General features: G+C 41.2%; 2 protein-coding genes across 2 annotated transcripts; both read left to right on the top strand.

The window, feature by feature from the left end:
• The first annotated feature begins 4,967 nt into the window (after nt 1-4,967).
• On the top strand, nt 4,968-63,867 carry SLC22A15 (solute carrier family 22 member 15). The gene is made up of 12 exons (XM_021690279.1): nt 4,968-5,058; nt 5,198-5,502; nt 26,250-26,382; nt 27,011-27,175; nt 29,358-29,487; nt 34,387-34,602; nt 40,930-41,070; nt 43,307-43,392; nt 56,805-56,925; nt 58,398-58,470; nt 61,476-61,664; nt 62,209-63,867. The coding sequence occupies exons 1-12, from the start codon at nt 4,968-4,970 to the stop codon at nt 62,293-62,295; spliced, it is 1,737 nt and encodes a 578-aa protein (XP_021545954.1). The 3' UTR covers nt 62,296-63,867.
• On the top strand, nt 49,969-50,519 carry LOC110580537 (peptidyl-prolyl cis-trans isomerase A-like). The gene has a single exon (XM_044914595.1). It carries the CDS (start codon nt 49,993-49,995, stop codon nt 50,497-50,499), a length of 507 nt encoding a protein of 168 aa, XP_044770530.1. The 5' UTR covers nt 49,969-49,992; the 3' UTR covers nt 50,500-50,519.
• Nucleotides 63,868-112,531: the final 48,664 nt, after the last annotated feature.

A 112,531-nucleotide genomic window follows, 5' to 3' on the forward strand; every position in this document is an offset into this window, starting at 1 on the left:
AAATCACTGTTTACCCAAATGCTTAATTTGTCCAAAGTCTTAATTAGTGGTTGGAACCAGGATTAGGTCCTGGAATTACTGGGTTGTCATCCATCATCATCTTTTTTTTTTTTTCCCTACACCATTCTGCAAGGAATTGGTTAACAAAATCTGTCATAGGCTGTTACATATACAGTGGTGTGTTGGGTTTACTTGGAAGGATATAGAAATGTAAATTCGGGTTTCTTTCCTTCAGGAGAGAATCATTAACAAATTAGAATTTCACCATATCTACCCTGTTAAATAATTATACAGAATAGCATTTTCGCGGTAATAGTGTCGCCACCGAATAGATGCTTTGGAAGTTAAGAAGGGAGCCCTCAGTGTGGTCTGGAGTGGTTTGTTGAAGACTTCAGAAGGGCTGAGCTTGAGCTGAACTTGGGAGCTTGGGTCTAAAGAGAAGTGGGAAGGTCATTTCACATGGGAAACCATAAAGGTGGGAAAAAACATGTAGAAGAGAGAACAGCCTGTAGCCTTGTACACCAAGTGTGACCCAGAGCAGTAGCCTTGAGCTCACGAGAGCGTGCTAGAGATGTGTGGGACCAAGTCACCCCCAGGCTGTAGGATCAGACCCTGCTCAGTAACGTTTGGGAAGCGCCGATAGATACCATTTGTATGGGGCTGTACAGTTTAGGGTTGGCTAAAGAAGCATCCTATTTGACCCTCAGAATAGGTTAATTAGATACAAATGAATTAGATAAAGAGGGGGACTACTACTGTCCAGTCTCACTGAAAGAAAACGTGAAGTTTGGAGAGGTTTTGATTTGCTGAGAGTTTACTTAGAGCTGAGGTTCTAACTCAGGCATATAGATTTCGTATGCTTTTCACAGCACGTGATGAGAAGTCACGTTTGGGGATTTAAGTAGGCTAGTACAGAAAGCTTGAATGTGGATTAGGTAGCAGTTGGGCCATACAGTGGAGATCTGGAATGCTAGGACATTTATTACTTATCCACTAATACGTTTTGGCCAGAAGAGCTTCATGAGGAGCTTCTCAGGGAGACCTCTCTGGCGGCATTACGTGGATGAAGTAGAGTTGGGAAGAAACAGGACTCGAGACACCAGTTATTCAGAGCACAATAACTAAATATTTTAAATAAATAAATAAAATAAGTGGTATCGGTAAGTCACCTAACAAATAGTTATTGAATACCCAATTTGTGCTGGGCGCTGGGCATTTGGTCCTGCGTCCATGATATGCTTGCTTAGGTCATGCTACTGGTTGAGTCAATTACATAACGGAGTCCTAAGTGCAGAAAAGACTAACAGTAATGATAACAATAAAGTCATCTTTGAATGTTCCTGGTTTGTTTGTTTTTTCCTCTTAGGAGCTCTGGCCTCAAAGTTCCGTGACTCCCATTCTCATCCTGGTTTCGCTATTAGTGTCATACGTGACCTTGAATGATTCACTTAATTGCTCTGTTGCCCATTTTTCCTACTTAAAACATCAGCGTCATACTTACCATGACTTCACAGCACAAGATATTGTGATGAGATCATTAATGGGGGACGTTTTTGGTTTCTGGAGTATTATAAAAGCTTATAATGCTGTCGATATAAATTCATTTTTTAAAACCTTCACTTTTTGCAACTTCAAAAATTTCAGTCCCCTGGTGCATGTTGGTCACTTTTCTAATTATAATGACATTGAAAGGGGGGAAAAAAGTGCAGCCATCTGGGGCACTTGTTCTTCCCTAGAGGTAGCGTTGGAGAAGATAATGGTCTGTTTGCGATGTGGTGGGCCCCATTCCGAAGGCACATGGATGGTGGTTTCTGATTGTGGCTTTAAGGCCCATCTGCTGATGGGTGCCATCATTAGACAAGAAGATGTGGGTGAATGTGTGCGCGGTTGTTGTGGAGTAATAGCAGAGACACGATCGAGAGAATATTTGGACTCTGGGGGAGAGAAGTAGGTGGCACCGTCCTAGAGTTCTGAGCTGCATATGCCGGACCCTTCTGGTGTCATAAAGCCATGGCGCTGGGTGTGCGGTTGAGGTCCCTGGGTGTACGAGTGTGCGTTCAGGGGCGGGGTGGGCACTGGAAACATTGTGAGGGGTGGGAGGAGGACAGAGATGAGAAGGTGAAAGTGCTTATTGAGGCGACAGGTTGCTAGGGATAATACTGATGAACTAAGTTTCACTGGTCCCTTCCATGAATTAGGATATGTATCAGCACCAGCTCTTTGTATCTGAACTGCTTTCTTTTTTTCATTTTTAAATTTAAATTTTTAATTCCACTATAGTTCACATACAGTGTAATATTAGTTTCAGGTATACAGTATAGTGATTCAACACTTCCATATATCACCTGGTGCTCATCACAAGTGCCCTCCTTAATCCCCATCACCTGTTTCACCCATCCCCCCCCTCCCCTCTGGTAACCATCAGTGTGTTCTCTGCAGTTAGAGTCTGTTTCTTGGTTTGTCTCCCTCTCTTTTTTTTTTCTTTACTCGTTTGTTTTCTTTCTTAAATTCCACATGTGAGTGACATACAGTATTTGTCTTTCTCTGATTTATTTTGCTTAACATTATACTCTCTAGCTCCATCTGTGTTACTGCAAATGGCCAGATTTCATTCTTTTTTATGGCTGAGTAATATTCCAGTGTGGTGTGTGTGTGTGTGTGTGTGTGTGTGTGTACATACCACATCTTCTTTATCCATTCATCTGTCAGTGGACACTTGGGCTACTTCCACAGTTTGGCCAAGGTAGATGATGCTGCTATGAACATCAGGGTGCATGTAGTTTCTGAACTTTCTGCACATCATAGCTATTGCTGAGAATGGTGGTTTCCATGAGAAAACACACCTCAGATTAGAGGACCCTTTGAGCATTTCCTCTCTTACCTAGAATAAGAAATATGATGTGTGAACCTATTTCCGGCAAAGCCCTTAGAACAGTTCCTGGCACCTAATTAGCCTTAGAGAACTGTTGCTGTTGTTACTAGCGTTCCATCCTGGTCATTTATTCATTCATTCATTCACTTGAGTGTGTGCTATCACGTATCGAGGCCCTGAGGTGTTTGCTGTGGAAGCCCAGGGCTGGATCACACAAAGATCCTGTCCTCAGAGATGGAATGTTCTGCTAGGAAAAATAAGATGAGCAAACACATAAATATAATGGAGTGAAGAAAGGGATACGTGTCTAACAAAGGTCTAGCATGGAGCTTTTGGGGGGTAGGCAGAAGCTGGAGAGGGCTTCCAGAGGGTTGGAGAGGAAAGCGAGGTGGGCGGAGGTAGTACCTGAGTTGCATCTGGGAGGATGGGAAACGTTCAAAGACTCTGCTGAACCTCGTGAAGTGCTTTCCAGGTGAAGGGAATGGTAGGTCCCAAAGCAGAAAATAGCGTATTTAGAGAGAAAATGTAACTAGTTTGCTTTGCCCAATTGAAGGCTGTGTTTTGAACATGTGTTCTGCCTCATCTCCAGAGTTCCCTTGCCCCATATTTTTTCATTTCTTTACCCATCAATTAAGTCCAGCAGATTGTAATAAGGAGGGGCAGTTATTAAAACGACGCAAACGGGTTTGGTAATTATAGCGGCTGCTAAATGTGTAATCTCTCTGTTCTTGTAATTATTAAGGTTTTTACTTTTATAAACTGATTGCCTCTTGTTCTAAAACGTCCTTAATAGTATGCAAATAGGGGCCAGGAAGCAATAGAAATCTAGAAACATGATTTCCTTTGCATTCCACAATAAATCACCCACGCAGACTGACCGGTGGTGGCTTGGTACATCTCGAGAGGCCCACTGTCACTCGCCTCAAAATAGATTGGGGCTAAATCGGGGCTGCCTTCCGTCCTCGCAGCTTTTCCCAGAGTGCAAAAATCACACCTTGGGTTTTACATTAGCTTTCTGCTATGACACACACAATGTCATGACTTCTTTTCTCTTTCCTTGACGGTAATTCCATCATCTGCTTGTGATAAATCACTCTGCCTTTGGCGGTTTAGCTTATCCACTTAACAGCTGAATATGCCCCTACAGAGTGGTGTGGAAGAAGCTCCAGGGTTCCCTGGTGGATGGAGCTGAAGCTGTTGGCAAGTCTCCACCTCTTTGTGCCTCAGTCAGTGCATCCATCCAGTGGGGGTGTTACTGTATGCTGTGGAGAAATCACAGCCTTGTATTTTGTGAACACTTGTTCTGCTTAAAGGTATTTCAAGATAACCAGGTTCTAAGTTAATAGGGGTAATTTCTTAAAATAAGATTGTCTCACTTAGGGAGATCTCGCTGGAACAGACGAATTCTGTGTTTTCCTAATTTATTTGAAGCTTGAAATAATCATCCAACAACGAGAACTAATATAAATGGAAATTCATAGCATAAAAAGGCTGCATAGGGCTCAACAGCTTATAAACCCAATTGTGAATAGCTATAAGGCCCAGAACAATCAGAGACAAATGGCTTATATGCTCAATAAATATTTCTAGAATGAATTTTTTTTTCCTTGGGAGAACAACTATGTTTAGATTAAACAGTGATTTAAGTAGGGCTAAGGGTTATAAAGTGAGTATCTCTTACTGGGATTTTGAATTTCTTTACATCTTATAAGTTGCGTACTATGTTTTAAAATAGTACCTATTCAAGTACATATTATGATTACCTGTTTCAATAAAGTATTTTTGCTGGTGCTCATTCTCTATATTATCAATATATATACACTCTGTCTATATATTTTTTCTGTGTATATACTCTCTATACTCTGTTCTTTCCATATATACACATTGTATATAGTCTATATGATTATATACTCTATGTGTATATACTCTATATTCTTTTACTATGTATATAAATATATTCTCTCTCTTTATATGCCGTTTTCTGAGACATTTGACTATGCCATAAAGGGTTTGTGAATCCAAGGCCAAGATACTCTGGGGCCCTGATGCCTGCTTCTCTGAACAGAGGGTGTAGTGTCGAGGGAAGATAGCTGGAATGTCAGTCTTCCAAATCAGAGCCAGTAATATTCCCCCCCTCACCTGCGCCAGTGTTGAACCATCGGTGTGCAGTTTCCCGAGCATCAGAGGTATCTCAAATGTAGAAGGAGATCCCCCTGGAAGAAGCCCTAGGGTGCTTTACAAGGGGGATCGCTGACAGCTCTGTCGGTGGTAGATCGGGAGGAAGCTTCCTTTTCACGTTTCTGTCCTTTGCTTGGATGTGCCTAGTTTTCCGAAAAGCAGGACACCGATCTTGTGAGGCCTTTAAGCCTGCTGATTGCGATTCCAACACAGACGGGTTTGTGTGTTTGCTCCTTCAGCTCTACGTGGCCACGGAGGCCATCCTCATCGCCCTGGTGGGGGCCACGCCCGCGTACCACTGGGACCTGGCGGGGCTCCTGCCCAATCAGAGCCTCGGCAACCGGTCAGCAGGTGACGATCGCGCGCTCGGGGACTGGCTGCGGACCGCCAACGGCAGCGAGGTCCGCAAGCACGTGCACTTCAGCGGCAGCTTCACCTCCATCGCGTCCGAGGTAAGGCCACCGTGGGGGGGGGGGAGGGAGGGGAGGCAGAGGCAGCCCTTTCTGACCGCGGGGCGAGCGTTCCTCCCGGTCCTCGTGGACCCGCTTGCCTGTCTGGTTGGTTTCAGGGTCAGCCCCATCTTCAGTTAGCTGTCTAGTCAATTTGAGAGTTAAAGGAGACCATCCTAGGAAAACACATTCTTTTTCCTTCTTGCTACAAACGGCAAGAGCGGGAGCCTTCCCAAACTGGTTAGTGGAAGATAGAAACTCCAGAAGAGCCGCATTTCACTTAGCGTGTCCTTCGAAAAAGTGAATGCAAACTGTCTTTTTTTTTTTCTTTATATATTGCTGAATTCTATTTGCTAATGTTTTGTTAAGGATTTTTGCTTCTGTATACATGAAGGGTATTGATCTGTCGTGTTCTTTTTTTTGGTCTGGTTTTGGTATCAGGGTGATACTAGCTTCATAGACTGAACTGGGAAGTATTCCACGCTTTTCTGTTTTCCGGAAGTGATTGGGTAAAATTGGTGTTCTTTAAATATTTGGTAGAACCCTCCAGTAAAATCATCTGGGATTTTTTGTTTTTTGTTTTAGATTTCTTTTGGGGGAGTTTTAAAATTATGAAGTCAATTTTCTTAAAGGTTATAGGGATATTTAAATGATTGTGAGTTGTGATTTAAATGATTTTGAATTGTGAGTTGTGGCAGTTGGTGCTTTTCAAGGAATTAGTCCATTTCATCTAAGATTTATGTGTGTAGAGTCGCTCACTGTATTATCTTTTTATCCTTTTGATGTCTGCAGATTCTGAAATGAAATCTCTCTTATGTCCTGATATTGGTAATTTGTGTCTTCTATCTGATTTAATTACTTGTCAGTCATACAGGTTTGTGTCTTTTTAAAGAACCAGCATTTTGTTCATTGATTTTTTTGCCCTATTATTTTTCTTTTTTTAATTGTATTGATTTCTGCTCTTACCTTTATTATTTCCTTTCTTCTGCTTGCTTTGGGTTTCTTTTTCTTTTTTTCTTTTTTAGGTTATAGACTTGATAGCCTGTATTTTTAATGAGTCTTCCTCTTTGCAAATGTAAGTATTTTAGTGCTATAAATTTTCCTCTCAGAACTGCTTTAGCTGTGACCCACAAATTTTGATATGCTCTGTTTTTATTTTCATTTAGCTCAGTGTATTTTATTTCTTCTTATGACTTCCTCTTTGACCCAGCGATTATTTAGAAGTCTCTTGTTTAATTATCTAGTATTTAGAGATTTTCCTGTTAGCTTTCTGTTTTTGCTTTCTAGTTTGATTTCATTATGGTCAGAGGACACTCTGTATGATTTCAATTCTTTTAGATTTGTTGAGGTTTCTTTTATGACTCAGGATGTGGTCTCTCTCGGTGTATGTTCCATTGACAGTTGAACCAACTACTGCTGTTGGGTGGAGTGTTTTATAAATATTGTTTAGATCCTGTTGGTTGATCGTATTGTTGACTTCTTCTGTATCCTTGCTGATTTTCTCCCTAGTTATTCTAGAGATTGTTGAGAGAGGGGTGTTTATGTCTTCAGTTCCAAGTTTATTGATTCTTTCATCTGTCCCTTTCATTCTGCTGTTGAACCTACTCATTGTATTTTTCTTTTAGTTCTAAATTTTTCATTTTGTTCTTCATATATTTTATAGCTCTGTTGTTTAGTCTATACATATTGGTGATTGCTGTGTCTTCTTGGTGGATTTACTTTTTTAAAATCATCTTATAATATACCTCTATGTCCCTGGTAATTTTCTATGTTCTGAAATGTGGTTTAGCACTAATCTAGCCACTCCTGCTTTCTTCAGTTAATGGTAGCATGATATGTATTTTTGCCCTTTTTACTTTCAACTTGCCTATATCATTATGTGTGAAGTTAGTTTCCTGTAGACAGCATAGAATTGGGTCAAAAATTTTTTTTTTAAGATTTTATTTATTTGAGAGAGAGAGCACAAAGGGAGACTGAGAGGGAGAAGCAGACTCCCCGCTGAGCAGAGAGCCCACTGTGGGACTTGATCCCAGGATCCTGAGATCATGACCTGAGCCAAAGGCAGAAGCTCAACTGACTGAGCCACCCAGGTGCCCGAGTTGGGTTAAAATTTTAAATCCACACCATCAATGTCTGTCTTTATTTGTGTTTTTAGATAATTTACATTTGATATATTTATATGCTAGAACTTACGTCTTCCAGTTCATTATTTTTTGTTGTTTTCTATTCTCTGTTCTTTTCTTTAATTTTTCCTATTTTTCTGTAGGTTACTTGATCATTTTTTAGTATTTTATTTCGACTTATAGTTTTTTTTTTTTCAAGATTTTATTTATTTGACAGAGACACAGAGAGAGAGGGAACACAAGCAGAGGGAGTGGGAGAGGGAGAAGCAGGCTTCCCGCTGAGCAGGGAGCCCGACGCGGGGATCAGTCCCAGGACCCTGGGATCATGACCTGAGCGGAAGGCAGACGCTCAATGACTGAGCCACCCAGGCGCCCCTTGACTTACAGTATTTTTTGAGTGTATCTCTTTGTATAGCTTTTTTAGTGATTGCTCTTGGCATTGCATTATATATACATAACTTACCACAGTCTACTGATATTGTCAGATCTCCAGTTTGAGTGACATACAGAAATTCTACCTCACTTTACATTCCTTTGCCCTCTTCTGTTTATAATATAATTGTCCTAAATATGGTCCCACATACTCTTGGAATCACATTACACAGTGTTCTGTTTGCTTCAACCATCAAACATCATTTAGAAAACTCAAGAGAAGCAAAGTTTGTTGTATTTACCCCAACTTTTTCTTACAGTGTTCTTTTTCCCTTACTGATGTTCCAAGATCCCTTTTTTATGTTTTCTTTCTTTTTTAGAGAACTTCTATTAGCCACTGTTTTAGGGTAGTTGTGATGGTGACACATTTTCTTAGTTTTCCTTCATCTGAGAATATCTTGATTTCTCCTTCATTTCTTGTTTTCACTGGTAATAAAATTCTTCGTTGACAGTTCATTTCCTTCAGCATTTAAAAACTCCTGTGCCACTTTCTTCTGGCCTCCATGGTTTCTGATGAGAAATATGCTATTATTTGAATTGTCTTTTTCCTATAGCGAAAGTGTCATTTCCTTCTTGCTACTTCCAAGATTTTTTAGTGTTTTAATCGCTAGTGTTTAGAAATTAGATTATGATGTTTCTTGGTGTGGATTTCTTCAAGTTTATCTTCTTTGGGATTTACTGAGCTGCTTGGATCTGTAGGTTTATGGCTCTTGACAAATTGAGAAATTTTCAGCTATTATTTATTCAAGTACTCTTTTTTTAGCCTATCCCCCTTTCTCCTTTCTTTCTAGAACTCCAAGACAGAAATATCAGTTCTTTTGTTATAGCCCCATAGCTTTGCTCATTTTCTTCTGTCTAGTTTATTTTTGTCTTCATATTGGATATTTTCTATTGTTTTATTTCCAAGTTTATTGATTCTTTCATCTGTCCCTTTCATTCTGCTCTTGAACCTATTCATTGTATTTTTTTTTTTAGTTCTAAATTTTTCATTTTGTTCTTTTTAAAATACATTCTCTTTATTTGGTGAGACTTTCTGTATTTTCACTGAGTCTATTTTGTCATCACTTTCGAGCATGTTTGCAGGTGCTCATTGAAGCATGGTTGTTATGGCAGCTTTAACATCTTTCTCAGATAGTTCTAACATCTCTATCATCTCAGCAGTCTTTTTTTCATTCTACTTTGAGATTTCCTGATTGTTAACATCACGAATTATTTTTGTTTGAAACCTGAAGTTTCAGGGATTATGTTAAGAGGTTCTGGGTCTTAGTTAAATCTTCCGTATTAGCTGACTTTCTCAGACTCAGCTCTGACACAGAAAGAGGGGAGGGGTGCCTCATTACTACCTCATGGTGGTGGAAATCCAGTCTCCCCGTGTGCTCACACTGACATCAGTGATAGTGGTAGTGATGGTGATGGTATGGAGAGCTCTTCAATGCAGGCGGCAGCAATGAAAGTGCTGGCTCCCTGCTTGTCTTTTTCCGACACATCCAAATGGAGTGAAGTGGGATGACTTATGACTGCCCAGCCAGGGAGGGGGAGATATTTAGGTTCCCCACTTAGCCTTTGTTCCTGTGAATGGGGTTAGAGCCATAGCTTTTGTTTTTGTTTTTGTTTTTGTTTTGTTTTGTGGTGGTGAATGGCTGGAATAAAGCAGTTCTTGTCTAAAAATGTCCTGTCCTGCTGGGCTGCCCCTTTCCTGGGCCTTTGGCTGGAGAAGGCAGGCTTGGTTGGGGCTTCTTTTGTCATTCCTCTTGGCATTTCTGAGTTGCTCCCTGCTCCAGCACCCAGTGTCGGGTATGTGAGGCAAAGAGAAACCCAGGGACTCACCACCGGGTCATTCCTTGGGTCCCCGGGTCCTTGCTGGTCTTCTCTCCACCTTTCAGAGTTGTCTTATGTTTGTTTCGTACATGATGCCCAGGGTTTTTTCTCCAAAAGGCCCTTGTTCTGTTTATTGCCCCCACAGGATTTTGCAGTGGGTGAGAGCCATAAGTCTGCACTCCCAACAAATCCATTACCACATTACAATGAAAGTGGATCTCAGACCAAATTCTGCCACATGTGAAAACATTTATTAACTCAATTCTTATTATCAGAGAAACACAGAATAAAATATCTTGCAGGCTTGAGAAATCCTAGCTCTGTGGTTTTATTGGTGTTCTGAATACTGTTTACACAAAAGGTCACTACAGAAAAACTCCCACTTTTCCGTAGGGAGGGTACTGACACTTCCCCTCCCCACCAGCCTCAAGCAGGCAGAATCTTCCAGAATTCATACTGTCTCAGGACCAAGGAGGGATTTTAGCCTAGGGCATCACTCCTATATAAAGAATACAGAGCACCCTGGATTATCTCACAAATTCACGGAAGGGCAGTGAATGTCTCTAAAATATATTGAGCTAATTCATGTACCTTGGGTGTCTTTAATTTCACCAGAGATAGCCCATTTTTTTAATAGTCATCATTGCTAGTCAGCAGGCCACTATTTTAATCAGATAGAAGCAAAGTGAGCATTGCTGAAGAGACCGTGATGACTGAAGTCCTTGTAGGAGCTCCCTCTGGAGAATGGGCTTTCTGAAGAGAAGGCCAGCTGACCAGCGCTGGACAGCGCAGCCTCGACGAGAATGCTCGTATACCAGCGTGGGAGCTAAGTAATGTTTATGCCGAATATCCCACAGCATGTGCTTCGTACCGGAAGGTAAATCGGATCCCATAGCAACACTGTGCTTCAGCACAGCAGACCTCAGTGCATTTCAGTGGAACTGAATTAAATTAATACTAATGAAATCCGTAATTGGGAGCCCTTTTACATATCACCAGAGGGACACCATTATTAGCAAATATTCCTTGAGCAACTACTGCTCGCCTGATTCTAGAGAAAGCCTTCATAGCCAGCTAAGGAGGGAGAGCGCCATCAGACCCTACGCTCCAGGACAGCGGGAAGGGGCACCCTGGTCACCAGCGCACCTCCTGTGCTGGCACCCCGGGGGCTCACCCTTCACAGGGCTCAACTGGAGGCTGAATATGGACACAAGGGAGCACGGAGAGCTACTGCTCCCCAGAGAAAGAGTTGGTAGATGTAGGAGAGATGGGATGGAATAGCTTCCCCGGCAAGGGCTGGCGATGTTAAAAGCAGCTCTGAGAAAAAAAAGACGATGGGCTAAGATGGCCTCGCCTTACCCGCCTGTCATGTCTCCCTGACCACGGCTGGGGCGCATCTGTGAGTCACTGTCCTTCTTGCCATCTGCTTTTGTCATCACACCATGACTGTGTGTCTGTCTCCCTCCCTCCTCTCCACTCCCGTGCTCTCTCTTTTCTCTCTTTCTTTCTCCCGCTCCCTATCATTTTGTCTTTCGGCACCTGTGTCTCTCTCTTTGCACCTCTCCCCATCTGAGTTTCTCTGCCTTTCTCTTCTGCCTCCTATTTCTTTCTCTCTCCCTTTCTCTGTGTCTCTGTCTCACTGGCTGCCTCTGTCTTACCTTTCTCTCTGTCTCTTTCTCCCACGTTTTTGCCTCATTCTCTCTGCCTGTGTCTCCCTGGTTTTCTCTTTGTGGCTCACTCTTTCTTCCCCACCCCCTCTCCCTCCTCCTGTTCCTCACCCGTCCTTTCTCATTCCCAAGATGCACAAAGACTTGGATGTATATGCTGCTATCCATCTGGATTATACGTCTACCATTATAGATTTATAGGTGCCTGCTACATTCCTCCCCTGGTAGAGAGGCACACATCAGGTTCCCATCCCATTGGGAGGTCAGGCGGTTATCTACCTCAGGGGAGGATTTCAAGGCAGATATTCTCTGTGCAGACAATGATCCTCGTCTCTAGCAGGTGCTCCAAGATGTGTCCAGAATGGCGAGTGGGGGTGGGGTCATCCAGCTGCACAGTTGGGGATATCAATGCACCACTGCTCTGTGGGATCTCCAGGGGATGTTCCACAGGGATGCCGGTGTCATGATTTGGGATGAATTATCTTTGGAGCATCCCGGATGCTACACCGGCTGCTTCCGGCCTGAGTGGGTTCATAATGCTTTGCAACGGTGGCCATGGCCTGCCCACTCTGTGGATGGAGGAGTACAGACAGAGGCCCACAGTCCCCGTGGGATCCTCAGCTGCAATGAGACCATTCCATACCAAGAGCTTGTGGCTGCAGATGAGTTTCATAAGGTATGGTAGGTAGAGGACAGTGAAGAGGCCGATAACTGTGACTACCTTTTCATTTGCTCTTGTGTGAGCGGCTCTCTCTCAGAGACCTTCCCCATGTGCCACTTAGTTAGCCCTGCCAGTAGCCCTGAGCTATAGATGGAACAACTGGCATGTAGAGAGTTTAGAGAATTTGCCCGAAATCACACATTTAATAAGTTGCTGGTCTGGGTTCAGTGAGCTCCTATTCTTTCCACTACCCCAGTGATTTTCAAAAAAAAATTTTTTTTTGGAACTAACAGAAGCCTTTAGGTTTAATGGTATCTCAGTATTTAGAAGAGCTAGGTGCTTTGCTGCTGTCAGTGAAGAGGAGCGGGCTCCAGGGTCCCAGTGCCTCCCCAGTCGTTGCCAGCCGTCCTCGGCAGCTCAGAGCACTTCCGCGCAGAACAGGGGGAGGAGCTGGGCTCCGCCTGGGAAGAGTGGGTGCAAGTATGGGTGAGTGGATTGGTGGGAACGAAGGTGGCCCAAGTGACCATAGCACAATGGCACATGAGCGAAATAAATACCTACCCCGGGCTGCCCATCACCTGCTTGGATTTGCCTCTGACAGTGAATTCTAAGGAGGAAGGGCAGACAGTCATAGTGTTTGTACTGTGGCTCGTAAATGAAAAATACCAGAATGTGGGGGCTCAGAGTAGCTGGCGACTTACTCAAGGTCACACAGTAAATGGTGGAGCCTGGCCACACATTCCTGTGGCATGTGACCGAAGCAGAAGGAAAGAGGGAATCAGCTTACCTGCGAATCTGTCACTCCGCAGATAGCTTGCCTTCCCCAAGGTGATCATGCAACTCTCAGGATATTTGTATCCATCTCGTGGGGATCCTGGCTAGCAGTTCCCCCCACCCCAACCCCCCCAAAAAAAACCAAAACCCGAAAAACACACAAGTACTACCAAAGTAGTAACGATTCAGTTAAGCTTTAATAATTGTCAAGCCCAAAGAAACTTAGCGGTTTACTGATATAACCAAAAGTAGCCAGAGAGAATGAGGTCCAACAAGCAGCAGCCCCCGAGCTCCACGGAGGTTCGCCTGCATCAGGCTCTTCAACCAGCTGCCCTCGGTGACAGGGCCACCCACGTCTCTCCTCCGAATATATTCAGGCAGACCCAAGAGGACGCTCGTCTGCTTTCCATTTTTAGTGCAGATCTCATGTTTTCCCTGAAGTCATTTCATTTTATTTCAGGGTACAAATAAAGCATCCAGCTCGTGTACCCTCACGCCCAGCACGCAGGGTGTGCGAGTCCCGTGTGAATTCCCGCACTCTCCTTCCGCCTTGGACACCGGAGCCCTGTGTGGGTGGTGTTTGGGTCCTGGAGTGGTTCGAAGCAGGTGGTATGGGTGGTTTCCAAGTTTCCTGCTGCCGCTACCAAAATGACAGTGAGCAGAGAAGCCACGGCGGAGGGAAGAGTAACGAGAATGAGGATCAAGGAGCTGCCACCGGGGCCAGCAATGCTGAGCGGGATGGGAATTGCAGTCACTCCTTAGCCAGCCCCTTTTTAAGGGCTGCTCGTCTCTGCGCCCCAGTTGAGCTCATCTTTGTTTCGGTGCATGCGGTCCCCAACCAAACCCTTCATGAATTTCTCAGCATTAATTCAATTTTAATTACCTCTGTAGTTTCTCGGTTGCTCCTCCAAATCTACAAAGTGGTGGCATTGAAACTGGTCCCGGAACTTGTCAGGTAACTTATCCATTAGTTGGTAAATATTCTTAATATATAGATTTGTGGTATATAGATACGATATGGTTTTTATTGAAATAATTTGGTATAAAATGAGAGTTAAAAAAAAAAAAGCAAGCATAAAGCCCGTTGACCTCACATAAAACCCCTGAAAATAAATATCAAGATAGAGCCCATAGAATCCTATAGTTTAAGCAGATTGTATTTAAAAATGCATATTTTAAACCCCCCACCCCCTGCACCTTATTACATTCAGGTCAGGGCTTGCAGAAGTTATTCATGGAGGGTTTGGGGAAGGGTGAATAAAAGGTTATGTAGATGTGATTAACTTGGTATTAATGCAAAAAAGAACCCCTCTAATCTAGAAGTATTGACTATTTTAAAATGAGCTAGTAGCCATTGGGGTGAATTTATGTAGCAAATTGCTGTCTGCTGTATTCAGATTATTCCCCGAGCTCTGACTCATTCAGAAAGTACCAAATATCACGGAGGCACACAATTATCATGCTTAATTAATGTTTGCAACCAAAAAGAGTAAGGTTGGAATCTTTAATATCATCGTCGATATTGAAGAACTGAAATTGACTGATTATTCTCTTGAGATTAATATATTTTCCCCAAGACATACCCTGGGGTCAAAAGACTGAGTATTAAAACTATGTGAAAAATTCACTGCAATAATTGCTTTAGGGGCTAATTTTTTTTAATGTCTTGCTTCCTTATGCGGGTACCACTGATTGTTATAGCCTGCACACTTCACCCATTAAGTGGTAATTCACAGTGACAACTACATTGAAACGAAGCAAGTTAGTTAATCACCATGAAACCATCCCTGAAATACCCTGTCCGAGTGCTCCCGAGTCACTGGAGGCCTCTGCTTACCTGATTTTCTCCTGAAGTGAGATCTTCCTGTACAAAGCGGTGAACATGTTTATGGGGCTACAGGACGGTGGAGGGCTGCAGCTTGTTTGGGCTGGTTACCGGAGCACCGAGAATCTTTCAGGGAGCCGAACCCGGCTTGCTGCTGGCCCTGTGGGGATTCCTTGAGGATTGTCCTGCAGGTGCATGGGGGACCCCGTTGCTGTTCCAGTCCTGCAGCCTCGAAATACATACACACTGAGGGTCTGGGTCGGGCTCTGGCCCTTGTCCTATGACCTGGTTTTCACCAAAACAGGACTGGGGGTGAGCAAGAGCTCTGTCAGTAAGCACGTGCCCAGTGCTGTCTGCCCATTTTGGCTGGCCTGTCTGGACTGCTGGGGAAGCTTCCTTTGTCTTCCTTTTTCTTGGTGATCAAGTAGGCTGTGCCATTGGGTCCATTCCCCCCCCACAGGAAGGTCCGAGTTGGGACTAGTGATGTACCCCGGGACTAGTGATGTACCCCGGGCTCGTACATAAAAGTTCACCTTTAGAAGAGACACGGCAGCCATGCGAGGGGTTGGGTGCCCCTCAGAGACCTGCCATGGCCCCCGCCTGGCTTGCTGCCCCCACCCCTATGCTCTGTGGGCTGTTCACGGCAGTGTTCCTCCTCCTCCCTGCTACTCCCAGTGGGGCTCTCTGCGGGCCAGTGAAAGTGCTTTCAGGGGCCACACTGCTTCTGTCACTCAGGCTTTTGGAAGTATGTTTCAGTGGCACAGATTTTGCCTCTCTAGCCAGAAAACTGCAATGGTTTTGTTGGGGGGAGGGGGGTGTTTCTCCATAGTTTTCTTTCTCATTGATGTAGAGGCTAAAGATAAAGCCAAAGGATTCTACATGTCATATGGAAGGCAGAAACCCCTCTGATTCCAGATCTGCCTCGTTCTTCCTGTTGCGAGAACACCCCTCAGTGGCTCCTGAGTGACGAGGAAGGCAGTTCCTGCCCTGCCTATCCATAAGCTCACAACTTGATCCTCGAGGTCGTGACATTGAGATGTTGTGTGTGAAGGTGCCTATAAACCATAACACTCACTCTTGTTACATAAAGAATTCAGCAAATATTTCATTAAGTGCCGGTCCTGTCACATAAGCACTTAGACACCAGTATGTCCTTAAGAAGCTCACAGCACTCTACGCGAGAGACAAGTCAACGTGTAGTTCACCGAACATCATTTTTGAAGCAAAAATAGGGAGAGAGCAGAATGGAGAACGTGGTCAGCTCCAGCAGATCAGGCAGGGCCGTGGAGGGTGAACAGGAGCTCACCGGGGACGAGGTGGGGCTGGAGTGAGCGTGGGAGGATGGGGCACCGCCTGAGCCGAGGGCAGTCAGTTCCTGGAGGTGCCAGGCTTCACATGAAAGTGGGGTGATGGATGTTTGCTTTCCATGGGGAGCCATGCCCTCCCCGGGGCTCTGCATGCCAGTGGCCCTCCGTTATTCACTTGTGAGTGAGGCATTATTCACATTCACCCGCTGTGGGTCCAAACAAGGAGGACAGGCACGCACAGCCTCCTCAGGGAAGGGAGAGGACCCACTGCTTGGATAGCTTAGGGTGCATGGTTTTAATTTACCACGCACTGTCTCTTCTGTTACAGTGGTCTGTGGCTACAGCGTGTTTCTCAACTCTTATTCCATGAAATGTCACCATACATGGCGGGGGAGGGGGGGAATGGACAGTTCAGGTCACAGGAAAAAACTGAAGCAGAGACAGACAAATTTGTGACATTGACAGAGCTGGTGAGAAGTTGCGCAGGGCAGAGACTGGATATGTGTCTGAATTCTCAGAGTTCATTTAAGAAGGGTTCCTCTTGCTTTTTCACCTTATTCACGACCAATTTAAGAAGCATCTTATAATCTGTGTTCCAGTGCCATAGGGAAGGGATAGCATCGTGCTGTTCAGCCGAGGGAAAAAAAAAAAAAAGCAAACAAGCTGGGGGTGCGTTTTTGTGTCATGTGGGTATATGAGGATATCAATAGTACATAAAAGTTCAATTAAAAATACAGAAATTTTAGGGGCGCCTGGGTGGCTCAGTCAGTTGAACGTCTGACTCTCAGTTTTGGCTCAGGTCATGATCTTATGGGTCATGGGCTGGAGCCTGGCATCTGGCTCTCTGCTGAGTGGGGAGTCTGCTTGAGATTCTCTCCCTCTGCCCCTCCCCCCAACTCGTGCGTGTGCACGCACATGATCCCTCTCTCCCTCTCTCTCTGAAATAAATAAATCAATCCTAAAAAAATACAGAAATTTTAGGTATTTGTATTTAAAACATATACTATGGAATGTGATAAATCCCTCCTTGCCCCAAATAAAACACTTTGGAAGTTGATTTTTAAGTACATTATTCTGTTCTCTGCACTCCCAGCCTTCTCATGTTCCCAAGCACAAGGCCTACATGATTTAACTAACTCAAGCATACAGTACTCAAAGAAGGTGGTTTTGAGACCAATGCCAGCATCGGGTGCAGGCTCCCTGGTTTACTCTAGGGTGATCGTGTCTGAGCTACAGCTGCATCATCTATAAAATGGGAATAATAATAATAATAATACCTGTTATAAAAGGTGTTTGTTGGGATTAGGGGAGAATATTATGTGAGAGTTAGTTGGTTTTTAGCCATCTGGTTGTAAGGTGCTGAGCCTTCCCATTTGATATGTCTTTGATACATAGTTTTCATCACTTGGACATTAATTTTGTTTTTAGGATTATATAAGCATGCAGTCCACTTTAAAGCAATAATTAATTTTTTTAGATTATCCTATTTCTGCCATGTCAGAAAAATGACTCTTTTGACTTGTGACATTTCCGTAAAGCTAAAGGTTTGATGATTTCAAGGGAGATGCTAAAAACACATTTTGTTATTTCCTTTAAAACTTATCTTCAAGCTTCACTCAATCTGTGATTGATCTATTTGGCATCATACAATAGCTATTCATGGGTGGCTCAACCCAAGTCTCTTATTTCCAGCTTGAATCCATTCTCTTCTCTAATCCCCCACCCCATCCAGGCTGGTTTGGATCACCGTAATGACCTTTGACGGGTCTATTCCACTCTCTGTGTTGCAGCTAGAGCACCTTCTCTTGACATCCACAACACTTTACCCCTTTATGGGAGGGGCCATCTTATTCTTAGCCTCGGAGCAGTAAGAATCCAAATATGAGAAAACCTCCCGGATGCTTCACTCCTATCCAGTGTTGTCAATAGTCAGCACTCTTCACTTCTGCTTGCGTGCCTTTTTTTCATCCTTAAGAGCTAGATGGCTCTGCATGGCACCTGGCTCTGTATTCAAAACCAGCATTCACCATATTTATGTTCCTTTCATCTTTTATTTGTGAGGCACCTGCTGCTGGTGCCTGATTTTCCTTCAGGCCTACTTTCTTTTGATGAGTGAATGATTGTGCCAGTGCCTTTAGTGCTGGCCCGCTCAAATCCTTTTTGAAAATACAGTATAATACATGCCCGGCTTATGAACTCAATGATTGTGATAATCATATGATCAAAAATACAGATGTTGGCGCCAAAGGCAAGGGAAGCAAGGGCAAAAATGAACTATTGGGAGTTCATCAAGATTAAAAATCTTCTGCACAGCAAAAGAAACAGTCAACAAAACCAAAAGACAACCGACAGAATGGGAGAAGATATTTGCAAATGACATATCAAATAAAGGGCTAGTATCCAAAATCTATAAAGAACTTATCCAACTCAATACCCAAAGAACAAATAATCCAATCAAGAAATGGGCAGAGGACATGAAGAGACATTTTTCCAAAGAAGACATCCAAATGGCCAACAGACACATGAAAAAGTGCTCAACATCACTCGGCATCAGGGAAATACAAATCAAAACCTCAGTGAGATACCACCTCACACCAGTCAGAATGGCTAAAATTTACAAGTCAGGAAACGGCAGATGTTGGCGGGGATGCGGAGAAAGGGGAACCCTCCCACACTGTTGGTGGGAATGCAAGCTGGTGCAACCACTCTGGAAAACAGTATGGAGGTTCCTCAGAAAGTTGAAAATAGGGCTACCATACGATCCAGCAATTGCACTACTGGGTATTTACCCCAAAGATACAAATGTAGGGACCTGAAGTGGTACGTGCACCCCGATGTTTATAGCAGCAACGTCCACAATAGCCAAACTGTGGAAAGAGCCAAGATGTCCATCGACAGATGAATGGATAAAGAAGATGTGGTATGTATATACAATGGAATATTATGCAGCCATCAAAAGGAATGAGATCTTGCCATTTGCAACGACGTGGATGGAACTGGAGGGTATTATGCTGAGCGAAATAAGTCAATCAGAGAAAGACCTGTATCATATGACCTCACTGATATGAGGAATTCTTAATCTCAGGAAACAAACTGAGGGTTGCTGGAGTAGGGGTGGGTGGGAGGGATGGGGTGGCTGGGTGATAGACACTGGGGAGGGTATGTGCTCTGGTGAGTGCTTTGAATTGTGCAAGACTGTTGAATCACAGATCTGTACTTCTGAAACAAATAATGCAATATATGTTAAGAAAAAAAAAAGCAGGAGGGGAAGAATGAAGGGGAGGAAATCGGAGGGGGAGACGAACCATGAGAGACGATGGACTCTGAAAAACAAACTGAGGGTTCTAGAGGGGAGGGGGGTGGGAGGATGGGTTAGCCTGGTAATGGGTATTAAAGAGGCACGTTCTGCATGGAGCACTGGGTGTTATGCACAAACAATGAATCATGGAACACTACATCAAAAACTAATGATGTAATGTATGGTGATTAACATAACAATAAAAAATTTTAAAAAATACAGATGTTGTTTACAAGACGAAAATAGATTTAGCTAGGTCATCCTGAAAGACTAAAAATACCTTGTCTTTATATTCTTCCTTTTCTGTTAATGTATGGGAAAAAAAGATTTCCAGCTTTTTTAATTTGCGAGTGATTTTTCAATTTGAAGTGAATTAGTATAAAAAGAACATTCTAGTTTTAGAATTTGGCTTGTCATTTAAAAAAATAATAGGAGAGTCATCCCTTTAATAATCTCTAGCCAATTAAGGATTTGAGTGACTTATAAATTTATGAATTTTACAATTTAGAGCCTCATAAAAAGCACATTTTTCGAGACTGTAACAGTTGTCACATGTAGTTTTATTATAGTTTAGTTTCCAATGTCCTGGTGATATCCTGGTTTGGATTTTACCTTGGTACTAAGTATTGACCAAAGGGACAAGAAAATGTGCTAGCAATTGAGTCTAGTCTGGCAGGTGACCTCTTTCCAAAACTTTAAAAATAAGTTACACCAGTACATCTTCTCAAATACTACAGGGACCACTGTCTTAGTGTATCTTGTCTGAACCTTGACAAAATAAAACTCTTTAGATCACATGATAGGTATGTGATAAATATATAAAGTATATTTGAAAAGTTTTAAAAGTTGGAAACAAAACATTTAAACCAAAATCTCACATGTTGGGGGATGGTGCATGTGGAAAGCTGGTTGTAAACATATTGTCCTAAGTCTTTGAGTTGACGTTTCTGAATCCACCATACCCAGTTTACCTAGATTTGTCAGGGAGTTCTGCATTTCAGCTTTGCATGCTTTAATTTGCTTTTTTAAAATTTGACAATACCTTTTGATTTTTCTATCCATTCCTGAATGTACTCCAGGAGAAATAAGGAAGTGCTTTACCCCAATCAGCACTGACATGATGAAGAATTACTGGAAATTACTTTGACACATGAAACTGGCAGCCTGAGAATCAGAATTTGGAATTTGCTGGTCAAACATCTCGTGGGCTACTTCTTCCTAAAACTGCCATCCAAGTTGACAGCTTTCAAGTTGTTGGAAGGGTGACTATTATGGCCTTTTTGGTGGATTTGAGAAGTTCTGCAAATGTGGTCAACAGAACAGTTGATTATTGACAAGACACATTAGCCACTTTTTATTAATTAAGCAGAAAACAGATCAGTATTAGCTTAAACATCTTGGCCATATAAACAGACTAGGAAAAATTGACGTGCAGGATAATCAAAGCTAGAGGTGCTGGCTACATTTTAAAGGCATGAAAACACCAAAGCAAACACTAACACCATGAAAAACATAAAAAGAAATTGTTTAAACTTCAAGGTATTAAAAATGAGTACAATGAGGCCTTTTTTAATTGGCCATTGTAGGAGAAGGAATATCCCTGTGACAAATACAATCATCCATTTTCTAGGCCAACCAGATATCTAAGATTTGATTTATTTTTTTTTTTAATTTTTTTTTTAAGATTTTATTTATTTATTCATGAGAGACAGAGAGAGAGAGAGGCAGAGGGAGAAGCAGGCTCCCAAAGAGCAGAGAGCCCGATGCGGGACTCGATCCCAGGACCCTGGGATCATGACCTGAGCTGAAGGCAGACGCTTAACCATCTGAGCCACCCAGGTGCCCAATTTATTTTTTAACCTGAAAAATGTCACCATAGACATTTCTCATGAGTTGAAAATTCTATCGCAGAACTATCTATGATCCAAAATAATTAATTTTTCACAAAATAGAATTTCTCCTTCAAATTCCAGAACTCTTCTAATCTCTTTTATGTGAAATTTTACAATATATTTTACCCTTTTCTTTACACATTCTTAAATCTTCTTACCACGATTTAATCTTTTTTGCTGACTCAGGCCATACTTACCGTAGAGTATGGTGACCAGGGGTCTTTTTTTTTTTTTTTTTTTTTTTTTTTTTAAGATTTTTATTTATTTATTTGAGAGAGAGAATGAGAGACAGAGAGCATGAGAGGGAGGAAGGTCAGAGGGAGAAGCAGACTCCCTGCCGAGCAGGGAGCCCGATGCGGGACTCGATCCAGGGACTCCAGGATCATGACCTGAGCCGAAGGCAGTCGCTTAACCAACTGAGCCACCCAGGCGCCCGTGACCAGGGGTCTTGAACAGGCTCAAGAATATTAGTAGTAGGGTACTGGGGGAAGTGAGTTGGAAGAGTAGGGGATGGGAGGACAGCGAGTAGGATATTCAAAATCAAGATTTTAGAGATGATACAGCTATTGAGGATGACCAGGTCTAAGACAGGGGTTCTTAACCTGATTACCTATGAGAATCATCTGGAGAACTTAAAAAATATGCCAATACCTGGGTCCTACCCCATTGTTCTCAGGGACCCAGGCTCCTTCAGCTTTTAACTTCACCATCCCTAAGATGTGGCCCTCTTCATCATGGCCCCAGATAAAGCTCCAGCTTTCATATGGACATTCTAAGCAGTAGGATAGAAAGGAAGAAGGGGCAAAGGGTAAATCAGCTGTCTCTTAACACAAAGCACCTGCCACACATGGTGCTTCTGTTTGCGTTCATTGTGCAGAACTTGATAATGTGTCATACCTAATTGTGAGAGAGATTGGGACATTAGTCTTCAATCTGGGTAGCCATATGCCCAGCAAACATACTATTACTATGGAAGAGAGGAAGAGTGGTTATTTTAAAACAAGCTAGCATCTCTATCAGCTCTAGAAGGGTAGTGGATTACACCGTCTGGTAATGTGATTTTTAGGCGATTTGATGATTTTGAAGCTTGGTTGTCTTCTCCCATCCCAAGCTCTCAGGTCCATGGGTATAAAAGGAAAAGCAGTCTCCAGTTGAGAAGGATCCAGTTCACTGAATGATTTCTGCAAGGGATCACCAAGTTTCAGTTAGGGCAAGAATGGGAAGTACAGGAAAGTTAATGATGTAGGGGATTTTTCTGATGATGACATTATTTCTCTACCCACCATCCCCGTATGTCTGCCTTTTCTCCTTAAATAGCATATATTCCATTATTACAATAATCACTCCTTTGCAAATCCCCGTAATGTCCTGGTGCCTCTCTCGCTTTGTAGTACTTCTTGGAAGTCCCCAGCTCTGTGTAAGCGTAACTCCCAACATCCTCCTCACAAAATTAGTAACCACAAAGCTTTAATGTCTATTCACCATGGCCTGGCAATCCCACAACATTTCCCTTGAATAGGTCATGTCCCACTCCTGAGAGGAGTCTGTCTGTCATATTCCTCCTGAAACCTGAAATGCCCCCTCCACTTCTCTCCTTCAGCTGGTGACCTCACTTGATACTTCAGTGAAAAAGAAATGAAGTAATCGGGTGGGAGTTTCTTCGCTCCCTGCTTCTGAGCCCACCTTCTGCCTTCCTCTCTTGCTCGCTTTACTTTGCAGTGACATCTCCCAACTTCTGTGAGACGCTAAGCTCTCTACACTGTAACTTATGAGTTTTCTATAATGGGTCTTTTCTACTCAGCCTCTGAACATGGCAGTGTCCCGGGCCCCAGTCTTGAACCTCTTCCCTCTCTATAGGTTCATAAGCCCTCATAACGTCTCCCTGGAGCTCAAGACTCATGTCCAGGTATCTGCTTGGCATCGCCACTTGGGTGTTTTATAGATCCTAACCTCTGCAAGTCCAAACAAAGCTCTTTCTTTCCCACCACATACGTGATCCCTGCTTGCCGCCTTCTTCATCTCAATAAAGGTCATCCACCGAGTGGCCAAAGTTAACAACTTAGGTGAAACCCTTGATTCTCTGTCCCCCACCATATGTCATTCATCAGCAAGTCCTGCCAGTTCTGCCTTCAACATCCATCCTAAGCCCTCATAATCCTCCATCCCCATTGCTTCCACCCTCATCCAAGCTGCCATGGTCTCCTGAGCTAGTACAGTAGCCTCCCTGCTCCCACTTTTCTCTGTTGAAATGCATTCTCTAAGAGTGGCCAGAGTGATCTTTAGAATCTTAAGTCCAGTAATGCAGCACCTTCCCTTTGCACTGGAATAACACCTCAGCTCACTGTGGCCCAGGGCCCAGTGTGATCTGACGCCTGTGTACCTCTTGGCCTCATCATATCACCCCCGCTGGGGGCGCACTGGGGGCGCTTTACCTTAGGGTAAGGCACTTATTCTCATGTTCTCTCAACAGCTTTCCAGGGTGGTCACCCCTTATCATTCAAGTGCAAATGTCACCTCCCCAGAGAAGCCTTCCCTCAATCCCTTATTTGAAGAGGTTCCCTCCCAGTCTCTCCCTCTGTGTTTATTCTCCTGGCACTTACCCTCCCTGAGGGAAGGGACCATGTCCAGCTCATTCACATCTGTATTTCCAGTGTTTAGTATAGTCATTAACCTTCAGTAGAAACGAATCAATTTATTGAATACCCAAATGAAAAACTGTCTGGGACATATCTCAGATTTTTGTCACATCACTTCCATCCCTCTTATTTGTACCATGAGTGCCACCAGGAGCAGTAACTTCCTGATTACTATTTCTAAAAGCAGTGACACCCTAGTTGACGATTTCTCATCCGAGAGGGGCTGGGAAAACCAGTTAACTAACCTGGTTAAGAACTGCATGTAAAGAACAGGGGACTTTAGAAGTCAAGTCCAGCATTAGTGAGGGGGCCTTATTCTTGTTTATTTTCCAGTGAATATTATTGCCCTAGCGTCATGAATTTTGTTATTGTTGTTGCCGCATAAAGATGCCCAGAAGCTGTCTGGTCAGGATCCTCACCGTCATGGTCTTACAGGAAATACAAGAGAAGTCAGATGTGCTCTGAGCCTTGATGGAGCCAGGGAAGGGAGGTCCAGGAGGTGAAGGACAGCCAAGGCCATGGGGGCGGGGGGCGCCTCCTTGCGCATTGGGGCTCTTCCTAAGCCTGTCTTCACGGACTCCAGGAGAGGGGGCTGTGAAGGGGAACGATGAGCATTCCCTGGTTGTCTGTCTCTGTGTGGCAGCTTCACTTATAAACCTTTACAACCAAAGATCTCCTTAACACGCCACCAGATGGGGTTTTAGATAATAGCATTTTAAGCAGGGGATGACTGCTTTCTCTTTAAGTTCCTGAGTTTCCTTAAAGTAGAAGATAATAGTACTTAAGGGATTGTGGGGTTTTTTTATTGTGGTAAAATATACATAACATAAAATGTAACACTTTTAGCCATCTTAAGGGTACAGTGGCATTAAGTATATTCATGTCATGCAACCATCACTGCTGTCCATCTCTAGAACTTTTTTATCATCCTAAACTGAAAATCTGTACCCGTGAAGCAATTAACTCCCCATTCCCCCAGCCCCTGGGAACCCTTCTGACACCTTCTATCAGGAGGTAGCTTCAGATCCCACCCGTTTCCGTTTCGGGGCTCCGGCCCACGAGGCTGACCCCACCCCCGCCTTCAGATGACAGTTGCAAGTCCACATTGTTTCCTGTGCTTCTGAGCGACCAGAGATCAGAGGTTCCTGAAATCTGCTCCTCGGGATAGATTAATTTGCTAGAGCGGCTCACAGAACTCAGGGAAACCTCTTACTCACTAGATCACTGGTTTATCATGAAGGATAACTCAGGAACAGGCAGATGGAAGACACACAGGACAAGGCATGTGGGAAGGGGTGCAGGCTTCCAGGCCCTCCCTGGGCCCCACTCTCCAAGCACCTCCACGTGTTCACCAACTGGGAAGCTTCTCGAACCCCTGTCCCTTTGTGTTTTAGGGAGGCTTCGTTACATAGGCATCATTGATTAAATAATTGACCATTGACAATTAGTTCAACTTCCAGTCCCTCTTCCCCTCCCCGAAGGGCGGGGCAGGTGGGAGGGAGGGGCTGAAAGTTATAACCCTCTAACCATGAGGGTTGGTTCCCCTGGCAACCAGCCCCCATCTAAGGGCCTTTCCAAACGTCATCTTATTAAATAAACTCAGGTGTGGTTGAAAGAGGCTTGTTATAAATAACAAAGGACACCCATTTCTCCTTGATTGCTCTGAAGTTTTTTTTCAGGAACTGGGATCAAAACTGAGTATCATAACCAAAGATGCCCCTATGGCTCTTCTGTAGGAAATTACAAGGGTTTCAGGAACTATGTGCCAGGAACAGTGGATGGACACCAAATATAGATTTCTTACTATAAATCACAGTATCCCCGTCATAAATAGATTCATACCATATTTGTCTTTTTTTATCTGCTTATTTCTCTCAGCATAAGGTTAAGGTTTTCTGTGATCTAGCTTGTCAAAAATCTCATTCCTTTTCAAGGCGGCAGAGAAATGGGAATGGGTGGGTCATGGCTCCTTCTCTCAAGAAATACAAGGACTGTGGAGGAGGGACCTATTTTATGCATCACAGATGCATGAATAAAATTAGCTATTATATACTATATTTAGTGCTGTAATAAGATGTGTATAGAGTATTATGGGAGCACATTATAATAATAATGATTTCTAGTGTTTCTGAAGACAAAACCTCCTTGGATGTTATCCAAGATAGATGATCTACCACATTTTGATTAGTAGTGGGTAATGCGGTAGAGAATTTCCAGTGTACAAGTTTTGGTTGTACATTTGTGTTTTTTTAATAGCTAACAGTCCATCCACCTTTTCTGTGATCTAAATGTCTCTTCTGCTTTTTTCTTCCTTTAGTGGTTTTTAATTGCCAACAGATCTTACAAAGTCAGTGCAGCAAGCTCTTTCTTCTTCAGTGGTGTGTTTGTGGGAGTTATTTCCTTTGGTCAGCTTTCAGATCGCTTCGGAAGGAAAAAAGTCTATCTCACAGGTAATCAGTTAAGAGTGTTCATGAACTGAATAGGAGGACTTACTTCCTTAAGGTTCTCAGGGAATTGCCATGTGGATACAGAACTGATTTTTATTACACTGGCAAGAGGCCACACTGCAGCCAGAGTTGATTCTGGCCAAGCGTTTTAAAGGGACCAGCAGCATACCTGGTGAAGGCCACGTATTTGCATCTAAGCTTTTCATGATGATGGTGCTTTTGGCAACCCCCGAATTCTAACTTATGCCACGTTTCTAAAGAGAACAGAGACTGAGCCAGTGTACTAGATCGATTTCCTTGTATCTTGTTCGTTTGTTCATTTCAAATATGCTCTGTAAGACCCAGCATAGTTCTTTTGACAAGCTGAGCATGAGCTGGGATTTTTCCATTTCCCACACTGTTGTGAAAATTGAAAACTGTGCATGATTGACAGATACCAACTTGTAACAAAGAAAGAGAAACCTTGGTTTTTCTTTATAGTTTTTAAGAGAAAAGTTTTTTTAAAAGCATAGCTTAGAAAACTTAACTTTACAAAAGTGTATCTTTACAAACGTAAAATAAGTATAATTTATTACTTTGATCAAACGCTGTTTAACATCCAGATTATTGACTGCTGTTCCTGTCATTCTAGGTTTTGCTCTTGACATCTTATTTGCTATTGCAAATGGGTTTTCCCCCTCCTATGAGTTCTTCGCAGTAACTCGCTTCCTGGTGGGCGTGATGAACGGAGGAATGTCGCTGGTGGCCTTCGTCCTGCTGAACGAATGTGTGGGCACCGCCTACTGGGCACTCGCAGGTACTGCTCACTCCGTGCAGATGACGGACATGATGAGCTGCCCCAGAAAACCTCGCAGGGAACCAGCTGAACCCCAGGATCTAAAAATGCACTTGGACTTGAGGCACTCTATCTCACCATTAAATTTGCTTTCCGGGGTTTGTTCTGTAGGACCTTGAATAAGTCATTTTATTCATATCCCTCTGTAGAAAGTCTCCCTAGGACCTGCCTCATAGATGGTGAGCTTGCCTCCAGATAATTCCAAGAGTGTTAGTTTCCTCGGGAGGGCATTAACCGTTTACACCTTAAACTGAAAAATAGCGCAGACATAAGAAAGCCTAGACACTCCTTTCCCAGCACTTTCTTATTGTATTTTTATTAAATATTTATCTCCTAGGCAGGGGAGGGACAAGTTGGAGGGACCAGATGATGTAGGGCCTGTGCTAGGCCAAATGAGGAATTTGTTTTTATTTGAAGTGCAGTAAGAAGCCAGTGGGCGAATTAAATAGTGGAGTGATAGGATCCGATAGGATACAGAAAGACGACTGTGGCAGAGGTGTGGAGAATGGACCATGGGTGGGGAGAGAGCAGTTGGAGGAGAAATTGAGGGGTCATTCAGGAGGTGATTGTGGTTGGCCCGTGAAACATGACAGGGGCTTGCTTAGACACAGTGGGAGGAGAGGAGCAGGGAAGACGGCCATGGGAGCTGGATTTTGATGGGAGAGTGACTTGCTGAAGGATCGGAGTGGCGAGAGCTGTTCTGAGCAATGACAGAAAGTGTTATTCTTGGAAGCCAGGTGCTATCTGATGCACCCTAATGAAACTGTAATAGCTATTGATTATCTTAAATTTCCAGGGAAATCATAGCGTCCCCACTCCCTTACTTATCGGACCACATGTTTGGATTTGGTGTCCTGAACATGCTTCCACTTCAGCTGTCCCTTCTGCTCCCCCCCTTTTCCTCACTAGGGCAGAGTAGACATGTCATTATGGCTAGAGAATTGATCATCTCTGGGCAAGAAAACAAGAACACAGTCCTCTTACAGAATTCTTGTTGAAAGTTCTTGTAGCAAGATCAAAAAGGTCCTGTCGCTGTGGGTTGCCCACAGAAGCCTGCCTCTCCCTAGGAGGGTGGAGAGAGAGGACTCCGCAGTCAGGCAGACAAGGTAGGGTCCCAGCCGTCCTGCACGCAGCTCCATGTCCTAGACAGCGGCCCCTGACCTCTCGGTGCGGTTTCCTCTCTGTGTAGGGCTCGGATGGCACCTACTTTATAGGACAATGTATGTAAAAGGCTGCGCGGTAAACAGTACTGAGGACTACTATTCACCGTGATGGTAGCAGTTACAGAAGGTGTGTCAAGGTATAAATTCACATGTATCTTGGGCAAGCCAGTGGACTTAATACCCATCTCAGCATTTATTTTGAAAAGCATAGTCTTTTTCACAATCCCATGGTTGATTTTTTTCCCTATCAGCGTGCTGGCAAAAATCCACACTTCGTGTAGACAGACAAGAAACAGAGCTAGGGGCGCCTGGGTGGCTCAGTCGTTAAGCGTCTGCCTTCGGCTCAGGTCATGATCCCGGGGTCCTGGGATCGAGCCCCGCACTGGCTCCCTGCTCCGCGGGAGGCCTGCTTCTCCCTCTCCCACTCCCCCTGCTTGTGTTCCCTCTCTCGCTGTGTCTCTCTCTGTCAAATAAATACGTAAAATCTTAAAAAAAAAAAAAAAAAAAAAAGAAACAGAGAGCTATAAAATGTCCTGTATCTGGTGCTGATACACCAAATGGGGAAGGGCAAGAGGGAGAAATGAAGAGTAGCCTGTGATTTAAGATGAGGATTTGAGGCACAACCTTTGTGATAAGATGAGGTCTCAGTATTGCAATAATCTGATGACCTAAAACCCGTATCGCCAGCCAGCAAGGCATCCTTCCAAGCTTCAGCTGATGTGCAGGCGGATGTCAGCACAGCCTTCAGTGCAGAAAGCACTAGGGCAGACCCTTAAAATTCTTCTTGACCACATGTGGTTTGTCCTCCTTTTCCGCCCACTCGCTAGCCTCTCTGCCACTTTTCTCATCTGTCAATACTCATGTAGGCTTTTCTTTCCTGCTGACACCTCCCAAAGAAGGCGTTGGCTCTGTGACTCGGGTTGGTAAGGGTGGTGTGGATGGTGCTTTCTCCAGTAACAGGTGTCTTTTCCCTGAATTAGGATCGATCGGTGGCCTCTTCTTTGCGGTTGGCATTGCCCAGTATGCCCTGTTGGGATACTTCATCCGCTCCTGGAGGACCCTCGCCGTTCTGGTTAACCTACAGGGAACGGTGGTCTTTCTCCTGTCATTGTGAGTAGTTTTTCCTCTTAGAGGTTTAATTTAATATGCAGAAGGAATGTCTTAAGAGGATGCGGGTCAATGAGCAGCGTTATTCCCTTTCAGGAGTTTGCCTGAACTGACTTTGGTGAAGAGCTAAATCCCACAAGCGGTCCAATGCTTGGCAGCTGCTGGGAAGAGAGATGCTTAATTAATTCAGAATGCAGGTATCCCTTGTTTCAAGTAACGTCTCCATAGATTGCATTTTAACCTTCAAGTTGTTGACCCAGGGTGCCAGTTTCTTTTGTAACCTAATGCCTCAAACCTGAAGATCTTCAGGCTGGATCAGGTCAGGTGCTTGGCATCTGACTCAGGTACAATGTTGCAAATATCACAGTCCATTCATACCCAATATGTAGCGGCAACTATCCGTCCTACAGGTGACCCTTATTTCAGGGCCTCTAAATGTGGACGTGGGAAGACTCTCAGATATGGGAGAAATCCTTAGGGTAGATGGCTCAAAGTGGTAAAAGGGTGATTCCCTGGTCAGGGCAGGATGTTCCCAACAACTTGCTCAGATGTCACACCATGGCGCCCTGAACGCTGTAAGGCGAGCCCCCAACTTAGAGCTCTTTTACAAGTTCTTTCTTCCCATAGCAAATACTTTATTAATAATGTCATTAATAGTGTTTGTTATATAATACATATTACATAATATATAATAGAATAATATTATTTATTAATATTCTTCCCTAAATAGCCTCAGGCTCCGGTAACAGTAAAACAAATATTTAAGAGACATTTACAGAGTTCTCCATAAAATTAACATTACTGACCATCTTGTTGGGGCTTAGAAACCAGTTTCACTCATAAGTACTGTGTCACAAAGAAGTAATACTATTCCATTTCTTATTTCATCATTTTAATGATGTGCTTAAGAAGTTTGACATTTGAGGGGCACCGGGGTGGCTCAGTCAGTTAAGCATCTGCCTCCAGCTCAGGTCATGATCCCAGGGTGCTGGGATCGAGTCCCAGGTCGGGCTCCCTGCTCAGCGGGGAGTCTGCTTCTCCCTCTGCCCCCACTCATGTGCTCTCTCTCTCTCAAATAAATAAAATCTGGAAAAAAAAAGAAGTTTGAGTTTTTAGTTTTATTTCACCAGAAGTTTTAATGTGCTTGTGAAAGGCTTTCTCCTGAGGTATCAGACCTGTAATTTGAATCATTAAAATCTTTGGAATAAATAAAATTTTCGGCCAGTGGAGTGAGCGATATCTGTGGCAGAATTTTCCTTCAGATGCATATTTAATGTAGTCGTTCTTTTTTCAAGTTCTACTCATTGAGATTTGCTGGATTGAGGATTGAACTGAAATCTGTTTTTTTGTTTTGTTTTGTTTTTTTAAAGATTTTATTTATTTGAGAGAGAGAGAATGAGAGATAGCACATGAGAGGTGTTAGGGTCAGAGGGAGAAGCAGACTCCCCGCCGAGCAGGGAGCCCGATGCGGGGCTCGATCCTGGGACTCTCCAGGATCATGACCTGAGCCAAAGGCAGTCGCTTAACCAACTGAGCCACCCAGGCACCCGAACTGAAATCTGTTTTTGTATTCTCTTTGAAATAAGAGAATTAAGTGCAAAAATGAATATAACAGTGGGGTGCCTGGCTGGCTCAGTCGGAAGAGCATGGGACTCTTGATCTCGGGGTTGTGAGTTCGAGCCCCACATTGGGTGTAGAGATTACTTAAAAATAAATAGATAAACTTTAAAGAATGAATATAATAGAAATAGTTTACCTATACTTAAACAAGCAAAATGTATTAAATGTACTTAGTTATGTGAATTGGAATGAGATAATCCTACCAGAAAGGGAAACTAACAACATTTCATTAGTTCATGTATTACACATTTTTGGAATAAATGGGTACCTACTGTCATCCTAGAATTAATAAGCAGTCATGTAAATGTGGGTAGATAAATGAATTTTCTTTTTAAATAGCCAATAAGTCTTCTTTAGAGCGACTTTGACGGCCTGAATGAGCTGTTCTGCCTGTCTTTTCTGAATGTGGTCTGAGTTTGTTACGGTCCTAGTGCTAGGTGGGGCCGTCCACACCCTGGGAGATGAATTCAGGTCGGGAAACAATAGGAAACAGAGAGAAAAGAGCATGTAAACCCAAAATATATAATTATTCCATTAGGCCTTCCCACGGTCAGCCTGCAGTTTATCTTTTCTGATCGTCTCCCAGCCCATTTCCCATATCCTGTGTGCCAGGCACAGCAAGCTGCTTGTAGTTTCTGGCGTCATCTTGTGCCGTCCTTCTTCCGGGCCCCCTGCTGGATGCTGCCCCTGCCCTTCCCACGCCCTGCTCTCCAGTTCTTCCTAGTTAACTCCTGGCCTCCCGGGTTTGCTCAAATGCTACCCCCTCCAGACTTCTCCCCATCACACCTCCAGCTACCAGTCATTTGCTTTGGCTTCTGAATTCTCCAGCACTTACCCCGTGCCCTACGAGTGTTCTATTTCCACCTCACGCTGGAGCCCGTCTCTTTCTGCTTTAGGAGCTTCCTCCTGACAGCTGCAGGTGCTGGGCTTGGTCACACGTCCCCCAGCACCAAAGCCCAGGGCCTTCTGCACAGATGATCCTTCAGATCCATTGGACAGGTGTGGGCACAAAAATATGTGGAAATAGCCTTCAGAATTAGCTGTCAGCAATGTAAGAAAAAGTCACATTATTTTAGAGTCATACCTTGTTTTTTTTGTTTTACTAGAAACATTAGTGTGTAGTTTAAAAATTCCTCATTTTCACAGTATGTGGATTTGAACAGTTTTACTCTAAAAATCAGCGCCTCCATACTTTACAAAGATATTCCACCTTCTAAGAAATTCACAGGACATGTTTTGAGCAGAGACAACATTGTTAAATTAGCACTGTAGCTTCTGAAGGTGGCCCCAGCACTGTGTAGAGGGCAGCGTGTTCAAAGACTGCTTTTTCTTTTAAAAACACGTCTTGCTGTTTGATATGCAAAATCTGCATGTATTGGAATTTATATTCCCGAGTCCATCTGTTGGCAGCGAGGTGAGCCTTTGTGTAAGTAAGCTTACTGGCTTCTGCAAATGTGGGGACAGTCAGGTCCTCGGTTTGTGTACAAGACAGACCCTTCCCCACGCAGAAATAGTTTAGTAACTCAAATTTCCAAAGCTTGAATATCTCTCAAGTATAAAAAGGATTTATAAACATTTAGCAGTAATGTAAACATTTATGTAACAGTAATTTACAAACATTTTAACAGTGACTAATGCTTATCAACCATTCTGAAAACAGGGAAGTTTGAGGGAAAGGGGACAGTGACCTAAATGACCCAGAGATAGTGACTGTTAGTATTTCAGCTGTTCCCTGGTCTCCTCTCTCTCAGCTCCCTGTCCCCGTTGGTTTTAATTTTTATTACAACAGATTTCTGGTGTCTCACTTTTCCCTCCCAGCGGGGAGGGAAAATAACTCTCCATCTTCATCGTAGGCTTTGTTTATGTTCTTTATATTTGCATTTAGAGTCAATCAGGTGGTTTACATGGTAGCTCGTAAGCCACCTGGTTGTTAGGGCCAGTGGGTCCGCTTGATGATCGGCAGACCTAACTCCCAGCAGAACAATATTTTGCTTGATTATCTGCTTGTGTATTAGTGATAATAATCGCATGGTAATGATGCTGTAAATCAAGGGATTTTTCAGGCTGTTGTAGGAGGCCTGAGTCCCTGCTTTTGTTCATGACCAAATGTGCACAAATATTCTCTCCCCAGTAGCAAAGCTCTGCGAGAATTTCTGCCTTCTTGTTTCCTCTGAGCACCTGCTACATCGCTCGATACAAAATGAAAGTGCTCAACAAGTGGTTATTGATGGACTACTGTCCACGAAGTTCCAGATTCCGTGGTATTTGTTGCCACTTCACTATCCTTACGGAAAGGCACGGAGAATTCTAAAAGGCATCTTCAATAGCCAGTGGTACTTATAGGTAGAGGTTTCATTTTAAGCAAATCATGTCACATTAGATCAAAAGGTACTGGATGCTGTATTTACTAAACAAGGTGTCCCTGTTCCTATCCCAGTTTGTCTTTGACAAGTCCTCTAGCTGTGCACACAGAAGTGTGAAGAGGGAAAAGACACATCAGAGAGCTAAGTCTTAAAACTATTGGAAAATATCAGTGGCAATATAACTGTTCAGTACTTTGTAGTTACAGCAGAAAATAATTACTTGGTACCTGGAAGTTAACCAGAAAATGACTTTTATTCTTTAAAGTCTTGGGGGGCAGGAAATATCCTGAGGACATAGTAAAGCGAGTGTGTCGACTGATTCGAGTATTGTGAAGCAGGAAATGCTCGAAAGTAGTTGAGATGTGATGAGCCCTATTTGATTTTTATGTAGAGTCTTAATCTCTGCCTTCTTAATAACGTATCACTATGTTAAAAACATGTTTTAAAATTTATTTTTTCTGATGAGACAATAGAAATTATCTTCTTTGTGAGGCTTTGTCAGAACTTAAACACCTGCTATCTCTGTAGTATTATTCTCACACTTGGCTAGGGTTTAGAATGCTCTCTCTGACTTGTGCTTGATGAAAAATTTGTATCACTCAGTATTCTAGGCTTAATTTAGCATTATCTATTAAAATTTGTTTAAAAGTAAATGCCTACGGCTTACCTTTTTTTTTTTTTTAACTGCTGTTTTGGAAGTATGTTCTTGGTTTCCATTCATAAAGCCACCACCTTTTAACCCTTGCACGCTGTTGAAAGTGGCCCCCTCTCTCTTTCACCTGTCATTGGGAGAGGGAGTTTTAATCCTCACACGGAATCCGGTTGTGGTGAGGGAATCCACATACTCCTAGGTGAATTGTCTCCTTCGTGTGCCCGTGTACCTATATGAATATACAGCCTTTAATGACGTCTCTTTCAGATTCATTCCTGAATCACCTCGTTGGTTATACTCCCAGGGTCGACTGAGTGAGGCTGAAGCGGCTCTGTACCTCATTGCCAAGAGGAACCGCAAGCTCAAGTGTACGTTCTCCCTAACATATCCGGCCAGCAGGAGCCACAGGGAGACGGGAAGTTTCCTGGATCTATTCCGTTACCGGCTCCTCTTGGGGAACACGCTGACCCTGATGTTCATCTGGTAATTATACCTAAGGGGTGTTGTCTTGATCTTCAACTCAGGTTGCTAACGGGCTGTTGATAATGTGTTCCTTCTGCAGGGTTACAGAAAACCTTACCTGATTTGTCAGCTTGAAGTGGTTTTCACAAGAACAAGTCCTCTGTCTCTTTTTTTTTAAAGATTTTATTTTTTTTTTTATTTATTTGAGAGAGAGAATGAGAGAGAGAGAGAGCATGAGAGGGGGGAGGGTCAGAGGGAGAAGCAGACTCCCTGCCGAGCAGGGAGCCCAATGCGGGACTCGATCCTGGGAGTCCAGGATCATGACCTGAGCCGAAGGCAGTCGCTTAACCAACTGAGCCACCCAGGCACCCAGTCCTCTGTCTCTTAATGCCCATGTTGTGCTCAGCCCTGCTTTCGCAGCACCCTCCAGTCAAGGAGGAACCCGCAGTTTATGGATGGCAGGTTTACCAAACTTGAGTAAATAGACAGCAGAAACACATCTTTGCTCCTGAGCTCTTTCCTGTAAATACTCAAGTACCCCCAACAACTTCCAATAAAAGAGGGGGGGGGAAGCAAGCATATTAGAAGAGTTTCTAAGTAGGAGTTTAAAGTCCCTACCTTTGGTGTTAGCATCAAGTTGTTCAGATAGCATGCTTTAGTTGTAGCGCCCTGTCCTGTACTTCGTGTGACATTCTCACTCGCTCGCTCGCTCACTCCCGGGGGGTGGGCAGTGTTGTTCCTTGCACAAGTGGAGTCCTGGGAGTGTGAAATGATGGACTCAAAGCCACATGTGCAAATCAGCTCATGAACAGATAGGCATTCTCTGAATCTGATTTTCTCGCTTAGCTTATTCCTACCCGCCGCCCAACATGCTGTCAGCATTCATGTGCATCGCACCAAATGATTCAAGATGGCTCCGCTTAAAGAATGAAGCGGAAAGGGGAGAAGTGGACGGGCGGTGCATACAGGGTGTGAACGGCACACGTGTTGTAGTATTGTATGGGCGCTCCACGTTTTACTGTACTTCTCAGAGATTGTGTGTTTTATGGTTGAAGGTTTGTGGGCAACCCTGCATCAAGCAAGTCTACTGGCACCATTTTCCAATAGCGTTTCCTCACTTCGTGACTCTGTGTCACATTTTGTTAATTCTCACAGTATTTCAAATTTTTTCGTTAGTATTAGATTTGTCATGGTGATCTGTGATCAGTGATCCTTGGTGTTACTGTTATAATTGTTTGGGGGCACCACGAACCACATCTGTATATGACAGTGAACTTAATAAATGTTGTGTGTGTTCTGACTGTTCCACTGACTGGCCATTCCCCCATGTCTCTCCCTCTCTTGGGCCTCTATTCCTGGAGACACAACAATATTGGAATTAGGCCAGTTAATTAGGCCTACCGTGGTCTCTATGTGTTCGAGTGAAAAGAAGAGTCACATGTCTCTCACTTCAAATCAAAAGCTAGAAATGACTCAGCTTAGCAAGGAAGTCACGTTGAAAGCCAAAGATAGGCTGAAAGCTAGGCTTCTTCACCAAACAGTTGGCCAAGTTGTGAATAAAGGAAAAGTTCTTAAAGGAAATTAGAAGTGCTACTCCAGTGAACACGTGGATGATTAAAAGCAAAACAGCCTTATTGCTGATATGGAGAAAGTTCTAGTGTTCTGGACAAAAGATCAAACCAGCCACAACATTCCCTTAAGCCAGAGCCTGATCCAGAGCAAGGCCCTAACTCTCTTCAATTCTCTGAAGGCTGGGAGAGGTGGGGAAGCTGCAGAAGGAAGGTCTGCAGCTAACAGAGGTTGATCCATTGCATCTAAAAAAACTGGATGAGCAAAGAAAGTGGTTTCTTGAGATGGAATCGACTCCTGGTGAAGATGCTATGAAGATTGTTGAAATGGCAACAAAGGATTGAGAATATTACATCCAAAGCGGCCGTCTCCACAATATAAAAGCACAAGATGAAGCAGCAAGTGCTGATGCAGAAGCTGCAGCAAGTTCTCCAGAAGATCTAGCTAAGACAACTTATGAAGGTGGCTACACTAAACAATAGATTTCCACATAGATGAAACAGCCTTCTTTTGGAAGAAGATGCCATTTAGGACTTCTATAGCAAGAGAAGGGAAGTCAGTACCTGGACATGCTGACTCTTGATAGGGGCTAATGCAGCTGGTGACTTAAAGTGGAAGACAGTGCTCACTGACCATTCTGAGAATCCTAGGGCCCTTAAGAACTACGCTAAATCTACTCTGCCCATCTCTAAAGGGAGCAACAAAGCCTGGATGACAGCACATCTGTTTACAAATATTTTCAGCCCACTATTGAGACCTACTGCTCAGAAAAAAAAAAAAAGATTCCTTTCAAAATATTACTGCTCACTCACAATATACCTGGGTGCCCAAGAGCTCTGATGGAGACATGAGATCAATATTGTTTTCATGCCTGCCAACACATCTATTCTGCAGCCCATGGATCAAGGAGTCATTTCAACTTTCAAATCTTCCTAATTAAGACATACATTTCATAACAATATTGGTGCCGTAGATAGTGATTCCTTTCATCGAGCTGGGGAGAGTTCATTGGAAACCTTCTGGAAAAGATTCATCATTCTTGAAGACGTTAAGAACATTCATGATTCATAGGAAGAGGTCAAAATATTAACATTAACAAGAGTTTGGAATAAGTTGATTCCAACACTCATAGATGACCTTGAGGGGTTCAAGACTTCAGTGGAGACAGTAACTGCAGGTGTGGTGGAAATAGCAAGAGAAAGAGAATGAGAAGTAGAGCCTAAAGATGGGACTGAATTGCTGCTATCTCATGATCAAACTTGAACAGGTGAAGAGTCACTTTCTTATGGATGAGCAAAGAAAGTGGTTTCTTGAGATGGAATCGACTCCTGGTGAAGATGCTATGAAGATTGTTGAAATGGCAACAAAGGATTGAGAATATTACATAAACTTTGTTGATACAGCAGCGGCAGGGTTTGAGAGAATTGACGCCAATTCTGAAAGAAGTCCTACTGTGGATAGAATGCTATCAAACAGCATCACATGCTACAGAGAAATTGCTCACGAAAGGAAGAGTCGATTGATGCGGCAAACTTCAGTGTTGTATTATTTTAAGAAATTGCCTCAACCACCCCAGCCTGCAGCAGTGACCACCCTGCTCCGTCAGCAGCCATCAACATCAAGGCAAGACCCTCCTCCAGCAAAGAGATGATGACTCGCTGAAAGGTCAGATGATGATTAGCATTTTTTAGTAATAAAATATTTTAAATTAAGGTATCTACATTGTTTTTTTAGATGCAATGCTTTTTGCACGCTTAACAGACTACAATATAGTGTAAACATAACTTTCCTGTGCACTGGGAAACCGAAAAATTCATCTGACTTGCTTTACTGCAATACTCACTTTATTGCAGTGGTCTGGAACCTGCAGTATCTCCTAGGTATGCCTGTCCATTCTGCTAAGGTGCCATAGACTGGGTCCAGGATTGAGTGTGGAACAGCATAGTTACTGGCTCGAAGGACTTTTGTACTGTGGTTGGAATATATTTGCCATGAAGACTGCATAGAAACCTACATTTTCATGTGGGGATTAAGGAGAATAATTTTATATGAAAGTGATCTTAGATATAAAGCTGTAAAGAACAGCAGATTGAGGGGAAGAAGCTGTGCATATTTTTTCTATATCATGATTCTTTTTCTACCCAGCCAAGCACTGGCTGCCACCTGTATGGTTAGGGGCCAGAGCATATCCATTGCCGCCTTCCCCACAGACCCAGCACCGTGCAGGAATATCACAGATGCAGAGTAAATGTGGAACAGGGGACGCAAGCTTGGAGACATGGAGATTAAGGGAACTTTGAAAAGCCAGACCTGACGACCCAGCCCAGGAGCTACTCATCTGGGTTCTGCCTATTGCAGACATTTACAAAATACGTTCAGGTGCTTCAGCCTCCATAAAACTCCGCATTTGCATGTCATAGAGACAGTCAAACTCTCTGCCTGCTTCTTGAGGATAATTTACTTCTCATGTTTAGGTTTTTTGGGGTTTTTTTTGAGGCAGATTAACTTTTGGATTCTGGCCTTCAGGGGATAAAAAACAGACGAACAAACAAACAAAGTAGCCTGGGAGCCAGGGAGAATGTCCCTGTTTCTTTTCTTACCTTACACAGCCAAAGGAGTTCTTCTTGAATAAACCTCTTCCCCCTGGGCTCCGAATGCTGAAATACGCAACAATAGAGACAGTGTCATTCCACCTAACTGCTGTTGTTTCTGAAGATGCCGTAAAATTCTGAAGTCTTTTCTGTGGGTCTGTCATTGAAGAAAGCCCTTAACGGGGAGCAAAACAATACCTCTGTCGTTCACATCTGTTTCTTTGGTTATTTCCCACACTAGTTTCTTTTTAAATAGTTTTTTGATGCCCTAAATATACTGTTAAATATTATGCAAGCATTCTAAATTTTGCTTGGGGCCCATAAAAAGGATTGAAATGATTTTAATAGCTGTAATTACACATCCCAATGACCAACTTGCCATTAAGGAACCTCGCAAGGAGAGTCCCCGCCGTGGGACCATAGGCCCTCCTTGCCCATGCTCTCCCCATGCTCACCCACCACCAGTGGCTTCTGCATGCCTCTCGTGTCTGATCTGGCCTTGTTTATTTATGCCTGACTTGCTACCATCCCGACTGGGTTTAAATATGTGTGTTTCCACGGCTGGAATTATTTCACTGGGATTTCTGTTTGATTGATTGATCGAGTGTGTGTGAGAGTGAGCTTGGAAGGAGGGTGGATGGAGAGGCAGGGAGAGAGAGAGAGAGAGAATCCCAAGATGCAGGGCTCGATCTCACGACCCTGAGATCATGACCTGAGCTGAAATCAAGAGTTGGACGCTTAACCGACTGAGCCCCCCAGGCGCCCCGGGATTTCTATTTTAAGTGCAAAGTAGACACACGCTGATGCATACAACACATGGCAGAGGGGGGTGCCTCCTGATGCATGGGTTTAAATTTGTTTAGCTTACTCCTTGCAGACAGGGTGCTAGGGGACAGGGAAAACAGGCAGCTCGGTGTCACTTTGCATCCTTACAAATGACATCCTGGCTCCAACACTGCTCATCATCCTTAGTACGTGAGTGACAGCTCCATCCAGTGAGCTGTAATAGGAAGTAGCTGCTGCCGCTGGCTCATTTGCCAGGGAGGGATGCCCCACTAAGCATCCAGCTCTAGACGTCTCTCTCCCCTCCTCCCATCCCTCTCCTGTTCACTGCTGCCCCTTCTTAATAGCCCAGGGCACTTGGCCCACTTCGCTGTTTTGGCAGAGATGGAGAGAAAGCTTTCCTTCTCCTGTTTGATCTCATCATAGTCACAGCTTATTGGACTTTTTCTAAGGGAAACAAACAGAAACTTCCCTGTAATAAACACCCGTCAAAGCAAATTGCAAAAATGTAAAAACTGATGGACTTCCAAAGCCTGTAGTACATTTTATAGAAATGTTTGGTTTCCAAAATATATCCATAGACCAGTAAAGCCTAGTTTTAGGGTTTTGTTTCTGTTCGTTCTGTTCTGTTTCGTTTTGTTTTTAATAATTCAGTTTCCTTAGGCACAGGAAACTTCACTCTGTTTGATAAAGCCCCACCTTGGAGCTTCAGGATGGCACTTTGGGCTCCTCCGTTCCTGGCCCATAGGAGGTGAGCTCAGTGCCTGGCCCAGTGCCTGCCGCCCAGGAGCCTCTCCCCAAGTGCAGAAATAAACCGATGGCTTCTCAAAGGGTCCTTCCTCAGCTGACCTTCCTGGAGGATCCTGCCTCCGCTGGGCTCCTGGTCTTCTCTTTCCTGTCTGGGTGGGTCGAGAACCTGGTCAGGGGGTTGGAGGGCCAGTCACTTCTGGCCTGCAGATGACCCACCGATCATCCAGCCACTTCTCAGTGCACCTTCTCAACACCATCCCCTGTTGGCTTTCCCCTCGGGAGCTCTTTCCTAGAGTCGTTTATCGCCTACAGCAAGTATTCATAAACTGCTGGATTAAATAAAGCGAGAATAGTCATTGTCTTCTATTAAATGCAGATATGCTTGATGAAAGGACAGACGATGTCTTTGCTCTTTCAGGAGCTGACCACTCATCTGCTTTAGAGAGCATCTAGGCGTAGCTCAGTAACTTCCAAGGCTCCTTTCATTTGTATTTTTTCCTAGTGTATATTTAGATTGGGATAGGAACGCTCAGTGGGAATGTCAAGCTGATTGCTTAAGACAGATGACATCATACAGAACCAGTGATTGGATCTTCTCTGGCAGATTCTCATGTGCTTTCTCGTTTGGCCTTCTTGTCTCTTACCCCAATTGCAGGTTTGTGTGCAGCTTCGTGTACTATGGCCTCACTCTGAGCACAGGGGATCTAGGCGGAAATATTTATGCCAACCTGGCCCTGTCCGGCCTCATAGAGATTCCATCTTACCCTATCTGCATCTACTTGATTAACCAAAAATGGTGAGTATAGTTGAATTTGAAGGGCCCCACATAGGATCCTGCTCTTGTATCCATAAATACCTAAATATTATTGTCTTTGTCCATAGGCAGTATCTGCTCAGTACTCCAGGGTGATTAGAATTCTTTTTAGACCAAATACAGTTGGAATTCATTTTTTAGCATGGTATTGCTTGGGTTTCATATTTATGAGTTTTTCCGTAGGTTTTCAATCCAGTATTAAAATGCACTACCACCGGAAGGGTTTTGGATAGTCCGTGTGTAGTTTGTTAGCCCCAAGAGATAGGATTATTGGCTCTGTGTAGATAGAGCTCCTTCGACCCAGCCCCTAACACGTAGAGGTTCTTACACAAGGCATAGAATTGGAGGACCTGGAAAGACTTTTCTTACCTCTTAAGACCCACTCGACTTTGTGGAGGGGAGAAATACACCCTGCTTTTGCTACTTGTTAGTGGGGAGTTTTACAGTACTTTTTAAACAGAGCGCCATGTCCTCAGTTTCTCTATTAGGTCACTTCTGTTACTGAGCCCTGACCAGAGCAACTGAAAATCCCATTCAGTGTGAACCAGCCAGATTGTGCCATTTCCCATTATCCAGAAATCATCATTTTAACCCAAACAGCATTCCTTTTGCACTATACTTGGTGCTGTTGTTGTGGATGGTGGGTTCAGTGCATCTTGAAGGGCAGGTTTGGATTCTGTTCATTTGAAGGCTTTTCTCTGGGGATGGTCCCGGTTGTCTCTGCTGACCCCTCTGTTAGGGACTGAGCTTGCTGTCACCGTGGTCCAAGAACCGAGTCAGGCTGTCTATTCAGAAATCGGTCCCCATCACCTCCAGTGAGCCAGATACCCCTCCTTTGTGCTGTCATAGCTTCCATGCTCACCTCGGATGACCACCTGTGGTTTTAGAAGGATGCTGTCCCAGGGAGTAGCCTGTATGGCTTTGTGTCCCCACTGCCTGCCTAGCATGGCACCTGTCCGTTGAAAGGCACTCAGTACTGATGTTAAATGAGGCACAATGACCTGGAGACCCACGTGTCATCCTGTCTTCCAGCCACTACCACTGAGTTCAAATCTAGTCTCAGCCACATGTTACTTTGATGGCTTTGACAGGTGATGGCTTTGACAAGTAAAGTTTCCATGTACTTATCCTTAAACTAGGGCTTATAAAATTCCCTGGCAGAATTGTTATAAAGGACAAGTACTATGGAAGTTCCTACAGGGGACCTAGCAAGTCATAGGCCCCTAGTGGACAGTAGGCTTGTTAATGCCAGTGCCTTTCATCCAAGCCTCCAGCAATTCTTTGAAAATTAGTTCCCTTAATAAAGTGTGCAATACATGTCACTTAATTCTGACATACTAACAAGAAATTTTTTTCAGTTTGTATTTTTAGGAGAGAGAGCCTTGTTTTACAGGGTTTAAAATTTGCAACGACGTGGATGGAACTAGAGGGTATTACGCGAAATGAAATAAGTCGGAGAAAGACAGTTAGCATATGATTTCACTCATATGTGGAATTTAAGAAACAAAACAGATGAACATAGGGGAAGTGAAGGAAAAATGAAACAAGACGAAATCAGAGAGGGAGACAAACCATAAAAGACCCTTAATCATAGGAAACAAACTGAGGGTTGCTGGAGGGAAGGTGGGTGGGGGGATGGGGTAACTGGGTGAGGGACGTTAAGGAGGGCATGTGATGCAATGAGCACTGGGTGTTATATGCAACTGATAAATCACTGACCTCTACCTCTGAAACTGTTAATACACTATATGTGAATTAATTGATTTTAAATAAAATTTAAAAAAGGAACTGCTAAAGATTCATGTAACGAGAAGAGGAAGTGAGCTGAAGACTCCGTTCTCCATGGTTCATTTCCATTCTCTGGAAGATGGAGAGCACAGTGCATGCCTTACAGATTTATTGTGAGGACTAAGTAAGATACTCGATGGAAAGCATTCAGCACTGCCTGGAACATGGTGAACCCTCACAGAAATCAATAGAATGATTCTCTGTTCTTTTCCTGCACACGTCATTCAGTCCTGAAATTGGCCAGTTTTCTCTTGTTTTGTGATGGTTACATATTTTATGTCCTGGTCAGTCACATCTGCCACCCATTCCTTAAGCAACGATGAATATATATAATGAAACTGGGGACATTTCAGATGGAAGGTTCGGGAGATGAAGCAGATGAATTTATAAGATCCTCAAGAGAAATGTGTAATGTCTTTCTGTTGTTTAGGTTTGGTCGGAAGCGGACATTAGCGGCATTTCTGTGCCTAGGAGGACTGGCTTGTCTTATTATAATGTTTCTTCCAGAGAAGAAAGGTATGCCTTTCAGATTTCTACACATAAGGGTTTGAACGGCACTTTTATTACAATGAATCTCAATATAGTAGAGAGATTACCATATGCCATGCTTCATTTTTATGATTGCATATTATTTAGCGATTGTGTGGGGTATAATGGGCCAGATTCTTCCCATTGCCTAAACTATTCTCTGGGTGAATAATGTGCTTAGAGGTGCACTATTAATTCTTTCAGGCGATTAAGCTACCATCTGGGGTGTCTGGGCTGCAGTACTGGTGACGTTAGAGTTGTTTATTTGATGATGGGGAGGACCGCTTAGCTCTGCAGAGAGAGAAACTCCACCCAGGGCTACGGATCTGTACTCCCCATTCCAGACAGTCACAGAGCAGAGTCACTGGTTCCCAAAGGCAGCTTTGGTGCCCTCTGCATATCCATCCGTGCTTCCAGGGCCCCCTGGTCATAACAGCACCACAGTAAGAGTGCTGTTCACTGTTGGTGACAACGGATGTTTTCCCAGTCTTATATAAAGTGTGAACAAATCATCTTTAGGAAACTTTGGTATTTTTATATATTTGTAGCTTTGCTGTGCATCCCTATCTAACTTGATTTCTGCCCTTCTATAGAAGTTATGTTAGAGAGCCATGGTTCTCAGCCTTTTTTTTTTTTTTTCTTTTTTTGCACTAGCACACCTGACGCACGCTAGCTGTCTTGTCAAAACTGATTTGGGCAGTGCTTTCCAACGTGCGGGCTGGGCCATAACAAACACTGGACTTCTGGGGCATATGGTACCACAAAAGCCCTGTTTGGGGGGCTTTGGGATCTCAATAGGTCTCCATCCTGGAGCTTTTACTTCCGGTGGGAATCATTGTGAGGTGGTTAACATAAGGTTTGACACTGCTCAGAACACAGCTGAAGAATTTACTTCCGGACCCAACATGTCACGTAGGAAACCCTCCTTTGGTCGCTGCTTCTCCTTGAGGTTCGGTTATGGCAGTGTCTCACCCGAGACCCCGAGACCACGTGTTCTAGTTCTCTAACCCCCGGGACACCTGCTGTGCTGCTGGTCACCACCTCGAATTCTATGCCCTGAATCCAGGGGACAGTTTTTCACTACTGTGGATGTGACCCGTATGTAGCACAACCTTGTAGTGATTTTCATGGAATCACAGAAACTAGAGGATTCGATAAGATTACCTATTTCTTACTCTCTAAGGAAATTGTTACCTCTGCTAGTGCCGGAAAAGGGAGAGTCCTCAGCTCTTGGCTTGCTTGTAGAACCAAGCGCCTGGTTCTGTTTGTCTGGGACAGACAGTAGTGGGCTTCAAATCATCATAGCTTTATTTTTTTTAAATATTTTTGTTTATTTATTTGGTAGAGAGACAGAGAGAGAAAGCATGAGCGGGGGTAGGGGGAAGGGCAGAGGCAGAGGGAGAAGCAGACCCCCCACTGAGCAGGGAGCCCAACGCAGGGCTCAATCCCAGGACCCCGGGATCATGACCTGAGCCGAAGGCAGATGCTCAACCCAGGCGCCCCAAGATCATCGTAGCTTTAGATTCAGATTTTGTTTTTCATAGACAGCTTGGAAATCCCATTGTTTTCTATCTATCAGAGGCCAGTGTTCTAGTTGTTGCCTTGTAAAGAAAACTTTCTCCTTGTTGCCATGAGCACCCCTGTAACCTGTCACACCTCTCCCAGCCAGGCCCCCTCCCACATAGCTGTGCCCTCCGGGGAACCAGCCCACAGCCCAGCACTCTGCATGTGGCTCTTTCAAAGTGAAAGCAGATGTGTGGTCTCCAGCCAGACCTGGCCTCACTCTCTGCTCACTTGTGGTAGGTTTTAAGAGAGAAGCTTGAGCCCTTTGTCGATGGTGCCCCTGGGTGGACACAGAGTAAGGAGTACTCCAGGAGTGTGCCTCAGCAATGTGGTACCTCTGTTATACTTAGAAAAGTGGGCATCTAGTCTATTTTTGAAGATTTCCAGGAAAAGAAATCTCACTACATCCCTTAGAAAATTGTGTAGCCATGAGAACTGGCCTCTTCCACCACAACTGAGCCTATTCCCTTTCATTTTATTCATCACTAGAGATAGAGTAGATGACCACCCCTCCTTTTTTTTTTTTTTTTTTTTGCATAATCCTTTCTATATTTGCTGGGAGTCACCTACTCCTGAATCTTCTCTTCCTTGAGCTGAAAAAATTTGTTCCTTAAACTTTCTTTGAACCTTTCATATATACTCCTTAAAGCATTTCGATGGCTCTCTTTTATTTATTTTTTTAGATTTTATTTATTTTTTTGACAGAGAGACAGCAAGAGAGGGAACACAAGCAGGGGGAGTGGGAGAGGGAGAAGCAGGCTTCCCACTGTGAGCAGAGCTCGATGCGGGGCTTGATGCAGGGCTCGATGCAGGGCTCGATCCCAGGACATTGGGATCATGACCTGAGCCAAAGGCAGACGCTTAATGACTGAGCCACCCAGGCGCCCCTCGATGGCTGTCTTTTAAACCTCAGTTTGTTCAGGGGCGCCTGGGTGGCTCAGTCGTTAAGCGTCTGCCTTCGGCTCAGGTCATGATCCCAGGGTCCTGGGATCGAGCCCTGCATCGGGCTCCCTGCTCAGAGGAAAGCCTGCTTCTCCCTCTCCCACTCCCCCTGCTTGTGTTCCCTCTCTCGCTGTCTCTCTCTCTGTCAAATAAATAAAATAAAAATCTTTAAAAATAAACAAGTAAATCTCAGTTTGTTCAAAGGTCTGAGCCTTAAGCTACTTCTTACAAAAGTTCTGATAAGTATATGTTAAGAAAGAGACCTAGTAGTTTGAAAAATTCTATTAGCGTCTTGTGTGAGCTTGGAGACCACTCATCTTCTCATGCTTTTTGTGCCCATTTTCCCTCACTTTTCCCCACCAAACACACCTTCACTCTCTTCTTTCTGCCAACATAGGTGTCCCAGTACCTACCAGCTTTTTTTTGGTATGCGCGTGTGATTGCGGTTCTCTGTGTCTGAGGCGCAGACAGACAGACATACTTACAGGTACACCTCCAGAAGAAACCACCCGTCTGCTAGAAAACAGATCGTTTGGCATTCCTCAGCTTGCGGTTTGTAATTATTAGGCAAAGCGTCCTGCCCAGTGCATATTCGCACATTGGTTGGCCTCCAAGTAAATGTTCTCTCTGGAGGTAGTGTTACCAGGTGGCCACTAATATTTTTGTCCAGATTTCTCATCATTCATTTTAGCTGATTTCTATCCTTGCTTAAAGGATCCTAATTAAACCTACAATACTGATTATCATTTATGAAGGGTTGACTATATATGGGGTTCTCTTCATATATAGAAGATACTATATATTATCCCCATTTGATAAGGAAACTAAAGTTCAGATAGGTCAAGCAACTTGTCTGAGTTGGCACAGCAAGGAAGCAGCACACTTAGGATTCAGATTTCAGGTCTTTCGGACTCTAAAGTCAGTGCTGTTTGGGGAATGCTGTTTTGCCCTCTTAAGAGTTTTATAGCCAAAGTATTCATTACACATGGTGAGGTTGTTGTCTTAGAAAATTAATGCTGCCTAATTAGAGCCAGTTCTTAACTCTTTAGTAGATGGTTCTGATGGGAATTGGCCAGGGTTCAAGAACTTGGGTTGTCAGAGTGACACTGGGCTCTTGTTGGCAAGGATGTTCCTGGTAGTTGTGGTCCGGTCAGAGTCTGAATACTAGGGAGTCACAGCCCACGACCAGATAAACAAGTTTCACAGTTGAAAGAGTGTCCTCAGACTACTCTGAGCACCTTTATATCTCATTTCTTTTATCAACCTTGGTCTGCCCATTCTTTAGTCACTTGACTTCTCTAGTGCTTGCTATATGCAGGATATTATTTATAAACAAGACCTAATCCCTGGACTCAAAGAGCTTACAGTCTGGTGAAGAAAATGAGTGATTAGAGAAAGATAACAACAATAAAAGTCAGAAGGTACCGTATGAGAATTGACAACAAAATGCTATGGGGACTTTAACTTCGGACCACGATCATAATAGAGACCCGCTATCCTCGTTAAACAACTCTAAAACCAGACAAAATATAAGAAGCACTGATTTTCAGACCCTGGACAATAGGCTGCACAGGACAAGCAGTAATCCCCAAGTGGAAGGAAACAAAGTGCTTCCTAACTGTGACCTAGCTCAGGGTCTCTAAGCCACAGTGCAAGGAATGAGGAGCCCAGCAAATCCTGGTACTTTACTGAATTCAGAAGACAGTAGCATTAAAACTTGGGGAGGCTAAGATTTCTAGAATTTGCTAGAAAATATACTGGAGAGGGATAACATACACAGAGGAAGAACTTCAGAGATCTGCAGAACGGGCCTCCAAGTCTTTGGCTGCTTACTGATCCATGTGTGTGTTTGAGGAAGCTACTGAGGCCAGAGAGAGGACCACCAGGAAGCAGCATTTGGGACAATTCTTGGAACCCAAGGCCGTGCCCAGTTTGTGTTCTTTTCAGCCAGATGTGCGGTGCTGGGTAGAGACCTCCTGGGTCAGAGAAGCCCTACATTAAAGGCTGTTCTTTGCTTGCCCTCAAAGTGCTTTAAAAATCTCAGAAGGATGAAGTGATATCAAGTAACTTAACTGAATCCCAGAACAAAGAGCAACAGTATTTAAAGGAATACAGTAAAATCCAGCACCTAACAAGGTAACATCTACAGTATATGGCATCCAGCCAATATTACAAGGCAGGAAAATACCACTTATAACCAACCAGGAGACCCATCAATAGAAACAAAACCAGAAATGACCCAGACGATAGAAGGAGGAGAAAAGAACTTTAATAAAACAGCTATTATCAATTTGTTCCACATGTTTAAGAAGAGAGAGGAAAGCATGATCATCATGAACACAATAATGGAGGCTATAAAAGACATGTGTAACATCTAGAGTTGAAGCATACATTATATGAAAAAAAAATTGCAGTGAATAAGATTAACTACAGAAGATCAGTGAAAGACATAACAAAAGAAAGTCTGTAAGGGGCACCTGGGTGGCTCAGATGGTTAAGGATCTGCCTTTAGCTCAGGTCATGATCTGGTCCTGGGATTGAGCCCCATATCGGGCTCCCAGCTTAGCAGGGAGTCTGCTTCTCCCTCTCCCTCTGCCTCTCCCCTTACTTGTGCTCTCTGTCTCTCTCTCTTTCTCAAATGAATAAATAAAGTCTTTAAGGGAAAAAAAAAGTGTGCAAAATGAAGCAGAAAAAAGTAATTGAATGAAAAGTTAACAAAGCATCAGTGAGTTGTAATACAACACCAAGCCTAAGGTATTTGTACTTGGAGTCAAAGGGGGAAGTAAAGAAAAAATTATTTGCAGAAAAGGTGGTCAGATCCTTTCCACGTTTGATGAAAGCTATAAACACATAACAAGAAAGTCCTGTTCATCAAGAGGATGTAACAGTACTGATTGTGTAACATCTAGTAACAGATTCAAAATACATGAAAACTGGATAGAACTGAAAGAATAAATAGGTAAATCCAGAATTACAGTTGGATACTTCAGTACCCCTCAACGATTAATAGAAAAATCAGACAGCAAGTAACTATGGATATGGAGACTTGAACATAACCTAACTGCCGTTTGTCAGACGCTCTCCCCTAAAACAGCAGAACGTGCACTCCATCTAAAGCACACATGAAACATTTACCAAGAAGGGCCACATTCGAGCCATAAAACAAGTTTCAGTAAATTGAAGAGGATTGAAATCTGCCAAAAATAGTTGTTTGATGAGAATGGAATTAAGCTAGAAATCAGTAGCTGAAAAACATCAGGAAAATCCTCAGATATTTCGATTTTAAAAACCGCTCTTCTAAAAACCCACGGGTCAAAGAAGAAAGGAAATTAGAAAAAAAATGTATTTTTTTAAAGATTTTATTTATTTATTTGATAGAGAGAGTACGAGCAGAGGGAGTAGCTGAGGGAGAGGGAGAAGTATGCTCCCGCTGAGCAGAAAGCCCAATGTAGGGCTCGATCCCAGGACCCCAAGATCATGACCTGAGCCAAAGGCAGCAGCTTAACTGAGCCACCCAGGTGCACCGAAAATATTTTTAATTAAACAATAATTAAAGTATAACATATCAAAGTTTGTGGGATGCAATTAAGCAGTGCTTAGAGAAAAATTTAATTGAAAATGTGTCAGAAAAAGGTGTTTTCAAATTAATGATCTCAGCTTCTTTCCTAAGAAAATAGAAGACAAACTTAAGAAAAATGACAAATTAAGCACAAAGCAAGGACAAGGAAGCAAATAATAAGAGCAAAAATCAATGAAATAAAATAGCAAAATACTAGGGGAAAAACCAATGAAACCAAAAGCTGGCTGTTGAGATCAATAAAATCAATAAACCACTCACCAAATTAATATAGGAAAAAGAGAAAAGACACACATTACCAATATCAGGAATCAAAGAGGGGAACCTATAGAACCTGTCAGCATTTATAAGAGAATATTGTGAACATTTTTATGCCAGTAAATTCAGCTTGGGCAAAATGGATCAATTCCTTGAAAGATACAAGCTGCCAAAGTATACTAAAAAATGCAGATAACCTGGCCTTGCAGACAGGTTATCCGCCCCGGAGTTGCCCTCGCCGCCCAGCCATGGTCAACCCCACCGTGTTCTTCGACATCACCGTGGACAGTGAGCCCTTGGGCCACATCGCCTTCGAGCTGTTTGCAGACAAAGTTCCAAAGACAGCAGAGAGCTTCCATGCCCTGAGCACTGGGGAGAAAGGATTTGGTTATAAAGGTTCCTGCTTTCACAGGATTATTCCGGGATTTATGTGCCGGGGCGGGGGGTGGGGGGGGGACTTCACACGCCATAACGGCACTGGAGGCAAGTCCATCTATGGGGAGAAGTTTGATGATGAGAATTTCATCCTGAAGCACACGGGTCCTGGCATCCTGTCCATGGCCAACGCTGGACCCAACACGAACGGTTCCCAGTTCTTCATCTGCACTGCCAAGACCGAGTGGTTGGATGGCAAGCATGTGGTCTTCCGCAAGGTCAAAGAAGGCATGAACATCATGGAGGCCATGGAGCGCTTTGGGTCCAGGAACGGCAAGACCAGCAAGAAGATCACCATTGCTGACTGTGGACAGATCTAATAAATCTGACTTGTGTTTTATCTTAACTACCAGACCATTCCTTCTGTAGCTCGGGAGAGCACCCCTCCATCCCCACCTGCTTGAAATACCCCAGAATCTCTCTGCTCTTGCTGCAGTTCTGCGGGCTCCATGGTTCCTTATCCCCAGGTCTAGCTGGATTGCAGAGTTCAGTTTATGATGATGAAATAAAACCCAAACCACAAAAAAAAAAAAAAATGCAGATAACCTGAATAGACCTATACATTCAAGAAATTTAATCTGTCGGTAAAAACATTCTTACAAGAGAATTCCAGGCCCAGATAGCTTCACTGGTGAATTCCCCCAAACACTTAAAAAAGAAATAACAGCCATTCTATACATTCTTCCAGAAAACACAAGAAGAAGGAATACTCTCCTAACCTCATTTGTGAGGCCAGCAATTACCCTGATACTAAAACCAAACAAAGGCTTTACGCGAAAACTACAGATCAGTATAGATGCAAAAATCCTGAACTAAATATTAGCAAATTGACCAAGCAGGGTGTATGCTACCAATGTAGGATTAGTCTGACATTCAAAAGCTAATCGGTGTTATTCACCATTTTTAAAAAGCCGAAAGGAAAAAAAATCATGTGATCATTTCAATTCAAGTCAAAAAAGCACTTGTGAGAATTCAATATCCCTTCATTACAAAAACCATCAGCAACTAGAAGTAGTTGATAAAGGGCATCAAGGGGAAACCGACAGCTAACATCACATTTAATGGTAAAAAATTAAATACTTGCTCCCTAAGATCAGGACAAAGGCAAGGATGTCCATTCTTACCACTTCTATGGAGCAGCGTACAGAAATTACTAGTGAAAAGGATAAGGCAATACAAAGAAATTAAAGGGATCCAAATTGGAAAGGAAGAAGTAAAACTGTCTTTATTCACGAGACTACTTGCTTGTGTCCATAGCAAATCCTAGGGAATATACAAAAAAATCTACTAAATTAATAAGTGAGTTTCACAGAGTCATATGACACAATTTTATTTCTATATATTAGCAACAATTTAAAATTGAAAGGAAATAATACCATTTATAATAAAATTAAAATGTGATATATTTAGGGATAAATTTTACAAAATATGTTTTAAGACCTGTAGAAAACTATAAAATATAAAACATTGATGAGAGAAAATCAAGGAAGAGACTAAATAAAGGAATTGGTGGTAATAATAATAATAAAATAAATGAAGAGGTTACCATGCTCAGGGTAAAAGATCTTATTTAAGGCATCAGTTCTCCCCCAAATCAGTCTCCCTTCAGCACACTCAATCCCAGTAAAATTTCCAACAGACTTTTTTTTTGTGGACAGATATTGACAAGTTAATACCAAAATTTTTATGGAGATGTAAAGGATCTAGAATATCCAAAATAACTTTTATCAAGAAAAATAAAGTTGGAGGACTTACCTGATTTTAAAACTTACTACAAAGTTACATTAATCAGGATAGTATGATATTGGCAGATAGGAATGGATATATAGATAATAGAATAGAATTTAGTATGAAATAAACCCACACATATGGTCAGTTGATTTTTATTTTATTTTTTGAGGGGGCCTGATATTTTGATCACCTTTTAAAAATGTTTTATATTATAGTATACATAGAGGAAAATGCACACAGTCAATTGATTTTTAGCAAAGATGACAAGTCAGCTCAATGAGGAAAAGATAATCTTTCAACAATTGGTGCTGGGATAATTGGATGTCCGTGTGCAAACAATTTAACTTCAACTTGCATGTCGTGTCATATGTAGTAATTAGCTCGAAATGAATGGGAGACTCAGTTGTAAAGGTTAAAATTATAGAAGCTCTATAGGAGAATGTAAGAGAAAAATCTTAGTGATTTCGGTTTAGGCAAAGATTTCTTAAATAGGACACAAAAAAGCACAAAGCGAAAAAAATTCATTACTTAGCCTTCAAAATTAAAAACGTTTGCTTTTTGAAAGACATAATTAAAAAAATGAAAAGCAAGGCACAGACTGAGAAAAATAATTGCAAAACATATACCTGATAAAGGACTTGTACCCAGAATATAGAATGGACTCTTGCAGCTTAATAATGAGAAAAAAAACATGGGCAGAAGATTTGAACAGACACTTCTCCAAAGGGATAAGAAAATGGTCAATAAGCATGGGAAAAGATGTTCAATTATTTAACATTAGGGAAATGGAAATCAAAACCACAGTGGAGATAGACCACTGTGCACCTATTAGAGTGGCTAAAATTAGGGTGCCTGGGTGGCTCAGGCAGTTAAGTGCCTGCCTTGGGCTCAGGTCATGATCCTGGGATCCTGGGATCAAGTCCTGTGTCGGGCTCCCTGCTCAGTGGGGAGTCTGCTTCTCCCTCTGTCCTTTCTCCCTGCTCGTGCTCTCTTTCTCTCTCTCAAATACATAAAGTCTAAAAAAAAAATTAGAATGGCTGAAATTAAAAAGACCAACCATATCATCATTGGCAATGATAAGGAAGAACTGGAACTCTTATATCCCGCTGATAGAAATGTAAAATGGTACAGACCCTTTGAAAAACATTAGCAGCTTATTTAAAAGGGAGACATACACTTGCCATATGACTCACCTTTACCCAAGGGAAGCAGGAACACGGATGTACACGAAGACTTTGATGCAAATATTCATAGTAGCTTTATTAATAATAGTCCAAAACTGGAAGGAACCCAAATATCCATCGGCTGAGGAATGGATAAACAAATTGTGACATATTCGTACAATGAAATATTGCTCAACAACAACAACAACAAAAGGATTGAACTGTGACCTGCTGCTGATAACCCACAATAACATGGATAAATTTCAAAAGCATTCATGCTAACTAAAAGAAGCCAGAGACAAAAGTCTACAAACTGAATTATATCATTCATGTGAAATTTTGGAAATGGTGAAACTATAGTGACAGAACTTTGTGCATACATGGTATTTTTCTTTAAAAAGGGGGGGGGAGGGGCGCCTGGGTGGCTCAGTTGGTTAAGCGACTGCCTTCGGCTCAGGTCATGATCCTGGAGTCCCTGGATCGAGTCCCGCATCAGGCTCCCTGCTCGAAAGGGAGTCTGCTTTGCCCTCTGACCCTACCCCCTCTCTTGTGTTCTCTCTCATTCTCTCTCTCTCAAATAAATAAATAAAATAAAATAAAAATCTTTAAAAAAATAAATAAATAAAAAAGGGGAGGGGGAAGCAAATGAATGGTAGGTTTTTTTGCCCACCTGTGTATCACAGCAGAGGGCATACTGCTGTATTAAAAGTGCATGAGAAATCAAAAATTTGCCATAATCACCCAGTGAATGAAGTAGTTGATTAAGTTGAATTTTTACTATTTGGGGTCAGTGAAATGTGACTATAACATACTGAGATTTTTTGTTCTGGCACCCTCAGATGGGCTCTGAGAAAACTTCTAGATAGCTAGTACCAAAAATGATGTCCTTACAGCTTCATCATTGGAATAAACTTATAACCTCTTGAATTTAGTCCTTTAAGGGTACAAGTGTTTTGAGAATTATCTTTTTTTCCCCTCAAAGATAATTGAGTTTAGTTTTCCTTTTTTTTTTTTAAGATTTTATTTTGTTTATTTATTTATTTATTCATTTGACAGGGGGCAGAGCACAAGAAGGCAGAGCGGCAAATTGGCGAGGAAGAGAGCACAAATTGGCGAGGTGGGGGGCAGAGGGAGAAGCAGACTCCCCACTGAGCAGAGAACCTGAAACAGGGCTGAATCCCAGGACCCTGGGATTATGACCTAAGCCAAAGGCAGACCCTCAACCTAATGAGCCACCCAGGCGCCCCTAGTTTTCCTTTTTAAATTACTTTTTTTTTTAAACAGTCACTTCGGACTTTTGCTGGTAATAGCCAGTAATATCTGATTTTATTTTCAGATAAAGAGCCAAAGTCGGGAATCAAAGGAACCAGCCCAGTGGCTGCAAAGCACTCCTGAACATTGACTCAGGATGACCAACAGCCCAACAGCTCCCCAGGCAGGAGCCCCAGAAAGGATAAGAAATAATTTTCTAATAAACAGAACTGTCTGAATTGACATGGACTACTTGGGGATAGGTGAATTCCACAAGGTTCAAGTGGTGACTGCAGACTCCATTGTCAGGAATGCAGGGGAGAAGTTTCAAGCATCTGATGAGGTGTTAGGCCGATGGGAGTGCTCTGTGGGTACACGCTGGAGCCTCGCTCCCCAAAGGGCTTCCAGCTGGAACCGTGCTGAGCTTCACGTGAAAGGCTTCTTCCAGCTTTGGATCTTGTGGATGTTTGGATAAAAGCCTTCTGTGGCGTGCCATTTGAATTCAGTTTTCAGGACAGCAATCCCCTAACCTGTTGTTAAAGATGTTATAGAGCGTCACTATACAGTTCTGAAAGATGCCATCCTGTACAGGTTGAAAACAGCCCCAGAGATCATCTGCAGTAAAGCAAATGTGCATATTCCTGTTTGCTTCGAGGCTACCGAATACCTTTTCCTGACACACCGAGTTTTCTGGAAAATAATTGAAGAATTGCCCTTGTTATTGGTTTAATGGAAGAGATTGCTAGATCTCAAGTGCAGACATACATCTTGGGGTAAACGCCGAAAGGCAGAGTTCTTTTTCCGGAAGCACTCATGGCTTAAAATAATATATTCAGTACTTAAAAGAGCTAGCATCTTCTTCCAAATAGCCTGGCAGAAGAGGAGAAAGCCCCAGATGGTCGGGTTTGGCAGTGCCTCGGCCACTGTGTTTGGGACACCATCTTTAAAGTAGAAGAAGATTTATTTCATAGTCAAGTAGGGAAGGTGAAGCATACTTTAGGATGGAATATTTAAATGCCCCCCTCCTTAGAAGTTGAGAGAGCATTAACACCGATTCTTTTCACTAAATTAATCCCTATTGTAGTCCTTCTACTTATTTGTTCAACAAATATTTAGCAAGCACCACGGAGGATTGTCCTGTGGGAGATGGTGTGAGGCGCACAGATACAAACGGGATACCAGCCTTAGCCTGAAGTAACTCGAAATGTATTTGGGGCAGACAAGATAGAAAAGGAAGCAGCTCCAGGAGTGTGTCTGAAGCTTGCCAGTTGAATGGATTAGGGAATAGGCACAGTGGAGGTCAAAGGAAGGAAAGGATATTGCTTTTGAGTTATTTAAGGGAAGAGTGGTTTCTATGAGCCAAGCAAGCAGCCGCAAGGAAGGGGACAAGCGTATTCTATTTGGCAGAAATGTCAAGGAGAATGAGAGGCAATTACTTTGGCGATTAGGATCTCGCTGTTGACCTTCAGGAGTAGGACTTTGAGGAGAACATGCTATCGGAAGCCAGATTGTAGTGAGCTACAGGGCAGGTGTATTTGGGGAAATGGAGGATTGGTCCCTCATTGAAGATATCTGCTAGTCAAGGGGGAAAGTACCACAGAGTCAATGAGATTTTTTTCCTTAGAAGGAGAAATTATTATTTTGAAAGCAGAGTCGAGTGGGTTATTGAAGGGAGAGGTTAAATATGTTTGAAAGGGAGTAATTGCATTGCAAGATCCCAGGGAGAAAAATGTTAATAAAGGAAAGAACCACGGGATAATTGATAGTATTTTTGATAGGGAAATGAACTGCCATAATCTGTATTTTTGCATTTTATGTAAAGACATAACATTAAGAAACTGAAATATCATTAGTGATTAGTAGTTCAAGTAAGAAGTTGGGCAGGAAGAAAGATTAAAAGTAATTCCATATTTAGAGTCTCGTTCTTTAAAGAACATTAATGATTTATATCCTCTGGTAGTCATTTAGCGGGATTATTCCTTATCTTCCAATGGAACACTAAGAAACGCACACTGAAGAGAGTCGTTTTCCTGGACCTCCCCTCTGCCTCTTACATCCGTCAGACTTACTGCCCGAACACGCCAGAGCTTGTCATGCTAACCACCATTTCACGTCACTGGTTGTTGAATGAGGTTGGGAAGGAGAGGCCCCATGGTGGATGAGACTTACCATCCCCATGAAGCTTGCTTTACTACAGGACAGTTTTCCAAGAGCTCTGTCTCTGAGGAGGAAGCGAGTTTAATCACCCACAATGACCACCACTGTGGAAGATGTTGGAGGGCTAGCCAAGACACCGGGAGAATATTTGTGTGGGTGCGTTGTGTGTGCTCACTGAACCTTCTGAATGTGTATTCCATGACACTACCTCCTCACCATTTGAGATCACTGTTCATGCCTCTGGCTCCTTCAGAATTCAGTGAGTCATTTAAAGGTGTTTTTCTCCCTGAAGGACCTCACAGTGTTACCCTTGTCCTCCTCAGACACAGGTGTGTTTGCCGTGGTGAACAGCCATTCCTTGTCTCTGCTCGGGAAGCTGACGATCAGCGCGGCCTTTAACGTGGTGTACATCTACACCTCTGAGCTGTACCCCACAGTCATCAGGTGCGCCTCACACATCCTGCATGTTTTGCTGTAGACGCTTGCAGCGGCAGAGGGATGGTTCTCGTTTCACCGGGACCATAGTTAGTGTGGGCCAGCAACGATTCAGCAAGCAGTCCTAAGCCCAGAAACTGCCTGCGTAGACCACACTCGGCCCACTTGGCTGAGGAAAACGTAGCTGTATTTTGGGCTGAACTCCCTTGTGTAAATCATGAGGGAAGTCCTCTACACTGAACACATCCATCACCCAAAGAGTGCTCGGATGCCATCTTGATTTCAGCGGATTGGATTTATTCAGTCACCCATCCTGTGTCAGGCACATGTCAGGCAAGGGGACTAGGTCCCTGTTCTCACAGGACCTACATTTTCATTCAGAATATACACATTGTTAAAAAGATAATTACACTTAGAAGTGATGATGAGGTTTCCATATTAGTTGTTAAATGTGGTTTCTAATGAGGAGGACATGCTCCTATCAAAAAGAACATACTCTGAAGTTTCCCCTCATAAAATAAGTCTGAAAACAAGATGGGAAGGGCAGGGATGTAGCTCGGTCTTCTTAGAACTGCCTCTGAGGGCCGGGCAGGAGCTCCCTTGCTCAGCACTTCCCCAGGCTTTTCAGAGATCATTCCAAATGTTTCCCTCATCCGTGCAAACTGAATGATTCTTTCTGCCTATTAATTTTAAGTCCCCTTTCCTCCAGTTTTTCCCAGGCTGTCTGTGATTGGCTGGTCATTTCCTAATTATTCCTCTGACCTGTTTTCTCTGGCTGCGAGCTGTGATGCTAGGATGACCATTTTGTCATTGCTAACAACTAGGCTGGGGTGAGAGGGTGCTGCGTGGCCACCCCACCTCACCCCACCTGTAACCGCTCTCATTCCCGCCCCCTCTCACCTCTTGCATGTCCATACTCCTCACGAAGGTCACGTTCCTGGTCTCCTGAGAATATGTGCTCAATTCCTAGTCATATGCCTGACCCTTGAATCATCAATTTGTTGAATTTAAATAAATGGGTAGACTTCTCAGATCATAAAGGCCTGGCTCTTCATGGGTATATCAATTCATAGGAAACCTCACACAAAAACCCGTAAGAACATTTGACAAGAAACATTCGCATGGTCATTTCTACAACCGTCCTCTATAATAACTGCACTGTCCAGTATGGGAGTTACTAGCCTCATGTGGCTATTTAAATTTAAACTAATTAAAATGAAGCAAATGAAAAACCCAGTTCCTCGTTCTCACTAGCCCCATTTCGAGCGCTAATAGCTGTCTAGAGGCTTCCATATTGGACAGTGCGGTTATAGGACATTTCCAGGAGCTCAGAATGTTCTAGCAGGCAGCACTGCTCGTGCTTCCTCCACCTTGGGATTTATTATTACAGGCCCATTGTCCCACAGGGTCTTTACACTCCCCCCCTCCCCCGCCCCTGCCAGAACTTACTGATTTTTTTCCCCCCTTTTTATGCCTTTCAGGAACGTTGGGCTTGGAACTTGTTCTATGTTCTCCCGAGTTGGTGGGATTATTGCCCCCTTCATTCCCTCACTGGTTGGTTTGTACCTCCTAGTTTTGTTTTTCTGGATTCTCTGCTTTGGAAATGCTTGTGCCTTTGAGTAGAAGGTGGTAATGAACAGTTGCCACTTAAGATCAGCCTGCCCCGCATGGGAACCTTGTATCTTTTAGATTACATATCCCTCAGGGCAGATGGGCTTGGACCCAGGATGCTCTTACCCCCGAGGCTCCGCGTGTTTGCTTATCTGCATTCACTGGAGAGTTAGCTAATGCTAGTGTGCCCCTTCCTATCTCCATTCATCAGTTAGCCAGTCAGTGAATATTTATTAAGCTTCTGCGGTGTGCTGGGCTCCGTGTTGAGCACTTCAACACATATCATCTCGAGTAAGCTTCACAAGAACCATGTGAGGCGGGCATGGTTGTTGCCCTCTATTAAAGATGAGAAATCAGCAGAAGCAGGTTAGGTAACTTGCCCAAAGGCACACCACTTACGCATGAAAATTAGAAGAGAAACATGCCTAGCAGTGTGTCTATTAAAAGTTTTTAGCGTTTCCTAAATGTCGTAGTCAAAAGAAAGGGGGTAGACCTAATGGCAGCCCTGAAAATCCTTCCAGTCTTGAAATGTTCCAGTTCTGTGACGGATTAATCCCTGGAGCCCCTGCTCATATCTCTGCTGAGCAGACCTATTGCCCTCCCAGCCAGCACTCAGCGAGGGGTGCCTGGATGTGCTGTGTAGACAACTGTTCTCCCCACTAACGATACACCCAGGGGGTTCCCGCAGGACCAGCCAGGAGGGTCCTTGGCTTCACACAGCATGGAAATCAAATGTGAGCCAGCAGGAGGTGAAAGTTTATTGAAGATCTAGAGAGAGCAGATACAGATGGAGTGACTGTCTGGGAGGCTCAGAAAGGAAAGGAAGGAGTCTCATCTTTGTCCATGGGGTTGGGAGTGGTCTGGTGTATGTGTCCTCTCAGGCATCCAGGCATCCAGGAACCAGTTAGGACAAAGACAAGGGCCCCGGTGTTATTCCTTGGAGCCAAGGTGTCTTGGTGTGGAGATGTCTAGAATGTCTCCAGTGGTTTGGAATGCGCATATGATAGCTTCACCTGGTTATTGTCACCTGGTCCTTCCTTAGATGTTATCTATTCTAGAGAAATCATTAAGTCCTGGCCTCTTACAAGAAGGACCTCTATGCGATTTGCGTTACAAAGCATGTGTAAAGTGGGCTGGGAGTGCAGGTCCTAGCAAGAGGAGAAGCAGGAAAAGCAGCAAAGGGAAAACCAGCTTTTTCTCTCGTAGCATCCCTTTGGTTTTCCTGTCTCACTAGTACAGGAGGATGTCTCTGAAATACCACTGTGGCCTTTTCTTTCTTTCTTTCTTTTTCTTTCTTTCTTCTTTCCTTCCTTCCTTCCTTCCTTCCTTCCGTCCGTCCGTCTTTGACTTGCAGTATACTTCCTTTTCATGAGTATCTCTTTCCATGTTTTCGTGCTTAATTTTACACTATAAGACCATTTCTCTAATATAAATTAGTTCCATTCTGCAAAGTGTGTGGCCATTAGGGGTTTATCTCTAAAGATCTCTGAATCTGGATGGCTCTCCTAGAACATTAGAATACCTAGCACTGTGCCTCTATTCCTGCTCAGTTGAGAAGAGATGAGAGTGTTGTGTCCCCCTTGATCCAGCAGCACACCCACAGTGTTGGACTTGTGTTTGCATGTGGGCTCCAGAAGTGAGATTCTCCCCTCCCACCTCCATCCCTCGCCCCACTTTGTCCATCATCTTTTTACTTCTGAAAAATCAGGCAGAGGATATCCTAACTAGTAGTGGTCCTATCCACACAATTCGGAAGTCCCAAAGAGAAAAGCATAAAGCTAAGCAACTCCTATACAGGAATTCAGGAATGTTGATCAGCTCAGAAAGGCCCCAGAGTAACACCCCAGTGGCTCGAGAGCAACACAGTTTTCTGTGTCATTATCTTTGAGCCAGTTTGTTTTTCAAGAAACTGTAAATTTTCCTGAGAATGTCTGTCGGATCTCTGAAGCAAAGCTGTATCACCGTGTTCAGGTAGTTTCCAAATCACACAGATATGCTAGGGTTCTTTAGGGTTTTCTTTTTCTTTTTGGGGTGTTCATAACTTTAACCCGTCCTCCGGGCATGTTGCTGAAGCGGGAGAGCGAGGTTCTTGTCTCATGGAGTTAAAGAATGAATCTCCCGGACAAAGGAGAGTGAGGAAAGGGATAGAGTTTTTATTAAGCAAGGATACAATAAAAAAGCTCTCAGCAGTGAGAGGGTCCCCAACAGGATTGCCCCTGAGGGCTTTTAGGATTGGTCTTTTATTGAAAGCTAACCAGGGAACTTAAATCTTTTTAATTTCTCTACTGATAGCACTTTTGTGTAAGGACTAGTGATAACATCTTTAATGGCTTACTTTTTTTAGGGTCTGGTTATTCTCTGTTGGTCCCAGGTGACTGTCATAAAAAAAAGACCCCCCTCCTCCGACACCTAGGGCAGGGTGGTCCGGTGTGTTCCCTTATCTCTGGTTTCCTTACACCTCCACATTTTGGGGATTTCTGTGAGCCTGATCACGGGAGCCCCCTCCCTATCTCTCCCTACGAGCCCTGCCCGTCCCTCACTCAGTGCTAAGTGAATCAGCGAGCATACTGATTGGCTGATTCCAGTGTGGAGAACTTTAAAGTTTATGGTGAGCGAGTATTTGAGGTGTCTCCCAAGCGAAGAGTATGTGGAGATCCCTGTGTTCTAAGCGAGTTGCCTGCAGTGAAAGCAGTACCCACCCCCCTGCTTCTGATCCGATCCACATACCTCTGCCACCTCTCTGTGTACTCGCTCCCGCTTCTGCGTGCCTGAGCAACCACTCCATGATTTTCCAGGGTAACTCTCCGTGGGGAAGGAAGTGGCTTATTGTGTATGCTAGTGGGAATAGTAAACATGGCCATGCCTCGGTCATAAGACTGCTGATGTCACGTGCTGGGAAATGGATACCGAGTTTTTGTATGTTTTTGTTCTACTCCCTGCCCCCACAGAGATACGTGCAGTGGTCTTTACCCTTCATTGTCTTTGGAGCCACCGGCCTGACTTCGGGCCTCCTGAGTTTATTATTGCCGGAAACCCTTAACAGCCCATTGCTAGAGACATTTTCCGACCTTCAAGTGTATTCATATCGGAGGCTGGGGGAGGAAGCATTATCTTTACAGACCTTGGATCCGCCACAGGTATGGCATAGTCTTCATAGTCTTCTTTTTCTTTTTTTAAGATTTTATTTATTTATTTGACAGAGAGACACAGCCAGAGAGGGAACACGAGCAGGGGGAGTGGGAGAGGGAGAAGCAGGCCTCCCGTGGAGCAGGGAGCCCGATGTGGGACTCAATCCCAAGACTCTGGGATTATGACCTGAGCCAAAAGTAGACGCTTAACGACTGAGCCACCCACACGCCCCAGTCTTCATAATCTTCTTAATCTTTCAGATGTACCTCTTGGGATGATGATAGTTTGGGGGCGCGGCAGAAGAATGTTCTGGTTAGATTTAATAAAATCAAGCAAAACTGTTGGAAAACAGAGGTGTGAGATTAATAGCAACTGGTTTTTTAGAGAAATGAAGGTGGCCGGTGATTCATTCACTTTCGTAGAACACTTTAGGGTGAAATCTAGGGGAGATGTCATAAAAATGCATTTGTGGGTTGAGTGCTAGCTAATAATGTTCATTTTAGAAATGTCATGGCATCATGTGACCATTCTGGTTCTCCTTTCCCCTTTCAGTCTGCGGACAAGGACAACACTTTAGGCAGTGAGAGTGAGGAAGAGGAGTTTTTCGATGCAGATGAAGAAACCCAGATGATTAAGTGAAGAGCCCCGGCTCCCCCCTCACAAGCAGATGATCTCCTTGCCTCTGGCAAAGGCAGGCTTTTCCAGGAAACATAAGAGTTGTAGAAGCACAGGCTTGAACATGCATGGAAGGTCCTCAGCATGGGCTCATTTTTTTTCAGGCACAAAGGACGGTGGAGAAGAGATTTCATGAGTGAGGACATCACGGTACTGAGGGAACAGTCGTTCCTTAGTCCACAATTCAGGTTTATTTCCGAACCATGGCTTCTGGCCAGAATGCTCAAATCCGCACGCCAGAGTGGAAAGCTAATTTGTTTCTGGAAGTCTGACTGTGTTGCTTATCCTTGATCATGACCTAAAGGCAGACATGTAAAATTCCTTCTCACCTCGTTAGTGGGATAAGATAACCCATCCTTAAGATTTCATTCTAATACCATATTTGACGTCTACGCCCATCATCTGTGCCTCACCAGGAATCTCTTGAGGCCAGCTGTTGTTCGCATTCCAGTTTTTTGCCAGAGGAAAAGCTCTGAGAGGTGATTGTATGTGGCCCAAGGCCTCCAGCTTTACCCTCACTGTCCACCCCTTGCTTCCCAAGCTCAGGGTTGGCTTGAGCTCCTCGTGCCTTGAGTCCCACAGACGATCGCCTAGGAAAAGCCAACTGTACTGAAGCGATTTTCTGAGAGCCCGAGGTGTGGCTGCAGTTCCCTGTCCACTCCCTTTGACAGTTCAGACCTGTGTGCGTCTCCAGAAACTGGTCCATCTCAGATTCCAGTACCAGCACTCACTTCAGAACCGTGCTCGGTAAGGGATGAAGCTTTGTGAAGGCGGAGGGCAGTTGCAGAGTGACAGTCATGTTGGCACTTGAAAGGGGGCAGCTTTTATAAGGAAGAAAAGAAAATGATCTGTCATGGGTTTTTGTTTGTTCTGTTTTCGGCGTTGTGCAACAAGGCACTTGGGCAACCATTAACTTGAATGCTTCTGATCCCAGATCAGTCCCTGCCTCTGTAGTCAGAGTGAAAAGCAAGTAATTTCATAGGAAATGTGGCTTTTTTCATGAAGTACTGCCAACTTCCAAATAAGTTGGTCACACTTAAGTTTTCTAAAATCATATGCTGGAAATACCTGTTTCCCTTGAAACTTGAATGCTATCTCAAGTAGGAGTATTACCCTGGAATCAACAAGTTTGTGCAATATGGCCTAAGGCTGCTTTCCCAACAAGGAACATTTCTGTGTCTTCAGAATTTCCGTTTTACTAACTCTGGGAGAAAGAGAAGTTGCATTGGAGGTAAAGAGAAGACGTCATGGGGCCTGCTTCTGGAAATCTTGGAGGCATCACCCCCAGTTGGCTCTGACACTTTCCCGTCCTCTTCCATGCTAACCTCTTGGTTTGCACTCTTATCAGTCTGTACCTTTGTATTTGTTAAAGTATTTTGATGTCTTTTATGCCCTTGATGATATTTTGAGCTCTTCATAAATAAGGGCCATCTCTCCTGCTGTTTGTTTCTCCCTGCTATGCCCAGAAGAATATGGGCCTAGACACAATAAGGATTTAATAAACATTACTGTTTCTAACCATCAAGAAAACTGTGGAACTCCTTGCAGTATCATTTTTATAAATCCCAGGCAAATGCAACCCAAACCCCCAAACTATGGAATCCTGCTTGTCCATCTCTGGCAGATGGAGACCCTGCCCCCGACCAGGAGAGGAAGAGAGGAGGAACTTACAAGGACACTTAGAAGGTCTTCTTAGTGGTTGGGCATTAAAAATAAAACACTGAACTGGCATATATGTGCTCTTTGGTCAGTTGGAGCGCTCTTTGCATTATGAGAGTAATACGTCCCATTATAGAAAATTTGGAAACTAGAAGTTAAAAAATCTATCACCCATAGGCCCAACACCCAGAGGCAACCAGTGTGATGGCTTCTTTTTAACTGAAGACCAGTTGGGAATCTATCTCTCTGTTGGCACTGGGGTTCCCTCTGCCTCTGGCTAAATAAATGAGGATTCCATTAGTTCTATCCCTGGGTCTCCTGCTTCCCCAGCTGGAAAAAGGGTGGAAAAAGGGAAGGGGGTTATACATGTTGCCTAATAAGGCCAGGCAGGCTACCAACTGCTCAAGTCAGTGTGTCACTGATAAGGTCATCGTTTCTTTCTAGATGGTCCTTTGGTGAAGTTTAATATTTACTGTTTTTTCGTTCTACCACCTTTTATAAAGAGATTTTTTTCCTTTTGATATTAAATGTTGAAGAATAGTGATTATGGAGAATGTGTACCTGTGTATATTTGCACTGATTAAATGACTGGAAAGCTTTTAATTTACAGGGAACATAATTTGTACAAATGATTTGTAAAAAGCATCTTTTTTTATTCAAAATTAAATTTCTCCTCAAAAACAGCAAGAAAAATGTAAGACACATAAGAAACCCCCAGTTTCTAGGGTCAAAGGTCTTAGAACAGCTTGTCCAGAACCTTGGTACCAATATGTTAAAAGAAACAGTGTTGTAGTTTCCTGATTTGGTGAGTTAAAACCAGTGCCCATTGAAAATGCAATATTTGTCATTTGGCTGCTTTCCAGCAATATAGACATTCTTTAGTATTTAAAAATAAGCAAATAAAATACAACAAATAAGAAGCAAATGAAAGTTTCTGAGGCACTGCTTAAGTGAATATAATCTGGGCAGGTATTTTTTTGGAGGTCAAATTGATGAAGGTACTGTTAGTAGATTTATATTCTTTTTTTTTCTAAGATTTTATTTATTTATTTGACAGAGTGAGAAAGCACAAGCAGGGGGAGCAGCAGAGGGAGAGGGAGAGGCAGGCTCCCCACTGAGCCGGGAGCCTGATGTGGGACTCAATCCGGGAACCCGGGATCATGACCTGAACCGAAGGCAGACGCTTAACCGACTGAGCCACCCAGGCACCCAGTAGATTTATATTCTTAACAAAAACATTGAAGTAATTGTCACTAGCATATCAGAATTATTATCTTTTTCAAGATTTTATTTATCTACTTGAGAGAGAGCACACAAAAGCCAGCGGTGGGGGGGGCGGGGGAGGGGCAGAGGGAGAGGGAGAAGCAGACTCCCTGCTGAGCGTGGAGCCCAATGGGGGCTCGATCCCATGACCTGAGCTGAAGGGAGACGCTTAATCAACTGAGCCACCCAGGCACCTGCATATCAGAATTAAAATACAGCTTTCCAATAGGACTTACTCTTCCATTACAAATTCTTATTAGATCATTGGTTCTGAGATTGGAAAGTTATCTATAGAGAATTTTTTAATTAAATAAAGTGCAGATATTTTGGCTTCTTATTAATTTAATGAAGAATCACAAAGCATAGACATTTGTTGTTCTTAAAGAATGTGTTAGGATGTATAGAAGCATCTTTGACAAACTGGGCAAATATAGAATCTGCTAGAAATTATGGATGGTATGTGGGACAGGGGCTGTAGCAAAGTTGGGGAGTCATGGCACAATAGGTAACTATAAAAATATTTTTAGAGGGGCGCCTGGGTGGCTCAGTCGTTAAGTGTCTGCCTTCGGCTCAGGTCATGATCCCAGGGCCCTGGGTTCAAGCCCCACATCGGGCTCCCTGCTCGGTGAGAAGCCTGCTTCTCCCTCTCCCACTCCCCCTGCTTGTGTTCCCTCTCTCGCTGTGTCTCTCTCTGTCAAATAAAAAAAAATAAAATCTTTCAAAAAAAAATATATTTTTAGAGAAAAATGCAAAGATGATGCATTGTTGGAAATTCATCTGTGTATTATATTAAAGGAGAAAGAACTTACAATTACCTCAATATATATATAAATATTATTTGGCAAAATTCACCTATTCAAAATAAAAGCTATTAGCAGATGAAACTTCCTTAGCAAAATAAGGGATATTGTACTACATGTGGTGAATTAGCACATAGGGTCTCTGCACTTTCCTGGGACCTTGGCCTTCAAACTTTCTTGATCATGACCCATAATAAGAAATGTTTTCTTTTTTGTATATATTCTCTGTTTCTCCCTCTTATTCTCACTTTCTCTTTCTCTCAACCCTTATTTATATAATGTTTAAAATATTTTATGTGTATAAATATGTGTGTATATATATAAGAATAAGTATTGTTTTGGGGTCCCTGGCTGGCTTAGTTGGTAGGGCATGTAACTCTTGATCTCAGGGTTGTAAGTTCAAGTCACACTTTGGTTTGTTTGTTTGTTTTTGTTTTTTAAGATTTTTATTTATTTGACAGAGAGTGCCCCTCAAGTTGCACTTTGGGTGGAAAGACTACTTAAAAAAAAAGAGTAAGGGCGCCTGAGTGGCTCAATCGTTAAGCGTCTGCCTTCGGCTCAGGTCATGGTCCCGGGGTCCTGGGATCGAGCCCCACATCGGGCTCCCTGCTCGGCAGGAAGCCTGCTTCTCCCTCTCCCGCTCCCCCTGCTTGTGTTCCCTCTCTCACTGTGTCTCTCTCTCTCAAATAAATAAATAAAATCTAAAAAAAGAATAAGTATTGTTTCATCGATGTTTTATATATATAAATAAAGATTTATGAATATATATAAATATAAATAAAATTTTACAAATATATAAAACTATATATATATAAAACTTCTTTGAAACAATACTTATTCTTGCTAGGCACACTGATAACTTATATTCTGTTCTATTTCATTTTTTTAAATACCATTTGTGACCCACTAAATTGATTTCATAACCCACTAATACCCCTACTGTGAAGTCCATTGTTCACTACTCTGTACTGCAAAGTTTTTAAAGCTAAAATGTACATTTCCCAAAGTCTCTTGCAGCTAGGCTTCTAGGTGTGATTCAGTGTCCTATCAGTCAGATACAGCTGAAATTTGGAAGGTGGGAGTGATGAGGATGCCATACTTGTGATGTGTCGGTTTTTTTCAGCTGGGGTCCACGCTGACAGAGGCATTTGGTTTTGCTGAGGCAGTTTCAGCAGCAACATTGACAGGGGCAACATCGATTAAAATCTTAACAAGATTTTTGGTAGAACGTAGATTGAACAAGATAGAACCTAGATAGAACAAGATTTTGACATAGAACCTAGCAAAATAATTCTAGTATTCGTATGGAAAAGTAAAGATCCAAAAAAATTCAAGACAATCCTGAAAATTAAGAGCAAGCAGAGGGACTTGATTTTCCAGATACCGGAACTTATAAAGAATCTATAGTATTGGTGCAGCAATAGACAAGTAGAACAAATTGAACATAATAGAGATCCCAGAACAAGACCAAGCATATAAACAATTTGGCACTTTTCAAAGATGGCATCACAAATCAGTAGGAAAAGAATGAACTATTCAATTACTGATGTGGAAACTACTGGGTTTCCATATCAAAGAAAATAAAATTAGGTCCTTTTCTTTTCACCATAACAAAAATAAATTCCAAGTGAATTAAAGACCTAAATGGAAAAAAGTAAAACTTCAAAACTATTAGAAAGTGATATAGGAGAGAGGTGCCTGGGTGGCTCAGTCAGTTGAGCATCCGACTCTTGGTTTCAGCTGGGGTCGTGATCTCCAGGGAGTCAAACCCCTCATTGGGCCCTGCGCTCAGCGTGGAGTCTGCTTGAGATTTTTTCCTCCTCCTTCTCCCTACCCCTCCGCTCTTCTCCCCACACACACGTGCGCACATGTTCTCTTTCTCTCTAAAATAAATAAAATCTTTAAAAGAAAAGTGATAGAGAAGAATATTCTTATGACTGACTTTGTGGGATAGATGGATTTCTCAGACAAAAAGTGAAAATCACAAGTCATTAAAAAATTGATATGTTTGATTATATCTAAATTTAAAATTTCCTTCTGTATGACAAAACATACCACAAAGTTCAAAGAAAAGCAGTAAGTTAGGAAAAAGTATTTGCAACTTCTGTAAGAGATAAGGATTAATACTCAGAATGTATCAAAATAAGTGCAGCAAATTACCAACATCAAGAATAAAAGCATAGACATCACTAAGATCCTATAGGTTATAAAACATTATTATGAACAACTTTATTCCAGTAAATTTTACAATTTAGATGAAATGGAGAAATATTTTGAAAGACACAAACTATGAGCTCACCCAAGGAGAAATATGTAATCTAAATAGCCTTTATCTTTGAAAAAAATTGAAGTCATAGTTACAAACCTTTTCACAGAGAAAGCTCCAGGCCCAGGTGGTTTTACTTGTGAATTCTACCAAGTATTCAAGGGAGTAATGTTACCAATTCTACACAGTCTTTCATAAAATAGAGGAGAGGGAACATCTCCCACCTCATAGAAAGATCTAAAAAATTTACAAAAACACTACTACAGCTAAAAGGTTGTACAAGGTGGGTATCTGGATGGCTTAGTTAAGCGTCTGACTCTTGATTTTGGCTCAGGTCATGATCTCACGGTTGTGGGATCAAGTCCCATGTCCGGCTCTGCGCTCAGCAGGGAGTCTGCTGGAAATTCTCTCCCTCTCTCTCTCCCTCTGCTCCTCTCCCCACCACTCTCTCTCCAAAATAAATAAATCTAAAAAAAAAAGTACAGGTGTAGAAAGTTAAGCAAGGTGATAGGATATAGTCCATATGTAAAAATCAGTTGTATTTCTATGTCCTAGCAACAAATAATTGGAAATTAAAATAAAAATGTACCTTATTTAGTGGATTACAAGCAAAACAGTAAGAACTTTATAATTAGATTGCCTGGGTATAAATCAGAACCCTGTCATTTACTAGATGTGTGACCTTTAATAACATTTAAGATTTTTCTTAAAAAATGCAAATCAGAAAGGAAAGTAATACGAAGTTTACAAAAATATTGTTAGGCAATTCACAGATGAAAAGATGCTCCATGGCGCACCTGGGTGGCTCAGTCGGTTAAGCGCCTGCCTTCGGCTCAGGTCATGATCTCCGGGTCCTGGGATTGATCCCCGCATCGGGCTCCCTGCTCAGCGGGAAGCCTGCTTCTCTCTCACCCTCTCCCTCTGCCTGCCACTTCCCCTGCTTCTGTTTGCACGCTCTCTCTCTCTCAAATAAATAAATAAAATCTTAAAAAAAAAAAAAAAAGATGCTCCACTTCACTGGAGGGTCAGAGAAATGTAAATTGAAACAAAATTAAGATATAATTTAAAATACATTAGATTGAGGGGGAAGTTATAAAATCGAATTTTAAAGTTATGAAGAAAAAGAAATTCGCTTACATCGTCATAGAAGCAGAAGTTTATTCAACAACTGGCTTGTTAATAGGTTGAAAATGTGCATATTCTATGACACAGAAACTGCTTCTATGTATTTATCACAGAATAGTTTTCAGATATTTTGACTCTAACCCATTATAAGTAAAATGTTTTACATTGTGACATATATGGTACACACATCTGCATACATATCCATTAATATAAAAAAAAGTATTTTTAAGATTTTATTTATTTGTGAGAGATAGTGACAGAGAGAGTGAGAGAGATCACAAGCGGGGAGGAGAGGGAGAAGCAAGCTCCTGCTGAGCAGGAACCTGATGTGGGGCTCGATCCCAGGACCCTGGCATCACGACCTGAGCCGAAGGCAGACGCTTAACGACTGAGCCACGCAGGTGCCCCAAAAAACAAAGTTTTGTAAGATAATCCTTACCCTTTTTATATACACTGCTTTGTATTTTCTATCTTATTTCACTTGAAAATGAAAAGAATGCTGGTAAAGACACAAAAAAGTGATTTCACAATTCATAAGCAGGTCAAAACGTGGAACTTAAAGAGTGAAACTTGATAAGCTTAGTTTTGGCCTTAACACTTGCCAAGTGCATGTGTGCAAGGAGATGTGTATAAAATGCCCATTGTAGTTGTAGTAAAACAATGAAATTAAATACCTTTAGTAGGGGAATGTATAAGTACAATTTTATACTCAGAGAATGGAAGGAAACAGGAGTTTTATGTATTGAGGTGGGCAGAGCTCCACATTCTTGAACAAAATAGTGTTGGCAAGTTTTTGCTACATCAGAGTCGTTTCATGGTTAAATTCTTTAGTGAGCGACTAGAGTACTTGCTAATTATAGAGATTCAAATGTTTTTTATGCCATATTTACAGTCAAGACTATTGATACTCTGTGGCAAAAAAATAGAGAAATCTCATTGTTATTCTCATTTATCCCTCCTCTCTATAGGGTGAAATTTCTTTTGAAATTGAGCTTTGCCTCTCTGGAAACATTTAGACATCTTCTCAGCTGAGACCCTAGAGCTCTGTCGTATAAAGTTTAGAAGAAATTATTTATTTATTGAAAAATGTCAAAGGCAGATGTAGCCAAATTAGTATTAAAATAACTTCAGTCTAGACCCCACAGAACAATTGATTTTGAAGAGAATAGATTCTGATGGAATTGCTTTCCTTCAAAATATAACTTCAAGAAATTGAATGAAATGATTGTGTAAGATGGGCAAAAAATACACACTCAACTCAGAGGAGAGTTTAATAAATGAATGATTTACCAAGATGTGAGCAGAGCTTGCAGAAACCACAGAAGAGGAGTCAGAAAGAAAGCCCGTTGATAACAGTGGACACAGGTCAGCTTTCTGGGGCTCAGCGCAGGTGAGGAGTGGATCCAGAGAGTCAGGAGTTACTCAGCACTGGGAGGCACTGGAGCGTTGGTGAATACCCATCACATCAGATCATTAGGGTTTTAAAATCATGGAAGCTAAGCTTTTCTTGCAGGTGATAATACAACAGATTCATTTGCTTCCTAGAGACACTTTAATGATTATAGATGCATTTCATATTACAGGATGCTTGCTTTCCTATTTGCTATTGCAGGCGGCATGCATCCATTTAATTGTGCAGCACAATCGAGTTATATGTTTATGGATGTAAATGTTTATGTAAAAGAAGAGACTGGAACATGTCTTAAACTGTCTACAACTGGAGTGTGATCTGCCTCTCTTCCCTCCCTTCCCCACACTAATTCTTTCAGTGGGCACTGAAGACATATCGGTAACATCAAGGACGGCATTTCACCACATTTCTGATCCTTTTTGAGGCAATTAAGATTGATTGTCATCAGCAAATAATTTAAAGCCTCATGTCTTCCCCCCCATACACAGACACACACACTAATCTCAATAATAACAAATAGAAAAACAGTAATCTGAAATGAACCGTTATGTCTATAACATGCCTGCCTCTAGCACAGCATAGATTGGAGAGTGTAATTCTCAAGTTTATAAGGAAGAAAACTGGCAGAGAGCAGTAATTCACTTTCAAGTAATCTTCCTATATTACTTATTGTAATTAATCCTTCCATTATGGTTTCCTCTGAATGGACACTATAATGAAGGGAGAGGAGGAGAATGAAGAGTATTTTGCTTTTATGGGAAAAAATGGCAACAGAAACCAGTGGTAAGGAAATGCCAGTCGCATTAGCTTTTCCGTAAAGACTCCCGAGGTCCTTTTTTGTTGACATAAGTAATAAGGTGTTGTATTAGTTTCCTGTTGCTCTAACAAGTTACCACAAACTTAGTGGCTTAGACAACACAAGTTTATCCTATTATAGTTCTAGAGGTCACATCACAAAATGAGTCTTCAGGGGCTGAAGTGAAGATGTCGGCAGGGCTGGTTTCTTCTGAATTCTCCAGGGACAACTCCATGCTTTGTCTCTTGCAGCTGCCTTGGTTCTGGCCTCATCACTCCAATGTCTGCTTCTGTGGCCACATAGACTTCTACTTCTGATCTTCTGCTTCTGTATTATAAGGACCTTGGGCCCACCTAGATAATTCAGACTAATTTCTCCATGTCGAGATCCTTACCTTAATCACATCTGTAGAGTCTCTTTTGCCATGAAGGGTAACATTCACAGGTTCTGGGGATTAGAATGTGGATGTCTGGGGGCAATTATGTAGCTTATCACAGGTGTTTTAAGTGTGCATTGTCAAGGAATCCCAAGTAGTCAGAGAGGACCTGCTGGCTCATTAGTGTATAATTTTAAGTTTTATGGAATAACCTCATCATCGTTGAAGAAGCCAGACCCAGACCATGGGTAATAGCTTCAAATGTATATTTATTGTTGATCTTATTGACCCAGTTGGCTAAGCCTGGAGTCTTTAACTTATAGTTTGAAAGAATGGACTGCTAACAAAAGAATTTAAAGCTACTAAAACTTTCTTTTATTTGTTGCTGTGTCTTCACAGTTTCCAGCAGTCTCTTATCAAAATCAGTTCTATTATTACCTCTACCTTGGTTGTGTGCTCTTGGGCGTCCTATACTTTTCCATTATAGTACTTACTGTATAATTTAATAGATGATGATGTCTTCCCTTGGCCGCTCATGGGCCATAAGCTCTATGAAAACCAGGTACCTGGCTTTCTTTTGTTTTTACTAAATGCTAGCTCATTGCACTGGACCCCATCCTAGGCATTCAAATACATTTGAAGGAATTCATGAATATCTCACCACTCCTCCACATCAACTCTGTTGCTACACTGCATTCAAAAGCAAACAAGGACTGTATCGTATTCATCTTAGTAACTAAGAACTAGCACAGTATTTGTGACACAGTAGGAATTTAACATTTTAAATGAATGCCCAGACATAAGACAGTCAAGATTAGCTTAACTGGTCTATCAAGTAATGTACTCCAAACGGATATTCTTCCCCAAAATTAACTTGAGAAAGGTCTATGGATTGCTTAGCTGAAAAAGCTACTTGTAGATAACCAGAAAGACCATCATTCCACTTTAACCTTCTTGCTACCTAATCTCACCATTTTGTACAAAATTAGAATTAGGAATAGAATACATTCCAAAAAAAAAAAAAAAAAAGGAATAGAATACATTCCAGAGAGAAAATGATCCCCTTTAACAGGAGATGTCTATTTTGAAAATGGAAGTAAGCAAAGAAGGGTTGACTATTAAATAATCTTGTCCACAAAATAACAAGAAATAACAAATGTTGGCAAGGCTGTGGAGAAAAAGGAACCCTCGTGCACTGTTGGGAATGCAAATGGGTGCAGCCACTGTGGAAAACTGTATAGAGATTCCTCAAAAAATTAAAAATAGAAATACGATATGATCCAGTAATTTCACTACTGAGAATTTACCTAAAAAAAATGAAAACACTAACTCAAAAAGATATATGTACCCCTATTTTTATTGGAGCATTATTTTTTAAAAAGATTTATTTATTTAATTTAGAGAGAGAGAGAGAGAGCAGAGGGAGGGGAAGAAAGAGAATTCTGAAGCAGACTCCCCACTGAGTGAGGAGCCAGACACAGGGCTCGATCCCAGGACACTGAAATCATGACCTGAGCAGAAATCAGGAGTCAACTGCTTAGGGGCGCCTGGGTGGCTCAGTTGGTTAAGCGACTGCCTTCGGCTCAGGTCATGATCCTGGAGTCCCGGGATCGAGTCCCACATCGGGCTCCCTGCTCGGCAGGGAGTCTGCTTCTCCCTCTGACCCTCCTCCCTCTCATGCTCTCTGTCTCTCATTCTCTCTCTCTCAAATAAATAAATAAAATCTTAAAAAAAAAAAAAAAAAAGAGTCAGCTGCTTAACTGACTGAACCACCCAGGCACTCGGAACATTATTTACAATAGCCAAGATATAGGAGGAACCTAACTGGCCATCCATAGATGAATGGATAAAGAAGATGTGGTGTGTGTGTGTGTGTGTGTGTGTGTGTATACACACACACAATGGAATATTACTCAGCCATAAAAAGAATAAAATCTTGTCAGTTGCAACAACATGGCTAGACCTAGAGGGTATTTTGATCATCGAAATAAGTCAGAGAAAAACAAATACCATATGATTTTACTTACATGTGGAATCTAGAAAATGAACAAAAAGCAAAAACAGACCCTGTAATACAGAGAACAAATTGATGGTTGACAGAGGGGAGGGAGTAGAGGGATGGGTAAAATGGGGGAAGGAGAATGGGAGTTACAGGCTTCTAGTTATGGAATGAATAAGTCATGGGGATGTAAAGTACAGCATAGAGAATATAGTCTATGGTATTGTAAAAAAAACTTAATCTTGTCCATGTATTTATAGACTTATTACTGAAATACCATTCATCCTACTGAGTTACAGAATAAATGAGTTTGGTGATTTTTTTTAACTGGGACATTCCCCTGCCCCCATAGAGAGGCAATGTATTATCTTAATTCCTAAATTAAGGAATTTTTGGTAAAACCATCAGTGTTGTAACATTCAAGTCTCCTAAAATAATTCATCTAATGGAAATGTAAAAAATTTAGAAATGGTGTCAGTTTGATTCCTGGGCATTTGAAGGATCAGTACATTCAGAAAAAAAAAAAATCATTAGGAGTTGAATCAATGTCTAGATTTTTCTGTTTGCTAGGTAACTGAGAAGCTGACTCTTATATGTTGACTAATACATAGGTCACCCTTGATTTATCGGAGGAATGCTTTGTCAGAGGAATGAATACATACCTGAAAACAACTGGGAGTAAAGCCTAAAGGGGAGGTTGGACAATAAATAGTTGTCTTTATTTCTCCAGTCTGCCACATCCCAGAAGGAGCTATTCATTAACTTGTAAATAGCTTCCCAAACATCTTCAAGCAGAGACAAATTTCTCACAGTGAAAGAATTTATAATCTTCCCAATCCAGTCCATCTGGAGAGGTATGAGGCTTGATAAGGAGTCGGCTGATAAGGAGAAGGGGGATAGATCTAGGGAGGCAGCTGAGAATTTGGGGGAAAATTTTTTCAAGGAGTGAAGTTTGTATTGGTTTGGTCTTGTGGAACAAAGTATTTGAGTTAAGAATAAGAATAGAATCAAGTTTAGTTGACAAGGTGTCATAAAATGGCATCCAGTGAGAAACGGAGTAGCCACCCAAGCTTTGTGTGTCTCAGTTTCCTTTTAAGCATTTCAAACCACCCCAGATAGCTTCAAGTTTATCCTAGGAAGATGTGCACAAAACATCAAAAGATTTCCTTAACTAGTTTCTAGAATTCCAGGAATTATTTCAGGAGGGAAAAAAATAACATTTATTTATTCATCAAATATTTTGAGTATCTACTGCATGCTGCATTCTATTCTAGGTTCTAAGTTAAAAGAGATAACACGTATTGAGCATTGTTCTAAAAATTTATATTCCTTGGCAAATCTAATCCTCAGAAGAAAAGTACGGAGTGTATGCTATTGATTCCATTTTATGGATGAGAAAACTGAGGCTCCAGTCAGTAACTTTCCCAAGTCATGCAACTAATAATTGGCAAAGCCTGGATCATCTGACTTCACTTCTTAAGGGACTGCTATACTACCATGATTCTTGCAGGGTTCTTGATTTTAGCCAGGCCTTATGTTTCCGTGGGCTATTTGCTGATAATGTTGGCAGTGGGGATGGCAACCTTCATGCATCAAGTGCCATGCGCCCTGTCACCATGTTAAATACATTCTATGGTTATCTCAGAACAACTCTCTTAGGGAGGTTTATAATCCCTCCTCTGTTGATGAAGATAATGTCCTTGGAGTCATTCAGTAAGTTTCTCAAGGGCACAGCTAATAGGTGGCTGTGCTAGGTCTAGATCTCCTTTTGTCTCTTGCCAAGACCCATGCACTTAATTACCCCTCCTGGCCTGCCTCCTGTGAAAGAGTTAATTCAAGGGAAAGGGGACACTTCTCTTTCAAAGACTGTTTCAGGACAAGCTTCAGGGCAAGAACAGTAAGTTGAGAACAGACTCTGGCAGAATCATTATGAAACCAAGACTCAGACTTTTGTGTGTGTGGGTGAATGTAGTTGACATACAATGTTACATTAGTTTCAGGTGTAAAATTTAGTGATTTGACGAGTTTATACATTATGCTGTGTTCATCACAAGTACAGCTACCATCTGTCCCATTACATTGCTATTACAGTATCACTGAATGTATTCCTTAGACTCTGCTTTTTATTCCTGTGATTTCTCGTTCTGTAACTGGGGGCCTGTATCTCCCTTTTCCTTTCCCCCATTTGGCCCAACCCTCTGGCAATCATCAGTTTGTTCTGTGTATTTATAGTTCTGATTCTGCTTTTTGTTTTTCTATTCATTATTTTTACTTTTTTATTTTATTTATTTTTTTGAGAAAGAGAGAGCACAAGCAGAGGACAGAGAGCGGAAGAGAGAGAATCCCAAGAACGCTTCACGCTCAGCACAAAGCTGGACAAGGGGCTCAATCTCAAGATCCCAAGATCATGACCTGAGCTGAAATCAAGAGTCTGATGCTTAACCAACTAAGCCACCTAGGCACCCCTATTCATTATTTTTTTAGATTACACTTATGAGTGAATCATATGGTATTTGTCTTTCTAGTCTGATTTATTTCATGTAACATAATACCCTCTAGGTCCATCCATGTCTCAAATGGACACTTAGGTTGCTTCCATGTCTTAGCTATTGTAAATAATGCTGCAGTGAACATAGGGGTGCATATATCTTTTTGAATTAGTGTTTTGTTTTCCCTGGGTAAATACCCAATAGTGGAATTATTGGATCAGATAGTATTTCTATTTTTTAGTTTTTGGAGGAACCTCCTTACTGTTTTCCACAGTGGCTGCACCAGTTTGGATTCCCACCAACAGTCAAGGCTTCCCTTTCTCCACATCCTCACCAACACCTGTTGTTTCTTGTCTTCTTGATTTTAGACAAAGGCTCAGACATTTTGATTGGGCTCCTTCTGCAGGCAGACCATTTTAAGAAAGATTCTAATTAGTTATTGTATTTTAGAACCATTGAGATTTTTTTCTCCAGAATTAAATGAGTGGAGGAATACATTTGTCAGTCAATAATATGGATTGAGAAGCTTGTCAAGATTCAGACTCCTCATTAATGGGCCAAATCCAGTTATGATCTCATAGAAGAGATGGAAAAGTTTTCCTTGTCTCTAGGGTGCCCTTTGGGATTACTTTTGTTATTCACTCTAGGGCTACTATTTTTTTTTTTTAAAGATTTTTTTTTTATTTATTTATTTGACAGAGAGAGACACAGTGAGAGAGGGAACACAAGCAGGGGGAGTGGGAGAGGGAGAAGCAGGCTTCCCACGGAGCAGGGAGCCCGATGCGCACTCTAGGGCTACTATTAACCTGCCATTCCACCAAGTACATTCAAGAAAGATTTACTGTGGCCTACTGTGTGCCTATAATAGGCTTGGCATTATCAAAAATCAGTGAGGGAGCCCCTGGGTGCCTCAGTCGGTTAAGTGTCTGCCTTCAGCTCAGGTCATGATCCCAGGGTCCTGGGATCAAGCCCCACATGAGGTTCCTTGCTCAGCGGGGAGCCTACTTCTCCCTCTCCCTCTGCCTGCAGCTCCACCTGCTTGTGCTGTCTCTGTCGAATAAATAAAATCTTAAAAAAAAAAAAATCAGTGAGTGTTGCTGAAGCAGTGAGTCTTCCCAGAGTCTTTGATCTACATGGCATGTGGGAGGGGTTGAAGTACAGCAAAGGTGAAAAGGCCTGGGTGGAGGAGGGGGGGAAGGAGGATCAGAATCTCTGGGATCCAAGTTTGGGAAACTGGTTAGTAATAGAAATGGATTTCTTTTTCAAGGAAGAATTTCTTGAGAAATGAGATCTGAGACTGAGACTTCTACTAGTGATTTCAAGGGAAGTCTAAGTCATATAGCTTCTAAGCTATCCCTCAATGTATGCCTTTAATTATGCCAATAATTAAAATTAATTAACAGGCTAAAACCTGACATCTGGGAAGAAGAAGCTTGCTGCTAACAGCAAAAGGAAACATAAACATTTTCTCTTACAAATACTCTCTCCCCTTATCAGATTAGCCACAATTCAAAGCCCAGAGCAAACCAACCAGGCCTTCCCAACTGCCACCACTTTCCCCCCCACATTTGTCATTAAACATCTTTATTTAGTATTTAATAAATTTTAGCTTTGGAGTAATTCAAAATATTCCCAAAAGATATTTCAAGTACATTTTATAGCCTTCACAATATCACATGAATATGGTTTTATAATCAGGGAGATTTATTTTCTTCTTCTTTAACACAAAATGTTAATAATATGGTCTCACTGATACAAGGAATTCTTAATCTCAGGAAACAAACTGAGGGTTGCTGGAATGATGGGGGGTGGGAGGGATGGGGTGGCTGGGTGATGGACATTGCGGAGGGTATGTGCTATGGTGAGCACTGTGAATAGTGTAAGACTGAAGAATCACAGACCTGTACCCCTGAAACAAATAATACATTATATGTTAAAAAAAAAAAAAAAAGATAGTAGGAAGGGAAAAATGAAGGGGGGGAAATTGGAAGGGGAGACAAAAAGCTTCAGTGGAGTTTTGATAACTAAAACCATATGTCAGTGAATTGAGAAATAATTATTAATCAGGAAAATAGAGTTGACATGTATCATCTATATTTGGCTGAGAAAGATGTACTGACTCAAGGTCAGAAGAGGATTATTTGTTAATCATGTGTGTGTGTGTGTGTGTGTGTGTGTGTGTGTGTGTGTGTAAAGAAGGAAAGAGACCAGAGCATGCTTATAGTATAAGGGCAAAGATCCAATGGGGAGAGAGAGAGAAAAAGGAAGTAATTTGTGAAGGAGATCAAATCCAAAGCATTGGCCTTGAGCAGGGGAAGGGCTCTTTCTCTCCAAAAACAGAGAAAAAGATGCGTACTCTTATAAATACCTGTATGAGGTGGTAAATCCATTTGGACACTGATTACTTTTATTTTCTTGATAAACTAGGAGACACAACCAACATTTGGTAAGGGTTAGGGATCGACCTTGAAGAGAAAGGTGAAGACCAGACATGTTTGCTACATTGAGGGAAAGCTTTAAAGGCCAAAGAAGAATTGGGGAAAACAGGTGCTGAGGTAGATAAATCTGTTGTGAAATCTGAGGTAATTAAAATGAACAAACTACTGCAAGGTTAAAAAAATGAAGGGGGGGAAATCGGAGGGGGAGACGAACCATGAGAGACTATGGACTCTGAGAAACAAACTGAGGGTTCTAGAGGGGAGAGGGGTGGGGGGATGGGTTAGGCTGGTGGTGGGTATTAAGGAGGGCACGTATTGAATGGAGCACTGGGTGTTATAGGCAAACAATGAATCATGGAACGCTACATCAAATAAATAAATAAATAAATAAATAACATCTTTATTATAAGTCTGTTGTGCTGATTACTACACACTATGTATGTAAAATTCCAACTGCCAAGTAGGAGGGCTTCAATAAATGGTACCACTTAGAAACTGCCAAAGACTTTAAAACAAGGACTTAATACACACATTTTAAAAAGCGATGAAAAAAAAAAGTGGAACTCTCATGGTGCCATACTTTTTCCAAAAACGTAGCTGATACAGAACGTTTCAAGAAAACATATCTTCATCTGATCCACTTTATTTGCCAAGTAATCACTTAGCTGAGGAGATAAGGCTTTTGTAAAACTACTTCCCTCTTCCTTACTGAAAATCTGCCCAATGAGGAATGCCTGGAAGCTGCCTCCCTTTTTTCTCCCTCCCACTTTTCTGAGGAGTCCTGGGTTGGGAGGAGGTGGTAGCCTCTGGGTGGGGTGGGAGGGGTAGAAGGTTTATAAAAAAATCACTTCCTCTAACCCTGCTCAATAGATCTTCTCTCTTCCCCTTTTGGAACAAGCGTGGAGGGATAAATGTGAGAGAGGTCATTGGAAAGGGTGTGTGTGTGTGTGTGTGTTTTGTTTCGTCTAGACTTCTACAGGGGAACTGGGGAGAGGTATGATCTTCATTTAAATCATAAAAACTCAAGGAAGCCTTAGATAATTGACCAGGAAAGCAAATTCAATTACATATTATGTGCACTACCCTTCAGGTTGATGGACAGGTCTCACAGTTTTAAGGACCAAACAATACTACCAGACTCACTCTTATCTAGTTGTTCCCCTGGGTCCTATCCTTTGCCCTTTGCCCTTTCCACTTGATACACTCCCTGAGCTATCTCAATATCATCTGCTCTGGATATTGAGTTTGATTATCTGCATATTTTATCTTCTTTCTGATTAAAAAATAGCAATATGTTAATTATAAAAAAGGTTACAATGAAAAAAAAAGCTAATATGAAAATAAAAATTAGATATAATCCCATCACCAGGAGAAAACGATTCCTAACCTCCACATATGGGTAGTGTTTCATGACCTGCTTCTTTCCCATTTGTCAATACATTACTAACATTTTTATGTTACTAAATATTCTTCTATGTAATTTTTAAAGATTGCAAAGTCTTCCATCAGATGTATTATAACTTATAGCCGATGTCCAATTACTAGATATATAGTTTACGTTCATTTTTCCTATTATAAATGAGGCATACAGAGAGTTAACATACCTGTCATATTTCCTTCAGATAAATTTTAAGATGTAAACTCATTGGTTTAGTGGCCATGAGTTTTACATTTTAATGAAAATTGCCGTATCAGTTTGATGTGGTTTGGAATATAGGTGAGGTTCGGGGGGGTGAGGTCTGGAGTCGACGACCAAGAAAGAATTCTTGAGATGTCTTTGGTGCAAAACGGTGGTTTTATTAAAGCACAGTGACAGGACCAATGGGCAGAAATACCTGCTGCACCAGTTTGTGAGGTGTGGCTGATTATATACTACGGGGTTGGGGGAGGTAAGGAAAAAGGGAGGTTTCGAAAGAACTTTCATATGCTGAAGAGGACCTACAAGATAATGGAGGCCTTCCCATTGTCAAGTTAAGGTTGTTTACCCCTCTGGTAAGGCATTAATATGAAGAGAGTTGGGAGCTTCCTGGAGGAACATTACACTGCCTGCTTCAATTATCTGTCAATGGGCCGCAGGTTATAATGACATTTACTTGTATCTACATATCCTTCTGGAAGCTAGGCCATTGATAGAAATGCTTTGTTCTTGTAGATTGCTAAGACATTTGTAAACTGAGGGAGACTCACGCCTTGCAGGATTGTGATCTCTACAAGTTAACTATTTGTTTTTCCTTTCCTTAGCTTTAGGGCAGCCAGGAGTGCCTGAGGAATGTCACATAAAATACATGTCACAAAAAAATGTCACATTAAAAATACCACCTTGATCTCAGAGCCTGTAAGCATCCAGAGCTCAGGAGTGGACAAGGTTGTTTGGGTGGAAGAAGGGAAGTGGGTGGGAGGGAATGGGACTTGGGGAAGGCAGTAAGGAAGGAGACTTCAACCTTATGAGTAGCATTTTGTCAATTATATATTTTTTAAAAGATCAGCAGCAAAAATGAAGTGTTTTCATTTGTAAAGCCTGGATGTATGCCAAGGAGTATTTTCTGTTTTTCTGGTGCTCTATAAAAAAATGTATGGGAACTCTATATTCCCTGGAAGTTTAAAAGAATTACTAGTGGGCACCTGGGTGGCTCACTTGGTTAGCGACTGCCTTCGGCTCAGGTCATGATCCTGGAGTCCTGGAATCGAGTCCTGCATCGGGCTCCCCGCTCAGCAGGAGCTTGCTTCTCCCTCTCCCACTCCCCGCTCTTGTGCGTGCTCTCTCTCTCTCTCATTCTCTCTCTCAAATAAATAAATAAAATCTTTAAAAAAGAAAAGAAAAGAAAAGAATTACCAGTAAATTGAGCCCTTGACCTTCTTGACAATGTTATCATTTCTTCTATAGTGGTTTCCCTTGAAATGTTCTTACTTCTTTTGAGTCAATTTTCCTAATTAATTTTTTTCTAAAACATCATCCGCTTTATTCAGATTTTAAATTGATTAGCCTATGGTTTAGCAGAGTAATCTCTCCATATTCTGTGCCTGTATCTTTCTGATTTCTATTTTGTATGTTGTAATTTTCTTTTTGCTTGATGAGATTAGCTAAAGTGTCTTGTGAGTGTCTCTGTTGTTTTTAATTATTTAAAAAATATTTCCAAGTGGTTGGAATTGTTTTGTATATAATCACTATTTTTGTTGTTGTTGTTTTTCAGTGGTAAAAGATGTAGCCAGTACAATTTCTTTTCAGAATATTTAAGATTCTCTTTGCCATGATTTTACACAATTTTTTTAAACATTTTATTTTTAAGTAATCTCTTCACCCAACATGGGGCTCGAACTCACAACCCCGAGATCAAGAGTCACACGCTCTATGGACTGAGCCAGCCAGGTGCCCTTACACAATTTTTATGAGCATTTGATAAAATTGCCCATGTTTCTGTTTTATTTTTTGCCTTGTTGATCTGCCAAAGACTGAAAGAAGCATGTTAAAACTTCTACCAACATTGTGTTTTTGCCAACATTTTTTTTGTACTTCTTAGTAGTATATGTTTCATACGATTATTCTTAATGTTAGTACTGGTACATAAGGATTCTTGTTTGACTATTACATCTTCATAGTGTCTACTAAAAAGGGCAGAAAATTGAGATCCTTGCATTGCAAGTGGGAGTTTTTAAGGGAGTTTAACCCACTAACATTTATTGTCATAATTGATATTTTGAGCTTCTGTCATCTTATTTTTCTGGCTTGTATATTTCCTTGCTATATTATGTATATTCTATATTTTTCTATACGGACTATGCTTTTTATGTGATAAAATATACATAACATAAAATTCACCATTTTAACAATTTTTAGGTGTACAGTTGTGTGACATTAAGTACATTGACATCATTATACAACAATCACCACCCATCCATCTCAAGAACTTTTTTATCTTCCCAAACTGAAACTCTATTCATTAAACACTAAATCCCCATTCTTTTTCTCCCTAGCCTCTGGGAACTACTGTTCTACTTTTTGACTCTGTGAATTTGACTACTTTAGGTACCTCATAGAAGTGGAATCATACAGTATTTGTGCTTTTGTGACTGGCTTATTTCATTCAACATAATGTCCTCAAGATTCATCCCTTTCGTAGCATTAGCATGTTGTCAGAATTTTCTTCCTTTTAAGACTGCATCCTGTTCCATTGTATTGTACATCACATTTTGTTGATTCATTCATATGTTTATAAACACTTGGATTGCTTCTACTTTTTGGCAATTGTGAATAATGCCTCTATGAATATAAGTTTACAATATCTGTTTGAGTTTCTGCTTTGATTTCGTTGGAGTATTCAGAAGTGAATTGCTATCTCATGGTAATTATATGTGTAACTTTTTGAGGAATTGCTATTTTATGTAAAATGTAAAACTGCTTCACTATTTTACATTTCTAGCAGCAATGCACAAAGTTCTTATTTCTCCACATCCTCACCAACATTACTGTTATTTTCCAATTTCTCAAATGATAGCCATTCTAATGGATGTGCAGTGGTATCTCATTGGGTATCTTGTTGTGGGCTTTGATTTGCATTCCTAATGATTAGCGATGCCGAACATCTTTTCATGTGCTTATTGGCTACTTGAAGATCTTTGGCTAAATAATTATTCAAGTCCTTTGCCCAGTTTTAAACTGAGTTGCTTTTTTGTTGAGTTGTAAGAGTTCTTCATATATTCTGTATATCAATCTCCTATCAGATATATATATGATTTGCAAATATTTTCTCATTCTGTATGTTTTCTTTCAATCTTTTGATAACGTCCTTTCATGCACAAGGTTTGAGTTTTGATATAGTCTAATTTGTTTTTACTTTTGTCAGCTATGCTTTTGGTGTCCTATCCAAGAAATCACTACCAACTCCAGTGTCATGAAGCTTTTCTGCTATGTTTTCTGCTAAGAGTGTTATGGTTTCAGTGTTAACACATTAGGTCATTGATCCATTTTGAGTTAATTTTTCTATATTTGTAGGTAGAGATCCAGCTTCATTCTTTTGTCTGTGAAATCCAGTTGTCCTCATGAATTTGAGTAAATTTTTCAGGATGGCTATGTAACTGTATGCTTTCTAAATTCTTAGTTATCTGAGAATATTTTTGCTGTCTTCATGATGAATAAGAACATTTTCTTTCAAAACTTTGTCAGCTTGCTTGTAGTCTGTCACTTATTGCTATAGAGAAGTCTGAGGCCATCTCACTTTTTCTTCTTTTTTAGGTTGTTTTTCTCCATCCTGGATGTTGGTAGAATTCTTTGCTTATCATTTTATTAAAAAGATTTGCTTGGGCATGCCTAAATAATCTTGACTCTTCATTTATGTTATAGGAAACACATGAGTCCTTTATTCCCTAGAGAAAAGTTGTTATGCCTTCAGGTTTTATTTTTTGATTGAGATATATTCACGTACCATAAAATCCACTCTTTTAAAATGTATGATTCAGTGTGGTGCAGGGTAAATGGCAGGCAGAGGGAGAAGCAGGCTCCCCACTGAGCAGGGAGCCTGATGTGGGACTTGATCCCAGGACCCTGGGATCATGACCTGAGCCGAAGGCAGACGCTTAACCTACTGAGCCACCCAGGTATCCCAATTCAGTGGTTTTTTTAAAAAGCATATTCACAAAATGTGTAATTACCACCACTATCTAATTCCAGAATATTTTCATCCCACCAGAAAGAAACCTTGTACCCATTAGCAGTCACTCCCCATTCCCACTTGCCCCAGCCACTGCCAATTACTAATTTACTTTCTGTCTATATGGATTTACTTAATTATAGATACTCCATGTGACTCTTTTTTTGTCTGGCTTCTTTCACTTAGCATGTTTTCAAGGTTCATTCATATTGGAGCATGTATGTAACAGCATTTCATTCCTTTTTATTGTCAAATAATATTCCACTTTGCCATTACAACTTAATATCCATTACAAATAATATACCACATTTTATTTATTCATTCATCACACAGTAGATAACTGGGTTGTTTGTCCTTTTTGGCTATTATGAATAATGCTGCTATGAACCTTCATGTCCAGATTTTTGTGTGGATATAAGTTTTCACTTATCTTGGGTTCACACCAGCTTTTAAAGACTGCTTCTTCAACTACAGCTCCATACTATTATCCCAGCTATGGAAAGACATCATTCAATTTTTGCCAGTTTTCGTAATATTAAATGTCAAGCTTTAGCTGGGCAGAAGTTAGAGGTTTAACAAATTAGACTATATCAAAACTCAAACCTTGCTGCGTCATATGATAACTCAGTTTTGAAGTACTGTCTGGGTGGCTTAGTCGGAAGAGCATGTGACTCTTGATCTCAGGATTGTGAGTTCAAGCCCCATGTTGGGTGTAGACTTTACTAAAAAATAAATTTTAAAAACAAATAAATAAATTTTTGAGGTACTGCAAAATTGTTTCCCAGTGTGGCTGCACCATGTCACACTTCCACCAGCAACATATGAGATTTTTATCTTCACATCCTCCCAATATTTGTTATTGTCTGTCTTTTTGATTATAGCCATCCTAGTGGATGTGAAGAGGCATCACATTGTGGTCTTGAGTTGCATTTTCCTATTGACTAATAATGTTGAGAATCTTTTCATGTGCTTATTTGCTTATTTGTTTGTTTATCTTCTCTATTGAAATGTATATTCATATCCTTTGCCCAGTTCTTCATTGTCTTGTCTTTTCACTGTTGAATTTTAAAAGTTCTTTATATACTCTGGACACCAGACCCTATCAGAAATATAATTTGCAATTATTCTCTCCCATTCTGTGGGTTGTCTTGATAGTGATATTTAAAGCACAATCATTTTTAATTTTTATGAATTCTAATTTATCTATTTTTCTTTAGTTGCTTATGCTTTAAAGTGTCGTATCTAAGAAATGCTATTCTTAGGTCATGAAGATTTATACCTAAATTTCTTCTAAGAGATTTATAGTTTTAGCTCTTATGTTTAGGTCAGAGTTCCATTTTTAGTTAATTTGTATACAGTATGAGGTAAGGATCCAAATGCTTTCTTTTGTGTATGGCCATCCGTTGTCCCAGCACCATTTTTGAAAGGGCTATTCTTTTTCATCTAATTGTCTTGACGCTCTTGGTCAAACTCAATTGGCCATAGATGTATGGGATTTTTTCCCCCCGAGCTCTGAATTTTATTCTGTTGTTCTATATGTCTATATGTCTGCCAGTATCACACAGTCATGATTACAGTTGCTTTGTAGTAAGTTTTGATGAGGAAGCATGAATTCTTCAATTTTGTTTTTCTTTCTCAAGGTTTCTTTTTTTTTTTTTTTTTAAAGATTTTATTTATTTATTTGAGACAGAGAGAATGAGAGACAGAGAGCATGAGAGGGTCAAGGTTTCTTTCTTTTTTTTTTTTTAAAGATTTTATTTATTTATTTGACAGAGAGAGACACAGCAAGAGAGGGAACACAAGCAGGGGGAGTGGGAGAAGCAGGCTTCCCGTGGAGCAGGGAGCCCGATGTGGGGCTCGATCCCAGAATGCTGGGATCATGACCCGAGCCGAAGGCAGGCGCTCAATGACTGAGCCACCCAGGCGCCCCTTTCTCAAGGTTTCTTTGGCTATTTTTGTCCCTTGCATTTGCATATAAATTTTAGAATCAGCTGGTCAATTTAAAATAAATTTGTCCCACAAGGTAGCTGGCATTTTTATAGAGATTGTGTTGAATTTGTAGATAAATTTGGGGACTATTGCCATCTTAATAGTAGTAAGTCTGCCATTCAACGAAAGTGAAATATCTTTTCACTTATTTAAATTATATTTAATTTCTATCAGTGTTTTATAATTTTCAGTGTACAAGTCTTACATTTCTTATATTAAATTTATTCCGAAGTATTTTAAAAATTTTTGATGCTACTATATATGGAATTGTTTTCTTAATTTCATTTTCAGGCTGTTCATTGCTAGTGTATAGTAATGAAAATGACTTTACTGATTTTTGTGAATTGATCTTGATCATGTATATACCAACTTTGCTGAACTTGTTTATTAGCACTACTATGTTCTTGTGTGTGGATTCCTTATCATTTTCTATATATAAAATCATATCATCTGCAAATAGAGATCATTCCTTTCCAATCCGGATGCATTTTATGTTTTTTCTTGCCTAATTACCCTGGCTAGACCCACGAGAACAATGTTGAATAGAAATGGTGAGAGTGAACATCCTTGTCTTGCTCCTAATCCTAGGGAGAAAGTTTTCAGTCTTCACCATCAGGTATGATGTTAGCTATGGGTTTTTAGTAGATGGCCATTTACATAGATGACCTAACAAACTTCATAATTTGTTGATTATCTTCTTTTTTTATCATGAAAGTTGTTGGATTTTGTGAAATGCTTTTTCTGCCTCTACTGAGCTTATCATGTGGACTTTGTTCTTTATACTATTAATATGATGGTTTACATTATTTGGTTTTTATATGTTAAACAGCCTTGCATTCTTGCAATAAATACCATTTGGTCATCATGTGTGTATGGTCCTTATATGTGTTGCTGGATTTGGTTTGCTAGTATTTTGAGGATTTTTCAACCTATATGCATAAGGAATATTGGTCTATAGTTTTCTTTGCTTATGATGTCTTTGTCAGGTTTTCGTATTAGGTTAATAATAAGTTGGATAGTGTTTCCCCCTCTTCTATTTTTTTGGAAGAGTTTATAAATAATTGGTGTAAATTCTTTTTTAATTGTTTGGTAGAATTCCTGTGAAGCCATCTGGTCTGAGGTGGTTTTTTTCTAGGAAGTTTTTTGATTACTAATTAAAACTCTTTAATTGTTTTAGGTCTATTCAAATGTTCTCTTTTTTCTGGGATTGGTTTTGGCAGTTTGTGTCTTTTACAAAAATTTGCTCATTTAGGTTATCTAATTTTTGGCATACAAATGGTCATAGTGTTCTCTTATTATTTCCTTTGTACTTCTGTAGGATCACTAGTGATGTCCCCTCTTTTCATTCTTGATTTTGGTATTTTGAGACTTCTCCCTTTTTTTCTTGGTCATTCTAACTAAAGATTTGTCAGTTTCATTGATCTTTTCAAACAACCAACTTTTGGTTTCATTGATTTTTCTCTATTATTTTTCTATTTTCTGTTTCATTTAATTACATTCTCATCTTTATTATTTACTATTTATAGCTTTCCTTGAGTTTGGTTTGCTCTTCTGTTTTTAGTTTCTTCAGGTAGAAGTTGAAGTTATTGACTTCACATTTTTCTATGTTTTTAATGTAGGCGTTTCCAGCTATAAATTTCCTGCTAAACACTGTTTTACCTGCATCCCATAAGTCTTTGTATGTTGTGTTTTCATTTCTATTCATTTCAAAGTATTTTAAAACTTCCCTTGTGATTTCATTTTTGGCATGTTTGTTATTCAGGAGTGTGTGGCTTAATTTTTACTATTTTTTAAAAAATATTTTATTTATTTATTTGAGAGAGAGAGAGAGCACGAGTCATGGGGGAGGGACAGAGGGAGAGGGAGAAGCAGACTCCCCACCGAGCAGGGAGCCTGACATGGGGCTTGATCCCAGGACCCTGAGATCATGACTTGAGCAGAAGGCAGATGGTTAACTGATGGAGACACCCAGGTGTCCCTTTACTATTTTTGAATTTCCCAAATTTCTTACTGTTTAAGATTTTCCTTTCTTTCTTTCTTTCTTTCTTTCTTTCTTTCTTTAAGTAGGCTCCACGCCCAGCATGGAGCCCAAGGTGGGGCTTGAACTCACAATCCTGAGACCAAGACCTAAGCTGAGATCAAGAGTCAGATGCTTAACTGACTGAGCCACCCAGGTGCCAACTGTTATAGATTTCTAACGTAATTCTTTTGTGATTGAGAACATACTTCATGTGATTTCTGTCCTTTAAAAAATATTGATGTTTGCTTTATGGCCATACATATGGTCTCTCCTGGAGAATGTTCCATGTGCACTTGTGAAGAAAGTATATTCTGCTGTGGATAGGTGAGTGTCCTATGGCTGTCTATCAGATCTAGTTGCGTTATAGTGTTGTCCAAGTCTTCTGTCTGCTTTTTGATCTTCTGTATAGTTCTTCTATCCATTATTGAAAGTGGGGGTATTGGAGTTTTCAACTATTATTGTTTAATTGTCTTTTTCTCTCTTTAATTCTGTCAGTTATAGCTTTATTTACATTAGGTCTTTGTTGTTAGGTTTATGAATATGTTTATAATTGTTATATCTTCTTGATGAATTGACCCCTTTATCACTTAAAACTATCCTTCTTTGTCTCTAGCAATAATTTTTATATTGAAGTGTATTTTGCCTGAGATTGATATAACCACTCCAGCTCCATTTTGGTTACTGTTTTTTGTTTTGTTTTTGCATTCTTTTACTTTCAACCTATTTATGTCTTTGAATTAAAGGTATGTCTCTTATAAACACCATGGAGTTGGATCATATTGGTTTTTATGAGTTGGTTTTTAAAGTCTATTCTTCATTCTCTGCCTTTTCATTAGTGTACTTAATCCATTTACATTTAATGTAATTACTGATAAGTTAGGATTTACATTTGCCATTTTGCTATTTGTTGCTGTACATTTTGTCCTTTTTGTTCCTCTTTTCCTCCATTACTGCCTTCTTTGTGTTAGGTAGGTATTTTCTAGTATACTATTTTAATTTTTTTGTCATTTCATTTACTATATACTTTTGACTTATTTTTTCTGTGATTTCCTTGAGGATTACAATTAACATCTTAGCTCATAATAATCTAATACAGATTGATGCCCATTTAACTTGAATAGTATACAAAAACTTTGCTTCTGTATACTTCTATTCCTTACCCTCCCCCTTCATGCTCTTATTGATGTATAAATTACACCTTTATACCTTATGTACCCATCAATACAGATTTATAATTATTGCTTTATGGAGCTATCTTCTAAATCATATAGGAGAAAAGAGAGTTAGAAACTAAAATACATATTTATATTTTATTTTTATTTACCTGTGTAGGTACCTTTACTAATGCTCCTTATTTTTAATATGGATTCAACCTACTATCTAATGTCCTTTTATTTTAGCTTGGAGGACTACTTTTAGTATTTCTGTAGGGCCAGTCTGCTAATGATAACTTCTCTCAGTTGTTGATTATCTGTGAATATCTTCAATTTTGAAGGATAACATTACTTATTATAGAATTCTTGGTTGACAGGTTATTTTTTTCTTTTCCTTTTAGCACCTCATATATGTCATTCCACTACTTCCTGGACTCCATGGCTTCTGATGAGAAGTCAGTAGTTAATCTTATTGAGAATCCTTTGTACATGATTTATCACTTCTCTCTTGAGGTTTTCAAGATTCTTTGTCTTTCAACAGTTTATGATGTGTCTAGTTGTGAGTATCTGAGTTTTTCCTACTTGGAATTTATTGGGCTTCTTGGATATCTAGAATAATGTTTTTCATCAAATTTAGGAATTCAAATATTCTCAAATATTCTTTTTTTTTTTTTAAGATTTTATTTACTCATTTGACAGAGAGATACACAGCAAGAGAAGGAACACAAGCAAGGGGAGTGAGAGAGGGAGAAGCAGGTTTCCTGCTGAGCAGGGAGCCCGATGCGGGGCTCTATCCCAGGACCCTGGGATCATGACCTGAGCTGAAGGCAGACGCTTAACGCCTGAGCCACCCAAGTGCCCCTCTCAAATATTCTTTCTGCCCTCTTTTCTCTCCTCTTCTTCTGGGATTCCTATAATGCATTTGTTGGTATATTTGATTATTTCCCACACAGAGGAGACTGTTGATTTTTATTCTTTTTTCATTTCCATTCATCCAACTGGAAAATTGCAATTGACCTATCTTCAAGTTTGCTGATTCTTTCTTCTTCCTGTTCAGATCTGATATTGATCTTGTCTAGTGACTTTTTCATTTTAGTTATTTTACATTTAAACTGCAGAATTTCCACTTGGTTCCTTTTCATAAATTCTCTTCACTGATATTTTCTATTTCTTTTTTTTTTTTTTTTTTTATTCATGAGAGACAGAGCGAGAGAGAAAGGCTGAGGGAGAAGCAGGCTCCCAAGGAGCAGGGAGCCCGATGCGGGACTCGATCCCAGGACCCTGAGATCATGACCTGAGCCGAAGGCAGACGCTTAACCATCTGAGCCACCCAGGCGCCCTGATATTTTCTATTTGATGAGTCATTGTTTGTATACTTTCCTTTAGTTCTTTAGGCATGGTTCCTTTAGTTCTCGGAACATATTTAAGATCATGGACTTAAAGTCTTTGTCTAATAAATCCAATGTCTGGGTTTCCTCAGGAACAGTTTCTATTGATTGCCTTTTTTTCCTTGTGTATGTGCCATGATTTATTTTTTCTTTGAATGTTTCATATTTTTTGTTGTTGTTGAAAACTAGACATCTTAAATATATAACACGACAACTGTGGAAATCACCTTCCTCCCCTCCCGAGTGTTTCTTGTTGTTTCTACTTGTTATGAATATTGTTATTTGTTTAGTGATTTTTCTGGACTAATTCTGTAGTCTGTGTTCTATATTGTATGTGGCCACTGAAGTCTCTGCTCATTTAGCTCAGTGGTCAGCTAGTGATTGGACAGAGATTTCCTTAACCACCTGGAACGAATATGATTCCCATTCTTTGCCAAGGGACTCTGTTGTGTGTTGGGGGTATGCCTTCAACAAACAGCCAGGCAGTTTACAACTTTGCCTTAGCACTCATTTCCTGCTTGTACAGAGCCTCAAGTCAGCCAGAGGTGAGAGCATAGGGCCTTCACAGGTCTTTTCTGAGCATTTTTACAGCCATGGCAATATGCACAACCCTGTGTATAGGCATGGACTTTTAGATTCCCAGAAATACACAGGAGCTTTCCAAAGCCTCTATGAACATCTCATTCCCCAGCTCTTCTTTTAAGTTCTTGGTTAGTCCATTGTTTGCCCCAACTACTATTCACTTCTTCAAGCAGCCATGAAGTTAAACAATTGATTATAATCGTTTTGACAAATGTCCTGAGGGAAAAGTCTGTTTGTACTGGAAGAACCCAGAGTCGGGTCAAATACAGACAACAAGTGAGGTCAGATATAGACAGGAAGGACAAGAACTACTAGCAGATGAAATAATGATAATTCTCTGGGAATGAGGCTTTGGAGGAACTCCATCCCTGTCTGTTTCCTCTGGTGGCTGCCAGCCTGCTAGTTTTCACCATGAGTATAGGCTGTTAATTTTCAAGGCCATATAGAGTTGGTAAGTGAAATACAGGAAAAGTTAAAACATTGCAAAATTCTTTCTTTTTACCAAAATTCTGCAGGTGTTCTTGAATAAATCCTGCCCAGAATCCTGCAAGGCTTTGGTTAACTTACTGCTTTCTGAAAAAGCTGCTTTTGCCCATTGTTGCCAATTTTCTCATTATTTTTATGGAGGGGAGAATTTTTGAAGGTTTCTACTCTGCCATTTTCACTGGCATCACTTGCTTCCATGCTTTTGCAGCTGTTATTTTCTTTTCATGAGCACCCTTCCCTTCCTAAACACCCTCATGAATCCTTTTCACCTTTAAGGCTCAGTCTAAATGTTCCTTCTTCAGGGAAGTTTTTCCTTAACCTGCCAGGCAACATTGCTTTTACTTACTTTAACACCATCAGTGGTCTTGTGCATATTTATCTGTTGTACTTATTACTCCCTGTGTTACAATTAAGTGTCTATATTTCTCTCATCATTAAAATAGGTCGTTTTCATTTGTCTTCAATGAGTTTGCAACTTTTCAGTGTGGCGCCATGTTTAATGTAATGAAAAGCGTTATCAGTGTTCTACAGTGTAACTTAAATGTACACAGCTATTCTACAGATTTTACTTAAGACTTTAAGTTAGGAAATGCAAAATTCACTTATCAAGAGATTAAAACCAAGTTATTGATAGACCCTCAAATTGCAGACAGATCTGTCAGTTATGTATTTTTCTGTCTACTTTACATAGCAGTCTTCTAGAAGTAGGTGGCTTTTACCCAATTCAGGGTTACAAACTATATGAAGAATAATTACTGTGTCCGCAGCTTGTGGAGAAAAACTGTTATAATTCCCCAGCAATTACAGCCATGGTTTGTTATATCTTTAACTGGGTCATCTCAATTAACCTGAAATATTTATAACAGATATTTTGGTTTAGGAAGCTTCTAGAGATTGTTAATCAAAAGAAGTTATGGTGAACTGTAGGCTTTCAAGCTGGGGTACAAAAAACTGCAGATGTGGTTGACCTCTATGCTGTTTCTTTCATGTCCTTTTTTGTTTGTTTTTTTTAAAGATTTTTTTAATTTATTTATTTGACAGAGACAGAGATCGCAAGAGCAGGAACATAAGCAGCAGGAGTGGGAGAGGGAGAAGCAGGCTCTCTGCTGAGCAGGGAGCCCGAGGTGGGACTCGATCCCAGGACCCTGGGATCATGACCTGAGCCGAAGGCAGACGCTTAATGACTGAGCCACCTAGGCGCCCTTTCATGTCCTTTTTTGATAGGGCTTTTATATGATGTATGTGTTGCATGGTGTCATTCAACATTATCATTTATCTTAGATCACTTAAGTTTCATTTAATGATTGATGTATAATTAGATTGAGCTGGAAAGCTGAGGATTTATATAATCTTGCTCTCAATTGGATATTGAAGAAGAAAGCAGAACCTAAGCAATTCTTGGTGCCAGGAGCCCAAGAATCCTTGGATATCTCCAGTGCTAATGACTGACTGCTCAATGTTGTAATAAGGCAAGAATTTACAGAGAAACAAGATTATTTGAAATAAAGCCACATGAGCTGGAGATAAAGGCTTAGTCTTTACTTCCTGGTTGTTCTGGCTGCTTATGACTGATGGGGGTTGTCATGGTAATGGGAGAGAATGAATTGGGAGGCGGCTGTGATAGGCATTGCAGTGCAGAAGGGGATTTAATGTACATATCCTTTGTTGATAGGACTTTGTCATAGTCTTCTTCTGCATAGGGCTTAAAATATCATGTCACCTCTTCTGATGCTAGAGTGCAAAATTAAGACGGTAAAAATATACTAAGTTCTGCAAATCAGACTTGTCTCCGTGTTCACTCCATTATCCCATGACCCCAAGGAAGCTTAGATATGAGGCAGAGACTTGGTAATGAAAATTTTTTAGTGTTTGTTTGATGAATTAAGGAACTATAGCCAAATATAAAAGAGTTATTTCAATTGGTACCAGCCATTTGGCACTCTGTTCCACAGGTTTTTTTAATTAAATGTTTAATAATTAAAGACTCATTGATGTTTAGGTATCAGACTTCATTAATTTTTTTCTATTTTTATTGTTGTTATTGTTTTTTCTGGATGGTTTGACCTTGATCATTTTTATTTTTAGGGGCCCAAAAGGCCAAATTTTATTTTCTCAATATTGACTGTAGATTATAAACTGCCATAAACCTATGGTAAAAAGCCATGTTTTCCTTGACATTTGGTTTCCTTAATCATGTTTCAATAACAAATACTGTGGTTTCTGACTAGTGAGACAGAAGTGGCTCTGAGTGTTCCTTTTGGAGATGATGCCTCCAGCATGTACTTTGAGAGGTTTTTCCTCTCTCAGAGGAAAGTTAGGGTGTTATATCTAATGTAGCCTTTGTGGACTTTGTGGACTTTTCTAAAGTCCTGAGGGAGAGCTCAGAAGAAAGATTTTACTTTAATAGATTCCTGATTTGGATGCCTACATCAAGAACTCTATGTTACCAAGACAGATCATCAGGAGACTCATTTGAAGAGTACCCGCGAGGCCTCCTATATAGAAATAATAAATGGGTAATTAGGGTGGTGGTAATAGTGAGCTTCCTATGATCCTAAGATTTGAACTCCTGAGTAAAGAAGAATGATAATGCTGTCCCCAGCTTCGGGGAGAGGTGGGAAGAGCATCCGAAACCTGTCCCAGAAAAGCAAAGAACTCACCCTTCAGAAGACATCAGCTGAGAGGTTGTTCCACCTTCCTGGGGCAACTGGTTGACTGGTGGGAGTGGCACAACAAAGGGTGGTGCCACTAAGATGTCTCTCTCCAGCCCCGGAAAACCCACGTGAGTGTGCTAGTCTGCTAGAGCCGCCATAACAAAATCCACTGACCGGGTGGTTTAAACAATGAAATTATTTTCTCACAGCTCTTTTTTTTAATTTAAAAAATTTTTTAAAGATTTTATTTATCTATATGACAGAGAGAGAGCACAAGCAGGGGGAGCGGCAGGCAGAGGGAGAGGGGCAAGCAGGCTGAGCTGAGCAGGGAGCCCTATCTAGGGCTTGATCCTAGGACCCTGGGATCATGACCTGAGCTGAAGGCAGACACTTAACTGACTGAGCCACCCAGGTGCCCCAATTTTCTCACAGTTCTGGAGGATAGAAGTCCAAGATCAAGGTGCCAGTAGGGTTGGCTTCTCTTGAGGCTCCTTCCAGATGACTGTCTTCTCGTGTGTCCTCACATGGCCTTTCCTCCATGCAGACATCCTGGTGTCTCTTCCTTTTTCTGAGAAGGACACCAGTCAGATTGGATTAGGGCCCCACTCAAAAGGTCTCATTTTAATTTTATTACATCTTGAAAGGTCTTGCCTCCAAATACAGTCACATTCTGACGTACTGGGGGTTAGGAATTTAACAGATGAATTTGGGAGGGACATAATTCAGTTCATACCAAGATGGGACAGGAAACTCTACCCCTGGGGGGCGGAGGAGGGGAAAGCTCACAAAAAAGGGAACTGTAATTGACCTGGCAACTAATAATCATCTAGTTATAATCAAAGTTGCTGAAGCATAGTCAAAAGAACTGAAAGGGATGATTGGGTCCCTTATCCCAATTTATCTTTCTCCCAGAGCAGCAGGAGAAGGTGACAGCAGCAATGGGCATGATATAAAAGAAAATGGTGATGCTCCTGAAGGAAACAAGGGTCAGCAACATATCCAATCAGCCACAGATGGATCTCCTGAGAAGTCAAGAGAATAAAAAGGTGTAAGACACAGTCCCAGACATCAGAGACCACAAAATCCCATTCAAGCATAAGGTAGGAAAATGTGGAAAGTTATTAAATACAGAGATATGATCCAAGCACTTACCAAGAGTTTTTGGAGACCCCTATGTGCCCAACATTGGGCATGGCACTAGGAATTCAATGGAGAGCAAACAGACCTGGTCCCAGACCTCTTGTGGCTTCTACTCTAGAGGGGGAGACAGACTAGTAGTCACACAAATAATTTCAAACTGGGATAAGTGCTTTAGAAGAAAAGGACAGTGGGACAGGATTGAGTGTGAGAGAGAACAAATCCATCTCAAGGGAATTCGTGGCTTTTTACCATAGGTTTATGGCAGTTTATAATCTACGGGAACTGAAATGTAAGTTGAGGCCTCAAGAATAAGAGTTAGCCAGGCAAATAATCAAGGGTACCTTGTTCCAGCAGAGGGCATTATGTGAGCTAAAAGCAACACATCACTTAAAAAAATAATAATGTGAAATTTTTTTCTGATTATATAAATGATGTGGGCTTATAGAAAATTTATTTTATGCAGAAAAGTATTAAAAATTTACCTGAAACCTCACTTCCTTGGGATAACTACTATAGGAATATATGCTGTTTTATATGGTAAACTGCAGCTGAAAGCCTCTTTTTCTTCTTTAGTTTCTTCCCATACTGTCTCTGCCTCCTCCCTCTCTGTCCCTCATTTGTGAGCCATTTGCATCCCATTTCTTAACTAATAACCATATCTGTATATTGCCATACTTTTTCCAGGTTATTATATATATACTACCTATAGATTACTACCCTCAGATGCTGATTTAATTGGTAGGGTCCAAGCATCTATTTCAAAAGCTCCCCAGATAAGGGACACCTGGGTGGCTCAGTTGGTTAAGCATCTGCCTTCGGCTCAGGTCTTGATTCCTGGGTCCTGGGATCAAATCCCACCATCAGGCTCCTTGCTCAGGGGGGAGCCTGCTTCTCCCTCTGCCTGCCAGTCCCCCTGCTTGTGCTCTCTTTCTCTCTCTCTGGCAAATAAATAAGTAAAATATTTAAAAAAAAAAAAAGCTCCCCAGATGATTCTATGTTTAACCAGGGTTGAGAACCATTGATTCTAATCATTCTTTCAAATAGTTGCACACTATCATATGATGTGGATGGTCACTTTTTATTCAACTATTGCACCATTGATAGACAATCCTTTTGTCTCCATTATAAATAATGCTATAATATACATTCTTGTACTTATATTTTCTAGCTCACTTGTAAAATGGAAATAATGATAGCACTTATCTCTATCGGCTTGTCATGTAGATAAAGTAGCTCAATATTTGTAAAATATTTAAAACAGTACCTGATGTGAAATGTATTTAAGATGATGATATCATCATTATTACTTGTACCTGATACTTTTATATATGATTATTTATTTTGGGGGGTTGAATTCTGAAGGGTGAGATTTCTGGGTTATATTTTTTAAATTTTGATAGATATTGCCAGAATACTTTCCAAAAAGGTAACAATGATTCATACTTACACTGATAATGTTTCAGAAGGATAATTCGCCCAAATCCTTGTCAGCAACAGAATTTTCTACTCTTTTTAGCATTTGCCAGTTAGATAAAAAGTGATATTACTTCTTTAATTCCTTACTTTATTTTACATTTCCTGCACTATAAGATAAGCTTAACATCTTTCCTATTTTATTGATCATTTTGATTTGTTGTTGTTGGTGGTGATGGTGTATGTGTGTGTTTGTGCATGTGTGTGCGTGTGTGAGAGAGAGCAAAAGACAGATTCTCCTTTTATTTTCCTTTGCCTATATTTTCTATGGGAATATTTGTCTTTTTCTTATCATTTGTAAGAGCTCTTTATTGACACATATAGTAACCGTTTTTCTTCATTTATCTTGTGACTATTTTATCCCGAACTATTATTTACCTTTTTAGTTTTTGTGGTGCCTTTGTTCACATAATCAGTTTTAATGTTTGTATAATCAAATATATCTGTATTTTCTTATATACCTTCTGGGTTTCTTGACTGAAACCCAATTCCTAGATTTTACATATATTCTCTTAAAATTTATTTCAAGATTTAAGAAGTATGAATTTATTTTACCTTAAAAATATGGTATGAGATAGAGTGAAGAAAACTTAATTTTCTTCAGGGTAGGGAGCTAGTTTTTATACCAGCATTTATTAAATAAGGCATCCTTTCTTGCTTGGTGCTTTTAAAGAAATAAAAAAGATAATTGGGGCTAAAATTTTATGGGAATGGGGGAGAGGAGTAGTGAGAAATGAGAGTTGAGAAGTAGTCAGGAATCAGGTCACACAAGATGGTAGGCATAAAAAAGGACTTTGGAACTTACCACAAAAAGCAATTCCAGGGATGCCTGGGTGGCCCAGTCAGTTGAGTATCTGACTCTTGATTTCAGCTTGGGTCATGATCTCGGGGGCATGGGATTGAGCCCTGCATCAGGCTCTGCATTCTGCTAGGAGTCTGCTTGTCCCTCTGCTCGCATGCATGCATGCTCTCTCTCTCTCTCTCAAATAAATAAATACAATCTTTAAAAAAATTATTTAAAAAAATGAAATTCTATTTAAGAGTTTGAGCAGGAGAGTGATATGAGCCAATGAGAATTTTAAGATTGCTCACCCCAGGAGTCTCACATCTTTTTGGGATATATATATATATATATATATCTGTAATAAAAATCGGGCTTTCTCCCCTTCTGTTTAAAAAAAAAAGATTGCTCACCCCAGTGAGGAAATGGTGCTGAGGTACAAGTAAGGAAGTAGAGGGACAGTTTATACTGGAATAGTCCAGGTTAGATGCGATGATGATGTAGAGAAGAAGGGGCACTGGTGGTCAGGATTGGATGGATAGACCCAAGAGCTATTTTGGAGGCAGGCAGGGTTGAAGGGAAGATTGAATGTGGAAGGTGAAGGACGGGAAAGAGTCAAAGATGACTTCATTTTGGGGATGAGGGTGGTTCCTTTTTCTGATCTCCATAAAACTGGACAAAGAACAGATTTGAGAGAAATATCAAGAATTTAGTATGAAAGAGATGAAAACAATCATATAGGAACATTATTATGCAAAGTCTGTGGCAGTCAACCTGAAAATTTAGAGGAAATGGATGATTTTTTTTTTAAAAGATTTTATTTATTCATTTGAGAGAGAGAATGAGAGAGAGAGAGCAGGAGAGGGGGGAGGGAAATGGATGATTTTTGAGTCAAATGTAAATGGCCAGCACTGACCCTAGAAGGGATAGAAAAATTAAACACATCAGTAGCCTTGGGAGATATTCAAAAATGGAGATTTTTCACTTTTAAAAGGACCAGACCAGGCCAGAATGCTTTGGCAGCTGAGTTGTATCTAAGCTTTGAAGAAAAGACATTTCTTATATTATTTAAGCCATTCTAGACTACTGAAAGATATAGATGAGTTGCAGCGTTGTTTCCAGGCAGAAACCTCGAAACAAAGGGCTTGCCCATCAGAAGTCGAATAAATTGTGGCACATTTATACCATGGACTACTATATAGCTATTTAAAGAGTGAATTCTGTCTATAGCAGCAAACATGGTAGGGCAGGGGTTGGGGGGGATTTATACACTACATTGTTAGGGGGCAAGATGCAGAGAAAGTGTATATAATATTATCCTGTTTTTGTAAAAAGAAACAGCAAAACAATGGTATGTATGTATATACATGGTATGTATATACAAATGTAGAGGCAATGTAGAGTTCTTACTTTTTCTTTGTATATTTCAAATGGTTTCACCTGTTACCATGAGAATCTATTACTTGCATGATAAAAGATGAAAACTAATCAGTTAGGTTTTAGATATGTTGATTTTGAGAAATCTTCAAGATATCTAGAAGGAAATGCCAAATGGTCAAGATACTGTAAGATCTGGTATTTGGAAGAGAGGCATGAGCTGGAGGTCAGCAGTGGGAGTCATGGCAGTGGGACATTTGAAGTCATGGGAGTGGGTAGGACTGCTAAATGGTATGTAAAGTAAGTGAAAAATAATACACAAGACCACACTAGAAGGAACTCTGGCAAAGAGATATCCAGTGAAAGAGGAAGCACCAATGAAAGAGACCAGGATCGAACAACCAGAAATGCCACAAGGCAAACAAGTGTTTCTGGGATAGTAGACATTGAGTGGTGTGGGGTTCAGAAGGACCTCACTTTGATAGAAGTGGAATTCACAGATAACCCAGAAACCCATAAGAGAAATAATCTCTCTCCCCACCCCCACCATTTCCTTTTCACCACCAGAATATTAATGACGACCAATTGTTTCACATCCTTCACAGCTTCTTTCTAAGATGACATAAGGACAGGTATTTATAAGTACTATTGACTCAAAGAAACAAAGCTTCCTTGAGTAAGCTCTCATGCTTGAACACCATCAAATGGGATTGGAGGAAACTGGGGTCCATCTATGGAGAAACCAATGCCTTCAGACAAGCCTTTGAAAACAGAATTTTCTATTAGAGGCATCATTGAGGAGCTGAATGGAGCAAATTTGTAAGAAAGGCCTGTGCTGGTGGTGGACAATACCCAGGACCTCTTAGAGCAGCCATTCCAGTCAAAGTGCTAGAGACTTTATGTGTTGCTCAGATCTCTCCTCTTCTTTCTAACCCTCCTGCTCTCACCCTGGTTCACTGCCTAGTGGTAGTGTGTTATTAAAATAAATAAGCATTTATTTGTAGCATTTACACCACTTCCGAACCAGTCCCCTATGTGTGGCTTCTCAGGGTCTCTGCCTAATGTTAGGTTGTGCACTGCACAAGGATACCTGAGTGAGGGATGAGTGGGGCTGAAATCTAATGTGCTCTACTTACCAAACCATGAAACTTTGTGTGGACTGCTCACCAAACATTAGCCTTATAGGACTGGGAAAGGGCCACCCTTCTCTGATTTGCACACTGGGTGTTGAAGTGTCTAGTATCAGTTCTGAGTCCCATGACAACAGCGAACCAGACACAATCTCTGCCTGTGAGGCTGACAGGCTAGTTGAGGTGGATAATCCCATACACAACTAGCTGCAAAGTAAGTTACTTTAAAGAACAGTGTCTGACATATCAGTGCATTGTTCAAAATTCTTCAAAGGCTCTCCGCTGCTTACAAGGAAAAATCAAAACATCCTAGCCTTGAATTCAGCGTCTTGTGTAATCTCTCTAAACTAGTCAGGCATCCTCCAGGTGGTCTGCTGTGACCACGGTCTGGGACAGTGTCTCTGTGCCTGTGTCTGGATGGTATCCCTGGCTTAAGATACTCCCTCCCAGGCGCCTGGGTGGCTCAGTTGGTTAAGCGACTGCCTTCGGCTCAGGTCATGATCCTGGAGTCCCAGGATCGAGTCCCGCATCGGGCTCCCTGCTCGGCGGGGAGTCTGCCTCTCCCTCTGACCCTCCCCCCTCTCATGTGCTCTCTGTCTCTCTCATTCTCTCTGTCTCAAATAAATAAATAAAATCTTTAAAAAAAAAAAAAAGATACTCCCTCCCACCTACCTTTCATAGCACTCACCTCTTCAGTATGCTGTCAGTGTGCTCTCAGCCTTCCTTTCCATGATTTCCTGAAGCAATTTGTCTGGGCCAGCTGGAGAGTGACCCATCAGTACAGGACTGATGATACCATTCTTTATACTTTGGCCTTGACTCTCTAACTTTACCTAAAGAAGGAACCTATGGAATCAGTAGGATCTTTGCATTGTTGGCACCCAGCACAGAACTTGTACCAAGCAAGAGGGTGATGAGTTTGGTTGTGTAGTCTTAAGATTCTTTTAAAATTTCCCAACGTACTTGCAGATAGTTCTGTCAAATGCTTGCCCCTGAAACTGTATAGCTACCTTGAAAAGATAGACATGTACTGCGAAATGATTTATGAATGTTCTCTTACTGCCTCTGACCTACATATATTTTTTGTTTTCTTCCGTTTATATCTTTCCTGCCTCAGCATGATACATCTTAATAAAGAAAACCAGCACAGACATAAATACTTTATAGTTGTGCTAATAATATTTTCCTACTTTCAAACATTTATAAAATTGAAACTGCTTTTTAATTATGCAGAATAATAGTGGCAAAACTAGAAAGCAAATATAAGGGAAGCATCAAGACATGAGCTTTTTGTTTTATTTTAATAACAATTTGTAGCATTTACACCATTTGCTGATTATAAATAGCATATACTCATTATAGAAAATGTATTAAAAAAATGCACGCAAAAAAGCCCGTAATTATTCCACCATCCCAAAATAACAACCATTAACTTCCTTTTGTATTTTTCTTCCTCCTCCTCCTTCTCCCTACATACTCTTAAAAATTTCCAATATACCTGGTTATTAAAATGTATCATTCAGAAAGGTTACTGTCCAAGGCAGTAATAGGACATTTACATGTCCAGAATGACCCTCCTGATCTTTCTCTCATAATATTAGACTTAATTATTTCAATCTGACTTGTTAGCTCCCTGATTCTGAAGTTTAAAACCATGACTAGCATTTTAGTAATTAGCAGTATATGAGATCTAATAACGAGAGTTCAAAAGAGATCAGACACTACTGGATGTCTGATCTCTGCTTCCACACGTAAGGATCTTGTTAGTCGCCACTTCATCCTAACAAGTAAAACATTGAACAGACCAAAAAAATCAACAACTCTTCTTGGATTCATAAGAGAAAAGATGCCACAGGGCAGACCACTGCCCTCTAAATTGAAGAGACAGATAGGTGAATACAGAGAATCCCAGCTTCCCAGAGCAGAAATGTGGAGAAAGAAACCTCCCTGGGAACTGACAGCAGGGCAGGAAAACCTGAACTATGATTGACATGTTGTTGGAGGCTCGGTGCAGACAACTCTGAGATAAAAACTCCAGGGACCCAGTCATGAGGGTCCTCCACAATTTTGTGAGATTTTCCTCTAGGTTCTCCACCGGATCCTTACAGTAATTACCAGAAAAAAAATGTCCTCGTGCTTCCTGTGGAGGAGGGGGAAGGAACCATTTTTTTTTTTTAAAGATTTTATTTATTTATTTGACAGAGAGAGACACAGCGAGAGAGGGAGTACAAGCAGGGGAATGGGAGAGGGAGAAGCAGGCTTCCCACGGAGCAGGGAGCCCGATGCGGGGCTCGATCCCAGGACCCTGGGATCATGACCTGAGCCGAAGGCAGACGCTTAACAACTGAGCCACCCAGGCGCCCTGGAAGGAACCATTTTTAAATACACCAGAGCAGTCTGTTCTTTTTAATAAGGCCTGCCTTTAGCAGAAACTCATTAACCAAAGCCTTAACCTGCTGGGATATTATCAAGAACTGACCCAGAAGAAGGGAAATACCCAACTCCAGTAAGCTTTAGCCCTCATGGGAAAGAAATAAAACAGCCAACTCCTGCCCACTCTAGCCATCCTGTCCCACTTCAGGAGGGAAGAAAAAACTGAGAAACTAAGGAAGTTCACAGTCCAGAGGCACAGGTTCACCAAAAGTCTGCAACCTCATCATAGGACTAGAGAAGGCTTCCCCTCCCCCTGGACCTCAGCACCACCTTACTAAAGGCCTATTTGCAGCTGATCCTTTGACCCAGAATGTCCAGCTGTCAAGAAAAAACTACAAGGCATATGAAAAGACAAAAATCACAATCAGAATCAGACATTATAGGGTATTGGAAGTATCAGATAGGAAATTTAAAACAACTACGTTTAATATGCAAAGGGCTCTCATGGGTAAAGTAGACCACATACAAGAACAGATAAGCATTGTAGGCAGAAAGATGGAAATCCTAAGAAAGAGCCAAAAAGAAATGCTGGAGATAAAGAACACTGAAAGAGAAATGAAGAATGCCTTTGATGTGCTCATGATAGACTGGACACACCGAGGAAAGAATCTGTGAGCTGCAGGCTATCTCAATAGAAATCTCCAAAACTGAAAAGCAAAGAAAACAAAGATTGTAAAAAACAGAACAAAATACCTAAGGACTGTGGGACAACCACAAAGAGTGTAACATACATGTAATGAGAATACCAGAAGAAATAGTGAAATAAGCAGAAGAGATGTTTGAAACAATAATGACTGAGAATTTCCCCAATTATATGGCAGATACTGCACCACAGATCCAGGAAGCTCAGAGAATACCAAGTCCACTAAGTGCCAAATGCCAAGCAAAACAAAACAACAAAAACAAAAACAAAACACAAACTAAATCTAGGCATATCATATTTAAATTACAGAAAATTTTAAAAATGAAAAAAATCTTTGGGATTTTAAAAAAAGATTTTATTTATTTATTTGACAGAGAGAGAGAGAGACCACAAGTAGGCAGACAGGCAGGCAGAGGGAGAGGGAGAAGCAGGCTCTCTGCTGAGCACGGAGCCCGATGTGGGGCTCAATCCCAGGACGCTGGGATCATGACCTGAGCCGAAGGCAGACGCCTAACTGACTGAGGCATCCAAGCGCCCCTCTTTGGGATTTTTTTGAAAGAAGGGAAAAACACCTATCTATAGAGAACTTCTCCGAAATGATGCAAACAGAAAGAGGGTGGAATGAAATATTGTAAGTGTTGACAGAATAAAAACCACCAACATAGTATTCTGTACCCTGTGAAATTATCCTTCAAAGTGAAGGAGAAAGGAAGACTTTCTCAGACCAACAAAAATTGAGAGAATATGTTGCCAAGTAGACTTGCCTGGAAAGAAACATTAAAAGAAGTTCTTTAGAGAAGAAAAATAACATAGGTCTGAAGGGTGGATCTACATAAAGAAAAAGAAGAACACTGAAGACTTACTTGGCTTAACATAATACTCTTTAGGGCGCCTGGGTGGCTCAGTCAGTTAAGGGCTGCCTTCAGCTCAAGTCATGATCCCAGGGTCCTGGGATCAAGTCCCATGTCTGGCTCCCTGCTCTGCAGGGAGTCGGCTTCTCCCTCTGCCCCTCCCCTGACTCGTTCTCTCAATCTCTCTCTCAAATAAATAAATAAAACCTTTAAAAAAAAAAAAACCCATAATACTCTCTAGCTCCATCCATGTTGTTGCAAATGGCAAGATTTCATTCTTCTAAATGGCTGAATAATATTCCATTGTGATATATACAGATATAGATGATATAGATATAGATATATCACATCATCTTTATCCATATGTCAATTGACGGATACTGGGGCTATTTCCATTATTTAGCTATTGTAAGTAATGCTGCTATAAACATAGAGGGGTGCATATATCCCTTTGAATTAGTATTTTTGTATTCTTCAGCTAAATACCTAGTAGTGTACTTGCTGTGTTGTAGGGTACTATTTTTAACTTTTTGAGGATCCTCCATACTGTTTTTCACAGTGGCTGCACCAGTTTGCTTTCCCACGAACAGTGCAAGAGGGTTCCCCTTTCTCCACATCCTCGCCAACACCTGTTGTTTCTTGTGTTGTTGATTTTAGTTATTCTGACAGGTGTGATGTGATATCTCATATGATGAGCATTTCCCTGTGGTAAGTGATGATGAACATCTTCTTTGTGAGTCTGTTGGCCATCTGTACATCTTATTTGGAGACATGTCTGTTTGTGTCCTCTGCTTTTTATTTTGATGTAGTCCCAATAGTTTATTTTTGTTTTTGTTTCCCTTGCCTCAGGAGACCTATCTAGAAAAAGTTACTGTGGCCTATGTCAGAGAAATTACTACCTGTGCTTTCTTCAAGGACTTTCATGGTTTCAGGTCTCACATTTAGGTCTTTAATCCATTTAGTTTGTTTTTATGTATGGTGAAAGAGAATGGTCCAGCTTCATTCTTTTGCATGTAGCTGTCCAGTTTTCCCAACACCATTTGTTGAAGAGACTTTTTCCCATTAGATGTTCTTTCCTGCTTTGTCGAAGATTAACTGACCATATAATTGTGGATTCATGTCTGAGTTTCCTATTCTGTTCTATTGATCTAAGTGTCTATTTTTGTGCCATCACCATACTGTTTTGATTACTACAGCTTGGTAGTGTAACTTGAAGTTCGGAATTGTGATGTCTCCACTTTTGCTTTTCTTTTTAAGATTGCTTTGGCGATTCAGAGTCTTTTATGGTTCTGAACAAATTTTATTTTATTTTATTTTATTTTTTTAAAGATTTTATTTATTCATTTGAGAGAGAATGAAATAGAGAGAGAGCATGGGGGGGGGGAGGGTCAGAGGGAGAAGCAGACTCCCCGCTGAGCAGGGCGCCCGATGCGGGACTCGATCCCGGGACTCCAGGATCATGACCTGAGCCGAAGGCAGTCGCTTAACCAACTGAGCCACCCAGGTGCCCCCGTACAAATTTTAAAATTGTTTGTTCTAGTTCTGTGAAAGATGCTGTTGGTATTTTGATAGGGATTGCATTAAATGTATAGATTGCTTTGGGTAGTATAGATATTTTAACAACATTTGTTAAAACTTTTATTTTTTATTCTTATTTGAGCTAACAGAAAATGGTTTGTTCAAAATAATAGCAACAATGTATTCAACTGGGGCACCTGGGTGGCCCAGTTGATTAAACGTCTGCCTTCAGCTCAGGTTATGATTCCAGGATCCTGGGATCAAGTCCCATGTCGGGCTCCCTGCTTGAAGGGGAGTCTGCTTCTCTCTCTCTCTCTGTCCCTCCCCCGCTCTCTCTCTCAAATAAATAAAATCTTTAAAAAACCAAAAACCAAAAAACCCCAAAACAATTATTCAATTGTTCAAATGTTCAATTGTTAATTGTATTCAATTATGTGTGCTTATGTATATTCTATGTATATGTACTACTTAAATCTTTTTTTTTTTTTAAGATTTTATTTATTTTGACAGAGAGAGAAAGACATAGCGAGAGAGGGAACACAAGCAGGGGGAGTGGGAGAGGGAGAAGCAGGCTCCCCGCAGAGCTGGGAGCCCGATGAGGGGCTCGATCCCAGGACCCTGGGATCGTGACCTGAGCTGAAGGCAGATGCCTAACGATTGAGCCACCCAGGTGCCCCACTACTTAAATATTCTTATGTACAAGTAAAATGAATGATAGCAATGACACCAGGGATAGATGGGATGGGAGGAAGGAGTTAAGATTATTTTGTTATTATAAGGTATTCATACCACCTGTAAAGTGGTATAGTGTTATTTGAAAGTAGACTTGGATTAGTTGTAAGTGTATATTGCAAACCCTAGGTCAACAACTAAAAAATGTAAAAATTAGCAAATCAAATCCAACAATACTGAAGGTACAACACCAAGAGTGAAACAATATAAACTATGGACTTTGGGTGGTAATGAGGTTCATCAACTGCACAAATGTACGACTCTGGTGGCAGATATTGGTAATGGGGGAGGCTGTGCATGTGTTGGGGAAAGGGATATATAGGAAATTTCTGTACCTTCCTCTCAATTTTTCTGTGAACCTGAAAATGCTCTTTAAAAAGTCTTTTTAAAGAAAGGCACTATTTGGTTACCTTACACAATATTTATATTTTTTCAATAAAATAACACAGAATATATTATGAAGACTCTGGCAACTTGATTTTATTTTCATTATAATCAATATTATTGGGTGTCTGTATTTTAAAAATTATCTATGGTAACACTTTTTTAATGAAAAGTTCTATGGATTTTGACACATATATAGATTCAAGAAAACCCTGCCAAAACTGGGACACAGAACATTTCCACCAACCCAAAAGTTCCCCCAGCTATCTGCCTGTAGTCACATCCTCACCTCACCCCAAACACCCTGGCAACCACTGATCTGTTCTCCACAATTATGGCTTGATCTTTTTCGAGAATTTTTCAGAATGCCAAATAAATGGAATCATGGTATGTAACCTTGGTTCTTTTGCTCAGCGTGGTGTATTTAAGATTCACCCATGTTGTGTTTATCAGCAGTTTGTTGCTTTTTGCTGTTGCATAGTAGTCTGGTGTGCAAGTTTCACAGTTTATTTATCCATTCACCTGTTGAATAGTTTTGGGGGGATGTCCAGCTTTGGACTATCACAAATAAAGCTGCTGCAGGTGTTCACATACAGGTTTTTATATAAACCAAGTTTCATTTCCTTAGGCTATAAACCTCGCAGTGGGATTGTTGGCGGTCAAATTTATATTTAACTTTATGAGAAATCACCATGTCATTTTCCAGAGTAGCTGTACCATTTCACATTCCCAGCAGAAGTGTAGAGTGTTCTAGTTGCCCCAAGTACTTGCCAGCACTTGGTATTGTCAGTATTTTAGCCATTCAAATAAGTATGTAAGTAATGGTATCTTATCATGTTTTTAATATGCATTCTTCTAATGGTTAATGATTTTGATTATCTTTCTATGTGCTTATTTGCCATTCTTATATCCTCTTTGGTGAAGTGTCTATTACAGTTATTTTCCCATATTTTAATTGTGTTACTTGTTTCTTGCTGTTGAGTTTGAGAGTTCTTTGTATATTCTGGATACAAGTCTATTATGGAGTATGTAGTTTTCAGATGTATTCTCCTAGTCCATAGCTTGTCTCTTCATACTCATAACAGTATCATTGGAAGAACAAAATTTTTAAGTTTGATGAAGTCCAGTTTATCAGTTCAGTTTTTTTTTTTTATGAATCTTCTGTTCGGTTTTATCTTTAAGACCTCGCTGCCTAACCCCAGTCACAAGGATTTATCCTGTGTTTCTTCTAAAACCTTTATTGTTTTATGTTTTTCAGTTAGACCTATGATCTATTTTGAGTTAATCTTTATGTAAGGTGTGAGCTTTATATTAAGGTTTCTTTCTTTCCTTATGGATGACTTATTGTTCCAATACCCATTAGTTGAAAAGAATATCTTTCCTCCACCAAACTGTGTTTATGCTTTGTCAAAGATCAAATGGCTGTATTTGTGTAAGTCTGTTTCTGGAGTTTCTATTTTGTTCCATTGATCTCTGTGTCTGTATCTTCTATCTGGCTCTCTTTTAACTAAAAAATAGTAATAAATAAACCCCAGAAATATTTGTCATGTGTCATGAGCAATAGAGGGTGGATGGGGGAGAAAGCAGTCCCCTGTGGGCCCGAGAACTAGCAGCAATTGATCCTCTCTATCACCTATGTCCTGCCCCCTCCTAGCTCAGACCTGATGGAAACTGAGCTGAATAGATCAATAAAGTTACCAGGTAACTTCATGGTGTAACCAGTTAATAAAACCAAATGTCTTCTTCCTTAAACACTTTCCTCACTCTCAGTGTGTTCTTCGTGGTGTCAACTGAAAAATATGCCAGGCTCACATAACTCAGTGCAGAGGGAAGAAGCTGTACCCTGACTTAAGGAAAAGTTTCAGATGAAAATACAACTAACTCTGCTTCCCATGCAGGGAGATACAAAAATGGAAACATCTCTTATGACTTAATTTGAAAATAAATTGTCATCTAAGCCATAGCAGGAGTTTTATTACATCAACAACTGGTCTCTGTTAAAAAGAAGTTTCTGGGTTACCTTTCAGCATGGGCCCTTTGCATGAGGAAAATCCAGAATGACATTCCAGTGCACAGAAATATAGATGGATGGACACACAGAGAGATGGAAACATTTCTAGATAGTCTCCTTTCCTTTCCCCTAGCCCAAACTGGGATCATTTGATATATACTATTTTGTAACTAAAATAGGTTGTCTTTGCTGCATAGAAAGCTGGGGTTGATAGCACTAATTATTTTTCATTATTTCTTTTGATCACAGTGGTAGAGTCATTGGTGTTAAGTAAACACATGTTTTCTCCCTTCAGGCTGATGTTGGAGGACTTCTCCTCTTTCTGGGTGTATTAGGATAATAATTGCAGCTAAGAAATAATGTACTGTTTATTGACATGGCCAGATGGAGCCATTACTTTTACAAAGACACATGGGTGTTTGGATTCCAAGATCCACATGGCATCTTCTAATTATTGGCCAGTTTTTCAGCAGTCCTGACAGTTTTAGGCTATGAATAGTGGCTTCTTTCACATGCAAACATATCTTATCCTGTTTCTCTGCTCTTTCTGAGTTGAAGTCAGCTTTTAAAACAGACATTATCTGGGGATGCCTGGGTGGCTCAGTCAGTTAAGTGTTTGCCTTTGGCTCAGATCATGATCCCAGGGTCCTGGGATCAAGTCCAGCATCGGGCTCCTTGCTCAGTGGGGAGCCTTCTTCTCCCTCAGCCTGCCGCTCCCCGTGCTTGTGCTCTGTCTCTGTCTCTCTCGGATATAAATAAAATCCTTTTTTTTTTTTTTAAAGGGACATTATCTGATTCCCTTTCTACTATTCATGATGGTGCTCCCAAAGTGAATGAATGAGCATCTATTCATTATTTACCTTTTACTTTTCTCGCTTTATCTTATGCCTCTAGGTAGGATGGGATTAGACTGAAGAATGAGAAAAGGGGCCACCTCATATATTCATTTGTTTATTCATTCATTCTGCAGATATTTATTGAGTACCTACTCTGTGTCAAGTACTTTGCCTTCGAGGAGCACATAGTACAACAGGTGACAGATACAAGTAAACCTCCAAGTGGTCTAGGAGCACTACATAGAGTCCCCTATTCAGCCTTGAGAATTAGAGAAGGTCTGTATATGAGTTAGCCTAGTGAAGGGGGAAGGAGATAGGGGAGAGTACCCAAGCAGAGAGCATTGCCTATGTAAATTCCAGAGAAGATGTCAATGATTTTTCAGAGGACTGCAATGATATTGGTATTACAGGAGTATAGAGTGCAGAGGTAGGTTTTTTATTGTCCAGTATTTGATTGTACAGTATTATTTCAACACACACACACACACCCTAGAATATCCTCCCTAGATAGGGAATATATTCTTGAGTCCACCATCGGCCCCACCGCTTTCCATTGTTCTACTCTATCCTGATTTATTTTATTATCTGCCCAACCCATGTAGGTGTTTGAGTTTGGGACCTTCTACCTCTGAACCTAGATAAAGATCAAGCTCAAACTATCTCGGTTGCCATTTCTGGTATGACAGGAAAGGAGACTAGCTTTTTGATGGGACTCTGAAGACCAACCCAATGAAAGATCTTACCCCAGAGATAAGACCAGGACAGTTACTCACATACATTAAGATGAGGGTTCCCCTCCCCAGGGAGGAAAATGGAATATGATAACAAATATTTATTGAGATCCTATCATGTGCCAGGTACTATGCTAAGTTCTTTTATAATAGGCCTCTCTATAAAAGATGATAGTCATTTAAAAGATCACAGGTGCATGTATGAAATTAAACTTATAATTTATAAAGTGATCTGATGCATCTCCAAATATCCTATATATGAGAATGTCACTTTCATGTGTAATGCAGTCAAATTTTCGTCACTGCTGAGGGTCAATTATGTGTTAGGTACTGGACTACAGTGGGGATACTGAACAGACAGGGTCACTGCCTTCTTCACTGCTGGGGACTTCCTCACAGCATGGACAATTGTCTCTGGTCCTTGGAGCTGTCAGCTTTGAGTCACCCTAGAACTAAAGGAAATTTTTGAAAAATATGTCAGGGTTTGTGACCTTGGTGAACTTTAACATATTTGTGTATTTAAGGTTGATTTGGGTCAAGCCAAACCTTCTCCTGGGAAGGAAAATTGCAGCCATTAGGTAAGTCAATAGGAAACACCTCTGTTGGTGAATCAGGGGTGACATTATCTTCCTAGGACTTTCATATTGTTGGTTTAGGATTTTGAATGCCTTGCTAAACTAACTTTAAAAAATAACTTCTTGGTCCTCACAATAGAAATTGAGCCAAAGCTGGTTTACATGTTCATACTGGCATTTGGCATGAGTCATGAGAAATGAGGATATTTATTTCCCCAGAAAGGAGGAGAATCTGAGTTAACTTTGAATCCCTCTCTGTGGCCCAACATAGTGCCTTAGGCAGACTGTTGCTCAATAAATATTTGCTAATCCAAAAGCCACTTAGCCAGAGATCTGTATCTACAAAGAAAGGTCTTCTTTGCCAATCTGTCAGAGGGCCTGCACTGTGGAACCGCCCTATATATTAGAACCTTTGCCCATGAGGAACTCTATCAGGGAGTCAGGAACTGGTTGGGTTTATATAACCTTCTGTTTGCCAGGTATGGCGTCCAGGTAAAATTAGAATGTAGTAAGCCACCCTGAGCATAGATTTCTTCCTTCTCCCAGGCTCTACAGCTGGCCTGCTGGTCGTTCTCCCTGTTCACATCTGGGAAGCATCACTGAGCCCTAGTGAGAGAAGAATTCCAGTTGCAACATTCTGATCAGCGGCTGTGCTGTGGCAATGGAGGAAGGGCCGCCCCAGGCACAGAATGATGCAAGTTTGTGCATCTGATGACGGCTTCTGGGGGAAGCTGAGAACTGTAGGAAAGGCCCCACCAGAAGACCGGGAATCCCAGGTTAATGATTACAGTGCAGTAGAAGTAAGGACAAAAAAACGAGAGCTCATGGGAGAAACCGGGAGGACTTTGGTGAAGTTGAAAATGAGGCAGAGAGGGGATTCTGAATTGTAGGAAATTCCAAGAGGCAGGCTCATGTTCTGTTTGTGAAAAACCAAGTTCGGAATGACTGACCAAGAGAAGATTGGTAACCTTCTTGGTAAGCCAAGAGAAGATTCTGAAATATTTGGGAGCATCTGATAGCAAACGAAGGAGACTTTGAATTACAA

The sequence above is a fragment of the Neomonachus schauinslandi genome, chromosome 4, assembly GCF_002201575.2.
Source record: "Neomonachus schauinslandi chromosome 4, ASM220157v2, whole genome shotgun sequence".
NCBI lineage: Eukaryota > Metazoa > Chordata > Mammalia > Carnivora > Phocidae > Neomonachus > Neomonachus schauinslandi.

Coding starts and splice junctions, on each gene's coding strand:
- SLC22A15 (XM_021690279.1), top strand. CDS start 4,968: ATGTCAGTCTTCCAAATCAGAGCCAGTAATATTCCCCCCCTCACCTGC. Junction 5,059..5,197: donor CAGTTTCCCGAGCATCAGAG/GTATCTCAAATG, acceptor GGATGTGCCTAG/TTTTCCGAAAAGCAGGACAC. Junction 26,383..27,010: donor GAAAAAAGTCTATCTCACAG/GTAATCAGTTAA, acceptor CTGTCATTCTAG/GTTTTGCTCTTGACATCTTA.
- LOC110580537 (XM_044914595.1), top strand. CDS start 49,993: ATGGTCAACCCCACCGTGTTCTTCGACATCACCGTGGACAGTGAGCCC.